Source organism: Hemitrygon akajei, chromosome 13 (assembly GCF_048418815.1).
Source record: "Hemitrygon akajei chromosome 13, sHemAka1.3, whole genome shotgun sequence".
NCBI classification, from domain to species: Eukaryota; Metazoa; Chordata; class Chondrichthyes; order Myliobatiformes; family Dasyatidae; genus Hemitrygon; species Hemitrygon akajei.
Genome location: NC_133136.1, coordinates 88,696,912 through 88,805,597, shown reverse-complemented (window position 1 = coordinate 88,805,597; position 108,686 = coordinate 88,696,912). Strand labels below are relative to the sequence as shown.

Sequence of the window (108,686 nt, the reverse complement as noted above, 5' to 3'; positions counted from 1 at the left end):
AATCAGATGTAAACCCCGTTGCAGGAAGTACTGTATTGTCAAAGTTGTATCCTTCAGGTGAGACATAGATCAAGCAATTCACTCCGTATTTTCTCTTGTTTTCAGAGGGAGAGAATTCAAAAGCAGATTTTAAAATAGCATCAAATATTAGTTAATTCCACTTAAAATAATATATACAGCTCTGATCCTAGGAACTGGGCCCTGATGTACACAGACCACCCAGACTTACACTCTCCAACTACAGTGAAAGCAAGTAATTCTCAACAGCAGAAATATCCTTAGCTGTGAAGCTGGGATTTGTAATGATATGAATGCTCATCTAAAAGCCAATCTCCTATGTCTATATGCCTCAAAAATGTTTATGCCAGAGCTTTACCATTAAATCCCAAATTCTTTCAATACCATGACCAAACCCCAGGTGACGTGGTCATCATACACTGGTATAATACAGAATCTCTAACTCCCATTTCAGAGGTTAGATTCCAGTCAGAATATCTAATGTTCTTCCACCTGATATATAGCATATGGTTTCATGTACATGTGAAGCCATGGCTAAAATACATTCGAGTTTATTACTACCTGCTAAAGCAAGTAGTATAGGAATTCATCTTCCAAAATCTCACTTTCATACATCACCCATCACCCTGACTCTAGCAAAACAGTTGTTCAATGACTCCTTTTGAATCACAACACTAATCTTTAAACTCTGATACTGACTGATCATATTTTATTTGTACTTTCTCTTCGTGTACTTCACGTTTGTGATCGATTACAAAATTACTGTAAAACTTGGTGTTTGTGATGTTCCACTAATTCAACATAAATGTTAACAATAAAATGCAGTTTACTGTGCAAAAGTCTACGGCACCCTAGATTTTTTAAAATATTTGTTTTAGATGTTTAGTTTTCATCTACTTTAGTATCAGTAAAAAAGAATATTTTAGATTTCCATTCATTTTCCAAAAATTAAATGTTACAAAGGAAAGCTTAGAAGTTTATTAAAGAATTAAGCAATAGATCACTTTTCAAATAAAAACTTGATACTTTATAGGTATATAACCCAGTGCATGATAAAAACAAAGATAACAAACAGGTGCTATTGATCAATGACAATGATTTGAATGAACTAATCTGATTTAGCTGAAATATCTATAGGTGTAGAAGGCATCAACAACCAAACTACAAGGTGAGGGTAGGGTGTGGCAGATATTACAGTTTAATCTACAAATCTTCAATTCTTACACCATGGCAAAAGTGAGCATAGCAACAAGACACAAGGTGGTCTTCCTGCATCAGTAAGGTCTCTCCCAAGCAGAAATTTTGCAGCAGACAGTAATTTCAAGATGTGCTGTTCAAGCTCTTCTGAAGCAGCACAAAGAAACGGGAAAGGTTGAGGACCAGAAACGCAGTGGATGGCCACAGAAACAGTGCAGCAGACAAGAGATACATCAAACTGACGCCCCTTCTAAATCAGAGGAAGTCCAGCACTTCTATCAGCTCTCCACTTCCAGAAACCATGAACTCAAATATACCTATCTACAATCCAGAAAAGTCTTGTCACAAGTGGTCTTTCATGGAATAGTTGCTGTCAAAATCCCATTCCTCCAAAATGGAAACAAAGCCAAGAGACTCATCTACACACAAAAGCACAAGGACTGGGGTCCTGAGCAATGGCAGCAAGTGCTTAGGCTGAGGAATCAAAATTTGAAAAGTTTGGCTCAAAGAAGAAGCAATTTGTTTGTAGAAGACTTGGAGAATGCTGCAAGGATGAGTGTCTGCAGCCAACCGAAGTATAACAGAGATTCCCTGTTATAGATCTGTTTGTTATAGATCCCTATAACAGAGAATCGCCAAAACGCGGAACTCTTCTTCCGCCGGCTCCGTCTCCTTTTTTGACAAGGGCTCTCCTACCCCCACCCGTCTTCAACCCTCCTCCTCTTCGTGGACACCCCGCTCTGGTCTTTTGCCTGCTCTGGATCTCCTTATTGCTAATTGCCGACGGGACATCAGACTTCACTGCACCCTGTTCCAATTCCAACCTAACTCCTTCCGAACGCTCTGCTCTCCGCTCCTTCCGCACTAATCCCAACCTCACTTTAAAACCCGCTGATGAGGGGGAGCTGCTGTTGTCTGGCGTACTGACCTCTACCTGGCCGAGGCACAGCGACAACTCTCTGATACCTCCTCTTATTTATCCCTTGATTATAACCCCACTAAGGAGCACCAGGCCATTGTCTCCTATACCATCACCAACCTTATCAGTTCTGGAGATCTCCCATCCACTGCCACCAACCTCATAGTTCCCACACCCCGCACTTCCCGTTTCTACCTCCTACCCAAGATCCAGAAACCTGCCTGTCCAGGTAGACCTATTGTCTCAGCTTGCTCCTGTCCCACTGAACTCATTTCTGCATACTTTGACGCTGTCTTATCCCCCCTTGTTCAATCTCTTCCCACCTATGTTCGTGACACTTCTCATGCTTTGAATTTTTTCCAATGATTTTAAGTTCCCTGGCCCCCATCGCCTTATTTTCACCATGGACGTCCAGTCCCTATATACCTCCATCCCCCACCCGGACGGTCTCGAAGCTCTTCGCTTCTTTTTGGATTCCAGACCTAACCGATTCCCCTCTACCACCACTCTCCTCCGCCTAGCGGAATTAGTTCTTACTCTCAATAATTTCTCCTTTGGCTCCTCCCACTTCCTCCAAACCAAGGGTGTAGCCATGGGCACCCGTATGGGTCCCAGTTATGCCTGCTTTTTTGTTGGCTTTGTGGAACAGTCCGTGTTCCAAGTCTATACGGGTATCCATCCCCCTCTTTTCCTTCGCTACATCGACGACTGCATTGGCGCTGTCTCCTGCACGCATGCTGGGCTCGTTGACTTCATTAACTTTGCCTCCAACTTTCACACTGCCCTCAACTGTCTTACGCCGAGAGGTTAGAGAGACTGGGCTTGTACACGCTGGAATTAAGGAGATTGAGAGGGGATCTGATTGAAACATATAAGATTATTAAGGGATTGGACAAGATAGAGGCAGGAAATATGTTCCAGATGCTGGGAGAGTCCAGTACCAGAGGGCATGGTTTGAGAATAAGGGGTAGGTCATTTAGGACAGAGTTAAGGAAAAACTTCTTCTCCCAGAGAGTTGTGGGGGTCTGGAATGCACCGCCTCTGAAGGTAGTGGAGGCCAATTCTCTGGATGCTTTCAAGAAGGAGCTAGATAGGTATCTTATGGATAGGGGAATCAAGGGATATGGGGACAAGGCAGGAACTGGGTATTGATAAGGAATTGATCAGCCATGATCTCAAAATTGTGGTGCAGGCTCGAAGGGCCGAATGGTCTACTTCTGCACCTATTGTCTATTGTCAAATTTACCTGGTCCATTTCCGACACCTCACTCCCCTTTCTTGATCTTTCTGTCTCCATCTCTGGAGACGGCTTATCTGCTGTTATCTACTATAAGCCTACAGACTCTCACAGCTAACTGGACTATTCCTCTTCCCACCCTGTCTCTTGCAAAAATGCTATCCCCTTCTCACAATTCCTCCGTCTCCGCCGCATCTGCTCTCAGGATGAGGCTTTTCATTCCAGGACGAAGGAGATGTCTTCCTTTTTTAAACAGAGGCTTCCCTTCGTCCACCATCAACTCTGCTCTCAAACGCATCTCCCCCATTTCCCGCACATCTGCCCTCAACCCATCCGCCCGCCACCCCACTCGGGATAGGGTTCCCCTTGTCCTCACCTACCACCCCACCAGCCTCCAGGTCTAACGTATAATTCTCCGTAACTTCCGCCACCTCCAAAGGGATCCCACTACCAAGCACATCATCCCCTTCTCCCCTTCCTGCTTTCCGCAGGGATCGCTCCCTACGCGACTCCCTTGTCCACTCGTCCCCACCTCCTCCCATCCCTTCCCACCGATCTCCCTCCTAGCACTTATCCTTGTAAGTGGAACAAGTGCTACACCTGCCCATACACTTCCTCCCTCACCACCATTCAGGGCTCCAGGCAGTCCTTCCAGGTGAGGCGACACTTCACCTGTGAGTCGGCTGGTGTGGTATACTGCATCCGGTGCTCCCGGTGTGGTCTTTTATATATTGGTGAGACCCGACACAGACTGGGAGACTGTTTCGCTGAACACCTTCGCTCCGTCCGCCAGAGAAAGCAGGATCTCCCAGTGGCCACACATTTTAATTCCATGTCCCATTCCCATTCTGATGTCTATCCATGGCCTCCTCTACTGTCAAAATGAATCCAAACTCAGGTTGGAGGAAAAACACCTTATATACCGACCGGGTAGCCCCCAACCTGATGGCATGAACATTGACTTCTCTAACTTCCGTTAATGCCCCTCCTTGACATATTTAGTTGTTTGCCTGTTCTCCATCTCCCTCTGGTGCTCCCCCCCCCCCCACCACTCCTTTCTTTCTCCCAAGGCCTCCCGTCCCATGATCCTTTCCCTTCTGCAGCTCTGTATCACTTTCACCAATCACCTTTCAAGCTCTTAGCTTCATCCCACCCCCTCCGGTCTTCTCCTGTCATTTCGCATTTCCCCCTCCCCCCCACTACTTTCAAATCTCTTACTATCTTTCCTTTCAGTTAGTCCTGACGAAGGGTCTCGGCCCAAAACGTCCTTATAGATGCTGCCTGGCCTGCTGTATTCCACCAGCATTTTGTGTGTGTTGTTACAGAGATTCCCTGCAGCTTTGGGGCTATATTTCTGTAGTAAATTGAGTTGGTGATCTGGTCAGAATTAACTGAATCCTCAATACTGAGAAGTACAAGCAGATTCTCATCCATCACACAGTACAATCAGGGAGGCATCTGATAGGTCCCAACTTCATCTGCAGCAGGACAATAACATCAAACATGGCCGAAGTCATAAAGAAGAACATGGAATTCTGCAACAGATGGTATGGCCTCCACAGAGCCAGGATCTCAACATGATCAAGGCTGTCTGCTATTACTTGGAGGATCAGAAACAAAGGAGACAGCCAGAGTCTGCAGAAGAACTGTGTCAAGTTCTCCAAAATGCTTGTAAGTACCTACCAATTTTCTTATAAAACTGCACAAGTTTATCTAAGAGAATCAATGCAGTTTTAAAGGCAAATGATTGTCACAATATTGATTTTAGTTCTTTTAGTATTTACAGCTCTTTAAAGTTTTTAATATTTAGAGATTACATTTCACTTTTTGAAAGCATCTTGGCTTTAGATTATTTCAACCTGCGTCTTAAGACTTTTGCACAGTACTGTATCTCTGACTTACTTTAGCCGAGGTAAGAAACTTGGTAAAATAACTTTGAGATTACAAAATAGTGGCATCTAAAAATTGCTGTTTGAATTTCAAAAGTTATCACCCAAACTACCAAAAAAAATCCATTTTTTGTTTCACTAAAATGAATTTGCCGATTTATGTTGAGTGTATAATTCCAGGTCTATTTTAAAGACATTTCTTTGACAGTAACCGGTAGTAAAGAACAAGCTAAAACATTCAGTCAAGGACAATTTTATTGCTGCCAGAAGCATCTCAGCAGTACAACTGCAATTCTTCAAAGTATGCAGTACCTTTTTCAGACTGTGGAGGGAGCACTGTGCCCACTGGGTCAGATAAAACAAGTAGGAAAAATAACAATCACTTATTTTCCAGGATCAATTAATGCATGGTGGAGCCAAAGAAAGTTTAATTTTAAATAAATGCCATCAAAGAATCATTATTGATCTTATATGAATTCCTGATAATGAAATCCACTGTGATATGAACTATGTCTATAGCTTTTCAATATAAAGCATTTAAAACTCAGTTTTCTGTGTAAGCAAAATTGATGCACATTTGTGGCAAGTTCATTGTGGCATAACTCAATTAAAGGGCAAATAAATAGGCATCTTCTAAAAAGTGGTACACCACTTCAGTTAACTGATTCTACCATTAATTTAAAAAAATACAGAATTCACATAAAACCAACAACATCCTTTTTTAAAAAAAAGACCAGATTAAATCAAAAATACATTTTCCAAATCATAGGAAATAAAACTCAAAAGTGCTGTTTCCATTATAAAACATATTTGCATGGCTTTTCAGTATTAAGAATTCTTTCTTGTGCATAACAAAAACCTCCCAACAATTTTAACTCTTGCAGCACTTTTGCAAGCAGCTTGGCCACCCAAGAAAATTTGCTTGACAATTTTGTTTAACATTATATATCCCGAAGTGCTCCATGAACTCTCCTCTCCAAAATCCTCCTCAGCAAAGGTCAGGATGTAGAAGACAACATGCACATCAAACATATCTATAAGCACAAGGAACTACAGGTCAAAAAATAGACAGGAAGCAACAATTAGTTTATAAAATTGAGTGTCTCACAGTTAATTGTGGACTTGCAGAAGAAACAGATGGCACAAAACAGATTAAGATTTAGATTTAGAAATGGATGCAATTATACTGACAACACTAGAGAGAAAACTTTAAAATTGCTACAACCTTTTTTTGTTCCAGTTTTTGGGTCTTTTAATTTTTTTAATATTCTTTTTATGCTTTTTAAATGAGCGCTTGAATAAATGGTTAGAATAAAATTAGCAGCATGAAAATGTTTGGCTCACTTCATTTCAGCCTGCTAAGGTATGCCCTTCAACAAATCTGCTTCAATGTCACAGCAGCTTCAGCCTTAAACCTTAATCATTTTGCCCAGTTAGATGACTGTTACAGGATGAAGTGGAGGACATGGGGAGATACTGCCCTCTTTAACTTGCAGATTTGTGCTACAACCTGAGGTTACCGCATCTATCCCCACAACTTCTTGACTGCTATCCTCATTATATAAACGCTTTATCCCATCATAGAAGTCATCCACATCCATTTCTTCTACTTTGCGTTTTGCCGAGGCTTGCTTGCAGGTGGAAGACGCAGGCAGGCATCGGTACGGTGCTGCTGTACTGCCAGTTCTTTTGGTGGTGTCCTTGATAAACTCTGGCTCTGTGGTAGGGGAGGAATAAAGCCTAAGCACTCCCCTACCACATGAGACCATGGTTTGCTTGCAGGGGTTGTAGATGTACACTGCATTGAGTGGTTGGGAAGGTGGAAATGTGGATAGGTGTCGAGCCACAAGTTCTCGACAGCGAATTAACTGTAAGCTATCGATCTGAAAACAGAGGAGTGCAGTGTTATTGAAACATTTGATCATGTAAAATAAACATGCAAATTGCATTGACTGATCACTCTAAAGACTAAAGGTTCAATTCGATTTAATAATCAGAACGTATACAATCTGAAATCTTCACTCTTTGCAGAGTATAATTACAATAATGTTACATATGTGTAAAAGTAAACACTACATTCAGCCTCTTCAAGTTCTCTTTTTAAACAGTTAAGAAATTTGCTACCTGGCATTTGAAGCAATGAACACACATTTAAATACACTTTTTCAAAAAAGCAAACCTATTACCCAAAGTTTATTTAAAATGTACTCAGTGGCATTTACAAGTTATGTCATGCTAACATACAAATATGAGGCTGTTGCAATTAGCAGTAACTTGGGTCTTCAATCTTATCTTTCCACAAGAAATGTTCAACTGAACCCATCAAAAATAATATTGCTGCAGTTACTGTAACAAATTTACAAGTCCCACTATGAATGAGTAAAGATATTCTGATTCCCAGCCTAAATACCATTAAAAACATTTGATTTAAATTATGCATATATATTTTTTAAAGTGAACACCTCCAAATAAACAACTAGAACATACCTTTGCTTTTTTCATTATGTCAATAGTGAGAGCTAGCCAATCAGGAATTGATGTTTCCAGCTTGAGGCTGATGATGGCCAACGCAAGTGTAGAGCCCTTGAATTGCAGAAGCTGGTGACAGGCCATACATTGCTGTAGCTGCCTAATAAGGAGTGCAATATGTTGGGTTGGGTTCATCTTCAGCTGGTTGCTGAGTAACTGGGGACGGCTGGACATCATTGCATGAAACTAAAACATTTAAAAAGAAACAAGATTTCAATTAATGATAAAATATTTTATGAAGGACTCGAGCAAAAAAAAAACTTAAAAGATTCCCCAGCTCCTAGCACTGGAACTTCTGCCAAAGGATTTTTGATCACAAGACTTAGGAGCAAAATCAGGCCATTCGGCCCATTGAGTCTGCATCACCATTTCATCAAGGCTGATCCATTTCCCCCTCAACCTGCCTTCTCCCCATAACCTTTTCAGACTAAGCAAGAACTCATCAATCATCACCTTAAAAACATCCTATGACTTGGCCTGGCCTCCACAGCTGCATCTGGCAATGAATTCCACAGATTCACCACCCTCTGGCTAAAGAAATTACTCATCTCCATACTAAATGGACATCCCTGTATTCTGAGGCTGTGCCCTCTTGTACTAGACTCCCCCACCATAGGAAACATCCTTTCCACATCCACTTTATCTAGGCCTTTCAACATTCAATGCATTTCAATTAGATCCCCCCCTCCCCCCCCCATTCTTCTAAATCTCAGCGAGCACAGGCCCAGCTCTATCAAGCGCTCCTCAAATCATAAACATGAAGTCTGCAGATCAGGCAGCCTCCATGGAAAAGAATAAACAGTTGACATTTCGGGCCAAGAACCTTCTTCAGGACTTCTCATATGATAACCCTTATATTCCTGGAATCATTCTTGTGAACCTTCTCTGAACCCTTTCCAATGTCAATGCATCCCTTAAATAAGGAGACTAAACTGCAAACATTGCTGATTGGTTGCTTGGTGAACTCCGTACATTGTGATCTGGCATGTTGCCTGCTCATAAACAGGACTGAGATCTACTTGTCTGTTTACAGAATTGTTCACAAAAAAAAAACATGCTTATAAGGACTCTGTCGCATGCTGCGTTTGTTTGCGCTATGGCTTTCACTGATACCCAGTCAAATTTGTGCCCCTCTCGATCTTTATGGGTAGAGACTAGGGAGAGTTGGTCATGTTGCTTCACAGCCAGTTGATGTTCATGGATCCTTGTTGATAGTTTTCTCCCAGTTAGGCTGACATAATATTTGCTGCAGTCCCCACATTGGATTTTGTAGACCACATTGATCTTGTCCAGTAGCTTGGTCCATTCTTTGGGTGTACAGAGTACTCTCCTCAATGTTGCTGTTGGCTTATGCTCGACCAAAATTTTATGTTCTTGGAGCAGTTGGGCCATCATTTCCGAGATACTACTTTTGTACGGAAGGACAACCCGTTTGGTTGCCTCATGGTTGGTGCTTTGTCAAACTTGTAGACATCTTCTTATGAAGTTACGTGGGTATCCATTTCAAGCGAATACATTAAGGACATGTTCCTCATCTTTATCCTTTAGTTGCACCATGCTGCAGTGTGTCTCTGCTCTTTGGACCAAGCTATACTGATACATTTGACTTTAGCTTCTTTGCTTCAAATTGCAGGGTGAATTTGATCATATTATGATTACTTGTCCCTAGGGTTCTTTTACCTTAAGCTCTCTAATCAGTTCTGGTTCATTGCATAACACCCAATCCAGAATGGCTGATCCTCTAGTGGGCTCAGCCATGAGCTGCTCAAAAAGGCAATCTCGTAGGTAATTTAGAAATTCCCCCTCCTGGAACTTAGCACCAACCTGATTTTACCCATCTACCTGCATATTGAAGTCCCTACGACTATTGTAGCATTGCTCTTTTGGCATGCACTTTCTACCTCCTGTTGTAATTTGTAGGCCACATCCTTGCTACTGTTCGGGAGTCTATATACAACTTCTACCAGGGTCTTATTACCATTGCAGTTCCTTAGCTCTGCTCACAATGATTCAAAACCTTCTGGCCCTATGTCACCTCTCTATAATGATTTTTTTTTTAAAATCATTTTTTTTAAACAATAGAGCAATGTTGTTCCCTCCGCCTTCCTGCCTGTCCTTTCGATACAATGTGTACCTTTGGACCTTAAGCTCCCAGCTGTAATCTTTCAGCCATGATTCATAATTGCCAATTGTAACTGCGCTGCAAGTTCATCTACCCTATTCTGTATACTGCACACATTCTAATACAACACCTTCAGTCCTGTATTCACCCTTTTCGATCTTGTCCACCTTTTACATTGCAACTCAATCTGTTGACTGCAATTTTGCCCTATTAGCAGCCTCTCCTCACTATGCATTGCCTGTTTGTAAACCAGCTACATAACCTTCAGCACTAATATCCATCTTTCCTACGACACTTGTTGCATTGAAGTATACGCAGCTTTGGACACTAGTCACCCCATGCTCAAACTTCTGATTCCTAACTTTGTCTTAAGTCTTACTAACATCTGGCTCTAAAACCTCTCCAATAAGAGTCCTGGCACTCTGGTTCCCATCCCACTGCAACTCTAGTTTAAACCCCACCATTAACAAACCTTCCCACTGGAATATTAGTCTCCCTCCAGTTCAGGTGCAAACCGTGCCTTCTCTACAAGTCCCACCTTCCCTGGAAGAGAGCCCAATGATCCAAAAATCTTTCCTCCCAACTATAGTTTTCTTTCAGTCACAATTCAGTGATGCCCAGAACGTCATACCTGCCAATCTCTAACTGCTACATCATCTGCCTTATTTCATATACTGCATGCATACAAATACAACACTTCAGTCCTGTATCTGTCACCCTTTTCCACTGCCACTAATCCCATCAACTGCAAATTTGCCCTATCACCTACCTATTCTTCAACTGCAATCTTCCCCTATCACCTACCTGTCCTCCAACTGCAATCTTCCCCTATCACCTACCTGTCATCCAACTGCAACTTTCCCCTATCACCTACCTGTCATCCAACTGCAACTTTCCCCTATCACCTACCTGTCCTCCAACTGCAATCTTCCCCTATCACCTACCTGTCCTCCAACTGCAACTTTCCCCTATCACCTACCTGTCATCCAACTGCAACTTTCCCCTATCACCTACCTGTCATCCAACTGCAACTTTCCCCTATCACCTACCTGACCTCCAACTGCAACTTTCCCCTATCACCTACCTGTCCTCCAACTGCAACTTTCCCCTATCACCTACCTGTCATCCAACTGCAACTTTCCCCTATCACCTACCTGCCCTCCAACTGCAACTTTCCCCTATCACCTACCTGTCCTCCAACTGCAACTTTCCCCTATCACCTACCTGTCCTCCAACTGCAACTTTCCCCTATCACCTACCTGTCCTCCAACTGCAACTTTCCCCTATCACCTACCTGCCCACCAACTGCAACTTTCCCCTATCACCTACCTGTCATCCAACTGCAACTTTCCCCTATCACCTACCTGTCCTTCAACTGCAATCTTCCCCTATCACCTACCTGTCATCCAACTGCAACTTTCCCCTATCACCTACCTGTCATCCAACTGCAACTTTCCCCTATCACCTACCTGTCCTCCAACTGCAACTTTCCCCTATCACCTACCTGTCATCCAACTGCAATCTTCCCCTACCACCTACCTGTCATCCAACTGCAACTTTCCCCTATCACCTACCTGTCCTCCAACTGCAACTTTCCCCTATCACCTACCTGTCCTCCAACTGCAACTTTCCCCTATCACCTACCTGTCATCCAACTGCAACTTTCCCCTATCACCTACCTGTCCTCCAACTGCAACTTTCCCGTATCACCTACCTGTCCTCCAACTGCAATCTTCCCCTATCACCTACCTGTCATCCAACTGCAACTTTCCCCTATCACCTACCTGTCCTCCAACTGCAACTTTCCCCATCACCTACCTGCCCTCCAACTGCAACTTTCCCCTATCACCTACCTGTCATCCAACTGCAACTTTCCCCTATCACCTACCTGCCCTCCAACTGCAACTTTCCCCTATCACCTACCTGCCCTCCAACTGCAACTTTCCCCTATCACCTACCTGTCCTCCAACTGCAACTTTCCCCTATCACCTACCTGTCCTCCAACTGCAATCTTCCCCTATCACCTACCTGTCATCCAACTGCAACTTTCCCCTATCACCTACCTGTCATCCAACTGCAACTTTCCCCTATCACCTACCTGTCCTCCAACTGCAATCTTCCCCTATCACCTACCTGTCCTCCAACTGCAATCTTCCCCTATCACCTACCTGTCATCCAACTGCAACTTTCCCCTATCACCTACCTGCCCTCCAACTGCAACTTTCCCCTATCACCTACCTGCCCTCCAACTGCAACTTTCCCCTATCACCTACCTGCCCTCCAACTGCAACTTTCCCCTATCACCTACCTGCCCTCCAACTGCAACTTTCCCCTATCACCTACCTGCCCTCCAACTGCAACTTTCCCCTATCACCTACCTGCCCTCCAACTGCAATCTTCCCCTATCACCTACCTGTCATCCAACTGCAATATTCCCCTATCACCTACCTGTCATCCAACTGCAACTTTCCCCTATCACCTACCTGTCATCCAACTGCAACTTTCCCCTATCACCTACCTGTCATCCAACTGCAACTTTCCCCTATCACCTACCTGTCATCCAACTGCAACTTTCCCCTATCACCTACCTGTCCTCCAACTGCAACTTTCCCCTATCACCTACCTGTCCTCCAACTGCAACTTTCCCCTATCACCTACCTGTCCTCCAACTGCAACTTTCCCCTATCACCTACCTGTCATCCAACTGCAACTTTCCCCTATCACCTACCTGCCCTCCAACTGCAACTTTCCCCTATCACCTACCTGTCATCCAACTGCAACTTTCCCCTATCACCTACCTGTCATCCAACTGCAACTTTCCCCTATCACCTACCTGCCCTCCAACTGCAACTTTCCCCTATCACCTAACTGCCCTCCAACTGCAACTTTCCCCTATCACCTACCTGCCCTCCAACTGCAACTTTCCCCTATCACCTACCTGTCCTCCAACTGCAACTTTCCCCTATCACCTACCTGTCCTCCAACTGCAATCTTCCCCTATCACCTACCTGTCATCCAACTGCAACTTTCCCCTATCACCTACCTGTCATCCAACTGCAACTTTCCCCTATCACCTACCTGTCCTCCAACTGCAATCTTCCCCTATCACCTACCTGTCCTCCAACTGCAATCTTCCCCTATCACCTACCTGTCATCCAACTGCAACTTTCCCCTATCACCTACCTGCCCTCCAACTGCAACTTTCCCCTATCACCTACCTGCCCTCCAACTGCAACTTTCCCCTATCACCTACCTGCCCTCCAACTGCAACTTTCCCCTATCACCTACCTGCCCTCCAACTGCAACTTTCCCCTATCACCTACCTGCCCTCCAACTGCAACTTTCCCCTATCACCTACCTGTCCTCCAACTGCAATCTTCCCCTATCACCTACCTGTCATCCAACTGCAATATTCCCCTATCACCTACCTGTCATCCAACTGCAACTTTCCCCTATCACCTACCTGTCATCCAACTGCAACTTTCCCCTATCACCTACCTGTCATCCAACTGCAACTTTCCCCTATCACCTACCTGTCCTCCAACTGCAACTTTCCCCTATCACCTACCTGCCCTCCAACTGCAACTTTCCCCTATCACCTACCTGTCATCCAACTGCAACTTTCCCCTATCACCTACCTGTCATCCAACTGCAACTTTCCCCTATCACCTACCTGTCCTCCAACTGCAACTTTCCCCTATCACCTACCTGTCCTCCAACTGCAACTTTCCCCTATCACCTACCTGTCCTCCAACTGCAACTTTCCCCTATCACCTACCTGTCATCCAACTGCAACTTTCCCCTATCACCTACCTGCCCTCCAACTGCAACTTTCCCCTATCACCTACCTGTCATCCAACTGCAACTTTCCCCTATCACCTACCTGTCATCCAACTGCAACTTTCCCCTATCACCTACCTGCCCTCCAACTGCAACTTTCCCCTATCACCTAACTGCCCTCCAACTGCAACTTTCCCCTATCACCTACCTGTCCTCCAACTGCAACTTTCCCCTATCACCTACCTGCCCTCCAACTGCAACTTTCCCCTATCACCTACCTGCCCTCCAACTGCAACTTTCCCCTATCACCTACCTGTCCTCCAACTGCAACTTTCCCCTATCACCTACCTGTCCTCCAACTGCAATCTTCCCCTATCACCTACCTGTCATCCAACTGCAACTTTCCCCTATCACCTACCTGTCATCCAACTGCAACTTTCCCCTATCACCTACCTGTCCTCCAACTGCAATCTTCCCCTATCACCTACCTGTCCTCCAACTGCAATCTTCCCCTATCACCTACCTGTCATCCAACTGCAACTTTCCCCTATCACCTACCTGCCCTCCAACTGCAACTTTCCCCTATCACCTACCTGCCCTCCAACTGCAACTTTCCCCTATCACCTACCTGCCCTCCAACTGCAACTTTCCCCTATCACCTACCTGCCCTCCAACTGCAACTTTCCCCTATCACCTACCTGCCCTCCAACTGCAACTTTCCCCTATCACCTACCTGTCCTCCAACTGCAATCTTCCCCTATCACCTACCTGTCATCCAACTGCAAACTTCTCCTATCACCTACCTGTCATCCAACTGCAACTTTCCCCTATCACCTACCTGTCATCCAACTGCAACTTTCCCCTATCACCTACCTGTCCTCCAACTGCAATCTTCCCCTATCACCTACCTGTCCTCCAACTGCAATCTTCCCCTATCACCTACCTGTCATCCAACTGCAACTTTCCCCTATCACCTACCTGCCCTCCAACTGCAACTTTCCCCTATCACCTACCTGCCCTCCAACTGCAACTTTCCCCTATCACCTACCTGCCCTCCAACTGCAACTTTCCCCTATCACCTACCTGTCATCCAACTGCAACTTTCCCCTATCACCTACCTGTCATCCAACTGCAACTTTCCCCTATCACCTACCTGTCCTCCAACTGCAACTTTCCCCTATCACCTACCTGTCCTCCAACTGCAACTTTCCCCTATCACCTACCTGTCCTCCAACTGCAACTTTCCCCTATCACCTACCTGTCATCCAACTGCAACTTTCCCCTATCACCTACCTGCCCTCCAACTGCAACTTTCCCCTATCACCTACCTGTCATCCAACTGCAACTTTCCCCTATCACCTACCTGTCATCCAACTGCAACTTTCCCCTATCACCTACCTGCCCTCCAACTGCAACTTTCCCCTATCACCTACCTGCCCTCCAACTGCAACTTTCCCCTATCACCTACCTGTCCTCCAACTGCAACTTTCCCCTATCACCTACCTGCCCTCCAACTGCAACTTTCCCCTATCACCTACCTGCCCTCCAACTGCAACTTTCCCCTATCACCTACCTGTCCTCCAACTGCAACTTTCCCCTATCACCTACCTGTCCTCCAACTGCAATCTTCCCCTATCACCTACCTGTCATCCAACTGCAACTTTCCCCTATCACCTACCTGTCATCCAACTGCAACTTTCCCCTATCACCTACCTGTCCTCCAACTGCAATCTTCCCCTATCACCTACCTGTCATCCAACTGCAACTTTCCCCTATCACCTACCTGCCCTCCAACTGCAACTTTCCCCTACCTACCTGCCCTCCAACTGCAACTTTCCCCTATCACCTACCTGCCCTCCAACTGCAACTTTCCCCTATCACCTACCTGTCCTCCAACTGCAATCTTCCCCTATCACCTACCTGTCATCCAACTGCAAACTTCTCCTATCACCTACCTGTCATCCAACTGCAACTTTCCCCTATCACCTACCTGTCATCCAACTGCAACTTTCCCCTATCACCTACCTGTCATTCAACTGGAACTTTCCCCTATCACCTACCTGTCCTCCAACTGCAACTTTCCCCTATCACCCACCTGTCATCCAACTGCAACTTTCCCCTATCACCTACCTGTCCATCAACTGCAATCATCCCCTATCACCTACCTGTCATCCAACTGCAACTTTCCCCTATCACCTACCTGTCTTCCAACTGCAACTTTCCCCTATCACCTACCTGTCCTCCAACTGCAATCTTCCCCTATCACCTACCTGTCCTCCAACTGCAATTTTCCCCTATCACCTACCTGTCATCCAACTGCAACTTTCCCCTATCACCTACCTGTCCTCCAACTGCAACTTTCCCCTATCACCTACCTGTCCTCCAACTGCAACTTTCCCCTATCACCTACCTGTCCTCCAACTGCAACTTTCCCCTATCACCTACCTGTCCTCCAACTGCAACTTTCCCCTATCACCTACCTGTCCTCCAACTGCAACTTTCCCCTATCACCTACCTGTCATCCAACTGCAACTTTCCTCTATCACCTACCTGTCATCCAACTGCAACTTTCCCCTATCACCTACCTGTCCTCCAACTGCAACTTTCCCCTAACACCTACCTGTCCTTCAACTGCAATCTTCCCCTATCACCTACCTGTCATCCAACTGCAACTTTCCCCTATCACCTACCTGTCATCCAACTGCAACTTTCCCCTATCACCTACCTGTCCTCCAACTGCAACTTTCCCCTATCACCTACCTGTCCTCCAACTGCAACTTTCCCCTATCACCTACCTGTCCTCCAACTGCAACTTTCCCCTATCACCTACCTGTCCTCCAACTGCAACTTTCCCCTATCACCTACCTGTCATCCAACTGCAACTTTCCCCTATCACCTACCTGTCCTCCAACTGCAACTTTCCCCTATCACCTACCTGTCCTCCAACTGCAACTTTCCCCTATCACCTACCTGTCCTCCAACTGCAACTTTCCCCTATCACCTACCTGTCATCCAACTGCAACTTTCCCCTATCACCTACCTGTCATCCAACTGCAACATTCCCCTATCACCTACCTGTCCTCCAACTGCAACTTTCCCCTATCACCTACCTGTCATCCAACTGCAACTTTCTCCTATCACCTACCTGTCCTTCAACTGCAATCTTCCCCTATCACCTACCTGTCATCCAACTGCAACTTTCCCCTATCACCTACCTGTCCTCCAACTGCAACTTTCCCCTATCACCTACCTGTCCTCCAACTGCAATCTTCCCCTATCACCTACCTGTCCTCCAACTGCAACTTCCCCTATCACCTACCTGTCATCCAACTGCAACTTTCCCCTATCACCTACCTGTCCTCCAACTGTAACTTTCCCCTATCACCTACCTGTCCTCCAACTGCAACTTTCCCCTATCACCTACCTGTCCTCCAACTGCAATCTTCCCCTATCACCTACCTGTCATCCAACTGCAACTTTCCCCTATCACCTACCTGTCATCCAACTGCAACTTTCCCCTATCACCTACCTGTCCTCCAACTGCAATCTTCCCCTATCACCTACCTGTCCTCCAACTGCAATCTTCCCCTATCACCTACCTGTCCTCCAATTGCAACTTTCCCCTATCACCTACCTGTCCTCCAACTGCAATCTTCCCTTATCACCTAACTGTCATCCAACTGCAACTTTCCCCTATCACCTACCTGCCCTCCAACTGCAACTTTCCCCTATCACCTACCTCTCCTCCAACTGCAACTTTCCCCTATCAACTACCTGTCCTCCAACTGCAAATTTCCCCTATCACCTACCTGCCCTCCAACTGCAACTTTCCCCTATCACCTACCTGTCATCCAACTGCAACTTTCCCCTATCACCTACCTGTCCTCCAACTGCAATCTTCCCCTATCACCTACCTGCCCTCCAACTGCAACTTTCCCCTATCACCTAACTGCCCTCCAACTGCAACTTTCCCCTATCACCTACCTGCCCTCCAACTGCAACTTTCCCCTATCACCTACCTGTCCTCCAACTGCAACTTTCCCCTATCACCTACCTGTCCTCCAACTGCAATCTTCCCCTATCACCTACCTGTCATCCAACTGCAACTTTCCCCTATCACCTACCTGTCATCCAACTGCAACTTTCCCCTATCACCTACCTGTCCTCCAACTGCAATCTTCCCCTATCACCTACCTGTCCTCCAACTGCAATCTTCCCCTATCACCTACCTGTCATCCAACTGCAACTTTCCCCTATCACCTACCTGCCCTCCAACTGCAACTTTCCCCTATCACCTACCTGCCCTCCAACTGCAACTTTCCCCTATCACCTACCTGCCCTCCAACTGCAACTTTCCCCTATCACCTACCTGCCCTCCAACTGCAACTTTCCCCTATCACCTACCTGCCCTCCAACTGCAACTTTCCCCTATCACCTACCTGTCCTCCAACTGCAATCTTCCCCTATCACCTACCTGTCATCCAACTGCAATATTCCCCTATCACCTACCTGTCATCCAACTGCAACTTTCCCCTATCACCTACCTGTCATCCAACTGCAACTTTCCCCTATCACCTACCTGTCATCCAACTGCAACTTTCCCCTATCACCTACCTGTCATCCAACTGCAACTTTCCCCTATCACCTACCTGTCCTCCAACTGCAACTTTCCCCTATCACCTACCTGTCCTCCAACTGCAACTTTCCCCTATCACCTACCTGTCCTCCAACTGCAACTTTCCCCTATCACCTACCTGTCATCCAACTGCAACTTTCCCCTATCACCTACCTGCCCTCCAACTGCAACTTTCCCCTATCACCTACCTGTCATCCAACTGCAACTTTCCCCTATCACCTACCTGTCATCCAACTGCAACTTTCCCCTATCACCTACCTGCCCTCCAACTGCAACTTTCCCCTATCACCTAACTGCCCTCCAACTGCAACTTTCCCCTATCACCTACCTGCCCTCCAACTGCAACTTTCCCCTATCACCTACCTGCCCTCCAACTGCAACTTTCCCCTATCACCTACCTGTCCTCCAACTGCAACTTTCCCCTATCACCTACCTGTCCTCCAACTGCAATCTTCCCCTATCACCTACCTGTCATCCAACTGCAACTTTCCCCTATCACCTACCTGTCATCCAACTGCAACTTTCCCCTATCACCTACCTGTCCTCCAACTGCAATCTTCCCCTATCACCTACCTGTCCTCCAACTGCAATCTTCCCCTATCACCTACCTGTCATCCAACTGCAACTTTCCCCTATCACCTACCTGCCCTCCAACTGCAACTTTCCCCTATCACCTACCTGCCCTCCAACTGCAACTTTCCCCTATCACCTACCTGCCCTCCAACTGCAACTTTCCCCTATCACCTACCTGCCCTCCAACTGCAACTTTCCCCTATCACCTACCTGCCCTCCAACTGCAACTTTCCCCTATCACCTACCTGTCCTCCAACTGCAATCTTCCCCTATCACCTACCTGTCATCCAACTGCAAACTTCTCCTATCACCTACCTGTCATCCAACTGCAACTTTCCCCTATCACCTACCTGTCATCCAACTGCAACTTTCCCCTATCACCTACCTGTCCTCCAACTGCAATCTTCCCCTATCACCTACCTGTCCTCCAACTGCAATCTTCCCCTATCACCTACCTGTCATCCAACTGCAACTTTCCCCTATCACCTACCTGCCCTCCAACTGCAACTTTCCCCTATCACCTACCTGCCCTCCAACTGCAACTTTCCCCTATCACCTACCTGCCCTCCAACTGCAACTTTCCCCTATCACCTACCTGTCATCCAACTGCAACTTTCCCCTATCACCTACCTGTCCTCCAACTGCAACTTTCCCCTATCACCTACCTGTCCTCCAACTGCAACTTTCCCCTATCACCTACCTGTCCTCCAACTGCAACTTTCCCCTATCACCTACCTGTCATCCAACTGCAACTTTCCCCTATCACCTACCTGCCCTCCAACTGCAACTTTCCCCTATCACCTACCTGTCATCCAACTGCAACTTTCCCCTATCACCTACCTGTCATCCAACTGCAACTTTCCCCTATCACCTACCTGCCCTCCAACTGCAACTTTCCCCTATCACCTACCTGCCCTCCAACTGCAACTTTCCCCTATCACCTACCTGTCCTCCAACTGCAACTTTCCCCTATCACCTACCTGCCCTCCAACTGCAACTTTCCCCTATCACCTACCTGCCCTCCAACTGCAACTTTCCCCTATCACCTACCTGTCCTCCAACTGCAACTTTCCCCTATCACCTACCTGTCCTCCAACTGCAATCTTCCCCTATCACCTACCTGTCATCCAACTGCAACTTTCCCCTATCACCTACCTGTCATCCAACTGCAACTTTCCCCTATCACCTACCTGTCCTCCAACTGCAATCTTCCCCTATCACCTACCTGTCATCCAACTGCAACTTTCCCCTATCACCTACCTGCCCTCCAACTGCAACTTTCCCCTACCTACCTGCCCTCCAACTGCAACTTTCCCCTATCACCTACCTGCCCTCCAACTGCAACTTTCCCCTATCACCTACCTGTCCTCCAACTGCAATCTTCCCCTATCACCTACCTGTCATCCAACTGCAAACTTCTCCTATCACCTACCTGTCATCCAACTGCAACTTTCCCCTATCACCTACCTGTCATCCAACTGCAACTTTCCCCTATCACCTACCTGTCATTCAACTGGAACTTTCCCCTATCACCTACCTGTCCTCCAACTGCAACTTTCCCCTATCACCCACCTGGCATCCAACTGCAACTTTCCCCTATCACCTACCTGTCCATCAACTGCAATCATCCCCTATCACCTACCTGTCATCCAACTGCAACTTTCCCCTATCACCTACCTGTCTTCCAACTGCAACTTTCCCCTATCACCTACCTGTCCTCCAACTGCAATCTTCCCCTATCACCTACCTGTCCTCCAACTGCAATTTTCCCCTATCACCTACCTGTCATCCAACTGCAACTTTCCCCTATCACCTACCTGTCCTCCAACTGCAACTTTCCCCTATCACCTACCTGTCCTCCAACTGCAACTTTCCCCTATCACCTACCTGTCATCCAACTGCAACTTTCCTCTATCACCTACCTGTCATCCAACTGCAACTTTCCCCTATCACCTACCTGTCCTCCAACTGCAACTTTCCCCTAACACCTACCTGTCCTTCAACTGCAATCTTCCCCTATCACCTACCTGTCATCCAACTGCAACTTTCCCCTATCACCTACCTGTCATCCAACTGCAACTTTCCCCTATCACCTACCTGTCCTCCAACTGCAACTTTCCCCTATCACCTACCTGTCCTCCAACTGCAACTTTCCCCTATCACCTACCTGTCCTCCAACTGCAACTTTCCCCTATCACCTACCTGTCCTCCAACTGCAACTTTCCCCTATCACCTACCTGTCATCCAACTGCAACTTTCCCCTATCACCTACCTGTCCTCCAACTGCAACTTTCCCCTATCACCTACCTGTCCTCCAACTGCAACTTTCCCCTATCACCTACCTGTCCTCCAACTGCAACTTTCCCCTATCACCTACCTGTCATCCAACTGCAACTTTCCCCTATCACCTACCTGTCATCCAACTGCAACATTCCCCTATCACCTACCTGTCCTCCAACTGCAACTTTCCCCTATCACCTACCTGTCATCCAACTGCAACTTTCTCCTATCACCTACCTGTCCTTCAACTGCAATCTTCCCCTATCACCTACCTGTCATCCAACTGCAACTTTCCCCTATCACCTACCTGTCCTCCAACTGCAACTTTCCCCTATCACCTACCTGTCCTCCAACTGCAATCTTCCCCTATCACCTACCTGTCCTCCAACTGCAACTTCCCCTATCACCTACCTGTCATCCAACTGCAACTTTCCCCTATCACCTACCTGTCCTCCAACTGTAACTTTCCCCTATCACCTACCTGTCCTCCAACTGCAACTTTCCCCTATCACCTACCTGTCCTCCAACTGCAATCTTCCCCTATCACCTACCTGTCATCCAACTGCAACTTTCCCCTATCACCTACCTGTCATCCAACTGCAACTTTCCCCTATCACCTACCTGTCCTCCAACTGCAATCTTCCCCTATCACCTACCTGTCCTCCAACTGCAATCTTCCCCTATCACCTACCTGTCCTCCAATTGCAACTTTCCCCTATCACCTACCTGTCCTCCAACTGCAATCTTCCCTTATCACCTAACTGTCATCCAACTGCAACTTTCCCCTATCACCTACCTGCCCTCCAACTGCAACTTTCCCCTATCACCTACCTCTCCTCCAACTGCAACTTTCCCCTATCAACTACCTATCCTCCAACTGCAAATTTCCCCTATCACCTACCTGCCCTCCAACTGCAACTTTCCCCTATCACCTACCTGTCATCCAACTGCAACTTTCCCCTATCACCTACCTGTCCTCCAACTGCAATCTTCCCCTATCACCTACCTGTCATCCAACTGCAACTTTCCCCTATCACCTACCTGTCATCCAACTGCAACTTTCCCCTATCACCTACCTGTCATCCAACTGCAACTTTCCCCTATCACCTACCTGTCCTCCAACTGCAACTTTCCCCTATCAACTACCTGTCCTCCAACTGCAAATTTCCCCTATCACCTACCTGCCCTCCAACTGCAACTTTCCCCTATCACCTACCTGTCCTCCAACTGCAACTTTCCCCTATCACCTACCTGTCCTCCAACTGCAACTTTCCCCTATCACCTACCTGTCATCCAACTGCAACTTTCCCCTATCACCTACCTGTCATCCAACTGCAACTTTCCCCTATCACCTACTGGTCCTCCAACTGCAACTTTCCCCTATCACCTACCTGTCCTCCAACTGCAACTTTCCCCTATCACCTACCTGTCATCCAACTGCAACTTTCCCCTATCACCTACCTGCCCTCCAACTGCAACTTTCCCCTATCACCTACCTGTCATCCAACTGCAACTTTCCCCTATCACCTACCTGTCATCCAACTGCAACTTTCCCCTATCACTTACCTGCCCTCCAACTGCAACTTTCCCCTATCACCTACCTGCCCTCCAACTGCAACTTTCCCCTATCACCTACCTGCCCTCCAACTGCTTTCGCCTATCACCTACCTGTCCTCCAACTGCAACTTTCCCCTATCACCTACCTGTCCTCCAACTGCAATCTTCCCCTATCACCTACCTGTCATCCAACTGCAACTTTCCCCTATCACCTACCTGCCCTCCAACTGCAACTTTCCCCTATCACCTACCTGCCCTCCAACTGCAACTTTCCCCTATCACCTACCTGTCCTCCAACTGCAACTTTCCCCTATCACCTACCTGTCATCCAACTGCAACTTTCCCCTATCACCTACCTGTCATCCAACTGCAACTTTCCCCTATCACCTACCTGTCCTCCAACTGCAACTTTCCCCTATCACCTACCTGTCCTCCAACTGCAACTGTCCCCTATCACCTACCTGTCCTCCAAACTGCAAATTTCCCCTATCACCTACCTGCCCTCCAACTGCAACTTTCCCCTATCACCTACCTGTCATCCAACTGCAACTTTCCCCTATCACCTACCTGTCCTCCAACTGCAATCTTCCCCTATCACCTACCTGTCCTCCAACTGCAACTTTCCCCTATCACCTACCTGTCATCCAACTGCAACTTTCCCCTATCACCTACCTGTCATCCAACTGCAACTTTCCCCTATCACCTACCTGTCCTCCAACTGCAACTTTCCCCTATCACCTACCTGTCCTCCAACTGCAACTTTCCCCTATCACCTACCTGTCATCCAACTGCAACTTTCCCCTATCACCTACCTGTCCTCCAACTGCAACTTTCCCCTATCACCTACCTGTCCTCCAACTGCAACTTTCCCCTATAACCTACCTGTCCTCCAACTGCAACTTTCCCCTATCACCTACCTGTCATCCAACTGCAACATTCCCCTATCACCTACCTGTCCTCCAACTGCAACTTTCCCCTATCACCTACCTGTCATCCAACTGCAACTTTCCCCTATCACCTACCTGTCCTCCAACTGCAACTTTCCCCTATCACCTACCTGTCATCCAACTGCAACTTTCCCCTATCACCTACCTGTCCTCCAACTGCAACTTTCCCCTATCACCTACCTGTCATCCAACTGCAACTTTCCCCTATCACCTACCTGTCCTCCAACTGCAACTTTCCCCTATCACCTACCTGTCATCCAACTGCAACTTTCCCCTATCACCTACCTGTCCTCCAACTGCAACTTTCCCCTATCACCTACCTGTCCTCCAACTGCAACTTTCCCCTATAACCTACCTGTCCTCCAACTGCAACTTTCCCCTATCACCTACCTGTCATCCAACTGCAACTTTCCCCTATCACCTACCTGTCCTCCAACTGCAATCTTCCCCTATCACCTACCTGTCCTCCAACTGCAACTTTCCCCTATCACCTACCTGTCATCCAACTGCAACTTTCCCCTATCACCTACCTGTCATCCAACTGCAACTTTCCCCTATCACCTACCTGTCCTCCAACTGCAACTTTCCCCTATCACCTACCTGTCCTCCAACTGCAACTTTCCCCTATCACCTACCTGTCATCCAACTGCAACTTTCCCCTATCACCTACCTGTCCTCCAACTGCAACTTTCCCCTATCACCTACCTGTCCTCCAACTGCAACTTTCCCCTATCACCTACCTGTCCTCCAACTGCAACTTTCCCCTATAACCTACCTGTCCTCCAACTGCAACTTTCCCCTATCACCTACCTGTCATCCAACTGCAACATTCCCCTATCACCTACCTGTCCTCCAACTGCAACTTTCCCCTATCACCTACCTGTCATCCAACTGCAACTTTCCCCTATCACCTACCTGTCCTCCAACTGCAACTTTCCCCTATCACCTACCTGTCATCCAACTGCAACTTTCCCCTATCACCTACCTGTCCTCCAACTGCAACTTTCCCCTATCACCTACCTGTCATCCAACTGCAACTTTCCCCTATCACCTACCTGTCCTCCAACTGCAACTTTCCCCTATCACCTACCTGTCATCCAACTGCAACTTTCCCCTATCACCTACCTGTCCTCCAACTGCAACTTTCCCCTATCACCTACCTGTCCTCCAACTGCAACTTTCCCCTATAACCTACCTGTCCTCCAACTGCAACTTTCCCCTATCACCTACCTGTCATCCAACTGCAACTTTCCCCTATCACCTACCTGTCCTCCAACTGCAACTTTCCCCTATCACCTACCTGTCATCCAACTGCAACTTTCCCCTATCACCTACCTGTCCTCCAACTGCAACTTTCCCCTATCACCTAGCTGTCCTCCAACTGCAACTTTCCCCTATCACCTACCTGTCCTCCAACTGCAACTTTCCCCTATCACCTACCTGTCATCCAACTGCAACTTTCCCCTATCACCTACCTGCCCTCCAACTGCAACTTTCCCCTATCACCTACCTGTCATCCAACTGCAACTTTCCCCTATCACCTACCTGTCATCCAACTGCAACTTTCCCCTATCACCTACCTGCCCTCCAACTGCAACTTTCCCCTATCACCTACCTGCCCTCCAACTGCAACTTTCCCCTATCACCTACCTGTCCTCCAACTGCAACTTTCCCCTATCACCTACCTGTCCTCCAACTTTCCCCTATCACCTACCTGTCATCCAACTGCAACTGTCCCCTATCACCTACCTGCCCTCCAACTGCAACTTTCCCCTATCACCTACCTGTCCTTCAACTGCAACTTTCCCCTATCACCTACCTGTCCTCCAACTGCAACTTTCCCCTATCACCTACCTGCCCTCCAACTGCAACTTTCCCCTATCACCTACCTGTCCTCCAACTGCAACTTTCCCCTATCACCTACCTGTCATCCAACTGCAACTTTCCCCTATCACCTACCTGTCATCCAATTGCAACTTTCCCCTATCACCTACCTGCCCTCCAACTGCAACTTTCCCCTATCACCTACCTGTCACCAACTGCAACTTTCCCCTATCACCTACCTGTCATCCAACTGCAACTTTCCCCTATCACCTACCTGTCATCCAACTGCAACTTTCCCCTATCACCTACCTGCCCTCCAACTGCAACTTTCCCCTATCACCTACCTGCCCTCCAACTGCAACTTTCCCCTATCACCTACCTGTCCTTCAACTGCAACTTTCCCCTATCACCTACCTGCCCTCCAACTGCAACTTTCCCCTATCACCTACCTGTCATCCAACTGCAACTTTCCCCTATCACCTACCTGCCCTCCAACTGCAACTTTCCCCTATCACCTACCTGTCATCCAACTGCAACTTTCCCCTATCACCTACCTGCCCTCCAACTGCAACTTTCCCCTATCACCTACCTGTCATCCAACTGCAACTTTCCCCTATCACCTACCTGTCATCCAACTGCAACTTTCCCCTATCACCTACCTGTCATCCAACTGCAACTTTCCCCTATCACCTACCTGTCCTCCAACTGCAACTTTCCCCTATCACCTACCTGTCCTCCAACTGCAACTTTCCCCTATCACCTACCTGTCATCCAACTGCAACTTTCTCCTATCACCTACCTGTCCTTCAACTGCAATCTTCCCCTATCACCTACCTGTCATCCAACTGCAACTTTCCCCTATCACCTACCTGTCCTCCAACTGCAACTTTCCCCTATCACCTACCTGTCCTCCAACTGCAATCTTCCCCTATCACCTACCTGTCCTCCAACTGCAACTTTCCCCTATCACCTACCTGTCATCCAACTGCAACTTTCCCCTATCACCTACCTGTCCTCCAACTGTAACTTTCCCCTATCACCTACCTGTCCTCCAACTGCAACTTTCCCCTATCACCTACCTGTCCTCCAACTGCAATCTTCCCCTATCACCTACCTGTCATCCAACTGCAACTTTCCCCTATCACCTACCTGTCATCCAACTGCAACTTTCCCCTATCACCTACCTGTCCTCCAACTGCAATCTTCCCCTATCACCTACCTGTCCACCAACTGCAATCTTCCCCTATCACCTACCTGTCCTCCAATTGCAACTTTCCCCTATCACCTACCTGTCCTCCAACTGCAATCTTCCCTTATCACCTAACTGTCATCCAACTGCAACTTTCCCCTATCACCTACCTGCCCTCCAACTGCAACTTTCCCCTATCACCTACCTCTCCTCCAACTGCAACTTTCCCCTATCAACTACCTGTCCTCCAACTGCAAATTTCCCCTATCACCTACCTGCCCTCCAACTGCAACTTTCCCCTATCACCTACCTGTCATCCAACTGCAACTTTCCCCTATCACCTACCTGTCCTCCAACTGCAATCTTCCCCTATCACCTACCTGTCATCCAACTGCAACTTTCCCCTATCACCTACCTGTCATCCAACTGCAACTTTCCCCTATCACCTACCTGTCATCCAACTGCAACTTTCCCCTATCACCTACCTGTCCTCCAACTGCAACTTTCCCCTATCACCTACCTGTCCTCCAACTGCAACTTTCCCCTATCACCTACCTGTCATCCAACTGCAACTTTCCCCTATCACCTACCTGTCCTCCAACTGCAACTTTCCCCTATCACCTACCTGTCATCCAACTGCAACTTTCCCCTATCACCTACCTGCCCTCCAAATGCAACTTTCCCCTATCACCTACCTGTCCTCCAACTGCAATCTTCCCCTATCACCTACCTGTCCTCCAACTGCAATCTTCCCCTATCACCTACCTGTCCTCCAACTGCAACTTTCCCCTATCACCTACCTGTCCTCCAACTGCAATCTTCCCCTATCACCTACCTGTCATCCAACTGCAACTTTCCCCTATCACCTACCTGCCCTCCAACTGCAACTTTCCCCTATCACCTACCTGTCCTCCAACTGCAACTTTCCCCTATCAACTACCTGTCCTCCAACTGCAAATTTCCCCTATCACCGACCTGCCCTCCAACTGCAACTTTCCCCTATCACCTACCTGTCCTCCAACTGCAACTTTCCCCTATCACCTACCTGTCCTCCAACTGCAACTTTCCCCTATCACCCACCTGGCATCCAACTGCAACTTTCCCCTATCACCTACCTGTCATCCAACTGCAACTTTCCCCTATCACCTACCTGTCCTCCAACTGCAACTTTCCCCTATCACCTACCTGTCCTCCAACTGCAACTTTCCCCTATCACCTACCTGTCATCCAACTGCAACTTTCCCCTATCACCTACCTGCCCTCCAACTGCAACTTTCCCCTATCACCTACCTGTCATCCAACTGCAACTTTCCCCTATCACCTACCTGTCATCCAACTGCAACTTTCCCCTATCACTTACCTGCCCTCCAACTGCAACTTTCCCCTATCACCTACCTGCCCTCCAACTGCAACTTTCCCCTATCACCTACCTGCCCTCCAACTGCTTTCGCCTATCACCTACCTGTCCTCCAACTGCAACTTTCCCCTATCACCTACCTGTCCTCCAACTGCAATCTTCCCCTATCACCTACCTGTCATCCAACTGCAACTTTCCCCTATCACCTACCTGCCCTCCAACTGCAACTTTCCCCTATCACCTACCTGCCCTCCAACTGCAACTTTCCCCTATCACCTACCTGTCCTCCAACTGCAACTTTCCCCTATCACCTACCTGTCCTCCAACTGCAACTTTCCCCTATCACCTACCTGTCATCCAACTGCAACTTTCCCCTATCACCTACCTGTCATCCAACTGCAACTTTCCCCTATCACCTACCTGTCCTCCAACTGCAACTTTCCCCTATCACCTACCTGTCCTCCAACTGCAACTGTCCCCTATCACCTACCTGTCCTCCAACTGCAAATTTCCCCTATCACCTACCTGCCCTCCAACTGCAACTTTCCCCTATCACCTACCTGTCATCCAACTGCAACTTTCCCCTATCACCTACCTGTCCTCCAACTGCAATCTTCCCCTATCACCTACCTGTCCTCCAACTGCAACTTTCCCCTATCACCTACCTGTCATCCAACTGCAACTTTCCCCTATCACCTACCTGTCATCCAACTGCAACTTTCCCCTATCACCTACCTGTCCTCCAACTGCAACTTTCCCCTATCACCTACCTGTCCTCCAACTGCAACTTTCCCCTATCACCTACCTGTCATCCAACTGCAACTTTCCCCTATCACCTACCTGTCCTCCAACTGCAACTTTCCCCTATCACCTACCTGTCCTCCAACTGCAACTTTCCCCTATCACCTACCTGTCCTCCAACTGCAACTTTCCCCTATACCCTACCTGTCCTCCAACTGCAACTTTCCCCTATCACCTACCTGTCATCCAACTGCAACTTTCCCCTATCACCTACCTGTCCTCCAACTGCAACTTTCCCCTATCACCTACCTGTCATCCAACTGCAACTTTCCCCTATCACCTACCTGTCCTCCAACTGCAACTTTCCCCTATCACCTACCTGTCATCCAACTGCAACTTTCCCCTATCACCTACCTGTCCTCCAACTGCAACTTTCCCCTATCACCTACCTGTCATCCAACTGCAACTTTCCCCTATCACCTACCTGTCCTCCAACTGCAACTTTCCCCTATCACCTACCTGTCATCCAACTGCAACTTTCCCCTATCACCTACCTGTCCTCCAACTGCAACTTTCCTCTATCACCTACCTGTCCTCCAACTGCAACTTTCCCCTATAACCTACCTGTCCTCCAACTGCAACTTTCCCCTATCACCTACCTGTCATCCAACTGCAACTTTCCCCTAACACCTACCTGTCCTCCAACTGCAACTTTCCCCTATCACCTACCTGTCATCCAACTGCAACTTTCCCCTATCACCTACCTGTCCTCCAACTGCAACTTTCCCCTATCACCTACCTGTCCTCCAACTGCAACTTTCCCCTATCACCTACCTGTCCTCCAACTGCAACTTTCCCCTATCACCTACCTGTCATCCAACTGCAACTTTCCCCTATCACCTACCTGCCCTCCAACTGCAACTTTCCCCTATCACCTACCTGTCATCCAACTGCAACTTTCCCCTATCACCTACCTGTCATCCAACTGCAACTTTCCCCTATCACCTACCTGCCCTCCAACTGCAACTTTCCCCTATCACCTACCTGCCCTCCAACTGCAACTTTCCCCTATCACCTACCTGTCCTCCAACTGCAACTTTCCCCTATCACCTACCTGTCCTCCAACTTTCCCCTATCACCTACCTGTCATCCAACTGCAACTGTCCCCTATCACCTACCTGCCCTCCAACTGCAACTTTCCCCTATCACCTACCTGCCCTCCAACTGCAACTTTCCCCTATCACCTACCTGTCATCCAACTGCAACTTTCCCCTATCACCTACCTGCCCTCCAACTGCAACTTTCCCCTATCACCTACCTGTCCTCCAACTGCAACTTTCCCCTATCAACTACCTGTCATCCAACTGCAACTTTCCCCTATCACCTACCTGCCCTCCAACTGCAACTTTCCCCTATCACCTACCTGTCCTCCAACTGCAAATTTCCCCTATCACCTACCTGTCATCCAACTGCAACTTTCCCCTATCACCTACCTGTCATCCAACTGCAACTTTCCCCTATCACCTACCTGCCCTCCAACTGCAACTTTCCCCTATCACCTACCTGTCATCCAACTGCAACTTTCCCCTATCACCTACCTGTCCTCCAACTGCAATCTTCCCCTATCACCTACCTGTCATCCAACTGCAACTTTCCCCTATCACCTACCTGCCCTCCAACTGCAACTTTCCCCTATCACCTACCTGTCCTCCAACTGCAACTTTCCCCTATCACCTACCTGTCATCCAACTGCAACTTTCCCCTATCACCTACCTGCCCTCCAACTGCAACTTTCCCCTATCACCTACCTGTCCTCCAACTGCAACTTTCCCCTATCAACTACCTGTCCTCCAACTGCAAATTTCCCCTATCACCTACCTGCCCTCCAACTGCAACTTTCCCCTATCACCTACCTGTCCTCCAAGTGCAACTTTCCCCTATCACCTACCTGTCCTCCAACTGCAACTTTCCCCTATCACCTACCTGTCATCCAACTGCAACTTTCCCCTATCACCTACCTGTCATCCAACTGCAACTTTCCCCTATCACCTACCTGTCCTCCAACTGCAACTTTCCCCTATCACCTAACTGTCCTCCAACTGCAACTTTCCCCTATCACCTACCTGTCATCCAACTGCAACTTTCCCCTATCACCTACCTGCCCTCCAACTGCAACTTTCCCCTATCACCTACCTGTCATCCAACTGCAACTTTCCCCTATCACCTACCTGTCATCCAACTGCAACTTTCCCCTATCACTTACCTGCCCTCCAACTGCAACTTTCCCCTATCACCTACCTGCCCTCCAACTGCAACTTTCCCCTATCACCTACCTGCCCTCCAACTGCTTTCGCCTATCACCTACCTGTCCTCCAACTGCAACTTTCCCCTATCACCTACCTGTCCTCCAACTGCAATCTTCCCCTATCACCTACCTGTCATCCAACTGCAACTTTCCCCTATCACCTACCTGCCCTCCAACTGCAACTTTCCCCTATCACCTACCTGCCCTCCAACTGCAACTTTCCCCTATCACCTACCTGTCCTCCAACTGCAACTTTCCCCTATCACCTACCTGTCCTCCAACTGCAACTTTCCCCTATCACCTACCTGTCATCCAACTGCAACTTTCCCCTATCACCTACCTGTCATCCAACTGCAACTTTCCCCTATCACCTACCTGTCCTCCAACTGCAACTTTCCCCTATCACCTACCTGTCCTCCAACTGCAACTGTCCCCTATCACCTACCTGTCCTCCAACTGCAAATTTCCCCTATCACCTACCTGCCCTCCAACTGCAACTTTCCCCTATCACCTACCTGTCATCCAACTGCAACTTTCCCCTATCACCTACCTGTCCTCCAACTGCAATCTTCCCCTATCACCTACCTGTCCTCCAACTGCAACTTTCCCCTATCACCTACCTGCCATCCAACTGCAACTTTCCCCTATCACCTACCTGTCATCCAACTGCAACTTTCCCCTATCACCTACCTGTCCTCCAACTGCAACTTTCCCCTATCACCTACCTGTCCTCCAACTGCAACTTTCCCCTATCACCTACCTGTCATCCAACTGCAACTTTCCCCTATCACCTACCTGTCCTCCAACTGCAACTTTCCCCTATCACCTACCTGTCCTCCAACTGTAACTTTCCCCTATCACCTACCTGTCCTCCAACTGCAACTTTCCCCTATAACCTACCTGTCCTCCAACTGCAACTTTCCCCTATCACCTACCTGTCATCCAACTGCAACTTTCCCCTATCACCTACCTGTCCTCCAACTGCAACTTTCCCCTATCACCTACCTGTCATCCAACTGCAACTTTCCCCTATCACCTACCTGTCCTCCAACTGCAACTTTCCCCTATCACCTACCTGTCATCCAACTGCAACTTTCCCCTATCACCTACCTGTCCTCCAACTGCAACTTTCCCCTATCACCTACCTGTCATCCAACTGCAACTTTCCCCTATCACCTACCTGTCCTCCAACTGCAACTTTCCCCTATCACCTACCTGTCATCCAACTGCAACTTTCCCCTATCACCTACCTGTCCTCCAACTGCAACTTTCCCCTATCACCTACCTGTCCTCCAACTGCAACTTTCCCCTATAACCTACCTGTCCTCCAACTGCAACTTTCCCCTATCACCTACCTGTCATCCAACTGCAACTTTCCCCTATCACCTACCTGTCCTCCAACTGCAACTTTCCCCTATCACCTACCTGTCATCCAACTGCAACTTTCCCCTATCACCTACCTGTCCTCCAACTGCAACTTTCCCCTATCACCTACCTGTCCTCCAACTGCAACTTTCCCCTATCACCTACCTGTCCTCCAACTGCAACTTTCCCCTATCACCTACCTGTCATCCAACTGCAACTTTCCCCTATCACCTACCTGCCCTCCAACTGCAACTTTCCCCTATCACCTACCTGTCATCCAACTGCAACTTTCCCCTATCACCTACCTGTCATCCAACTGCAACTTTCCCCTATCACCTACCTGCCCTCCAACTGCAACTTTCCCCTATCACCTACCTGCCCTCCAACTGCAACTTTCCCCTATCACCTACCTGTCCTCCAACTGCAACTTTCCCCTATCACCTACCTGTCCTCCAACTTTCCCCTATCACCTACCTGTCATCCAACTGCAACTGTCCCCTATCACCTACCTGCCCTCCAACTGCAACTTTCCCCTATCACCTACCTGTCCTTCAACTGCAACTTTCCCCTATCACCTACCTGTCCTCCAACTGCAACTTTCCCCTATCACCTACCTGCCCTCCAACTGCAACTTTCCCCTATCACCTACCTGTCCTCCAACTGCAACTTTCCCCTATCACCTACCTGTCATCCAACTGCAACTTTCCCCTATCACCTACCTGTCATCCAATTGCAACTTTCCCCTATCACCTACCTGCCCTCCAACTGCAACTTTCCCCTATCACCTACCTGTCACCAACTGCAACTTTCCCCTATCACCTACCTGTCATCCAACTGCAACTTTCCCCTATCACCTACCTGTCATCCAACTGCAACTTTCCCCTATCACCTACCTGCCCTCCAACTGCAACTTTCCCCTATCACCTACCTGCCCTCCAACTGCAACTTTCCCCTATCACCTACCTGTCCTTCAACTGCAACTTTCCCCTATCACCTACCTGCCCTCCAACTGCAACTTTCCCCTATCACCTACCTGTCATCCAACTGCAACTTTCCCCTATCACCTACCTGCCCTCCAACTGCAACTTTCCCCTATCACCTACCTGTCATCCAACTGCAACTTTCCCCTATCACCTACCTGCCCTCCAACTGCAACTTTCCCCTATCACCTACCTGTCATCCAACTGCAACTTTCCCCTATCACCTACCTGCCCTCCAACTGCAACTTTCCCCTATCACCTACCTGCCCTCCAACTGCAACTTTCCCCTATCACCTACCTGTCCTCCAACTGCAACTTTCCCCTATCACCTACCTGTCATCCAACTGCAACTTTCCCCTATCACCTACCTGCCCTCCAACTGCAACTTTCCCCTATCACCTACCTGTCATCCAACTGCAACTTTCCCCTATCACCTACCTGTCATCCAACTGCAACTTTCCCCTATCACCTACCTGTCATCCAACTGCAACTTTCCCCTATCACCTACCTGCCCTCCAACTGCAACTTTCCCCTATCACCTACCTGCCCTCCAACTGCAACTTTCCCCTATCACCTACCTGTCCTCCAACTGCAACTTTCCCCTATCACCTACCTGTCCTCCAACTTTCCCCTATCACCTACCTGTCATCCAACTGCAACTGTCCCCTATCACCTACCTGCCCTCCAACTGCAACTTTCCCCTATCACCTACCTGTCCTTCAACTGCAACTTTCCCCTATCACCTACCTGTCCTCCAACTGCAACTTTCCCCTATCACCTACCTGCCCTCCAACTGCAACTTTCCCCTATCACCTACCTGTCCTCCAACTGCAACTTTCCCCTATCACCTACCTGTCATCCAACTGCAACTTTCCCCTATCACCTACCTGTCATCCAATTGCAACTTTCCCCTATCACCTACCTGCCCTCCAACTGCAACTTTCCCCTATCACCTACCTGTCACCAACTGCAACTTTCCCCTATCACCTACCTGTCATCCAACTGCAACTTTCCCCTATCACCTACCTGTCATCCAACTGCAACTTTCCCCTATCACCTACCTGCCCTCCAACTGCAACTTTCCCCTATCACCTACCTGCCCTCCAACTGCAACTTTCCCCTATCACCTACCTGTCCTTCAACTGCAACTTTCCCCTATCACCTACCTGCCCTCCAACTGCAACTTTCCCCTATCACCTACCTGTCATCCAACTGCAACTTTCCCCTATCACCTACCTGCCCTCCAACTGCAACTTTCCCCTATCACCTACCTGTCATCCAACTGCAACTTTCCCCTATCACCTACCTGCCCTCCAACTGCAACTTTCCCCTATCACCTACCTGCCCTCCAACTGCAACTTTCCCCTATCACCTACCTGCCCTCCAACTGCAACTTTCCCCTATCACCTACCTGCCCTCCAACTGCAACTTTCCCCTATCACCTACCTGTCCTCCAACTGCAACTTTCCCCTATCACCTACCTGTCCTCCAACTGCAACTTTCCCCTATCACCTACCTGTCATCCAACTGCAACTTTCCCCTATCACCTACCTGCCCTCCAACTGCAACTTTCCCCTATCACCTACCTGTCATCCAACTGCAACTTTCCCCTATCACCTACCTGTCATCCAACTGCAACTTTCCCCTATCACCTACCTGCCCTCCAACTGCAACTTTCCCCTATCACCTACCTGCCCTCCAACTGCAACTTTCCCCTATCACCTACCTGTCCTTCAACTGCAACTTTCCCCTATCACCTACCTGCCCTCCAACTGCAACTTTCCCCTATCACCTACCTGTCATCCAACTGCAACTTTCCCCTATCACCTACCTGCCCTCCAACTGCAACTTTCCCCTATCACCTACCTGTCATCCAACTGCAACTTTCCCCTATCACCTACCTGTCATCCAACTGAAACTTTCCCCTATCACCTACCTGCCCTCCAACTGCAACTTTCCCCTATCACCTACCTGCCCTCCAACTGCAACTTTCCCCTATCACCTACCTGTCCTCCAACTTCAATCTTCCCCTATCACCTACCTGTCCTCCAACTGCAATCTTCCCCTATCACCTACCTGTCCTCCAACTGCAACTTTCCCCTATCACCTACCTGTCCTCCAACTGCAATCTTCCCCTATCACCTACCTGTCATCCAACTGCAACTTTCCCCTATCACCTACCTGCCCTCCAACTGCAACTTTCCCCTATCACCTACCTGCCCTCCAACTGCAACTTTCCCCTATCACCTACCTGTCCTCCAACTGCAACTTTCCCCTATCACCTACCTGTCCTCCAACTGCAACTTTCCCCTATCACCTACCTGTCATCCAACTGCAACTTTCCCCTATCACCTACCTGTCCTCCAACTGCAACTTTCCCCTATCACCTACCTGTCCTCCAACTGCAACTTTCCCCTATCACCTACCTGTCATCCAACTGCAACTTTCCCCTATCACCTACCTGTCCTCCAACTGCAACTTTCCCCTATCACCTACCTGTCCTCCAACTGCAATCTTCCCCTATCACCTACCTGTCATCCAACTGCAACTTTCCCCTATCACCTACCTGTCCTCCAACTGCAACTTTCCCCTATCACCTACCTGTCCTCCAACTGCAATCTTCCCCTATCACCTACCTGCCCTCCAACTGCAACTTTCCCCTATCACCTACCTGCCCTCCAACTGCAACTTTCCCCTATCACCTACCTGTCCTTCAACTGCAACTTTCCCCTATCACCTACCTGCCCTCCAACTGCAACTTTCCCCTATCACCTACCTGTCATCCAACTGCAACTTTCCCCTATCACCTACCTGCCCTCCAACTGCAACTTTCCCCTATCACCTACCTGTCATCCAACTGCAACTTTCCCCTATCACCTACCTGCCCTCCAACTGCAACTTTCCCCTATCACCTACCTGTCATCCAACTGCAACTTTCCCCTATCACCTACCTGCCCTCCAACTGCAACTGTCCCCTATCACCTACCTGCCCTCCAACTGCAACTTTCCCCTATCACCTACCTGTCCTTCAACTGCAACTTTCCCCTATCACCTACCTGTCCTCCAACTGCAACTTTCCCCTATCACCTACCTGCCCTCCAACTGCAACTTTCCCCTATCACCTACCTGTCCTCCAACTGCAACTTTCCCCTATCACCTACCTGTCATCCAACTGCAACTTTCCCCTATCACCTACCTGTCATCCAATTGCAACTTTCCCCTATCACCTACCTGCCCTCCAACTGCAACTTTCCCCTATCACCTACCTGTCACCAACTGCAACTTTCCCCTATCACCTACCTGTCATCCAACTGCAACTTTCCCCTATCACCTACCTGTCATCCAACTGCAACTTTCCCCTATCACCTACCTGCCCTCCAACTGCAACTTTCCCCTATCACCTACCTGCCCTCCAACTGCAACTTTCCCCTATCACCTACCTGTCCTTCAACTGCAACTTTCCCCTATCACCTACCTGCCCTCCAACTGCAACTTTCCCCTATCACCTACCTGTCATCCAACTGCAACTTTCCCCTATCACCTACCTGCCCTCCAACTGCAACTTTCCCCTATCACCTACCTGTCATCCAACTGCAACTTTCCCCTATCACCTACCTGCCCTCCAACTGCAACTTTCCCCTATCACCTACCTGCCCTCCAACTGCAACTTTCCCCTATCACCTACCTGCCCTCCAACTGCAACTTTCCCCTATCACCTACCTGCCCTCCAACTGCAACTTTCCCCTATCACCTACCTGTCCTCCAACTGCAACTTTCCCCTATCACCTACCTGTCCTCCAACTGCAACTTTCCCCTATCACCTACCTGTCATCCAACTGCAACTTTCCCCTATCACCTACCTGCCCTCCAACTGCAACTTTCCCCTATCACCTACCTGTCATCCAACTGCAACTTTCCCCTATCACCTACCTGTCATCCAACTGCAACTTTCCCCTATCACCTACCTGCCCTCCAACTGCAACTTTCCCCTATCACCTACCTGCCCTCCAACTGCAACTTTCCCCTATCACCTACCTGTCCTTCAACTGCAACTTTCCCCTATCACCTACCTGCCCTCCAACTGCAACTTTCCCCTATCACCTACCTGTCATCCAACTGCAACTTTCCCCTATCACCTACCTGCCCTCCAACTGCAACTTTCCCCTATCACCTACCTGTCATCCAACTGCAACTTTCCCCTATCACCTACCTGTCATCCAACTGAAACTTTCCCCTATCACCTACCTGCCCTCCAACTGCAACTTTCCCCTATCACCTACCTGCCCTCCAACTGCAACTTTCCCCTATCACCTACCTGTCCTCCAACTTCAATCTTCCCCTATCACCTACCTGTCCTCCAACTGCAATCTTCCCCTATCACCTACCTGTCCTCCAACTGCAACTTTCCCCTATCACCTACCTGTCCTCCAACTGCAATCTTCCCCTATCACCTACCTGTCATCCAACTGCAACTTTCCCCTATCACCTACCTGCCCTCCAACTGCAACTTTCCCCTATCACCTACCTGCCCTCCAACTGCAACTTTCCCCTATCACCTACCTGTCCTCCAACTGCAACTTTCCCCTATCACCTACCTGTCCTCCAACTGCAACTTTCCCCTATCACCTACCTGTCATCCAACTGCAACTTTCCCCTATCACCTACCTGTCCTCCAACTGCAACTTTCCCCTATCACCTACCTGTCCTCCAACTGCAACTTTCCCCTATCACCTACCTGTCATCCAACTGCAACTTTCCCCTATCACCTACCTGTCCTCCAACTGCAACTTTCCCCTATCACCTACCTGTCCTCCAACTGCAATCTTCCCCTATCACCTACCTGTCATCCAACTGCAACTTTCCCCTATCACCTACCTGTCCTCCAACTGCAACTTTCCCCTATCACCTACCTGTCCTCCAACTGCAATCTTCCCCTATCACCTACCTGCCCTCCAACTGCAACTTTCCCCTATCACCTACCTGCCCTCCAACTGCAACTTTCCCCTATCACCTACCTGTCCTTCAACTGCAACTTTCCCCTATCACCTACCTGCCCTCCAACTGCAACTTTCCCCTATCACCTACCTGTCATCCAACTGCAACTTTCCCCTATCACCTACCTGCCCTCCAACTGCAACTTTCCCCTATCACCTACCTGTCATCCAACTGCAACTTTCCCCTATCACCTACCTGCCCTCCAACTGCAACTTTCCCCTATCACCTACCTGTCATCCAACTGCAACTTTCCCCTATCACCTACCTGCCCTCCAACTGCAACTTTCCCCTATCACCTACCTGCCCTCCAACTGCAACTTTCCCCTATCACCTACCTGTCCTCCAACTGCAACTTTCCCCTATCACCTACCTGTCATCCAACTGCAACTTTCCCCTATCACCTACCTGCCCTCCAACTGCAACTTTCCCCTATCACCTACCTGTCATCCAACTGCAACTTTCCCCTATCACCTACCTGTCATCCAACTGCAACTTTCCCCTATCACCTACCTGTCATCCAACTGCAACTTTCCCCTATCACCTACCTGCCCTCCAACTGCAACTTTCCCCTATCACCTACCTGCCCTCCAACTGCAACTTTCCCCTATCACCTACCTGTCCTTCAACTGCAACTTTCCCCTATCACCTACCTGCCCTCCAACTGCAACTTTCCCCTATCACCTACCTGTCATCCAACTGCAACTTTCCCCTATCACCTACCTGCCCTCCAACTGCAACTTTCCCCTATCACCTACCTGTCATCCAACTGCAACTTTCCCCTATCACCTACCTGCCCTCCAACTGCAACTTTCCCCTATCACCTACCTGTCATCCAACTGCAACTTTCCCCTATCACCTACCTGTCATCCAACTGCAACTTTCCCCTATCACCTACCTGCCCTCCAACTGCAACTTTCCCCTATCACCTACCTGCCCTCCAACTGCAACTTTCCCCTATCACCTACCTGTCCTCCAACTTCAATCTTCCCCTATCACCTACCTGTCCTCCAACTGCAATCTTCCCCTATCACCTACCTGTCCTCCAACTGCAACTTTCCCCTATCACCTACCTGTCCTCCAACTGCAATCTTCCCCTATCACCTACCTGTCATCCAACTGCAACTTTCCCCTATCACCTACCTGCCCTCCAACTGCAACTTTCCCCTATCACCTACCTGCCCTCCAACTGCAACTTTCCCCTATCACCTACCTGTCCTCCAACTGCAACTTTCCCCTATCACCTACCTGTCCTCCAACTGCAACTTTCCCCTATCACCTACCTGTCATCCAACTGCAACTTTCCCCTATCACCTACCTGTCCTCCAACTGCAACTTTCCCCTATCACCTACCTGTCCTCCAACTGCAACTTTCCCCTATCACCTACCTGTCATCCAACTGCAACTTTCCCCTATCACCTACCTGTCCTCCAACTGCAACTTTCCCCTATCACCTACCTGTCCTCCAACTGCAATCTTCCCCTATCACCTACCTGTCATCCAACTGCAACTTTCCCCTATCACCTACCTGTCCTCCAACTGCAACTTTCCCCTATCACCTACCTGTCCTCCAACTGCAATCTTCCCCTATCACCTACCTGTCCTCCAACTGCAACTTTCCCCTATCACCTACCTGTCCTCCAACTGCAACTTTCCCCTATCACCTACCTGTCCTCCAACTGCAACTTTCCCCTATCACCTACCTGTCATCCAACTGCAACTTTCCCCTATCACCTACCTGTCATCCAACTGCAACTTTCCCCTATCACCTACCTGCCCTCCAACTGCAACTTTCCCCTATCACCTACCTGCCCTCCAACTGCAACTTTCCCCTATCACCTACCTGCCCTCCAACTGCAACTTTCCCCTATCACCTACCTGCCCTCCAACTGCAACTTTCCCCTATCACCTACCTGTCCTCCAACTGCAACTTTCCCCTATCACCTACCTGTCCTTCAACTGCAACTTTCCCCTATCACCTACCTGCCCTCCAACTGCAACTTTCCCCTATCACCTACCTGTCATCCAACTGCAACTTTCCCCTATCACCTACCTGCCCTCCAACTGCAACTTTCCCCTATCACCTACCTGTCATCCAACTGCAACTTTCCCCTATCACCTACCTGTCATCCAACTGAAACTTTCCCCTATCACCTACCTGCCCTCCAACTGCAACTTTCCCCTATCACCTACCTGCCCTCCAACTGCAACTTTCCCCTATCACCTACCTGTCCTCCAACTTCAATCTTCCCCTATCACCTACCTGTCCTCCAACTGCAATCTTCCCCTATCACCTACCTGTCCTCCAACTGCAACTTTCCCCTATCACCTACCTGTCCTCCAACTGCAATCTTCCCCTATCACCTACCTGTCATCCAACTGCAACTTTCCCCTATCACCTACCTGCCCTCCAACTGCAACTTTCCCCTATCACCTACCTGCCCTCCAACTGCAACTTTCCCCTATCACCTACCTGTCCTCCAACTGCAACTTTCCCCTATCACCTACCTGTCCTCCAACTGCAACTTTCCCCTATCACCTACCTGTCATCCAACTGCAACTTTCCCCTATCACCTACCTGTCCTCCAACTGCAACTTTCCCCTATCACCTACCTGTCCTCCAACTGCAACTTTCCCCTATCACCTACCTGTCATCCAACTGCAACTTTCCCCTATCACCTACCTGTCCTCCAACTGCAACTTTCCCCTATCACCTACCTGTCCTCCAACTGCAATCTTCCCCTATCACCTACCTGTCATCCAACTGCAACTTTCCCCTATCACCTACCTGTCCTCCAACTGCAACTTTCCCCTATCACCTACCTGTCCTCCAACTGCAATCTTCCCCTATCACCTACCTGCCCTCCAACTGCAACTTTCCCCTATCACCTACCTGCCCTCCAACTGCAACTTTCCCCTATCACCTACCTGTCCTTCAACTGCAACTTTCCCCTATCACCTACCTGCCCTCCAACTGCAACTTTCCCCTATCACCTACCTGTCATCCAACTGCAACTTTCCCCTATCACCTACCTGCCCTCCAACTGCAACTTTCCCCTATCACCTACCTGTCATCCAACTGCAACTTTCCCCTATCACCTACCTGCCCTCCAACTGCAACTTTCCCCTATCAACTACCTGTCATCCAACTGCAACTTTCCCCTATCACCTACCTGCCCTCCAACTGCAACTTTCCCCTATCACCTACCTGCCCTCCAACTGCAACTTTCCCCTATCACCTACCTGTCCTCCAACTGCAACTTTCCCCTATCACCTACCTGTCATCCAACTGCAACTTTCCCCTATCACCTACCTGCCCTCCAACTGCAACTTTCCCCTATCACCTACCTGTCATCCAACTGCAACTTTCCCCTATCACCTACCTGTCATCCAACTGCAACTTTCCCCTATCACCTACCTGTCATCCAACTGCAACTTTCCCCTATCACCTACCTGCCCTCCAACTGCAACTTTCCCCTATCACCTACCTGCCCTCCAACTGCAACTTTCCCCTATCAGCTACCTGTCCTTCAACTGCAACTTTCCCCTATCACCTACCTGCCCTCCAACTGCAACTTTCCCCTATCACCTACCTGTCATCCAACTGCAACTTTCCCCTATCACCTACCTGCCCTCCAACTGCAACTTTCCCCTATCACCTACCTGTCATCCAACTGCAACTTTCCCCTATCACCTACCTGCCCTCCAACTGCAACTTTCCCCTATCACCTACCTGTCATCCAACTGCAACTTTCCCCTATCACCTACCTGTCATCCAACTGCAACTTTCCCCTATCACCTACCTGCCCTCCAACTGCAACTTTCCCCTATCACCTACCTGCCCTCCAACTGCAACTTTCCCCTATCACCTACCTGTCCTCCAACTTCAATCTTCCCCTATCACCTACCTGTCCTCCAACTGCAATCTTCCCCTATCACCTACCTGTCCTCCAACTGCAACTTTCCCCTATCACCTACCTGTCCTCCAACTGCAATCTTCCCCTATCACCTACCTGTCATCCAACAGCAACTTTCCCCTATCACCTACCTGCCCTCCAACTGCAACTTTCCCCTATCACCTACCTGCCCTCCAACTGCAACTTTCCCCTATCACCTACCTGTCCTCCAACTGCAACTTTCCCCTATCACCTACCTGTCCTCCAACTGCAACTTTCCCCTATCACCTACCTGTCATCCAACTGCAACTTTCCCCTATCACCTACCTGTCCTCCAACTGCAACTTTCCCCTATCACCTACCTGTCCTCCAACTGCAACTTTCCCCTATCACCTACCTGTCATCCAACTGCAACTTTCCCCTATCACCTACCTGTCCTCCAACTGCAACTTTCCCCTATCACCTACCTGTCCTCCAACTGCAATCTTCCCCTATCACCTACCTGTCATCCAACTGCAACTTTCCCCTATCACCTACCTGTCCTCCAACTGCAACTTTCCCCTATCACCTACCTGTCCTCCAACTGCAATCTTCCCCTATCACCTACCTGTCCTCCAACTGCAACTTTCCCCTATCACCTACCTGTCCTCCAACTGCAACTTTCCCCTATCACCTACCTGTCCTCCAACTGCAACTTTCCCCTATCACCTACCTGTCATCCAACTGCAACTTTCCCCTATCACCTACCTGTCATCCAACTGCAACTTTCCCCTATCACCTACCTGCCCTCCAACTGCAACTTTCCCCTATCACCTACCTGCCCTCCAACTGCAACTTTCCCCTATCACCTACCTGCCCTCCAACTGCAACTTTCCCCTATCACCTACCTGCCCTCCAACTGCAACTTTCCCCTATCACCTACCTGTCCTCCAACTGCAATCTTCCCCTATCACCTACCTGTCATCCAACTGCAACTTTCCCCTATCACCTACCTGTCATCCAACTGCAACTTTCCCCTATCACCTACCTGTCATCCAACTGCAACTTTCCCCTATCACCTACCTGTCCTCCAACTGCAATCTTCCCCTATCACCTACCTGTCCTCCAACTGCAACTTTCCCCTATCACCTACCTGTCATCCAACTGCAACTTTCCCCTATCACCTACCTGTCATCCAACTGCAACTTTCCCCTATCACCTACCTGTCCTCCAACTGCAACTTTCCCCTATCACCTACCTGTCCTCCAACTGCAACTTTCCCCTATCACCTACCTGTCATCCAACTGCAACTTTCCCCTATCACCTACCTGTCCTCCAACTGCAACTTTCCCCTATCACCTACCTGTCCTCCAACTGCAACTTTCCCCTATCACCTACCTGTCCTCCAACTGCAACTTTCCCCTATCACCTACCTGTCATCCAACTGCAACTTTCCCCTATCACCTACCTGCCCTCCAACTGCAACTTTCCCCTATCACCTACCTGTCATCCAACTGCAACTTTCCCCTATCACCTACCTGTCATCCAACTGCAACTTTCCCCTATCACCTACCTGCCCTCCAACTGCAACTTTCCCCTATCACCTATCTGCCCTCCAACTGCAACTTTCCCCTATCACCTACCTGTCATCCAACTGCAACTTTCCCCTATCACCTACCTGCCCTCCAACTGCAACTTTCCCCTATCACCTACCTGTCCTCCAACTGCAACTTTCCCCTATCACCTACCTGTCCTCCAACTGCAACTTTCCCCTATCACCTACCTGTCATCCAACTGCAACTTTCCCCTATCACCTACCTGTCCTCCAACTGCAACTTTCCCCTATCACCTACCTGTCCTCCAACTGCAACTTTCCCCTATCACCTACCTGTCATCCAACTGCAACTTTCCCCTATCACCTACCTGTCCTCCAACTGCAACTTTCCCCTATCACCTACCTGTCCTCCAACTGCAATCTTCCCCTATCACCTACCTGTCATCCAACTGCAACTTTCCCCTATCACCTACCTGTCCTCCAACTGCAACTTTCCCCTATCACCTACCTGTCCTCCAACTGCAATCTTCCCCTATCACCTACCTGTCCTCCAACTGCAACTTTCCCCTATCACCTACCTGTCCTCCAACTGCAACTTTCCCCTATCACCTACCTGTCCTCCAACTGCAACTTTCCCCTATCACCTACCTGTCATCCAACTGCAACTTTCCCCTATCACCTACCTGTCATCCAACTGCAACTTTCCCCTATCACCTACCTGCCCTCCAACTGCAACTTTCCCCTATCACCTACCTGCCCTCCAACTGCAACTTTCCCCTATCACCTACCTGCCCTCCAACTGCAACTTTCCCCTATCACCTACCTGCCCTCCAACTGCAACTTTCCCCTATCACTTACCTGTCCTCCAACTGCAATCTTCCCCTATCACCTACCTGTCATCCAACTGCAACTTTCCCCTATCACCTACCTGTCATCCAACTGCAACTTTCCCCTATCACCTACCTGTCATCCAACTGCAACTTTCCCCTATCACCTACCTGTCCTCCAACTGCAATCTTCCCCTATCACCTACCTGTCCTCCAACTGCAACTTTCCCCTATCACCTACCTGTCATCCAACTGCAACTTTCCCCTATCACCTACCTGTCATCCAACTGCAACTTTCCCCTATCACCTACCTGTCCTCCAACTGCAACTTTCCCCTATCACCTACCTGTCCTCCAACTGCAACTTTCCCCTATCACCTACCTGTCATCCAACTGCAACTTTCCCCTATCACCTACCTGTCCTCCAACTGCAACTTTCCCCTATCACCTACCTGTCCTCCAACTGCAACTTTCCCCTATCACCTACCTGTCCTCCAACTGCAACTTTCCCCTATCACCTACCTGTCATCCAACTGCAACTTTCCCCTATCACCTACCTGCCCTCCAACTGCAACTTTCCCCTATCACCTACCTGTCATCCAACTGCAACTTTCCCCTATCACCTACCTGTCATCCAACTGCAACTTTCCCCTATCACCTACCTGCCCTCCAACTGCAACTTTCCCCTATCACCTACCTGCCCTCCAACTGCAACTTTCCCCTATCACCTACCTGTCCTTCAACTGCAACTTTCCCCTATCACCTACCTGCCCTCCAACTGCAACTTTCCCCTATCACCTACCTGTCATCCAACTGCAACTTTCCCCTATCACCTACCTGTCCTCCAACTGCAACTTTCCCCTATCACCTACCTGTCCTCCAACTGCAACTTTCCCCTATCACCTACCTGTCATCCAACTGCAACTTTCCCCTATCACCTACCTGCCCTCCAACTGCAACTTTCCCCTATCACCTACCTGTCATCCAACTGCAACTTTCCCCTATCACCTACCTGTCATCCAACTGCAACTTTCCCCTATCACCTACCTGCCCTCCAACTGCAACTTTCCCCTATCACCTACCTGTCATCCAACTGCAACTTTCCCCTATCACCTACCTGTCATCCAACTGCAACTTTCCCCTATCACTTACCTGCCCTCCAACTGCAACTTTCCCCTATCACCTACCTGCCCTCCAACTGCAACTTTCCCCTATCACCTACCTGCCCTCCAACTGCTTTCGCCTATCACCTACCTGTCCTCCAACTGCAACTTTCCCCTATCACCTACCTGTCCTCCAACTGCAATCTTCCCCTATCACCTACCTGTCATCCAACTGCAACTTTCCCCTATCACCTACCTGCCCTCCAACTGCAACTTTCCCCTATCACCTACCTGCCCTCCAACTGCAACTTTCCCCTATCACCTACCTGTCCTCCAACTGCAACTTTCCCCTATCACCTACCTGTCCTCCAACTGCAACTTTCCCCTATCACCTACCTGTCATCCAACTGCAACTTTCCCCTATCACCTACCTGTCATCCAACTGCAACTTTCCTCTATCACCTACCTGTCCTCCAACTGCAACTTTCCCCTATCACCTACCTGTCCTCCAACTGCAACTGTCCCCTATCACCTACCTGTCCTCCAACTGCAAATTTCCCCTATCACCTACCTGCCCTCCAACTGCAACTTTCCCCTATCACCTACCTGTCATCCAACTGCAACTTTCCCCTATCACCTACCTGTCCTCCAACTGCAATCTTCCCCTATCACCTACCTGTCCTCCAACTGCAACTTTCCCCTATCACCTACCTGTCATCCAACTGCAACTTTCCCCTATCACCTACCTGTCATCCAACTGCAACTTTCCCCTATCACCTACCTGTCCTCCAACTGCAACTTTCCCCTATCACCTACCTGTCCTCCAACTGCAACTTTCCCCTATCACCTACCTGTCATCCAACTGCAACTTTCCCCTATCACCTACCTGTCCTCCAACTGCAACTTTCCCCTATCACCTACCTGTCCTCCAACTGCAACTTTCCCCTATCACCTACCTGTCCTCCAACTGCAACTTTCCCCTATCACCTACCTGTCCTCCAACTGCAACTTTCCCCTATCACCTACCTGTCCTCCAACTGCAACTTTCCCCTTTCACCTACCTGTCATCCAACTGCAACTTTCCCCTATCACCTACCTGCCCTCCAACTGCAACTTTCCCCTATCACCTACCTGTCATCCAACTGCAACTTTCCCCTATCACCTACCTGTCATCCAACTGCAACTTTCCCCTATCACCTACCTGCCCTCCAACTGCAACTTTCCCCTATCACCTACCTGCCCTCCAACTGCAACTTTCCCCTATCACCGACCTGCCCTCCAACTGCTTTCCCCTATCACCTACCTGTCCTCCAACTGCAACTTTCCCCTATCACCTACCTGTCCTCCAACTGCAACTTTCCCCTATCACCTACCTGTCATCCAACTGCAACTTTCCCCTATCACCTACCTGTCATCCAACTGCAACTTTCCTCTATCACCTACCAGTCCTCCAACTGCAACTTTCCCCTATCACCTACCTGTCCTCCAACTGCAACTGTCCCCTATCACCTACCTGTCCTCCAACTGCAAATTTCCCCTATCACCTACCTGCCCTCCAACTGCAACTTTCCCCTATCACCTACCTGTCATCCAACTGCAACTTTCCCCTATCACCTACCTGTCCTCCAACTGCAATCTTCCCCTATCACCTACCTGTCCTCCAACTGCAACTTTCCCCTATCACCTACCTGTCATCCAACTGCAACTTTCCCCTATCACCTACCTGTCATCCAACTGCAACTTTCCCCTATCACCTACCTGTCCTCCAACTGCAACTTTCCCCTATCACCTACCTGTCCTCCAACTGCAACTTTCCCCTATCACCTACCTGTCATCCAACTGCAACTTTCCCCTATCACCTACCTGTCCTCCAACTGCAACTTTCCCCTATCACCTACCTGTCCTCCAACTGCAACTTTCCCCTATCACCTACCTGTCCTCCAACTGCAACTTTCCCCTATCACCTACCTGTCCTCCAACTGCAACTTTCCCCTATCACCTACCTGTCCTCCAACTGCAACTTTCCCCTTTCACCTACCTGTCATCCAACTGCAACTTTCCCCTATCACCTACCTGCCCTCCAACTGCAACTTTCCCCTATCACCTACCTGTCATCCAACTGCAACTTTCCCCTATCACCTACCTGTCATCCAACTGCAACTTTTCCCTATCACCTACCTGCCCTCCAACTGCAACTTTCCCCTATCACCTACCTGCCCTCCAACTGCAACTTTCCCCTATCACCGACCTGCCCTCCAACTGCTTTCCCCTATCACCTACCTGTCCTCCAACTGCAACTTTCCCCTATCACCTACCTGTCATCCAACTGCAACTTTCCCCTATCACCTACCTGTCATCCAACTGCAACTTTCCCCTATCACCTACCTGTCCTCCAACTGCAACTTTCCCCTATCACCTACCTGTCCTCCAACTGCAACTTTCCCCTATCACCTACCTGCCCTCCAACTGCAACTTTCCCCTATCACCTACCTGTCATCCAACTGCAACTTTCCCCTATCACCTACCTGTCCTCCAACTGCAATCTTCCCCTATCACCTACCTGTCCTCCAACTGCAACTTTCCCCTATCACCTACCTGTCATCCAACTGCAACTTTCCCCTATCACCTACCTGTCCTCCAACTGCAACTTTCCCCTATAACCTACCTGTCCTCCAACTGCAACTTTCCCCTATCACCTACCTGTCATCCAACTGCAACTTTCCCCTATCACCTACCTGTCCTCCAACTGCAACTTTCCCCTATCACCTACCTGTCATCCAACTGCAACTTTCCCCTATCACCTAACTGTCCTCCAACTGCAACTTTCCCCTATCACCTACCTGTCCTCCAACTGCAACTTTCCCCTATCACCTACCTGTCCTCCAAGTGCAACTTTCCCCTATCACCTACCTGTCATCCAACTGCAACTTTCCCCTATCACCTACCTGCCCTCCAACTGCAACTTTCCCCTATCACCTACCTGTCATCCAACTGCAACTTTCCCCTATCACCTACCTGTCATCCAACTGCAACTTTCCCCTATCACCTACCTGCCCTCCAACTGCAACTTTCCCCTATCACCTACCTGCCCTCCAACTGCAACTTTCCCCTATCACCTACCTGTCCTCCAACTGCAACTTTCCCCTATCACCTACCTGTCCTCCAACTTTCCCCTATCACCTACCTGTCATCCAACTGCAACTTTCCCCTATCACCTACCTGCCCTCCAACTGCAACTTTCCCCTATCACCTACCTGTCCTTCAACTGCAACTTTCCCCTATCACCTACCTGTCCTCCAACTGCAACTTTCCCCTATCACCTACCTGCCCTCCAACTGCAACTTTCCCCTATCACCTACCTGTCCTCCAACTGCAACTTTCCCCTATCACCTACCTGTCATCCAACTGCAACTTTCCCCTATCACCTACCTGTCACCAACTGCAACTTTCCCCTATCACCTACCTGTCATCCAACTGCAACTTTCCCCTATCACCTACCTGTCATCCAACTGCAACTTTCCCCTATCACCTACCTGCCCTCCAACTGCAACTTTCCCCTATCACCTACCTGCCCTCCAACTGCAACTTTCCCCTATCACCTACCTGCCCTCCAACTGCAACTTTCCCCTATCACCTACCTGTCCTCCAACTGCAACTTTCCCCTATCACCTACCTGTCCTCCAACTGCAACTTTCCCCTATCACCTACCTGCCCTCCAACTGCAACTTTCCCCTATCACCTACCTGTCATCCAACTGCAACTTTCCCCTATCACCTACCTGTCCTCCAACTGCAATCTTCCCCTATCACCTACCTGTCCTCCAACTGCAACTTTCCCCTATCACCTACCTGTCATCCAACTGCAACTTTCCCCTATCACCTACCTGTCCTCCAACTGCAACTTTCCCCTATAACCTACCTGTCCTCCAACTGCAACTTTCCCCTATCACCTACCTGTCATCCAACTGCAACTTTCCCCTATCACCTACCTGTCCTCCAACTGCAACTTTCCCCTATCACCTACCTGTCATCCAACTGCAACTTTCCCCTATCACCTACCTGTCCTCCAACTGCAACTTTCCCCTATCACCTACCTGTCCTCCAACTGCAACTTTCCCCTATCACCTACCTGTCCTCCAACTGCAACTTTCCACTATCACCTACCTGTCATCCAACTGCAACTTTCCCCTATCACCTACCTGCCCTCCAACTGCAACTTTCCCCTATCACCTACCTGTCATCCAACTGCAACTTTCCCCTATCACCTACCTGCCCTCCAACTGCAACTTTCCCCTATCACCTACCTGCCCTCCAACTGCAACTTTCCCCTATCACCTACCTGTCCTCCAACTGCAACTTTCCCCTATCACCTACCTGTCCTCCAACTTTCCCCTATCACCTACCTGTCATCCAACTGCAACTTTCCCCTATCACCTACCTGCCCTCCAACTGCAACTTTCCCCTATCACCTACCTGTCCTTCAACTGCAACTTTCCCCTATCACCTACCTGCCCTCCAACTGCAACTTTCCCCTATCACCTACCTGCCCTCCAACTGCAACTTTCCCCTATCACCTACCTGTCCTTCAACTGCAACTTTCCCCTATCACCTACCTGCCCTCCAACTGCAACTTTCCCCTATCACCTACCTGTCATCCAACTGCAACTTTCCCCTATCACCTACCTGCCCTCCAACTGCAACTTTCCCCTATCACCTACCTGTCATCCAACTGCAACTTTCCCCTATCACCTACCTGCCCTCCAACTGCAACTTTCCCCTATCACCTACCTGTCATCCAACTGCAACTTTCCCCTATCACCTACCTGCCCTCCAACTGCAACTTTCCCCTATCACCTACCTGCCCTCCAACTGCAACTTTCCCCTATCACCTACCTGTCCTCCAACTGCAACTTTCCCCTATCACCTACCTGTCATCCAACTGCAACTTTCCCCTATCACCTACCTGCCCTCCAACTGCAACTTTCCCCTATCACCTACCTGTCATCCAACTGCAACTTTCCCCTATCACCTACCTGTCATCCAACTGCAACTTTCCCCTATCACCTACCTGCCCTCCAACTGCAACTTTCCCCTATCACCTACCTGCCCTCCAACTGCAACTTTCCCCTATCACCTACCTGTCCTTCAACTGCAACTTTCCCCTATCACCTACCTGCCCTCCAACTGCAACTTTCCCCTATCACCTACCTGTCATCCAACTGCAACTTTCCCCTATCACCTACCTGCCCTCCAACTGCAACTTTCCCCTATCACCTACCTGTCATCCAACTGCAACTTTCCCCTATCACCTACCTGCCCTCCAACTGCAACTTTCCCCTATCACCTACCTGTCATCCAACTGCAACTTTCCCCTATCACCTACCTGTCATCCAACTGCAACTTTCCCCTATCACCTACCTACCCTCCAACTGCAACTTTCCCCTATCACCTACCTGCCCTCCAACTGCAACTTTCCCCTATCACCTACCTGTCCTCCAACTTCAATCTTCCCCTATCACCTACCTGTCCTCCAACTGCAATCTTCCCCTATCACCTACCTGTCCTCCAACTGCAACTTTCCCCTATCACCTACCTGTCCTCCAACTGCAATCTTCCCCTATCACCTACCTGTCATCCAACTGCAACTTTCCCCTATCACCTACCTGCCCTCCAACTGCAACTTTCCCCTATCACCTACCTGCCCTCCAACTGCAACTTTCCCCTATCACCTACCTGTCCTCCAACTGCAACTTTCCCCTATCACCTACCTGTCCTCCAACTGCAACTTTCCCCTATCACCTACCTGTCATCCAACTGCAACTTTCCCCTATCACCTACCTGTCCTCCAACTGCAACTTTCCCCTATCACCTACCTGTCCTCCAACTGCAATCTTCCCCTATCACCTACCTGTCATCCAACTGCAACTTTCCCCTATCACCTACCTGTCCTCCAACTGCAACTTTCCCCTATCACCTACCTGTCCTCCAACTGCAATCTTCCCCTATCACCTACCTGTCCTCCAACTGCAACTTTCCCCTATCACCTACCTGTCCTCCAACTGCAACTTTCCCCTATCACCTACCTGTCATCCAACTGCAACTTTCCCCTATCACTTACCTGTCATCCAACTGCAACTTTCCCCTATCACCTACCTGTCATCCAACTGCAACTTTCCCCTATCACCTACCTGCCCTCCAACTGCAACTTTCCCCTATCACCTACCTGCCCTCCAACTGCAACTTTCCCCTATCACCTACCTGCCCTCCAACTGCAACTTTCCCCTATCACCTACCTGCCCTCCAACTGCAACTTTCCCCTATCACCTACCTGTCCTCCAACTGCAATCTTCCCCTATCACCTACCTGTCATCCAACTGCAACTTTCCCCTATCACCTACCTGTCATCCAACTGCAACTTTCCCCTATCACCTACCTGTCATCCAACTGCAACTTTCCCCTATCACCTACCTGTCCTCCAACTGCAATCTTCCCCTATCACCTACCTGTCCTCCAACTGCAACTTTCCCCTATCACCTACCTGTCATCCAACTGCAACTTTCCCCTATCACCTACCTGTCATCCAACTGCAACTTTCCCCTATCACCTACCTGTCCTCCAACTGCAACTTTCCCCTATCACCTACCTGTCCTCCAACTGCAACTTTCCCCTATCACCTACCTGTCATCCAACTGCAACTTTCCCCTATCACCTACCTGTCCTCCAACTGCAACTTTCCCCTATCACCTACCTGTCCTCCAACTGCAACTTTCCCCTATCACCTACCTGTCCTCCAACTGCAACTTTCCCCTATCACCTACCTGTCATCCAACTGCAACTTTCCCCTATCACCTACCTGCCCTCCAACTGCAACTTTCCCCTATCACCTACCTGTCATCCAACTGCAACTTTCCCCTATCACCTACCTGTCATCCAACTGCAACTTTCCCCTATCACCTACCTGTCATCCAACTGCAACTTTCCCCTTTCACCTACCTGTCCTCCAACTGCAACTTTCCCCTATAACCTACCTGTCCTCCAACTGCAACTTTCCCCTATCACCTACCTGTCATCCAACTGCAACTTTCCCCTATCACCTACCTGTCCTCCAACTGCAACTTTCCCCTATCACCTACCTGTCCTCCAACTGCAACTTTCCCCTATCACCTACCTGTCCTCCAACTGCAACTTTCCACTATCACCTACCTGTCATCCAACTGCAACTTTCCCCTATCACCTACCTGCCCTCCAACTGCAACTTTCCCCTATCACCTACCTGTCATCCAACTGCAACTTTCCCCTATCACCTACCTGCCCTCCAACTGCAACTTTCCCCTATCACCTACCTGTCCTCCAACTGCAACTTTCCCCTATCACCTACCTGTCCTCCAACTTTCCCCTATCACCTACCTGTCATCCAACTGCAACTTTCCCCTATCACCTACCTGCCCTCCAACTGCAACTTTCCCCTATCACCTACCTGTCCTTCAACTGCAACTTTCCCCTATCACCTACCTGTCCTCCAACTGCAACTTTCCCCTATCACCTACCTGCCCTCCAACTGCAACTTTCCCCTATCACCTACCTGTCCTCCAACTGCAACTTTCCCCTATCACCTACCTGTCATCCAACTGCAACTTTCCCCTATCACCTACCTGTCACCAACTGCAACTTTCCCCTATCACCTACCTGTCATCCAACTGCAACTTTCCCCTATCACCTACCTGTCATCCAACTGCAACTTTCCCCTATCACCTACCTGCCCTCCAACTGCAACTTTCCCCTATCACCTACCTGCCCTCCAACTGCAACTTTCCCCTATCACCTACCTGTCCTTCAACTGCAACTTTCCCCTATCACCTACCTGCCCTCCAACTGCAACTTTCCCCTATCACATACCTGTCATCCAACTGCAACTTTCCCCTATCACCTACCTGCCCTCCAACTGCAACTTTCCCCTATCACCTACCTGTCATCCAACTGCAACTTTCCCCTATCACCTACCTGCCCTCCAACTGCAACTTTCCCCTATCACCTACCTGTCATCCAACTGCAACTTTCCCCTATCACCTACCTGCCCTCCAACTGCAACTTTCCCCTATCACCTACCTGCCCTCCAACTGCAACTTTCCCCTATGACCTACCTGTCCTCCAACTGCAACTTTCCCCTATCACCTACCTGTCATCCAACTGCAACTTTCCCCTATCACCTACCTGCCCTCCAACTGCAACTTTCCCCTATCACCTACCTGTCATCCAACTGCAACTTTCCCCTATCACCTACCTGTCATCCAACTGCAACTTTCCCCTATCACCTACCTGCCCTCCAACTGCAACTTTCCCCTATCACCTACCTGCCCTCCAACTGCAACTTTCCCCTATCACCTACCTGTCCTTCAACTGCAACTTTCCCCTATCACCTACCTGCCCTCCAACTGCAACTTTCCCCTATCACCTACCTGCCCTCCAACTGCAACTTTCCCCTATCACCTACCTGCCCTCCAACTGCAACTTTCCCCTATCACCTACCTGTCATCCAACTGCAACTTTCCCCTATCACCTACCTGCCCTGCAACTGCAACTTTCCCCTATCACCTACCTGTCATCCAACTGCAACTTTCCCCTATCACCTACCTGTCATCCAACTGCAACTTTCCCCTATCACCTACCTGCCCTCCAACTGCAACTTTCCCCTATCACCTACCTGCCCTCCAACTGCAACTTTCCCCTATCACCTACCTGTCCTCCAACTTCAATCTTCCCCTATCACCTACCTGTCCTCCAACTGCAATCTTCCCCTATCACCTACCTGTCCTCCAACTGCAACTTTCCCCTATCACCTACCTGTCCTCCAACTGCAATCTTCCCCTATCACCTACCTGTCATCCAACTGCAACTTTCCCCTATCACCTACCTGCCCTCCAACTGCAACTTTCCCCTATCACCTACCTGCCCTCCAACTGCAACTTTCCCCTATCACCTACCTGTCCTCCAACTGCAACTTTCCCCTATCACCTACCTGTCCTCCAACTGCAACTTTCCCCTATCACCTACCTGTCATCCAACTGCAACTTTCCCCTATCACCTACCTGTCCTCCAACTGCAACTTTCCCCTATCACCTACCTGTCCTCCAACTGCAACTTTCCCCTATCACCTACCTGTCATCCAACTGCAACTTTCCCCTATCACCTACCTGTCCTCCAACTGCAACTTTCCCCTATCACCTACCTGTCCTCCAACTGCAATCTTCCCCTATCACCTACCTGTCATCCAACTGCAACTTTCCCCTATCACCTACCTGTCCTCCAACTGCAACTTTCCCCTATCACCTACCTGTCCTCCAACTGCAATCTTCCCCTATCACCTACCTGTCCTCCAACTGCAACTTTCCCCTATCACCTACCTGTCCTCCAACTGCAACTTTCCCCTATCACCTACCTGTCATCCAACTGCAACTTTCCCCTATCACCTACCTGTCATCCAACTGCAACTTTCCCCTATCACCTACCTGTCATCCAACTGCAACTTTCCCCTATCACCTACCTGCCCTCCAACTGCAACTTTCCCCTATCACCTACCTGCCCTCCAACTGCAACTTTCCCCTATCACCTACCTGCCCTCCAACTGCAACTTTCCCCTATCACCTACCTGCCCTCCAACTGCAACTTTCCCCTATCACCTACCTGTCCTCCAACTGCAATCTTCCCCTATCACCTACCTGTCATCCAACTGCAACTTTCCCCTATCACCTACCTGTCATCCAACTGCAACTTTCCCCTATCACCTACCTGTCATCCAACTGCAACTTTCCCCTATCACCTACCTGTCCTCCAACTGCAATCTTCCCCTATCACCTACCTGTCCTCCAACTGCAACTTTCCCCTATCACCTACCTGTCATCCAACTGCAACTTTCCCCTATCACCTACCTGTCATCCAACTGCAACTTTCCCCTATCACCTACCTGTCCTCCAACTGTAACTTTCCCCTATCACCTACCTGTCCTCCAACTGCAACTTTCCCCTATCACCTACCTGTCATCCAACTGCAACTTTCCCCTATCACCTACCTGTCCTCCAACTGCAACTTTCCCCTATCACCTACCTGTCCTCCAACTGCAACTTTCCCCTATCACCTACCTGTCCTCCAACTGCAACTTTCCCCTATCACCTACCTGTCATCCAACTGCAACTTTCCCCTATCACCTACCTGCCCTCCAACTGCAACTTTCCCCTATCACCTACCTGTCATCCAACTGCAACTTTCCCCTATCACCTACCTGTCATCCAACTGCAACTTTCCCCTATCACCTACCTGCCCTCCAACTGCAACTTTCCCCTATCACCTACCTGCCCTCCAACTGCAACTTTCCCCTATCACCTACCTGTCCTTCAACTGCAACTTTCCCCTATCACCTACCTGTCATCCAACTGCAACTTTCCCCTATCACCTACCTGCCCTGCAACTGCAACTTTCCCCTATCACCTACCTGTCATCCAACTGCAACTTTCCCCTATCACCTACCTGTCATCCAACTGCAACTTTCCCCTATCACCTACCTGCCCTCCAACTGCAACTTTCCCCTATCACCTACCTGCCCTCCAACTGCAACTTTCCCCTATCACCTACCTGTCCTCCAACTTCAATCTTCCCCTATCACCTACCTGTCCTCCAACTGCAATCTTCCCCTATCACCTACCTGTCCTCCAACTGCAACTTTCCCCTATCACCTACCTGTCCTCCAACTGCAATCTTCCCCTATCACCTACCTGTCATCCAACTGCAACTTTCCCCTATCACCTACCTGCCCTCCAACTGCAACTTTCCCCTATCACCTACCTGCCCTCCAACTGCAACTTTCCCCTATCACCTACCTGTCCTCCAACTGCAACTTTCCCCTATCACCTACCTGTCATCCAACTGCAACTTTCCCCTATCACCTACCTGTCCTCCAACTGCAACTTTCCCCTATCACCTACCTGTCCTCCAACTGCAATCTTCCCCTATCACCTACCTGTCATCCAACTGCAACTTTCCCCTATCACCTACCTGTCCTCCAACTGCAACTTTCCCCTATCACCTACCTGTCCTCCAACTGCAATCTTCCCCTATCACCTACCTGTCCTCCAACTGCAACTTTCCCCTATCACCTACCTGTCCTCCAACTGCAACTTTCCCCTATCACCTACCTGTCATCCAACTGCAACTTTCCCCTATCACCTACCTGTCATCCAACTGCAACTTTCCCCTATCACCTACCTGTCATCCAACTGCAACTTTCCCCTATCACCTACCTGCCCTCCAACTGCAACTTTCCCCTATCACCTACCTGCCCTCCAACTGCAACTTTCCCCTATCACCTACCTGCCCTCCAACTGCAACTTTCCCCTATCACCTACCTGCCCTCCAACTGCAACTTTCCCCTATCACCTACCTGTCCTCCAACTGCAATCTTCCCCTATCACCTACCTGTCATCCAACTGCAACTTTCCCCTATCACCTACCTGTCATCCAACTGCAACTTTCCCCTATCACCTACCTGTCATCCAACTGCAACTTTCCCCTATCACCTACCTGTCCTCCAACTGCAATCTTCCCCTATCACCTACCTGTCCTCCAACTGCAATCTTCCCCTATCACCTACCTGTCCTCCAACTGCAACTTTCCCCTATCACCTACCTGTCATCCAACTGCAACTTTCCCCTATCACCTACCTGTCATCCAACTGCAACTTTCCCCTATCACCTACCTGCCCTCCAACTGCAACTTTCCCCTATCACCTACCTGCCCTCCAACTGCAACTTTCCCCTATCACCTACCTGCCCTCCAACTGCAACTTTCCCCTATCACCTACCTGTCCTCCAACTGCAATCTTCCCCTATCACCTACCTGTCATCCAACTGCAACTTTCCCCTATCACCTACCTGTCATCCAACTGCAACTTTCCCCTATCACCTACCTGTCATCCAACTGCAACTTTCCCCTATCACCTACCTGTCCTCCAACTGCAATCTTCCCCTATCACCTACCTGTCCTCCAACTGCAACTTTCCCCTATCACCTACCTGTCATCCAACTGCAACTTTCCCCTATCACCTACCTGTCATCCAACTGCAACTTTCCCCTATCACCTACCTGTCCTCCAACTGCAACTTTCCCCTATCACCTACCTGTCCTCCAACTGCAACTTTCCCCTATCACCTACCTGTCATCCAACTGCAACTTTCCCCTATCACCTACCTGTCCTCCAACTGCAACTTTCCCCTATCACCTACCTGTCCTCCAACTGCAACTTTCCCCTATCACCTACCTGTCCTCCAACTGCAACTTTCCCCTATCACCTACCTGTCATCCAACTGCAACTTTCCCCTATCACCTACCTGCCCTCCAACTGCAACTTTCCCCTATCACCTACCTGTCATCCAACTGCAACTTTCCCCTATCACCTACCTGTCATCCAACTGCAACTTTCCCCTATCACCTACCTGTCATCCAACTGCAACTTTCCCCTTTCACCTACCTGTCCTCCAACTGCAACTTTCCCCTATAACCTACCTGTCCTCCAACTGCAACTTTCCCCTATCACCTACCTGTCATCCAACTGCAACTTTCCCCTATCACCTACCTGTCCTCCAACTGCAACTTTCCCCTATCACCTACCTGTCCTCCAACTGCAACTTTCCCCTATCACCTACCTGTCCTCCAACTGCAACTTTCCACTATCACCTACCTGTCATCCAACTGCAACTTTCCCCTATCACCTACCTGCCCTCCAACTGCAACTTTCCCCTATCACCTACCTGTCATCCAACTGCAACTTTCCCCTATCACCTACCTGCCCTCCAACTGCAACTTTCCCCTATCACCTACCTGTCCTCCAACTGCAACTTTCCCCTATCACCTACCTGTCCTCCAACTTTCCCCTATCACCTACCTGTCATCCAACTGCAACTTTCCCCTATCACCTACCTGCCCTCCAACTGCAACTTTCCCCTATCACCTACCTGTCCTTCAACTGCAACTTTCCCCTATCACCTACCTGTCCTCCAACTGCAACTTTCCCCTATCACCTACCTGCCCTCCAACTGCAACTTTCCCCTATCACCTACCTGTCCTCCAACTGCAACTTTCCCCTATCACCTACCTGTCATCCAACTGCAACTTTCCCCTATCACCTACCTGTCACCAACTGCAACTTTCCCCTATCACCTACCTGTCATCCAACTGCAACTTTCCCCTATCACCTACCTGTCATCCAACTGCAACTTTCCCCTATCACCTACCTGCCCTCCAACTGCAACTTTCCCCTATCACCTACCTGCCCTCCAACTGCAACTTTCCCCTATCACCTACCTGTCCTTCAACTGCAACTTTCCCCTATCACCTACCTGCCCTCCAACTGCAACTTTCCCCTATCACATACCTGTCATCCAACTGCAACTTTCCCCTATCACCTACCTGCCCTCCAACTGCAACTTTCCCCTATCACCTACCTGTCATCCAACTGCAACTTTCCCCTATCACCTACCTGCCCTCCAACTGCAACTTTCCCCTATCACCTACCTGTCATCCAACTGCAACTTTCCCCTATCACCTACCTGCCCTCCAACTGCAACTTTCCCCTATCACCTACCTGCCCTCCAACTGCAACTTTCCCCTATGACCTACCTGTCCTCCAACTGCAACTTTCCCCTATCACCTACCTGTCATCCAACTGCAACTTTCCCCTATCACCTACCTGCCCTCCAACTGCAACTTTCCCCTATCACCTACCTGTCATCCAACTGCAACTTTCCCCTATCACCTACCTGTCATCCAACTGCAACTTTCCCCTATCACCTACCTGCCCTCCAACTGCAACTTTCCCCTATCACCTACCTGCCCTCCAACTGCAACTTTCCCCTATCACCTACCTGTCCTTCAACTGCAACTTTCCCCTATCACCTACCTGCCCTCCAACTGCAACTTTCCCCTATCACCTACCTGCCCTCCAACTGCAACTTTCCCCTATCACCTACCTGCCCTCCAACTGCAACTTTCCCCTATCACCTACCTGTCATCCAACTGCAACTTTCCCCTATCACCTACCTGCCCTGCAACTGCAACTTTCCCCTATCACCTACCTGTCATCCAACTGCAACTTTCCCCTATCACCTACCTGTCATCCAACTGCAACTTTCCCCTATCACCTACCTGCCCTCCAACTGCAACTTTCCCCTATCACCTACCTGCCCTCCAACTGCAACTTTCCCCTATCACCTACCTGTCCTCCAACTTCAATCTTCCCCTATCACCTACCTGTCCTCCAACTGCAATCTTCCCCTATCACCTACCTGTCCTCCAACTGCAACTTTCCCCTATCACCTACCTGTCCTCCAACTGCAATCTTCCCCTATCACCTACCTGTCATCCAACTGCAACTTTCCCCTATCACCTACCTGCCCTCCAACTGCAACTTTCCCCTATCACCTACCTGCCCTCCAACTGCAACTTTCCCCTATCACCTACCTGTCCTCCAACTGCAACTTTCCCCTATCACCTACCTGTCCTCCAACTGCAACTTTCCCCTATCACCTACCTGTCATCCAACTGCAACTTTCCCCTATCACCTACCTGTCCTCCAACTGCAACTTTCCCCTATCACCTACCTGTCCTCCAACTGCAACTTTCCCCTATCACCTACCTGTCATCCAACTGCAACTTTCCCCTATCACCTACCTGTCCTCCAACTGCAACTTTCCCCTATCACCTACCTGTCCTCCAACTGCAATCTTCCCCTATCACCTACCTGTCATCCAACTGCAACTTTCCCCTATCACCTACCTGTCCTCCAACTGCAACTTTCCCCTATCACCTACCTGTCCTCCAACTGCAATCTTCCCCTATCACCTACCTGTCCTCCAACTGCAACTTTCCCCTATCACCTACCTGTCCTCCAACTGCAACTTTCCCCTATCACCTACCTGTCATCCAACTGCAACTTTCCCCTATCACCTACCTGTCATCCAACTGCAACTTTCCCCTATCACCTACCTGTCATCCAACTGCAACTTTCCCCTATCACCTACCTGCCCTCCAACTGCAACTTTCCCCTATCACCTACCTGCCCTCCAACTGCAACTTTCCCCTATCACCTACCTGCCCTCCAACTGCAACTTTCCCCTATCACCTACCTGCCCTCCAACTGCAACTTTCCCCTATCACCTACCTGTCCTCCAACTGCAATCTTCCCCTATCACCTACCTGTCATCCAACTGCAACTTTCCCCTATCACCTACCTGTCATCCAACTGCAACTTTCCCCTATCACCTACCTGTCATCCAACTGCAACTTTCCCCTATCACCTACCTGTCCTCCAACTGCAATCTTCCCCTATCACCTACCTGTCCTCCAACTGCAACTTTCCCCTATCACCTACCTGTCATCCAACTGCAACTTTCCCCTATCACCTACCTGTCATCCAACTGCAACTTTCCCCTATCACCTACCTGTCCTCCAACTGTAACTTTCCCCTATCACCTACCTGTCCTCCAACTGCAACTTTCCCCTATCACCTACCTGTCATCCAACTGCAACTTTCCCCTATCACCTACCTGTCCTCCAACTGCAACTTTCCCCTATCACCTACCTGTCCTCCAACTGCAACTTTCCCCTATCACCTACCTGTCCTCCAACTGCAACTTTCCCCTATCACCTACCTGTCATCCAACTGCAACTTTCCCCTATCACCTACCTGCCCTCCAACTGCAACTTTCCCCTATCACCTACCTGTCATCCAACTGCAACTTTCCCCTATCACCTACCTGTCATCCAACTGCAACTTTCCCCTATCACCTACCTGCCCTCCAACTGCAACTTTCCCCTATCACCTACCTGCCCTCCAACTGCAACTTTCCCCTATCACCTACCTGTCCTTCAACTGCAACTTTCCCCTATCACCTACCTGTCATCCAACTGCAACTTTCCCCTATCACCTACCTGCCCTGCAACTGCAACTTTCCCCTATCACCTACCTGTCATCCAACTGCAACTTTCCCCTATCACCTACCTGTCATCCAACTGCAACTTTCCCCTATCACCTACCTGCCCTCCAACTGCAACTTTCCCCTATCACCTACCTGCCCTCCAACTGCAACTTTCCCCTATCACCTACCTGTCCTCCAACTTCAATCTTCCCCTATCACCTACCTGTCCTCCAACTGCAATCTTCCCCTATCACCTACCTGTCCTCCAACTGCAACTTTCCCCTATCACCTACCTGTCCTCCAACTGCAATCTTCCCCTATCACCTACCTGTCATCCAACTGCAACTTTCCCCTATCACCTACCTGCCCTCCAACTGCAACTTTCCCCTATCACCTACCTGCCCTCCAACTGCAACTTTCCCCTATCACCTACCTGTCCTCCAACTGCAACTTTCCCCTATCACCTACCTGTCATCCAACTGCAACTTTCCCCTATCACCTACCTGTCCTCCAACTGCAACTTTCCCCTATCACCTACCTGTCCTCCAACTGCAATCTTCCCCTATCACCTACCTGTCATCCAACTGCAACTTTCCCCTATCACCTACCTGTCCTCCAACTGCAACTTTCCCCTATCACCTACCTGTCCTCCAACTGCAATCTTCCCCTATCACCTACCTGTCCTCCAACTGCAACTTTCCCCTATCACCTACCTGTCCTCCAACTGCAACTTTCCCCTATCACCTACCTGTCATCCAACTGCAACTTTCCCCTATCACCTACCTGTCATCCAACTGCAACTTTCCCCTATCACCTACCTGTCATCCAACTGCAACTTTCCCCTATCACCTACCTGCCCTCCAACTGCAACTTTCCCCTATCACCTACCTGCCCTCCAACTGCAACTTTCCCCTATCACCTACCTGCCCTCCAACTGCAACTTTCCCCTATCACCTACCTGCCCTCCAACTGCAACTTTCCCCTATCACCTACCTGTCCTCCAACTGCAATCTTCCCCTATCACCTACCTGTCATCCAACTGCAACTTTCCCCTATCACCTACCTGTCATCCAACTGCAACTTTCCCCTATCACCTACCTGTCATCCAACTGCAACTTTCCCCTATCACCTACCTGTCCTCCAACTGCAATCTTCCCCTATCACCTACCTGTCCTCCAACTGCAATCTTCCCCTATCACCTACCTGTCCTCCAACTGCAACTTTCCCCTATCACCTACCTGTCATCCAACTGCAACTTTCCCCTATCACCTACCTGTCATCCAACTGCAACTTTCCCCTATCACCTACCTGTCCTCCAACTGCAACTTTCCCCTATCACCTACCTGTCCTCCAACTGCAACTTTCCCCTATCACCTACCTGTCATCCAACTGCAACTTTCCCCTATCACCTACCTGTCCTCCAACTGCAACTTTCCCCTATCACCTACCTGTCCTCCAACTGCAACTTTCCCCTATCACCTACCTGTCCTCCAACTGCAACTTTCCCCTATCACCTACCTGTCATCCAACTGCAACTTTCCCCTATCACCTACCTGCCCTCCAACTGCAACTTTCCCCTATCACCTACCTGTCATCCAACTGCAACTTTCCCCTATCACCTACCTGTCATCCAACTGCAACTTTCCCCTATCACCTACCTGCCCTCCAACTGCAACTTTCCCCTATCACCTACCTGCCCTCCAACTGCAACTTTCCCCTATCACCTACCTGTCCTTCAACTGCAACTTTCCCCTATCACCTACCTGCCCTCCAACTGCAACTTTCCCCTATCACCTACCTGTCATCCAACTGCAACTTTCCCCTATCACCTACCTGTCCTCCAACTGCAACTTTCCCCTATCACCTACCTGTCCTCCAACTGCAACTTTCCCCTATCACCTACCTGTCCTCCAACTGCAACTTTCCCCTATCACCTACCTGTCATCCAACTGCAACTTTCCCCTATCACCTACCTGTCCTTCAACTGCAACTTTCCCCTATCACCTACCTGTCCTCCAACTGCAATTTTGCCCTATCACCTACCTGTCCTCCAACTGCAATCTTCCCCTATCACCTACCTGTCATCCAACTGCAATTTTGCCCTATCATCTTTCTTACAGTCTTAATACATATGCACTGCATCTGCTTGTAAACCAACTGCCTTATCCAAAGCCCTATCATTCTGGTTCCCACCCAGTATCAAATTAGTTTAACCTTCCCCAACACCTCTAGCAAACCTGCTTGCAAAGATATTGCCCCCCCCCCCCCAATCAGGTTCATGTAAAACCCATCCCTACTGTACAGGTTATACCTTACCTAGAAGAGATCCCAATGATCCAGAAATTTGAAACTCTGCCCCCTGCAGCCTCGCATTTATCTGCTTAATCATCCTATTCTTACTCTCACTGGCACGTAGCACGGGCAACAATCCAGAGACCGCTAGCCTAGAGGCCCTGCTTTTCAGCTTTCCACCTAGCTCCCTAGATGCTCTCTTCAGGACCTCCTCACTTTTCCTACACGTGTCATTGGTGTTAATATGTACCAAGACTTCTAGTTGCTTATCCTCCCCCTTTAGAACGTCATAGACCCAGTCAGTGATGTCCCAACTCTGGCACCTGTAAGGCAACACCATCTGGGTTTCTCTATCGCATCCACAGAATCTCTTCTAGTTCTCTATTTACAGAATTCCCCATCATCACCACAGTCATCTTCTCCCCCCCCTTCCCTTTCTGAGCCACAGAACCAGACTCAATGTCAGAGACCTGGTCAGTGCAGCTTCGCCCCAACAACACCCCCCTCCATCCAGAAGGTCGTCCCCTCAACAATATCTAAAACAAATACTTATTATTGAGGGGAACGGCCACAGGGATATTCTGCACAGGCTGCCCATTTCCTTTCCTCACCCAGGTACCTGCCTCCTGCAACTCAGAGGTGACTACCTTCCTGTAGCTCTTATCTATCACCCCTTCAGTATCCTGTATCAGCCACAGCTCCAGTTCCTTAACTGCAGCTCAGGGCACCTGGGCAGATGTGGTTATCCGGGAGGCAGAATTCCCACATCTCACACAACACAGCCCCCGGACCCACCCTCACAACTAGTAGTGGGAACAGATTCAAAATACTGCCATGCTATCAATCACTAAAGTGACAGAGTTGACACCCTGATTATGACTGGCATCTATTCACAACTTACTTACTAAAGCCCAGCTTAGGATTGGCAGTACAACTAGGATCCAGACCACATTACAGTCTTGATCCAAATGCAAGCATTAGATCGGAGTTGTGGGAATGAAGTCACCACTAAATGACTTGACAGTAATACAACATCTAGTCAAGAGGCCTGTAAAACAGAAGGCATATCATGGAGGAAAGTTCTTGACCGCATGAAGTGACATTTTGTATAAGATTATTTATGGCTGAGGACCCCAATCATCTCATGCTCACAACTTCTCAGGACAATACCATCTACAGCAGCTCCATTAATGGTCTTCCCACAAAACAAGTCAGAAATGGAGATGTTTGCAGATAATTGATGTTCCTTCACTGCCGCCATATCCTAATCTTGGCATCACATTAATCCGAGCTGCAATTAGAGGTCCAAATAAATGTTATCTGCCCGCATTATAAGAATATTAGGGAATGGTATTCTTTGTAACTAACATTTAGAGCTAATCAATCACAATGCATCGTAAGAAAGTTTAGCAAGCTTTCACTATGAGGCAATATATTCTAATGCTACTTGCTAAAAGCACAAGAAAAATTAAAGAAAATGCATTTACAATGTGAAGGAAATCCAAAGGTGTCACTGCATGTAGATCCCAGTTCAGCTTATCCAGTATAATCCTTTCCATTCGCAGAATATCTGCAGACGAACAACCACAGCTGCTATTCTTTACTATATCCTTCAAAGATGGAATTACCTGTAGAGGAGAAATACACAACTGTTGTTTTTATACATATATATATCTCTCCCATCTTCACTTTGATTCTCTTACCTATTCTGTGCTCTGATTTATGATGATCTTTGGAAGGTTGGAGGAAACTATAAAACATGCAACAACACATAAATCCATTGGGAAAAGGTAAAAATCTTTTTACTAACAGCACTGAGAGTGAAGGACAAACCCCGGTTGCTAAAACTATGAGGCAGCAACAACAACTGATGCCCACAGTACCACTCACACAGCTGATTTATCTCACATAACAACAAATTGATTAAACTCTTTAGAGCATCATCAACCTTGAAAGCCACCCTTCAAAGTTCTCAAAGGAACAAAATCGTTTTTCTACATATAAAAGGTAAATTACCTACCTCATCTTCTTCGTTAGTTTTAGCTGCCAGGAAAAAACAACTGATGGCTATGCAACGCAGATACTTTGGACGGGCCTAAAAATAAGGCAGTGTATTGTTAATTATTCAATGTATTAAATTGATCAACATATTTAAGTAGTTTAATTCCAAGTAATCTATCATAGTGTGCTTTTTTAATACTGATTAAAGTTGAAAATTGTTTTTCCTGTCTATGAATAGGGAAGAATGGAAACATTACAAGCAACATATAGAATTTGTGTAAATGGGTTGCTGAGCGTGCAGATTTAGCAGCTCCAAAGGCCTGTTTCTATAATAGTATGACTTTAAAAAAACTGAAACTACTGCATCTCTCACCTGGATGGGGTCAGTGGTGCTGTGAGGATTACATTCCTGGACTTCTCTAGTGCCTTTAACACCATCCAGCCCAGGATCTTAAGGCACAAACTAACGGAGATGGGAGTAGACTCTCACATGGTGGATTGGATAGTGGACTACTTGACAGATAGACCTCAGTATGTGCGGTTGGGAGACTGTAGGTCTGACACGGTGGTCAGCAGCACAGGAGCGCCGCAGGGGACCGTGCTCTCTCCGGTCCTGTTCACCCTGTACACATCAGACTTCCAATATAACTCGGAGTCTTGCCATGTGCAGAAGTTCGCTGATGACACGGCCATAGTGGGGTGTGTCAGGAATGGACAGGAGGAAGAGTATAGGAAACTGATACAGGACTTTGTGATATGGTGCAACTCAAACTACCTGCGTCTCAATATCACCAAGACCAAGGAGATGGTGGTGGACTTTAGGAGATCTAGGCCTCATATGGAGCCAGTGATCATTAATGGAGAATGTGTGGAGCAGGTTAAGACCTACAAGTATCTGGGAGTACAGTTAGACGAGAAGCTAGACTGGACTGCCAACACAGATGCCTTGTGCAGGAAGGCACAGAGAGAACTGTACTTCCTTAAAAGGTTGGCGTCATTCAATGTTTGTAGTGAGATGCTGAAGATGTTCTATAGGTCAGTTGTGGAGAGCGCCCTCTTCTTTGTGGTGGCATGTTGGGGAGGCAGCATTAAGAAGAGGGACGCATCACGTCTTAATAAGCTGGTAAGGAAGGCGGGCTCGGTCGTGGGCACAGAACTGGAGAGTATGACATCGGTAGCAGAGCGAAGGGCGCTGAGTAGGCTACGGTCAATTATGGAAAACCCTGAACATCCTCTGCATAGCACCATCCAGAGACAGAGAAGCAGCTTCAGTGGCAGTTGCTATCGATGCAATGCTCCTCAGACAGGATGAAGAGATCATTACTCCCCAATGCCATTCGGCTTTACAATTCAATCGCCAGGGGTAAGATATGTTAAAGTGCCAGGGTTAGGACTGAGCTTAAGTTACCATTCAATGTATTTTAGTAAACTATTTAAGAATTTTTAAAAAACTATTTATTAATGCTTTTTGAGAGGGTAATTTAAGATGCATATCATATTATACTGAGTTAAGTTTTGTATGTAATAAGTTTTGCTACAATAAGTGTATGGGACATTGGAAAAAATGTTGAATTTCCCCATGGGGATGAATAAAGTATCTATCTATCTATCAGTTATGCGACCATGTCATGATTTTGAATATGTACTCTTCTGCTTACTGAAGGGAAATATCTCCAGCATGTCAAGTAATAACTGGCAGCTAGGAATACAATGGAATGGTTCCACAATATATTAGATAACTAGTAATGATACTTTATTTTTGACACTAGTGTATGCAAGTTTTTTAATGCAGCTGCCCTTATAACTAAAAGTACCAAAATTAGCAAGTTAATGGTTTTGAAGAACGTGCAACAAAGAAGCAAACCACCTGATCTAACATCTGTGCAGGCATTCTGTTTCATTGGAGCTTGCTCTCTGTATCTATCTCACCAATATAGGTATCACCCATTCTCCCTCACATGACGCTTCCCTAAGAGCATTATTCTATTTGCCTAACTACATACAATTCTTATTATTTGCATGTGATAGTTTCTTTTGAATTCCCTACTTGGTTTCCATCATAAATAGAAGCATTTCAACATTTACTCTATCAAAACTTTGTTTAATTTTAAAAACATTGTTGCTCTTCAGGCCCATATTTTCACCCGAGCTTTTCATTTATAACAGCATCCTTCTCTTCTCAGAAAGTATCTTGGAGTTCACTTGCTTCCACTAAATTGGAAAATGGAAGATGCCTGTGCATTTTCTTAATGAGAGTTGTAGCACATCAGCCACCACAGATTTGATAGAAAACTGGGAGAATGAAGTGCAGAGTAATAGGAGACCAGGTTTTGTTAAACTGATTCAAGGAAACATACATGAACATTTGTTCACAGACAAGCTGTTTCCACAATTTAAAAAGTCTAGAATTGCAACAGTAGTCCAACTAAAACTTAATACATTTTACATAACCAAGTTTTTTTCCCCAATTGTTCCTTCTAAAAAGAAACCGTGAGGGTGCTTTGTATTTCTCTCCTCCCCCCCAAAAAACATCCTTAATAATTTATATTTTAATAACTGCACTAAATCTTTTGTTCTAAGTTAATTGAGATGGAAGGTATCTTCAAGAGGCTGTGCCTCAAAGCTGCAGCATCCATCACTGAGGTCCCTCAACATCTCAAACATGCCCTCTTCTTGTTACTAACATCAGGGAGGAGGTACAGTGCCCAAAGGCTCACACTCAACAATTTAGTGACAACTTCATTCCCTCCACCATCAGATTTCTGAATGGTCCATGAACACTACCTTGTTATTTCTTTTCTGCACAATATTTGTAATAGAGACTTTTGTATCTGCACTCTACTGCTGCTGCAAATAAACAAATTTTGTGTCCTACTGTATGTCAGTGATATAAATCTGACTGATCCACATTTTCTTCTACCCCATTTAGAGTTATCTAAGCAGAAAACAGTTTCCCTTTTCCCCAATGCTAGACTCAAAACCCTCCTTTTGGAGTTATGTGAAACTGTATTCTGCTTAAGTAACTCTAAATGGGGTAGAAGAAAAATTGGATCGGAATGAGATCCAAAAGTACGTTTATTATCAGAGTATGTATGCAGTATCCAACCCCAAAATCCGTCTCCCCAAAGACAGCCACAAACGAAAGAAGAACCATGGAACCCATTCAAAACAAAAAAAATCAAACCTCCATGTGCAAAAGAAACACACTGCGCAAATGGCAACAAAAAAAAGAGCAGGAACACAGAATACAAATTTAAAAAAAAAAAATCAAAAGGTATATTTCAGTTCACTTCAGTGTTCATTGTCTACAGGCCACCCAGATTAAAAATCACCTAAACTAGCAACAAATAAAGGAGCAAGCAGAAAAATGTTATCGATTACATTCCTAATATTTGACTTCTTTCCTGTTTGTTAGCCTCTCCTTTGGTGATCTAGTAGGTAGTGTCTGACTCTTTCTCGGTTTCATTTTTGACCTTCCGTCCCAGCAGATATCTGTACTGCTATAAACTGAACCTTCTGACTCTGTCTCAGCCAATAATGGCAAATAGTAGCTATGCTATTTAAACCACCTTACCCTATCGTTCACTCTGCAATCACAAAATCATCTAAGAAGTTATTCAACAACATGCTCTAATTTATCATGTAATCCTTTGTCCCTTGCGAGCACATGACTCCACACTACTGGAGTGCTGCTCCATTTGCCATCTTTTGTGCCCACCTAACTAGAATCCAGAATTTACCTCCTTCCAATCACCACCATACCAATATCAATATCAAATCCTTTAAATATACAAGGGGTTTAGTCCTAAATAAAATCTGTGGAATGCCACTGTTCACTGCAATCCAGTCACTGTAATTACAGCTAAATATTACACTCTGCATCCTGCAATATTTAACTTACCACTTTTCCTTAGATCACAATGGTTTTTATTAATCAATCAGCAACATAAAATTTTCTCACATTGCTAAAATTCTCACATTATCAAAACACTTTTCACTTAAAAAACGTTTAGGTAGATACTTCTTCCGCTAATGATCCTTGTTCACCGTTCATGCAACTTCCTCCTCGTCTGTTTTCAGCCTCCAGGTTCAGGTTACTATTTTGGTCTCAATCCTTTATGATCCTTAACATTGTCATGCATTTAAGGAACATCTTCATTTTTTCCTTGATTTTAGCTGCCAATAACTTTTCATACCAATTCTTTATCATCCTCATTTCTTTTGTAAATTCACTTCTGTGCATCTTCCTTATCCTTCCAAACTTCCTAATATATTCAACTCTTGGTATTTGTCATAAGTCTCCCCTTTTTTAAAAAAAAAACTTTATCCAGCCTACATTTACCTCAAGTCTGTTATTTCCTTTTATCATTCAGAATCTCCCCCTCAATGCCTCACTCTGTCTATCACTGATTTATTTTGAAGTTGCTGTTTCCATCTACTATGTCTTTGTTAAGATCCAACTTGCCACAATTTAGAACTGTTACTGCAATCTTTTATTGTTCTTTCACCAAACTGCACTCAATCCGAACTCCACCACTCAAATACACCATCCCAATGCCACCTTTTCCACTTGACCTGGTAATTCCCCAAAGCCATATGAATGAAACATCTAAGAGTTACACATCAGGGAAATGGGGCCCTTTGACTCACTAAATCCTTGGCAATCATCAAGCACCCATTTACACTAATCCCATTTTATGCTGCGCTCATTCCCTCTAGATTCTACTGCTCATATAGACACCAGGAACAACTTAGATCAGCCAATTAACCTACCTTGGGGATGTGGGAGGAAACTGGCATACCTATAGGAAATCCACGTGGTCAAAGAGAACATGCAAACTGCACACATATAGGATTAAACCTAGTTTACTGGAGCCAAGAAGCACAGCCTTGGATACAGTGTATCCCAATTCTAGTACCTCCTATTTTTGTTGATTTTGTTTTAGACAATAAAGCTGAATGCATTTTGCTTTTTCTGTGCTCTTTACTTTGGTGCAATCCCAGCTCTCAAGGTGGTTTAAATCCCCCAACTATCATTTCATATCTAAGAGATATGCCAATTTATTTGCTTCATCTGAAATTAGGATACTAGGGTACAGTCCCTGCTCTTTTTCATTCCTCCATTCGGTTTGTTGAGCTTTCAAGTATATTTTAACTCAAACCTGTAATCAATCCTTAACCAAAAAATCCTGTGGCTCCTCCCATTTTATCTACTTCACAACCCTTTTCTCAAGAATGTTGAACTCCCACTTCTGTTCATCTGAAAGTCATGTTTCAGTATCAGACACTTTTATCACGCTCTGCCCTAGTTCGCTGCCTTTGTTCCCAAGACTGTGCATTACACTATACACTTAGTGGCCACTGTACACCTGCTCATTTCTGCAAATATCTAATCAGACAATCATGCAGCAACAACTCAATGCATAAGGGCATGCAGACATGGTTAAGAGGTTCAGTTGTTGTTCAGACCAAATATCAGAATGGGGAAGAAATATGATGCAAGTGATTTTGAACGTGAAATGATTGTTGGTGCCAGACAGGGGATTTGTGTATCTCAGAATCTGCTCATCTCCTGGGATTTTCTAGACATATAGAGAGCATGGTGCAAAACAAAACAAAAAATCCAGCTTCCGTAGTTCTGTGGGCAGAAACACTCCGTTAATGAAAGAGATCAAAAGGATAATAGGCAGACAAGGTTCAGGTTTGACAGTAACTCAAATAACCAGGTGTTATAACAGTGGTATGCAAATGAGCATCTGTGAACATCAAACCTTCTGATACAGCAGAAGACCACACACATACTTTATTAGATACCCAACAAAGTAGCCACTGAGTGTCAACCAAGCCCCAGCCAGCAGTATTCCCTCTGCTTTCAAGGTTTGTCTGAGACCCCAACCTTGAGTCCAATTTTGCTTCTTAGAAACACAATCCAATTAAATTTAATTTTCACTAATCTGATAAATGATTAAATTATTAGTGATCAGTTTTGATTGGATCTTCAAACAGTGAGAAAATACACTGTTTTTGACAATATTAGGGCATAGGAAGCCTTGTCAATACACAGAACTTGGCCACAAGTATTTATGATCACTCCAAATACAAGTTATGTACCATCATCTGCCTCACCTAGATCCACCTATCACCCACCTGCTGTGCTTTACCCTTTTTTCTATCTTTTTGTACTGGCTATCTCCCGTCTTTCAGTCCTCAAAAGTCTTGACCCAAAACATTGGCTATCTATTTCCCTCCCTATTTGACTTGCTGAGGTCCTCCAGCAAGTATTGCTATGAAACAATAATTTATTTCAGCAAATCTTTGTATCCTTTCTCAAACTCTTCTCAATATTAGCTAAAGCTGGTAATGTGCACAGATCCAGACACCACCAGTCGATACTGCCATCGCTACCTTGGGCTAACCCTACCATGCTGCTGCTGATTCCAACTTGGAGAAGTAAACTCAATGAATGAGGTTGAGTAGGTGCATCAAGTACAGCTGACTAACACAGAACAATACAGCACAGAAACAGGCCATTTGGTTCACAGCGTTGTGCCAAACCACCTAAAAGGCAAATCAAAAACAACCAAACACGAATCCCTACCTACGCCATGTCCATATCCCTCCATCTTCCTTACATCCATGTGTCTATCCAAATGTCTCTTAAAAGCCTCTAATGTATTCCGTGTATATCACCATTCCAGGCATCCATGACTGAGTAAAAGAACTTACCCCTCACAGCACCTTTGAACCTACCTCCTCTCACATTCAGTTCATGCCCTCTGATACTAGACATTTCAACCCTTGTAAACAGATACTCTTTGTCCACTCCATCCAAGCCTTTCATAACCTTGTAAATCTCTACTGGACCTCCCCTCAGCCTCCGCACTCCAGAGAAAATAACCCAAGTTTATCCAGTCCCTTGTGATAGACATGTCCTCTAAACCAGGCAGCATCCTGGTAGTCCTCTTCTGCACCTTCCTCAAAGCTGCAACAGCCTTCCTATAGTGGGGTGACCAAAACCATATGCAATATTCCAGATGTGGCCTAACCAGAGTTTTATGACTTTTGAACTCAATGCCTTGACTAATGAAAGCAAGTGTCCTGTAAGTCTTCTTAACCACCTTATCAAACTGAATAACTACTTCCAAGGAGCTATGAACTTGGATCCCAAGCTCTCTCTGCTCAGCAGCACTGTTAAGCATCTTGTCCTACCATGGTCCAGCATCTCTCATTTATCTAGGTTAAACTCCATCTGCCATTTCTCCGCCTATATCTGCAACTATCCTAAACAATGAGGAGTTGTGGTCACTGTTCACCCACTGAAAGGTCAGTCACCTGATCAGGCTCATTACCCAAACACCAGATCCAATATAGCCCCTCCTCTCATTGGCTGTCCATATATTGATTCTCATTCAGCAATTAATAACCAAATCTATGCAAGCCAGGAAGTACCAATCCTGGTTGGAAAGAAATGTCTGCACTGTCCCAGAATAACTCAGCACAAGACTAGCATTAGATTACTCAGAGATGTGCACTTAATGCTTTAATTTGTACTGTTTTAAATGCATTTATTGACATAAATTAAATGAAAACCCTTGAGATTTAACGCAAGTTCCTTACCTTTATCAGAGCCAAAAACCTGTCCAAAATAGTGATGGCAAGAGAAAGGGTTTCTGGATAAAAATAAAATGTGCTGTTCAGTTCAGCCAGCCATTGAATCACCTCATCCCGCTGTGCTGGAGAGACATCCGTGTCCTGCAATGGGAGAAGAAACTGATTCTCAGATTCATACAGATGCAATCTTACACAACAATCTTGCTTTCACTAAATTCTTTAAAAGCTAAAAGCAAATTTTACATAAAACAAGAGAATAAAACAACATTGGATCTTGACACATCCTACCCTAGACCAGAATAGTGAACACACTTTGCCAGAATCTGAACAGGAGTTCTGCACTTGGCAAAAAATCATATTAGATAAGAGTAAAATTCAGTGTCAATATAATCCGTCAATTGCATTGTCAAAGAATTTTCTAGCTCTGTGTGTAGGTAAGTTTAAGGATTTAAAACTGAGGACTGTGGATACTCAAAATATATCAAAGATTAAGACTGACAGAATTCTGGATACGGCGGGAATCAGAGAATATGGGGAGCAGGCAAGTGGATTTGAGGCAATGAATCTTTAATGTTTTCCATTTTTAATATCTTAGTTCTTATTCAATTGAAACTTAAAACAGAGCTGAAAATAAACACTGAAAAAAAACTACACATATTCAGTATTTAGATAGTGTTTAAAAATGGCATCTCCCATAGAACAATCATTTTTTCCAAATATCTTTTTTACCAACACAAACACCTCTGTGTAAATTTCATCAGAATTAAAACAAAAAGGACAAAAATGGTAACTATGACATGCAGTTATTTTGAGATACAATTTTTACAGAAAAGCACATTATGGAATTTGAAAAATCCCTCAAAGACTATATACTTGTCTTGAATCACAGAAGTTTACCCAAGGGGCTCTCATTCAGTCCATAATGTCTCATTTTTCCATCATAAGGTTAAACAAAATAACAAAAGTCCCCTGGAATACACAAGATAAAACACTAACATCAACTTTCAAATTCAGAATCAGAATCAGGTTTACTATCACCGGCATGACGTGAAATTGGTTAACTTAGCAACAGCAGTTCAATGCAATACACAATCTAGCAGAGAGAGAGAGAAAATAATAATAAATAAAATAAAACAGAATAATAAATAAGCAAGTAAATTAATGTGTATTGAATAGATTTTTTAAAATATGCAAAAACCAGAAATACTGTATACAGGTAGTCCCCAAGTTACGAACGTCCAACTTACGGACAACTCGTACTTACGAACCGAGGAAGGAGAACACCGTCCGCCATTTTAAGTCGTTGCCATTGACACTGTGTTGAGTGTTTAACTTTGTATTTGGTTTAAATTTTTCTTAGTAAGATTCACCCTGACATTCACCCGGACATCCCCCATTCCGGTCGGCTGGTGGCGCAGTCAGATCAGCACCAGGCTAGAGAATGGAGGCTCCCGTACCATCTGTGCTGGGTTGATGTCGAGCTTGCAACTCGAGCTCGTAAAAAAAAGCACTGCCACCTCCAGTTTAAATTCCCACGCGGAATATTGAGGAGGATCAAATACCCAAACGCAGAACAGCCCCCACTTGTCCCATTTAACCTGTGTCAGTGCGGTGCAGTTTAGGACCCGAGAAATTTAGTGCTGTGGTCCTTAGGACCCAGCGGACCTCGGGAGCCAGCGCAGGTCGGGACCCGCCGCACGCAGAGTTTCTGTTCCATTGATGGGAAGCGATCGCGATTGAAAATAAAGTGGAAAAATAAAGTGTTTGGAAAGAGGTGAAACGCCATCAGTCATTGGAAAAGAGTTAGGCTACAGTCGGTGAATGATTGGAACAATTTTAAAGGATAATGGATAAAGTGCGAATAATGGAGCATGTGAAAGGCCCTGCCCCGATGAAAGCTACAATTATTACTAAACAACGCAGTGGTTTAATTATTGGAATACATACATTTCTTAAGTGTTTTATATGCATAGAAAGGTAAAATATATACTATATACTAATACAAACATTTGACTAACTGACGCTAAATAATACTGGATGTACTTGTTCCGACTTACGCACAAATCCGACTTAAAGATGGACACAGGAACAGAACTCGCACATAACCCGGGGACCGGGGACTTAAGAAAAGTGAGGTAGTGTCCAAAGCTTCAATGTCCATTTAGGAATCGGGTGGCAGAGGGGAAGAAGCTGTTCCTGAATCGTTGAGTGTGTGCCTTTAGGCTTCTGAATCTCCTACCTGATGGTAACAGTGAGAAAAGGGCATGGCCTGGTTCCTTAATAATGGATGCTGCCTTTCTGAGACACTGCTCCCTAAAGATGTCCTGGGTACTTTGTAGGCTAGTGCCCAAGATGGAGCTGACTAGATTTACAACATCCTGCAGCTTCTTTCGGTCCTGTGACGTAGCCCCTCCATACCAGACAGTGATGCAGCCTGTCAGAATGCTCTCCACGGTACAACTATAGAAGTTTTTGAGTGTATTTGTTGACATGGCAAATCTCTTCAAACTCCTAATAAAGTATAGCTGCTGTCTTGCCTTCTTTATGACTACATCAATATGTTGGGACCAGGTTAGATCCTCAGAAATCTTGTTACTGAGGAACTTGAAGCTGGTCACTCTCTCCACTTCTGATCCCTCTATGAGGATTGGTATGTGCTCCTTCATCTTACCTAATATCCCCAACAAAATGAAATATATTCATCTGTGTACCTTCTCTTTTAATACATGCATCAACAAAAAAAATACATTTTTAACAGCATCCACATTAACAATTTTCAAGATTACAAGTGGGGAGAGAGAACAAAAAGGTCCATGAGAAGGTGGAAGGAAGACAAAATGATTAACTGATGGTAGTGCATATACTAAAAGGCTAAAGAAGGTTTTAGTGCAGAATCACATGAAATAAAGGAAATATGGAAGGAATTTTGGTAAATAAAAATATTGTCATAAATGCTAATTATCTGGAATGCTGAAAGACTAATATGTCATTTTAGAAGATGAAACATTGCTCCTCTAATGGTGAAGCCAACACTGAGATTTATTAAAACTGCAAACAGATCAGAGTGGATGAATTAAAATCCACAGGGAGATTTGGGATCACATTTGTAAACAGAGGTCATTAAATTGGTCACCAAATGTCAAGCAAGACACAGGAAATTACATTGTTAATGCAAATGCAGCATCACAAACTAAGACTGCAATAAATTGTTGCCTTATGTTTAATGGATTAAGGCTGTGAAAAGAAGGGAGGTAAATAAACTGAGCATCTCCTGTGACTGGACAGGAAGGAGCTCCAAGAACTGGAATAAGTAGGTATAGGTGGAAATTGTACGGTAAGACCATAAAACACTGGAGCAAAATTAGGCCATTTGGCCTATCAAGTCTGCTCCGCCATTTCATCATGGCTGATCCATTTCCCTCTGAACCCCATTCTCCTGACTTCTCCCTGTAATTTTTCATGTCCTGACTAATCAAGAATCTGTGAACCTCCCCATTAAACACACTCAATAACCAGCCTTCCACAGCCAACTGTGGCAACAAGTTCCACAGAGTCACTAAACTCTGGCTAAAGAAATTCCTCATCTCCATTCTAAAAGGACATCCCTCTACTGTGAGACTGTACCTTCTAGTCCTAGACTCTTCCCCCCTACCCCCCCAATAGGAAACATCTTCTCTATCTAGGCCTTTCAACATTCAATAGGTTTCAATGAGATCTGCCCCCCCCCCCATTCTTCTAAATTCCAGCAGGTACAGACCCAGAGCCATCAAACCCCCATCATATAATAAGCCTTTCATTCTCAGAATCATTCTTGTGAACCTCCTCTTAATCCTCTCCAATGTCAACACATCCATTCTTAAATAAGGGGCTCAAAATGCAACAGTACTTGAAGTGAACTCTCACAAATGCCTTACAAAACTTCAGCATTAGATCCTTGCTTTTAAATTCTAGTCCTCTCAAAAAGAAAGCTAACATTGCATTTGCCTTCTTCACCACCAACTCAATCTACAAATTAACCCGAATTAACATGAATCCACACAACTCCCAATTCCTTTTGCACCTCAGATTTTTGAATTTTCTCCCCATTTAGAAAATAGTCTATGCCTTTATTCCTTCTACCAAAGTGCATGACCATACACTTCCCGACACTGTACTCCATCTGCCACTTTGCCAATTCTCCTGATCTGTCCAAGTCCTTCTGCAGTCTCCCTGCTTCCTCAACACTACCTGTGCCTTCACCTATCTTTATATCGTCCTCAAACTTGGCCACAAAGCCATCAGTTCCAGCATCCACATCACTGACATGTAACATGAAATGCAGCAGTCCCCACACCAACCCCTGCAGAACACACCAAATCACCAACAGCCAGTCAGAAAAGGCTCCCTTTATTACCAATCTTTGCCTCCTGTCAATCAGCCAATGCTCTATCCATGCTAGTATCTTTCCTGTAATACCATGGGCTCTTATCTTACTATGCAGCTTGGTATGTGGCATCTTGTCAAAGGCCTTTTGAAAACCCAAGTACATGACATCCAACTTTCCTTTCACAATCCTGCTTACTATTTCCTCAAAGAATTCCAAAAGATTTGTCAGGCAAGATTTTCCCTTAAGGAAACCAAAATAGGCCAATTTTATTGTGTGCCTCCAAGTACCAGGAAATCTCATCCTTAACAATCGACTCCCAACATCTTTCCAACCACTGAGGTCAGATCAACTAGCCTATAGTTAGTTTCCTTTTTTCTGCCTCTCTCCCTTCTTGAAGAGTGGGGTGACATTCGCAATTTTCCAGACCTCCAGAACCATTCCATAATCTAGTGATTATTGAAAGATCATTACTAATGCCTCCACAATCTCTTCAGCTTCCTATTTCAGAACCCTGGGGTGTAATCCATCTGGTTCAGGTGACCTATCAGACTTTTCAGCTTCCCAAGCACCTTGCCCCTAGTAATAGCAATTGCACTCACTTCTGCCCCTCAACACACTTGAACTTTCGGCATATTGCTAGAGTCTTCCACAGTGAGGACACCTAGGAAGTACTCAATCAATTCATGTCATTTCCTTGTCCCCCCATTATTACCTCTCCAGTGTCATTTTGCAGTGGTCCAATATCTATTCTCACTGCTCTTTTACTCTTTATTTTTCTGAAAATATTTTGGTATCCTCTTTGATAGTATTGGCTAACTTACTTTCATATTTCATCTTTTCACTCATGGCTTTTTTAGTTGCCTTGTGTTGGTTTTTAAAAGCTTCCCAATCCTCTAATTTCCCACTATTTTTTGCTCTATTATATCCCCTCTCTTTTGCTTTTATGTTGGCTTTGACTTCCCTTGTCAGCTACGGTTGTGTCATTCTTCATTTAGAATACTACTTCTTTCTTTGGGATGTACCTATCCTGCACCTTCCAAATTGGTCCCAGAAACTTTTAATTACTTTTAATGTGTCTAATTTACGCATTATTTGCCTCAAAGTCTTTTCTATATTTCTAGAAGGACTTTTAACTCCCTCTTCATCTGATCTTTCCAGAAGATCTGACTCTCCCTCTGATTCACTATCACTTTCAGTTGCAGTGGTAGCTGGGCTTTGTAGTTCTTGTTGCTCCCGTTTGCGAATGCTCCATCCTTCACGTTAGCGCAGTTCACGATGGTCTTTTCCTTTAGAAATGGCCGATGTTGCCGCAGTCTCCTGTTCCGTATCGCCAGTGGTATAATGTACCTGAGACCGCGGTTCCTCGGTAGACGTGGGCCTTGTTCTTGTTCCAACTTGCATAGTCTTCCCGGTATTAGTTTTCTTCATCTTCCTTCCTTGAGGCATAGCTTGACACAATCCGGAGTAGTTTATAAGTAACTTTTAGAAAGTATTGACTAACTTTTCTTCATTTAAACATTAATTTATTAACTTTTTACAGGAGAGCTGGGTTCCAGCGTCTCGATCCTACGTCATCACGTGACGTCCCCCGGTCCCAGAAACTTCAGCCATTGCTGTTCTGCCATCATCCCTGTTGGTGTCCCCTTACAATTAACTTTGGCCAGTTCCATTCTAATGCCTCTGATACTGATACTTCTGTCTTTAGCTTCTCCCTCGCAAATTGCAGAGTGAATTTGATCATTATGATCACTGTCTCCTAAGGGTTCCTTTACCTTCAGCTCCATAATCAAATACAGTTCATTACACAACACCCAATCCATTATAACTGATTCCCTAGTGGACTGAATTACAAGCTGCTCTAAAAAAGTCATCTCATAGGCATTCTACAAAGTCTTTCTCTTGGGATTCAAAATCAGCACCAACCTGATTATACCAATTTACCTAAAGATGCATCAGAGCATCCTGGAGAGAATGATCCTTTCAGAATGTTGAAAGAGAAAGCTGCTTCTTGTGTTGGAACTGAAGGTGTCAGAAACTGCAGGGATCAATTCATTAAGCACGGTGGGCTGGAAAGGGAAGATGAGGAGATATGCATCCTGGTTCTAGAAGTGTGAAAAACTGGAAAAATGGAATGACCATGGTCAACTATAATGGAGTGCTTGAGAAAAAATAGAATAATTGAAAGTTCCGAGAGAAAAGGTAGCATTGTCAGAAAAGATTTAACAAAGAAATTGACAAGAGAATTAACTCAAGCAGGAAACAAAATGAAACAAAACATAATCAAGGAAGCTGGAATCAGCATTTAAAGTCACAGAACACTACAGTATAGAAACAGGCCCTTTGGTCTATCTAGTCCATGCCAAATTGCCCAATCCCATCAACCTGCAACTGGACCACACCCATCCATAACCCTCCCATGTATCTACCCGAACTTCCTTCAATGCATACAAACCCTCACCCACCACATACACTAACAGCTTGTCCCACTCTCACCATCCTCTGAGTTAAGATCCCCTTAAATATTTCGCCTTTCACCCTTAATCTATGTCTTCCAGTCCTAGTCTCACCCAATCTCAGTGGAAAAAAGCCCACTTGCATTTACCTCATCTATACCCTTCATAATTTGTGTATCTCTATCAAATCACTGCTCATTCTCCTACACTCCAGGGAGTAAAGTCCTCATCTACTCAACCTTAACCTATAACTCAGGTCCTCATCTACTCAACCTTAACCTATAACTCAGGTCCTCAATTCCTGGTAACATCTTTGTTTCTCTGCACTCTTTCAATCTTATTTATATCTTTCCTGTAGGCAGGTGACCTGAATTGCACACAATGGAGCTGTTCTGGGAATCCTGCCTCCTTGTGATTTTAATAAATAACTTGGATGAGGAAGTGGCAGGGTGTGTAATTAAGTTTGCAGATGACATGAAGGTTGGTGGTATTGTGGATAGCGTGGTAGTTTGTCATGGGTTACAACAGGACATTGATAGGATGCACAGCTGGGCTAAGAAGTGGCAGATGTGAGTTCAGTCCCAAAAAGTGTGAAGTGATTCACTTTCGAAGATTGAATTTGAAGGTAGAATACAAGGTTAATGGCAGGATTCTCAAGTAGAAGAACAAAGGGATCTTGAGGTCAACACTGATAGGTCTTTTTAAGTTGCAGCGAAGGTGGTTAAGAAGACTTGTGGTGTGCTGCCTTCATTAGTTAGGCAATTGGGTTCAAGAACTGCAAGGTAATGTTTCAGCCCTATAAAACTCTTGTTAGACCACACTTGGAATATTGCGTTCTGTTCTGGTTGCTTCATTATAGGATGTAGATTTAGAGAGTACAGAGGAGACTTACCAGGATGATGCCTGGATTAGAAAACCTGTCCTATTAGGATAGGTTGAGCCAGCCAAGGGTGTTCCCTTTTAAGAGGATGAGAGGTAACTTGATAGAGGGATAGGTCAAGTGGATAGCCAGTCATTCTCCCAGGCTGACATGGCTAATACAAAATGGCATAACTTTAGGATGCTGAGAGGAAAGTATAGAGGGGCGATGTCAGAGGTAGTTTATTTTTCCCAAAACACAGAGGGTGATAGGTGCATGGACCATGCTCCCAGGGATAGCTGAAGAGGCAGATACATTAGGGATATTTAAGAATCTCTTACAAGATAGGTACATTGATGAAAGAAGAATGGAGGGCTATATGGGAGGGAGAGGTTCAATTGATCTTGGAGTAGGTTAAAGGGTCACCACATCATCATGGCCCAAAGGACCTACACTGTGTTGTACTGTTCCATGTTCTACACTCAGTAGCCACTTCAGTCTTTCAGGAGTGGAACCCTGGAGTGGTCCACACTTGTAATAGCCAATTCACTTCAAGGTACTAAGTGTTGTACGTTCAGAGATGCTCTTCTGTACACCACTGTTGTAATGCGTGGCTGTTTGAATTACTGACACTTTCCTGTCAAGCTTGAACCAGCTTGGCCATTCTCCTCTGAACTCTCTTATTAATAAGGCATTTTCACCAATGGAACTACCGCTCACTGGATGTTTTCTTATTTTTCACACTGTTCTCTGTAAATTGTCTCCTGGGATTTTCCTGACTGTTGAGCGTGGAAATTCTAGAAGATCAGCGGTTCCTGAAATACTCAAATAAACTCATCTGGCACCAACAATCATTTCACAATCAAATTCACTTAGATCACATTTCTTCCCCATTCTGATGTTTGTTTAGAACAACCGAACCCTTTGACCACGTCTACATGCTTTTACGCACTGAGTTGCTGCCATGTGTTTGGCTGATTGGATATCTTCATTAATGAACAAGTGTACGTAATAGCCACAGAGTATATGCTCCAATACTCCAAATTTGACCTCACTATTGCCTTATATAAATTCACATAAAATCCTTACTTCTGTACAATAACTTAAGAGAGCCAACGTACCAAAAGATCTCTTTACGACTATCTAGCTGAGACACCATATTTCTGCCATAAAACATTCAGCAGATCAAGCAGCTTCCATGATGTAATTCATTTTGGGCTCTACCCACCTCATCTTTCTTTGCAACTTTTAACACCCTGATTTCTAACTTCTCAGTTTTGATGAAGAGCCATGAACCTGAAATGTTAACACACATGCAGCCTTACTTGATGAACATTTCTGATTTTATTCTTTCTACATTTCTGTGTCATCTTCCAATAACGAGTCTGCATTTATACCTATAGCATTATTACCTTGCACTAATATACTTTTCATCATTTAATGACTTTGCTTTTTGGTCTCGCTTCATCTCCTCTATTTCATCTCTATCTCTTTCAACCTCTTTCTCACTCCAAAAATGCTGTATTTCCAAATTTTATTTTTCTTTCAGATTTCTATTAACTGCAGTTTCTTGCATTGATACATTTTATCAATACTTGGAAGATTATGTTTTGCTTTAAAACAAGTACACCATTATTCATTGAAACTTTAAGGGCCGTTGACAATCTCTCCCGGGATTTGGTGTGTGTGTAATCTATTTTTATTCTTGTATAACTTTACCTACAAAGTTCTGCAACTAATTCTAACTTGTTTTGGAGGTTCGAAGTCTTTAGTGAAGGCCTCCCTGTTTGTTGGTTCACAGTTCAACTGCTGACTTATTTTTCCTTTGTTTTAAATATTTATTTATTTTATCTTTTTCTTTTCTTCACCCCTTTTTTCTAATCTCTGAATTTTTTTCTCCCTTCTCTGTAAATGGTTGATAAACACTCGTCTTGAATTTATAACTTTCCCCTTCCTCTTCTTTTTTTTCTTTTTCCTTCTTACCTTTTTTTCCCTTTCTCTTACTTTATTCTTCTATAATGTTTCGCGGGTAGGTTAGTTTTGGTTTTCTTCCAATTTTCTCTGTATTAAGTTGTATATTTCTGCAGAAGGTGTTCTAATCTGTAGTTATGTTTTCTAATGCATAAACTAGTTATTATTTGCTATAATATTTATACGGAAATGTTGTTAATGACACAGATCTGGAAGGTGTATTTGGGTTAATTTTTTTGGTAGAGCTAGATACTTGTTTTGGTAGCCGTCTAGTTTTGGGTTGTGCGGGTGGGGTGGGTTTTCCAGTTCCAACATCTCTTTATTGCTTAGGACATGTTTTTATATTTTGACCTTACGAATCTATGTTTACATCTCTGCTCCCAGACTGCTATTGTACTGCTTGACTTTTTATATGCCTGCTGCCTTTTATGCATTAGTAATTGATAATGGCTAGTGAACTTAAATTCGTGAGCTGGAATGTAAAGGGACTGAACCACCCTGTTAAAAGGAGGAAGGTATTCTCACATATCAAACAACTCAAAGCTGACATTGCTTTCCTTCAAGAAACTCATATTCGTTGTTTTGATAACTCCCGGCTTCTGTCAAAGTGGGCGGGTCAGCATTTTCATTCATCCTTTGCCGCTAAAGCTAGGGGAGTTTCCATTCTTATTAATTCAAATATTCCTTTCGAACTCCATAATAAAATATCTGATACAAATGGCCATTTTATTATTGTTTCTGGTAAACTATATAACACTAAAGTTGCACTAGCAAACCTGTATGCCCCCAACTTTGATGATGTTAACTTTTTTGAACGGTTTTTTTCCTCACTACCAGACTTAAACTCATACTCTCTTATATTGGGTGGTGATTTCAACTGTTGGTTGGATCCTAAACTGGACCGATCGTCCTCTGTTACCAGATCACCTACTAAATCTGCCTTAGCTATTCAATCTGTTCTTAATTCGGATCTAAAGCTCCATAAGGTCTGGGGACCTTTTATCGAGTACTTTCATAACCTTCCTCTTCACTAGGGTTTTTTTTTTCTTTTCGGTCCCTTGCTTTCAGCTCCCTTTTTTTTTCTGGTAGTAGGCATTATTATCCTCTGTTGCTAAGTGTATTCACAGTCTGGGAGTTTGACTGTCCGGACTTATACTCTTTATACTGTGTGGTGGTTGGTCTGGAGTTGTTGTTGTTTTTTTCTTGTGTTGTGGGGCTTGGGGAGGACGCTAAGCTCACTTGTCTTTAATTTAGGTGCTTTTTTTGTTAAATTCTCTTCCTTTGTAGCATATTGTTATTGTATGCTTAATCTTGCACTGTATTAATGCTCCTCATTGGGATTTGGGATTTTTAATTTTGTAAAATATTTTGAAAAACTAATAAAAAAATTAAAAAAAAACAAGTACACAAACTAAAAAAGCAATAAAAATGACATTATATTTCTCAAATGGTTTAATTCTAAGTAATTTCACAAAAATAGCTTGCAACAGAAACTTGAAGTTTACAAAAAGTAATCAGAAAAAAATACTGTAATAGCATCCTGAGTATATGTTGTTAGTATTTCATTCCTCATCCTCAGAACTCATCTTGAACATATAATACCTCACATCAAAATACCTGGTGGAAAAATCATTTACACTATTGAACAGGAATACCTATGCACAGAGATCTAGAAAAAGACCTTCTACAACATTAACTTTACATATCTGTAGAAAATGCCAAAGACACTGCAATTCTTAATTTAACATTTTAAATGCTAGAAAGAACAGTTGAATATCAACAGCACTTTGTAGGTCTCTCAGATTTTCAGTACCAAGGTTCTTTGCTTTTCAATACTAACTTTTATCTTTTCTCAAAAATGTCATTACTATTCCATAAACAACTAAAAATATTTGACCTAAACTTCTGATATTATATATTAACTTAAAATTCTTACAAGTAATACTTTCCAATTGGTTCTACTTCTATAAATCAAATCTTATTTAATGTACAGTACTGTGCAAAAGTCTTAGGCACATATACATACACACCTAGGGTACCAAAGATCTTTGCACCGTACTGAAGTGATTTTAAGTATTTCACTGCATTGCTGCAAAAAAAAAACAAATGTGAGTGATCCTGATATGGGTCTCTGATGTGGACTGAGACTGGGAAGGAGGCAAGGAGAGGGGAATCACAGTTGGGAAAAGGGGAAGGAGAGGGAAGCACCAGAGAGACATTCTACAATAATCAATAAACCAATTGTTTGGAATCAAGTGACTTTGCCTACTGTTTCAGGGCTGGGTGTGTCTGCACACTGCCCTGACCTTCCTTCTCTGCCGCCTGTCCTAAAGCCATCCTGTGGCACTCTACCCTCACCTTTCCCAAATCCTTTGCTCCAGCCAGATAAACAAGCTCACTCTCTGCTCCATGTTGGCAAATACAGTATTATGTAAAAGTCTTAGGCACCCTCACGATGTATGTATGTGCTTAAGACTTTTGCACAGTACTGTACACTTGATTGATATGTGACAGACAGAATACAGCCTTCACCTAGTTTAGGTCTGGTGAATATTGGAAACTACAGATATTTTCAACATACAATTAACTTGGCCACAAACTTGTGCCCTGAAGGGTGAAATTCAATGTAACTTTTTAGAAAGATAACCAAGAGGTACATGCAAAGCAGCAGTTTGCTGAGCCCACATACATCACAGATTAATTTCCTCAGAAAAATCAAGATAACTATTGCAGAAATTAAAGACACACAATGTTTACTAATATAATTTAAGAAATGATACCCCTCAGTATAAATTTATTGCATATATTATTTTACAATTAACAAGCCCTCATCAGAAAATTATTTTTATATGGTAAGTGGTTTTACATTAAACACAGATAAAATACACAAATTAAGATCAATTGCATAGATTAACTACTTACACCTTTGAACATATCCATGTTTATTTTACTGAACATATATTTAGAATCTTATTGTTTAGACACAATTAGATTTATGTAGTGAAATATTTACCTGATTGGTCAGATATTTTGGCACATACACCTTCCACATCTGTGCTTCCCTAGAGACTGCCCTCTCCAAAAGGATGGGCAGCCTCTGGCTCTCCAAGGGTCCTGAAAACTTCATAACACCCCTTGGATATGCCAGCCTCCCAAATGGATACAGCTACCTGCAAATTAAAATTAATTATATCAGTACCAGAACAATTCTGTTAGAAGACTAAACCAGTTAGCCTGGCTGCACCCATTACAAAAATAATATAGACTTCCCCATTTATAACCATATTGCTGCTGAAACAAACAGATTCACAAAAATATCCTGTATTCCAAAATTTGTTGCTTATAATCTGCCCAAAAGCTGGTTTTCATTAAAAGACATACAGGCAGTGCTGGAGAACTCAAAATGTTGGCCCGAAGTATTGGCTGTTAATTCCCCTCCATAGATACTAAGTTCCTCCACTTTGTTGCATTTTGCTCAAGATTTCCAGCATCTGCAGAATCTCTTGTGTTTTCCATTTAAAGACATCTAGTTAAAACTAATACAAGTTAATATACTGATGGAATAGGGTAGCAAAATGACTTGGTTTTTCCACAGAAAGTACCAGCAGTCCAAGCTTTATGAAGTTTGCAATTTCTGCACACGTGTGCCAGCACCGAAGTTCCAACCTCCCTGACAGCAGTTTGTCACTGTCATCCTACCATGCATGCTTTGAGCAAGAGGGGAGAGAAGATTAAAGGAAATTCATACCAGGATCACTCTCCTAATTGGCCCAATGAACGCTGCCAAAAAATGTTGATGCAAGTTAAGAACAGGAGCACTGTGATAGTGCTCAGCATCACGCACACCACTGAAGTACGTCTAGGTTCATATGGAAAATATTTAGGCAAGGTACACAAGTTTTCTATACAGTTTTCATCTAGACCCCTCCATCAATAACCCAATAAAACAGCAACACCATGAGGGATGAGGCAAGTACAGAACACTGCAAAAAAAAAGACAAACAGAAATTAAAGATACGTAAGAGTGGCATGATTTGTCCCTTTTACTGTAAGTCATCTTCATGCAGAGTGCTTTATGATTTTTTTTGCAAACAAGTTGGAAACTTTTTTCCAAAATCCTGGTCACAGAGAATTGATAAAGCCCAGAAGCATGACCAATTCAAACAAACTTTTAAAAAAGATGCATGCTGCATTGAAAAATATTCCACTGAACCCTTGTCAGTTTGATACAGACATCTGGGAATCACTCTGTTAGTTAAGTAGAAGACTGAAAATCTGATCTAAAAATCTCAGGTGGATAATAAATTTATTGTTTTTAAAAATCGAAAAATAAACCACCTTTACATTGATATATTAGAATAAAAGCCAAATTATTTTTAGCCATAATTTCTATTTTCAGTGAAGCAAATAGTCACAGATACTATTATACCCTCTGAAATTAATATTTCACTCCACAATCTCACCTTCTGGTATTATTAAATTTCCAGCTTGTGAAATGGAGGGCAAATCTCCACCAGCACAATGGAAAAGTGGACAACAAACATTCAGATGCAAATCTAATAAATGTTCAAAATTAATGTTTCACATCTGAATGCTCTGTCATCCTTTATCATAAATAACAATTATAGATTGAATGTAGCCTTATGCTGAGAATCTGGCTATTTTCCAGGATATGGTAACAAAATGTGTATTATCTACTGTTGTTTATCAACCATATAGACTTTCTGAGCTGGAAGGACTGTAAAGGACATTTTTACTATTGGAGTAAACTTTCTCCTTCAATAAGCTCAAACTTACTAAACAAGAACAACATTTTGCAATCCTCCTTGCTTGAAATTCTAAAACCAAAAAAAAAGAAAACAAAATATAGCACAGAAATAGAAAATAGTCAAGTCAAAGCCCCAAGCACTCATTAAACTAACTAAACAAGGATTCTCATAATAATTTTCTACACCAACTAAGGTGTGTTTACATTGGTTGTTCAAAACCTGTTGCTCCCAACTAAAGTTGGTGGTGCTAACCAAAGTTTATAAGAACAGCAAGTTAAGCATTAATTAGATTTATTAAAAAACATTCTTAACAGTGACTGAGTGTGCTAAGAGCTGCTGTTGGAGAAATAATTCATTCAATGCACTAATCATGTGATAAAGACATTAGCAATTGCAATCAGATGCCTAGAGGGCATCTCTAAGTTTTTTAGCAATTAAATATAATACCCATAAAAGCTTTAGATTAAAAGGGGACCACTTACTAAACAAGAGAACCTGACTGAACAAGTTTAAAAGCATCAAATGAGCATGAGGGAATTGAATAGTCTAAAGATAATGACAGACATCTAGAATGCATTTGGGTATTGTACTCACTAAGCTTATGAGCACAGTTCTAAATCAAACGGAAGTCAGCCACATGATACTAGTGATGTACAGTTTTCAATGATTGACACCATGGTACAACTCACATGCATCAATAGCAATAATGTGCCATGGCCAGTATTGAAATAAAGACATTCAGTGAAAGACTTATATAAACCATATTCCTAAACTGCTTGAGTTATTCAGATTTCAAATCCCTTGAGTCTTCAGAGATGACTGCTGAACTTCATGAAAAATACCAGTCTTAAATAGAACACAAATGGTAATCACAAAAATGCCCAATGGATTTAATTATCATTCCCATCCATTTTAGATACTATTGCTGATGAAGCACTTTAAATTTGGCAAGTCTGCAAAGTAAACAATAAGCATCTCTAGAGGTCTGTCACAAAAACTCCAACCCTTTTTTCAAACACATTCTACAGCAGAGATATCTTGGCTATACCCATAATATGTGTCTTGTGTGTCTGCACCATGTGTCAGTCAAATTCAAAACTATACAACAAGAGCAGTTAGAAACTGGCAGGGATGACGTTGTGGGCATCACAGAGTTGTGGTTGAAAGAACATCACAGCTGGGAGCTTAACATCCAAAGACAGGTAGGTGGGCACACGGCAGAGACACTTTACCGTAAGAATGAAATCAAATCCTTCATAAATTACATAGGATCAGAAAATATGAAATCTTTGAATCAAAACAATAGCCAGGATGTGGGGTAAAAATTAAATGGCAGATAGAAAAAGCATGTAAAAAGGCAATGTTACGGTAGTCAGGGAGGACTTGAAAATGCTGGATCCCAAGAGAAGGATCGAGGAATTTGTAGAATGCCTACAAGATGTTTTTCTTAAGAGCTACTTGTGAACGAGTCCATTGGGAAAAGGTAATTCTGGATTGGACATTGTGCAATGAACAGGATTTGATTAGGAATTTAAGATTAAAAGCCCCTTAGAAGGCAGTGATCATAATATAACTCACCCTGCAGCTTGAGAGAATTCTAGAGGTTCATGCAATCGTGGCTGACAAGGGAAGTCAAAGAGAGCATGAAAACAAAAGACAGGACATAATGTATAGCAAAAATTAATGGGAAGTTAGAGAGTTGGGAAGTTTTTAAAAACCAACAAATGGCAACTTTAAAAAATCAATGATTAAATATGAAGGTGAGCTAGCCAATAATATAAAAGAGGATACCAAAAGTTTTTTCAGATATATAAAGAGTAAAAGAGGCAAGAGTGGACATCAAACTGCTGGAAATGTCACTGCGGAGGTAGTGGGGGGGGGGGGGGGTAAAGACAGAGAAACGGAGGATGAATGGAATAAGTACTTTGCATCAGTCTTCACTGTGGAAGACACCAGCAGATGCCAGAAATTCAATCTTGTCAGGGAGCAGAAGTGAGTGTTTGGCAAGCTGAAAGACCTGAAAGTAGATAAGTCACCTGGACCAGATGGCCTACACGCCAGGGTTCTGAAAGAGCCAGCTGAAGAGAATGTGCAAGCATTAGTGATCTTCCAAGAATCAAGTTTCTGGAAAGGTTCCAGAAGAGTGGGAAATTGCAGATGTCACTCCAATCTTTTAAGAAAGGAGGGAGACAAAAGACAAAATTATAAACTGGTTAGCCTGACTTCAGTGGTAGGCAAGATGTTACAGTCCATTTTTTTTAAAGATGAAGTTTCATGGTGCTTGGAATCACACAATAAAATAGGCTAATGTCAGCAAAGATTTCAGGGGAAATCTTGCCTGACAGATCTGTTAGAATTAGTTGTGGGAAAAAAAGGCAGGATAGATAAAGCAGAGTTAGTGAATGTTGTTCACTTGGATTTTCAAAAGGCCTCTGACAAGGTGCTGCAGATGAGGCTGTAAACAAGGTAAGAGCCCACTTATCTGAAATTCCAAAATCCAAAATTTTCTTGAAGTCAGAAATGGAAAATTCCACACAGTGCTGGGAACATTCCCAGGCGACGTGCAGATCGTATCACAAACAATTCTGAGAAACAATCTCACAAGTTAATGAAAAATTTAAAAAACATTGCATAAAGCAAAAAAATAAAGATATCAATCTTGCATTGAAGGACTGGATTCATCAGTGACAGAGTGAACAATGCCACTGAATGGTATGTTAATTATGAAACAATCAAAAATCTATCACAACGAACTGAAAATTAAAGGCAATTATGAATATTCAGCCAGCTGGTTGCAAAAAATTCTTAAATTTTTAAAGATTTTGAAAATTTTTAAGACAATATGTTTTCTGATCATAAAGCAGCAGAGAAATTCACTGAGTTTGTGAAGATCATTACTGATGAAAATCTAACACCAGAGCAAGTCTACAATGTTGTTTTTTTAAAAAAAACTTTATTGTATTCAAATAGTTACAGAATAAATGTGTATGAAAAAAAGTGTTACCCAGCCCCCCTCCCCTTAACCCCTCCCCCCTAACATCCCTATTAAAAAAATAAGAAAGAAAAAAAAGGGAATGCCTTGATATTGGAAGATCTTCACATGCTCCACGGAGTTCTCATTTTTTTTTAATATATGTTAAAATTCTTTTTCTTTTTACTGGCTCATTAAGCCCATTAACATTAAAACTTTAAAAATTTAGTAGATTAGTCATTTTTTTTTTAAATATTACTCCAATCTATAATAATACCTAATCTTTCCACTTTTGTGGTATCCTGGGAAATCTTTATAAAAATCTCCATGTTGCTATGTGTGTCCCCACCAATCATCCAGGCAAAAAGATAGAAGAAAATTAAAATATAAAGAAAAAAAAACAAAATACCCCCCTACTAATGTTGTGGAAAAAAAACACAACATTACCCCCCTCTGCTGTACGGGTCATGGCAACCGCCATGATTACACACGTGAATCCCGCAGTAAGCGATCCAAAGCTCCCCAGCCCCCCCGCAACATAAAAAAGTATATGTATAAGAAGAGAAAAAAAAATACTATTCTCATTTAGTATTTCTAAAATTTTGCTTTTCCCTTCTATAATATCCATAAATGTCCATCACTTCTGTTCGTTGGGTCTATCTTCATCTTTAATCCATTACGTTTGGAAGCCTCTATGTGTAATTAGTGAATAGATGGAAGTTCTTGTACAAACTCCTCCGCTTTTCGATAATCGGAAAAAAAAATTTTTCCCTCCTCCAAAAAAATTATCAGTGTTGTTGGATGACGCATTGTAAATTTATAACCCTTTTCCCATAAGGCTTTTTTCGCTGGGTTAAATTCCTTCTTTCTCTTCAACAGGTTGTAACTTATATCAGGATAAAAAAGAACTGGTTTCCCTGCTATCATCAGTGGCCCGTTTCTATTTTTGGCACTTTAGGCAGCGGCCTTCAGGATCTTTTCTTTGTCTTGGTATCGTAAGCATTTTATCAAAATTGATCGTGGGTTTTGATCAGCTCGAGGTCTTGACCTTAAAGATCTATGCGCCCTTTCAATCTCAATTGGAGTTTCTCTTTCCATTTCCAATTTTTTAGGGATCCATTTTTGAAAAAAAGTTATTGGATCTTCTCCTTCTATATCTTCTTTAAGTCCAACAATTTTAATATTATTTCGTCTACTGAGATTTTCAAGCTTATCAATTTTTTCCATAAATTGTTTTCTTTCTGATGTCCAAGCAGTATTTTCATTTTCCATTTTGTCCATTCTTTCAACCATGTCTTCCGTTGTAGTTTCCAAGTCCGTAATTCTTTTTTCCATTTTTTCCTGTCTCTTTGTCATTTTATCAAGCATAATCTCTATATTGGTCATTTTTTTTTCGAATATTTTTTGATTATTTTTAATTACTTTTAATGTGTCTAATTTACGCATTATTTGCCTCAAAGTTTTTTCTATATTTCTAGAAGGACTTTTAACTCCTTCTTCATCTGATCCTTCCGAAAGATTTGACTCTCCCTCCGATTCACTATCACTTTCAGTTGCAGTGGTAGCTGGGCTTTGTAGTTCTTGTTGCTCCCGTTTGCGCATGCTCCATCCTTCGCGTTTGCGCAGTTCACGATGGTCTTTTCCTTTGGAAATGGCCAATGTTGCCACAGTCTCCTGTTCCGTATCGCCGCTGGTATAATGTACCTGAGACTGCGGTTCCTCGGTAGACGTGGGCCTTGTTCTTGTTCCAACTTGCGTAGTCTTCCCAGTGTTAGTTTTCTTCATCTTCCTTCCTTGAGGCATAGCTTGACACAGTCCGGAGTAGTTTATAAGTAACTTTTAGAAAGTATTGACTAACGTTTCTTCATTTAAACATTAATTTATTAACTTTTTACGGGAGAGCTGGGTTCCTGCGTCTCGATCCTACGTCATCATGTGATGTCCCCCCCAAGTCTACAATGTTAATTTTTTTTATACCTTACATAAAACCTAAAAAGTGGTAAAATACAAATACAGTGAACTATAATTTTATTATCAAAACACGGTATTGTAGATGAAGACTGAAATCCTGCAGTTGTTTGTTATTGTTCAACAGCTGCTTCAGGTATACTCCCAATGCTGTTGTGCTGCTTTTGTTAACCTGCACACATTATATTTTCATTATAATAATGGTATGGATCATTAAAGATCCTGACCAAAAGGGGATAACTACACTCATTTAAGAACCCTGGTAGATTGTTATTTCATGCTTGTTATTCATTACTATTTATTTATATCTGCATTTGCAGTTTATTTACAGTTAACACTTCCTGATGTTTACAGTTTAGTTACTGTTCTATAGATTTGCTTAAGTATGCCTACAGATAAAGAATCTCAGGGTTGTATATGGTGACATGTATGTACTCTGATAATAAATTTTACATTGAACTGTTAAGTACATGTGTGTTATGAACAAGTGTAAGACAAAGACTGCTTTCTGGAGCACATAAACTCAGAGTCCAAAATGATGATGACCCCAAGCTATTCAGAATATATTCAAAAATTTTAAAAATCCAATATCCGTAACATTTCCAGCCCCAAACATTTTGGATAAAGGGTACTCAACTTGTACTAAAATGGACAGAAGATTGGCTGACTGACAGAAGGCAGAGTGGGAATAAAGGAGACCTGTTCTTCTTGGCTACTGGTGACTAGCAGTGTTCCACAGCAGTGTTAGGTCTGGTACTTTTCACATTTTATGTTAATGATCTGGATGACAGAATTGATAACTTTGTGGCCAAGTCTGCAGATGATACAGAGATAGGTGGAGCAATGTGTAGTGTTGAGGAAGCAGGGAGTCTACAGAAGGACCTAGGCATGTTAGGGGAATGGGCAAAGTAGTAGCAGATGGAATAATACAATGTGAAGTGTACGGTCATGCACTTTGGTAAAAGGAATAAAGGCATAGACTATTTTCTAAACAGGAAGCAAACTCAGAAATCAGAGGTGCAAAGGGACTTGGGAGTTCTACTGCAGGGCTCCCTTAAACTTAATTCACAGGTTGAGTTGGTAGTTTAGAAGAATGAGGAGGGATCCCATTGAAATCTATAGAATATTGAAAGGCCTAGGCAGGGTGGATATGGAGGACTTAAACAGATTAGGAGAATAGATAAAGAAATGGCAGTGTAAGGAAGCATATGGTCATGCACTTTGGTAAAAGGAATAAAGGCAGAGATTATAGAGCAAATTCAAAATTAGAGGTGCAATTCCCTGAAGGTCAACTTGAAGGTTGAGTCTGTAAGAAAGGAAGACAAATGCAATGTTAGCATTCATTTCAAGAGGAATAGTTCATAAAAGCAAGGATATAATGCTGAGACTTTATAAGGCATTGGTCAGACCACACCTGGAGTATTTTGAGCAATTTTGGGCCCCACATCTAAGAAAGGATGTGCTGGCATTGGAGAGGGTCCAGAGGAGATTTACAACAATGATCCTGGGTTAATGTACGAGGACTGTTTGGATGCTCTGACCTGTACTCACTGGAGTTTAGAAAAATGCTTATTTCACCCCCCCCCCCAAAAAAAAACTCTCCTCTAACATTTCTAGCAATTATTTTGTTAATTTCCCTTCATAGTGTCCTTTCTGTTAAGGGAAATTACATTATGCCTGTTCACGCTGACCAGGATGCTTTTTGACATCTTTCAACAATGCAGACATTTCTTCCATAATATCAAATACTCTACCCTGTTACATACTCAAAATATTAATTTATGATGAACAGAAGTAACAGACACTTGACAAATCCATATTAACTGTTTTTGATTAATCTGTGTCTATCAAAATGCAGCTCTGTCATCCCTTCAATCTTTTTTCAACAACTTGATTACTAACAGACTGTCCCCATGAAAACCTGATTAGAAATCAATTATCAATTCACTGCTGGAAATTCACAACATTGCACATGGAAGAACCTTTAATTCACTTGGAACAGATGAAAGCCACTAAAAGTTTTGGATTGGATTTTCTACAATTTATTTGAACTTATAAATTGATAGCATAGTGAATGAATCAGAATGCAGAATTAATCTAATATTATGATGATAAATTGTTAGATGCTATACAAAATGAGAGCTTATTTTGCCACATGCTAGGCCTTCCCTTGTAATGCTCCATAACTTTTCATCCAGCACACTGACGACTGCACTGGTGCTGCTTCATGCACCCATGCTGAGCTTGTCAATTTCATCAACTCTGCCTAACTTCCACCCTGCCTTTAAAGTTATCTGGTCCATTTTTGACACCTCCCTCCCCTTTCTCGATCTGTCTCCATCTCTGGAGACAAAGTGTCAACCAACATCTTTTATAAATCTGTGATTTCCCTCTGTGATTCCCTTGTCCATTCATCCCTCCCCACTGATCTCCCTCCCAGTACTTACCCCTGCAAGCAGTTTAAGTGCTACATTTGCCCATTCACCTCTCTCATCTCCATTCAAGGCCCCAAATGGTCCTTCCAGGTGAGACAACACTGCAAATCTACTGGATTTGTCGATAGTGTTCAGTGGTCCCAATGTGGCCACCTCCATATTGATGAGACCTGTCATAAATTGGAGGACTGCTTTGTCAAGCTCCTCCAATCCATCTGCCAGAAGCCGAATTTCCCGGTAGCCAAACATCACAATTCTGATTCCCATCAACAAGTCAGCTCATGACCTTCTCTTGGGCCTAAATGAGGCCACCCTCAGTGTGGAGGAGCAAAACCTTATACTCCATCTGAGTACCCTCCAGTCTGATGGCATGAATATTGATTTCTCCTTCCAGTGAAAAATATACCCTCCTCCTCCCCCTCCCCTCTTTTTCTATTCCCCACTCTGACCTCTTACCTCTTCTCACCTACCAATCACCTCACCGAGTCCTGTCTTCATTCCCTTCGTCCTATGGTCCATTCCCCTATCCTATTAGATTCCTTGCTCTCCAGCCCTTTATATTTCCTACCCACTTGGTTTCATCTATCACCTTCCAGTTATTTTCTTTCCTCCACCTTTCTATTCTGGTGTCTTCTCCCTTTTCAGTCCTGAAGAAGGGCCTTACATCGAAACATCAACTGTTTATTCTTTTCCATAGATGCTGCATGACCTGCTGAGTTCCTCGAGATTTTGGATTTCCAGTATCTGCAGACTTTATTGTGTTTATGAAGAGCTCATTTTACTTGTTTAGTACAATCCACATGACTACTGGCTGTGTTCTGAAGGGCTCAGCTGCTAGTCAATTAAGTAAACCATCACAAGGTATACATCTACTTGATCTTCTTATTTTGCAGAAATAACCACTACACAGTCATACCACAGATGGAGTTCAGTTATCACACTGACGACACATTTCCTCCTATTGTGTAATCCTACTAAATGGAATAGACTAAAAGCAGATGTGCAAGCATAAAACTAGACATCCATGAACTACTGTGAACCACTAGCATCATTTGTAACTCATGGCCCAACAGATCATTCACTGTCAAACCAGGCCAATCTAGTTCAATGATGTTTGTTGAAGGACTACATGCAGCAGAACACAACTAAAAATGAGAGATCAAGCTAGTGAAGGGGCAAAAAAATGTATTCTAAATGTATTCAAAAACAGCATGCTGTAGTCAGAGTAAAGCAATCTCACAACCAATACATCAGATCAAAAATTCCCCATCCAACTGTAAACAATGATGTACAATTAAAAAGCTAATGGGCTAAGAGTGCACACATAACACCTGCATCCTCAACAATGGTCCAAACCAACAGGTTGATGATAAAGGCAAAACTGATCCATAAGAGCTGAGAAAATGCTATTTCTTTACATTAGTGATCCCCAACCCGTCGATCGCGATCGACTGGTCGATCTTTGAGACTTTCCCAGTAGATCACAAAAAGAAAAGTAAATACACAAACTGTTGAGAGATTGTTTCCAGGTTGCGGGGTTTTAGTTCCGTTCTTTCTGCCCAGTGCACATGTGTATAGCTCCCCCACACTACACAGTGTAATTCAGTGGTCCCCAAACACAGGGCTGTGAGGAAACAATATGATTTGGTGATATGAGTCAGCCACATCTTTCCTCATTCCCTGTCAGCCCACTGTTGAACTTGAATACACACAAGGTCATCAGTCGCCTAATCGCAGTGATACCCTCACACCAGGGATCACTGGCCACCTCGCGCGAGAAGTGCCGTTGCTGCTGGCCTGAAGCGTGGACAGATGAGCACTGCCTCTAAACCTGTTTAGCACACTGAATGTTCGTGGGGAACCCAGTGCTAAAATATTCGCAAATGAACTAATTCGGGCTCAGCATTTCATAAGTAACAGAGCAGCTACTGCGCTGCGATCTACTGAAACAAACTTTTGTTGGCCGATAGATCCTACAGGGGGGGGCGGGCCCACTCCCTGTCACACTCCTCGCTCAGTCAGTCGCTCTCTCCGGACTGCGACCACCACAGCCCCGGTATGGGGACCTCCGGTCCTGACCTTGTCCTCTCACCCCAGCCACGACCAGCTGCACCTGGCGGCAGGCAGGTGAGAGGCTACAGTTTGGGCCAGGAGGCTGACTAATGAGGCAATGAAGCCCTCAAAACTGCTTCGGTATCCTGAGTCCAAGCACCCCGCACTGAAAGACAAACGTGTTGAGTTTTGTGAGTGGAAAAAATGTGAGCAAGCGGGACAGAAGCTAAGTGTCGAGAGCTGCGAAAACTAATTTGCAGAATAGACTGGACATAAGGAACCTGCTTCGAGTATCGCTGTATTCCAGTCGTGTTTAACACCCCCTCCCCCCAGTTGGATGTTCCGCAAGAATACTGTCAATATTAAACCGGTCCGTGGTGCACAAAAGGGTGGGTACCCCTGGTGTTTATACATTATTTCTACTTCCGGGTCACGGGGTTTTACTTCCCGTCTTTTCTGCCCCAGTGCGCATGCGTGTAACTGATCAATCTGGGGTCGATCTCGCCTTTCACTAAGATCGAGGTAGGGGATCTTGGGCTTAAAAAGGTTGGTGACCATTACTTTATATTCTCTTGCGATCTCACAAAACAAGCCATTCCTCAGCAAATTATATTTACTCCAAGTGAGATCAAGAATCAACAGAAAGCTTGGGGTACAACAGAACTACAGGCTCAGACGACATCTCAGCTGCATTACTAAGACCCGCACTCAAGAACTGCACCAATAGCCACAACATTATTCAGTGACATAGTGCATCGTAGCCCTTCCAGCCCTACCGCCCCTACAAACCCGATTAATGCTACCCTTATCATGGGACAATCTACAATGGCTAATTAACCTACCCAGGATGTCTTTGGACTGTAGGAGGATAGAGCGCCTGGGGAAAACCCACGCATTCCACAATAAGGACATAGAGACTTCTTACAGAATGGTGTCGGAATGCTCCAAGCCGTAAAAGCAGCGCGATAACCACTACACTATAGTTATAATACTAGCACCTACTTGACAACTTGAAAAACTATGCAGATACGTCCTGTTCCCAGGAGAGGACAGAGTGATTGGGCAGCAAGTAGCACAATTTAGTACCTCCTCAATCATTAGCAAGATTCTGGCAGGTTTTTTTGACAATGCTGCCAAGTGCCACATTTCTCACCAATGCCCAGTTTCAGGTTTCCCACGACCACTTGATTACGGCCTTGGTCCAAACAATGGACCAAAAAGTCAAATTCCAAAGATGAGTCACGAATCATGGTAGCATTTGACCAAGTGGGCCATCAAAGATCTCTCATAAAACTAATGTTGGTGAGTATCAAGGAAATAAAAGCATCGAGATTGGGCTCATGTGTCACAGAAAGGATGATAGTTGGACAGCAATCGTACCAGCCCCAGGAACTCACTATAGTAGATCCTAATGATAATTTCCTAGGCTCAACCATACTTAGCTCTTTCATCACAAGTCAGAAGCAGGTGTGTTCAATTTCAATACAACCCCTCAGAAAATGAAGCTTGCCATACCAGCATGCATAAAGGTCTTAAAAAATTAAAACATAAACTGGAAAAAAAATCAAAAGGATGTCTAACCATCTACCTCTGATGTTCAATGCATCGTTAACGCTATTGACATAAATAACTGTAGCTACAAATCAGGTCAGAGACTGTGTATACTAAGGCAATTACACAAAGCACCTTCAAGGGAAATTATTAGCTCAATAATGGCCATGGAAGCAATGCTCAGAAACCCCCTCCCCCAAAAGAAAGATTCTTCCTACATTTTCCAGACCATTTGTTTTCCTGAAAGAATTGATTTACTGAAATTCAGATCTGCATACATTTCACCATACATTGCACCTTTACCAAATGAAAGAAAGCAACTGGATATGTTATTGAGTGAAAAAAATTATAAAGTGGGAGGAAGACATGCCTGTTGAGCATAAAGCTATTGGGTAGAATACCTTAGTTCTATGCCTAAAATTTCATATATTCTATGCACCTATATAGACAATGGTTCCTTAAGGTTGTCATAGCTGGGGAATGTCGTGGGATATGCTCCCACTACCTATTAAATGCTCCCAATGGCAGGTGCCTCAAATAGCCTCTGACAAACAAGTCCAACTCCTGGCCTTCATTGTGGCTCACTAAGCCTGGTGGAACCATTTCTACTGACAGGAAGAAGGAGCAAAGGCAGGTCACTGGCTCCTTAAAACTAATTGCTGGCTCAACAGCCATGGCTGGCAGCTCATCTTGGAAAGGGAAAACTCCGATCTCAAACCTCCACTGCCTTGTGGCTATACCCATTCATGGGGAAGGCTTCAGAAGTAAACTCCAAGGAAAAATCTGGACCTGGAGTCCCTAAGGCAGACTTGCATTGAGTTCAACGATGACTGGCAACTCCTACGATGCCACTGGTACCAACCTGTACATTCAACTGTGTGAAGAGGGGAGCTGCTTTATGGCTAGCAGCTTGCCCTGGCTTGCTTATCACACAGACAGCTGACACATAACATCCACAGACAACCCCAACCAACGGAGGGCTCATATAAAAAATAACACATTCTTTTATCATAAATTGGAAACCTAATATACAGATGTCAATGTCTGCAAATAGTAAGATGTTCAATTGCACCTTGGAAGTCATCACCTACAAGTATTGTGCAACACAGATAATACCCCAATGACCAATCAGATTCTTGGGTTAAGAGCAGTCTACTGTTTAAAAGGACAAAAATACTGCAATATTGTTCCAATGTCTAGGTAAAACGTTGCACAGAGTTCTGTCTAACTTTCCTTTTTCTGTAACTAAATAGAAAGTAATAGAAACAGTAACACAAACTATAGCTTCAAACTAAACACAAAGTACACTGCAGATGGAAACACGTACAAACACGTACTGCAAACTAAAGTTCTCAATTCTACTTTGGACAGGAATGAAATCCTAAAACCTCCAATTTCTAAAATGTTATTACGATAGGTGCTGAAGTTTTGTGAATTAACAAAGCATACGTGATAGCACTGCCTTCTTTCTTGAATAAACTAGACTAATGTTCTTTCAATGTTTAGTTTTTAAAGGGATGATTTGATCCAGATCTGCTAGAAATCTCCTTTGCAAACTCATGACTTGGTTTCTGTTTATATTTTTACTTAAAAGCTGGCTCACAGAACAGTTAAGTGTTTCAGGTATTCAGCATATATAGCTGAAATGATTTTAATTAATATCTGCAATATCTTCTGAATCACTTGTAGTAAAGCTAACAAAAATGATTTTCTATCAAAATAGTTAATGCACACAAAATAGACAACTTAAAGAAAAAAAACAAAATCCCTTGCAGTATGATTATTCTCATTTTAAAATATGAATTCTCTGCAAATGCCATTTCACTAACCAGAACACCTGATTTAATTTTCAATGCAGCACATTACACAAAACTGATATAAACTATCCTAAATGGGGGAAAATCTGCATGTCCAATCCATTGACTTAAGTTTAAAAAACTGAAAACATAAAAAGAGAAAAAATCAAAATAGTTTGAAGTGCAAGTGAAAGAGAACAACTATACAAAGATTGGGTCAGAAGAAAAAAGTTCTAACATATTTTATTGCAGACAAGGATCATAAACATACAATGGAACTAATTACTAAATGACTTGTATCCACCTTCATGTCAGCAGACAAACAGCTTTAAATAAAATTATCTACATCGTGTACAGGTAATGTAAAATATAACTACAGCCACCAGAAAACCCTGCTATACATGTGCATATGTGCTTGTGACCTAGCCACCAGATAAAAATTACTCCTGAAAATGAAAAAAAATTGTGTTTCCCTTGCTCTTTTTTAACCCAGTCTCATCTGAATCTATAAATTAATTACAAAGCAAAATAGGTTTACACAAGTACAATAATTCTTTACCCTACCCAAACCTAAATTCATTCCCTATTACAGTATAGCCAATCTCTCATAATAGTTTCTACACTTCCCAAATTCCTTTGCCCAAAGCCTTAATTCAATAGTGTTGCTTCCATTTTCATGTTAGGCCGTCATTCCCTCTCAACTCCCACTCTGAGCCTGTCACTCCTCCTCCAAACCTTATGACTCTTACCCCCCACACAATCCTCTTCCAACCCTGCACTAGCACTCCTCCAATGCTAACAACCCCACTCCTTCTCCAGGATCCCCAACTCCCCATCCCGAAATCCACCCCATTTTCCCCTCTGTACCCCACCACCCCAATCCACCCACAGCCACTCTAACACCCTCCACCCACCAAACCAACACATCCTACAAACCTCCCACTCCCCCTCCAGCCCTCCTCCTCCTCCCATTGCCCCTCCACCCCTTCTCCTCCACCCCCTACTCCTCCTCCCACTCCCCCTTCCTCCGCCTCCACCCCTACTCCTCCTCCCACTCCCCCTTCCTCCGCCTCCACCCCCTCCTCCCCCACTTCCCTCCACCCCTACTCCTCCTCCTCCTACTCCCCCACCACCCCCTAACTCCTCCTCCCACTCCCCCTCCACCCCGTAACTCCTCCTCTCATTCCCCCTCCACCCCGTAACTCCTCCTCTCATTCCCCCTCCACCCCGTAACTCCTCCTCTCATTCCCCCTCCACCCCGTAACACCTCCTTCCACTCCCCCTCTCCAACACCCAGACTCCTCTATCTCCAACCCCGGCCCTCCTCCTTCTCCAACCCCCTCCTATTCTTCCTCCATCAACCCGAAACACCCCCCACTCCAACCCTCAGCCCTTACTGCCCTCCCGAATCCTCTCACCTCCCCCGCGAAGCTGCGCTCTTGACCGTCGGCCTGGATCCCCCGGTCCATGAACCCGCTGACTGCCGTTCGCCTCACTTTTCCATGCCGGCGGTCAGACGATCTGTGTGTGCGTTGGGGAGCACTGGCCTGGCTGGCGGACAGCGGCCGCTCGGGGGCTGTGGGCGGCCTGAGCTGCGGCCCACTCCTGCTGCTCCCTCCCTCCCAGCCAGCCAGCCAGCCAGCCGCCGCCGCCGCCGCCGCCGTCCACGCCACGAACCGGCTGCGTCTCACAGCGCAGCGCCGCCGCTCAGTCGCATCCTCGCCCAGCTCGCTGCCTCTTCCCCGGCCTTCAGCTGGCCTCAGCAGCACCCCCGCACCGCCCCACAGCCGGACAGCGGCCTCCTCACGTTGACAGGGCAAGAAACAGAAGCGATGTTGAGGGGACTCGTTCGTTCGGCGGACGCGGCAGGTTGTGCGTGAGGGGTTGTGTGGTTCGTGCTCCCAGAAATCTCCGCGGCACTTGTAAACACGGAGCGGAGCGGAGCGGCGCGGTGGGGACCGGAAGCGCCGGCTGGTGTAACAAAGTAAAAAAGATGCAAATGGAAAAGAAAGATTGATAGTCCTGTCAGAGTGAAAAGCAGATCTATTTTAGGATAGAAAGAGTTTTGGTATTTTGTTTCTTATCACCATGCAGAAGTCCATCAAATCAATTCGTTTCTTATTCCATTCCCCCTTTCCTCTTTTTCTCCCCCTCATTTACCTTGCTCTCAACATACTTCATCATTCTCCTTTGCAGTTTGCGTACACTGAGCCTTCCAACGTATCTTTTAGAAGCCAGAATATTCAGAGGATACATATGCAGTCTAAGAGAAATTTGACTCAGGACCTGAGAACTTTAAGCAGCAGTGCTAGCAAGTGCATTACTAAGCCACCCACAACAATTTGAAATATTAACACTCCTGATATGCATACTGGTATACTGAAAATTTCCAGAATTTTCTGCTATTTTTGCTTTACTAATTTAGAATTGGAGAATCATTAATTTTGCATATATATGTCTGTGTATACAAATGTTCAGAGCCTGCACATTCCTGTTAGGATGAATGACAACGTTGGCAGGCTCTGGGAACTCTGGTTGATGAGAGGTATTGAGGTTCTAGTTAAGAAAAAGAGGGAAAATTTCCAGGTAATGGGATTCTGGCGGGGGGGGGGGGGGCAATGCACACAAAATGGTGGAGGAACTCAGCAGCTGAAGCAACATCAGTCCCGATGAAGGGTCTCGGTTTTAAACTCCGATTATTTATTCCCTTCCATAGGTGCTGCCTGGCCTGCTGAGTTCCACCATTTTGTGTGTTACTCTGGATTTCCAACATCCCTTGTATTAATGAAGTTCTGTCTTTCTGTCTGTTCAGGCAAGGAGTTTCTGTCCCTCATGATCTCTTGAATTTTTTTCCCTGGACTTTCCTCTGATCCTTCTGCCAAGTAACTTAAATATATATTCTCCCCCCCAACATTAGGAGGGATGTGATTAAGTTGGGAGGGGCAGAAAAGATTCATAGGAATGCTGCTGGTGCTAGAGGGCTTGAGTTATGAGAATCTGGGACTGTTTTACCTGGAGCACAGGAGGCTGAGGAGAAACTTAACAAATGTTTATGAAATGAAGGGCATTGATGGTCACAGATAGTCACAGGTTATAGATAGTGACAGTATTTTTCAAAAGGTACAACTAGAGGACATAGGTTTAAGATGAGAGACCTGAGGAACAAAGCTTTCTTACTGAGGATAGTGGGAATATGGAATCAATTTCTACAGAAGATGACAGAGGCATGAACAACTACAATGTTTAAAAGACATTTGGATAAGTACATGGAAATGGAAGGTTTTGGAGGGTTACGGATCAAATGCATTCAAGTAGAATTAGCATAGATAAGCATCTTGGTTGGCTTGGACACTTTGGGCCAAAGGGCCTGTTCTTGCGCTGTATAACTTTATGAATCTGTAAATCTAATTAAGATCCTCTCTGCTAAGGGATGTTTTTCCTTCGCTTTCACCCTATCCAGAGCTCTCGTACATCTATATATCTCAATTACATCATCCCTCAGTCACCTTTGTTCCAAAGAATGCAGCCTTAATTTCTTCTTATGAACATAAATCGTCATTGCTGATAGCAACCTCATAAATCTCAACTGCACTTTCTGCAACCTTATCAACATCATTGTGACCTTAAATCTACATACTACAGTAATTGTAACTTAATTAATGTTTTGTAAAGTTTTAGCTTGGCCTTCTTTCCATAACTGGGCTGATAAACATCCTTTAACTGCCTTTTTTCCCTGTTCTGCTGGCCACACACCCAACTTTTCCTTAATACGCGACTATTTATTATGTATTGCTGTATATACCTTGTTTGCTTTCCCCAAGTGCATCATCTTGTATCTGCAACTGTACACAGTTCCTCAATACCAAAATGTTTCCAATAAATCAATTCTTTAAAAAACTTGCCTCTTTCTGTTGGATTCAGAAGACTTTATTTTCCTGTTTAATCCGTCAAATGTGATTGGGTCAAATGTTTGCTAAATTCTGCATATTACATCAAATGAACTGCATTCATTGAATTTTTTGAGGAGGGCTCAAAAGAGATGAACCAATTTGGTCATGATCTTCCCTTATGAAATCCATATGAATTACCGTATCCTTATTCAATCTGTTAATCTGCTCATGCATGCTGCACCTCAGGATATTTCCCCTATAATCCTTCAGAAATTGGGTTGCTGGTCTACTTGCTTCATTCCTTTCTACGTACGTAAATGGGACTATCCCTTGGCCACTTTCCAGTCCTCCTGTTCTCTCAATAGAACAGATAATTTTTTTTTCCCAGCAATGATGGTACAATATAAAGACTGAAATTATTACTGTTCAGTATTGTTTTGGTTAATATTTCATGTTCCTTGCAATTTTTATTTGCATTTGTGCACACTTTGAAGAAACTTATGTTTAACAAATCTTTGTGTCACGGAATGCCATTTCCAAAACATTTTTATTGTGGAACAGCAAACAAAATGACATGGTGTTGAATGCTTTTTGAGACTAACATGGTGTCACACATTTGATGGACAAGGGAAGTATTGGCATTATGGATTTCCAAATATAAATCTTCCCAGACATGTTACTTGAAGAACCCCAAGACTAGTCAAAGGATTCATAGTATGTTTACAACATGGCTAAATATGCAGGCAGCGATGACTGCCGTGGCTGGTGGTTAATGCCTATGAAAGTTCCAATTTTGAAGACAGACAGACATACTTTATTGATCCCGAGGGAAATTGGGTAGAGATTGGGAAGAGAGGTAGTGATGACAATCTGAGTAACACTCAGAGGTTATTTTCAAGACTTTCAAGTATAATTCCAATCACAAGATAATCTTACTTTACATACTTGCTTGGTGATCAGCTAGCACAGCTCAGATATTGTCTACCATATTTGTAGATACTGATTTGTCTAACAGAACAATAACTGCTGGCAGGGATCTTTAGAGGCTTTGACTAACAGCAGACCTGTTCACACAAAGCCTGTGGAAATATCCATCTGCAGCAATGGCCAGTTTGCCCTAGGAATGTTACAGTATAAGTTTACACAGGCTGTGTTATGAAATGGCACGAAGGATTACTTCGAACTTTCATCTCATGCACTTCACCCATGAAATGGGTTCAGGTCATGAACTTTCACAGCATGTTTTCCTATCATTTCTAACTGCCACAAGACCTTCTTCTCAAAGGACTGTCTACAAGTTCTGATGATTTTTCAGTATTCTAAGGACTTAACCTATGGTGGTATAGTTCAGTAAGATGTAGGAACTTAAATCCTTAGCTTGTTCTGGATCTTGCTGAAAATAACCATCCATTTATATTCCTTTTTGGTTTTTTTTACTTTGAAAACTCAAAGCAAAAAATACTGGAAACGGTAGCAATTTAGAGTAGAATACAGACACTTCAGATTAGGATAATTCTATATGTCAAATCAGATATGAATATGTCATATGAGTTGACCTAACAGGATCCATCAATGGATTTTAAATGAAAAATGTACAATTGCAGTTTAAATGACCTATGCCAATTAAATACAAATATCTTACATTATAATGGCACAGAATAAGGCCATTTTGCCCATGCTACTTCGAGTGGAGCAATCCCATTAGTCTAATTCTCCCTCTCTCTACTTCCCTGCAATTATTCCCCCTCACACATGTCGATCTACTTCTCTTTGATATTTTTGATGGAAATTACCTTACAGGGTAAATAACTTATCAGCAGGTCTTTGGTGAAATGGAAAGAAACCCAGGCAGTCACAGAGAGACGGTGGAACTTTTGGACTGAGGAAGTTTGGAGATGACAGCAGTATTAACTACTGAGTCACCGTGTCACCTGATAATAGTTTGCATAATATTCATTCCTTGCATGTTTTTTACTTCCACCAACTTCATTTATTTGTCTGCTTGTGAAAGGCGAGTGACTGCAACAAAAATCAAACGCTGGCATACAAGCAATGTGCAATATACTGCACAGTACACACACTCAGTTGCCGGCCAGTGGTGTTGTAGCATCTGCACCAGACTTTGAAGCGAGTGGTCCCGGTTTCGAATTGGCCAGCTCCTTGCACACTTTCCATCTGCGCTGGGCTAGCAACTCGGCCTCATTAAAAAAAAACAAGACACATGCTAAAAGAGATGGCAAGGTTGCCACCTGATTGGCCAGAAGGCACAGACAGCAACCACTACAAACTCCTGACGAAAGGCTCAAAATTTTTTATGACCATTGGAGAGGAGGTACAAGAGCCTGAAGACCCAAACTCAGTGTTTCAGGAATGGTTTCTTCCCCTCGGCCATCAGGTTTCTCAATGTCCATGAACACTACCTTGTCATTTGACTTTTATGTTATTGCATTATTTTGCAACTTATAGAAATCAGAATCAGGTTTACTATCACTGGCTTGTAACGTGCAATTTGTTAACTTAGCAGCGGCAGTTCAATGCAATACATAATCTAGCAGAGAGAAAAAATAATAATACTAAATAAAATAAAATGATAATAAATAAGCAAGTAAATCAATTATGTATATTGAATAGATTTTTAAAAACATGCAAAAACAGAAATACTGTATTTTTTTAAAAAAGTGAGGTAGTGTCCGAAGCTTCAATGTCCATTTAAGAATTGGATGGCAGAGGGGAAGAAGCCGTTCCTGAATCACTGAGTGTGTGCCATCAGGCTTCTGTACCTCCTACCTGATGGTAACAGTGAGAAAAGGGCATGCCCTGGGTGCTGGATGTCCTTAATAATGGACACTGCCTTTCTGAGACAGCTCTCTCTAAAGGTGTCCTGGGTACTTAGTAGGCTAGTGCACACTATGGAGCTGACAACCTTCTGCAGCTTCTTTTGGTCCTGTGCAGTAGCCCCTCCATACCAGACAGTGGTGCAGCCTGTCAGAATGCTCTCCATGGTACAACTATAGAAGTTTTCGAGTGCATTTGTTGACATGGCAAATCTCCTCAAACTCCCAATAAGGTATAGCACCTGTCTTGCCTTCTTTATAACTACATGGATATGTTGGGACCAGGTTAGATCCTCAGAGATCTTGTTATCAAGGAACTTGAAGCTGCTTACTCTCTCCACTTCTGAGCCTCTGTGAGGATTGGTATGCATACCTTCATCTTACCCCTCCTGAAGTCCACAATCAGCTCTTTCATCTTACTGACGTTGAGTGCCAGGTTGTTGCTGCAGTGCCATTCCACTAGTCGGCATATCTCACTCTCGTACGCCCTCTTGTCACCACCTGAGATTCTACTAACAATGGTTGTATTGTCAGCAAATTTATAGATGGTATTTGAGCTATGCCTAGCCACACAGTCATGTGTATGCAGAGAGTAGAACAGTGAGCTAAGCACACACCCCTGAGGTGTACCAGTGTTGATCGTCAGCAAGGAGGATATGTTATCATCAATCTGCACAGACTGTGGTCTTCCAGTCAAGAAGTTGAGGATCCAATTGCAGAGGGAGGTACAGAGGCCCAGGTTCTGCAACTTCTCAATCAGAATTGTGGGAACGATGGTATTAAGTGCTGAGCTACAGTCGATGAACAGCATCCTGACATTGGTGTTTGTGTTGTCCAGGTAATCTAAAGCCCTGTGGACAGCCATTGAGATTGTGTCTGCCGTTGACCTATTGTGGTGATAGGCAAATTATAATGGGTCCAGATCTTAATGTCTTGCACTGTACTGCTGCCACCGAACAACAGAGGTCACAACATATGTCAGTAATGAAAAACCTGATTCTGATCCTCATTCTGTGGACATTAATCTATGAACAAGTCATATCCTTCTCCATAACTATTAAAAATAATAGAATTATGGTCACTGGACCCGAAGTGCTCACCAACAGACTCT

The 108,686-nt window shown here is 45.5% G+C and overlaps 1 protein-coding gene across 4 annotated transcripts; it reads right to left on the bottom strand.

The window, feature by feature from the left end:
• Positions 1-5,497: 5,497 nt before the first annotated feature.
• On the bottom strand, positions 5,498-102,741 carry ccni (cyclin I). 4 transcript variants are annotated; one of them, XM_073065038.1, is made up of 7 exons: positions 102,270-102,737; positions 86,323-86,479; positions 73,667-73,801; positions 66,069-66,143; positions 65,536-65,676; positions 7,748-7,975; positions 5,498-7,143 (listed from the first exon to the last, which is right to left on the bottom strand). In XM_073065038.1, the coding sequence occupies exons 2-7, from the start codon at positions 86,434-86,436 to the stop codon at positions 6,694-6,696; spliced, it is 1,143 nt and encodes a 380-aa protein (XP_072921139.1). In that variant the 5' UTR covers positions 86,437-86,479; positions 102,270-102,737; the 3' UTR covers positions 5,498-6,693. The 4 variants fall into 4 exon arrangements, with proteins under 4 accessions (XP_072921139.1, XP_072921140.1, XP_072921141.1 ...); XM_073065039.1 differs by having other exon boundaries at positions 102,348-102,737; XM_073065040.1 differs by lacking the exons at positions 86,323-86,479; positions 102,270-102,737 and adding an exon at positions 79,374-79,487.
• Positions 102,742-108,686: the final 5,945 nt, after the last annotated feature.

Bases quoted from the DNA above. Each gene is read 5' to 3' on its own strand.
- ccni (XM_073065038.1), bottom strand. From the start codon at position 86,436: ATGAAGTTTTCAGGACCCTTGGAGAGCCAGAGGCTGCCCATCCTTTTG. The intron at 66,144-73,666 runs GTAAGGAACTTG...CCTTATTTTTAG, and splicing joins GGTTTTTGGCTCTGATAAAG to GCCCGTCCAAAGTATCTGCG. The intron at 65,677-66,068 runs GTAGGTAATTTA...TCTCCTCTACAG, and splicing joins AAACTAACGAAGAAGATGAG to GTAATTCCATCTTTGAAGGA.